The 144,179-nt window shown below is 35.0% G+C and overlaps 1 protein-coding gene, 1 long non-coding RNA gene and 1 pseudogene across 7 annotated transcripts; 1 reads left to right on the top strand and 2 right to left on the bottom strand.

The window, feature by feature from the left end:
* Window positions 1–26,526: 26,526 nt before the first annotated feature.
* Window positions 26,527–116,383, top strand: LOC112661146 (uncharacterized). The gene is made up of 4 exons (XR_007405270.1): window positions 26,527–26,859; window positions 49,494–49,588; window positions 112,842–112,895; window positions 113,934–116,383. It is a non-coding gene; the product is annotated as an uncharacterized LOC112661146 (long non-coding RNA).
* Window positions 74,818–135,672, bottom strand: LOC112661144 (40S ribosomal protein SA-like). Of its 6 annotated transcripts, none has more exons than XR_004808752.2 (3): window positions 135,517–135,672; window positions 124,622–124,741; window positions 74,818–75,027 (listed from the first exon to the last, which is right to left on the bottom strand). XR_004808752.2 is itself a non-coding variant. In XM_035705316.2 (2 exons), the coding sequence occupies exon 2, from the start codon at window positions 134,261–134,263 to the stop codon at window positions 133,475–133,477; it is 789 nt and encodes a 262-aa protein (XP_035561209.2). In that variant the 5' UTR covers window positions 134,264–134,590; window positions 135,517–135,663; the 3' UTR covers window positions 133,288–133,474. The 6 variants fall into 6 exon arrangements, 3 of the variants coding, with proteins under 3 accessions (XP_035561209.2, XP_035561210.2, XP_035561211.2); XR_004808753.2 differs by lacking the exon at window positions 74,818–75,027 and adding an exon at window positions 117,719–118,078; XR_004808754.2 differs by lacking the exon at window positions 74,818–75,027 and adding an exon at window positions 118,091–118,570.
* Window positions 130,892–132,917, bottom strand: LOC112661145 (translationally-controlled tumor protein-like; annotated as a pseudogene).
* Window positions 135,673–144,179: the final 8,507 nt, after the last annotated feature.

Here is a 144,179-nt window from a genome sequence, read left to right as displayed (position 1 = left end):
AATAGGAAGTTTAGAAAGGCCATAAGGAGAACTGTGAGGTTTTTCTAACATTAATCTGGACCTAGTCTAAGTGCAAGTTCACAGTTCCAATGTCACATTTCTGAAACACAAAAATCTTTGAAAACCATTATTTTGGGGATGGGGGTTGTTATTTTTTTAGAATTCCTTTGATGGAAAAACTCAACTTGACTTGCACTCAGTTGTTATCTGACCTGAACTAATGTGAAGCTATGTACAGTGTAAATATTTATGAATTTTGCTACAGTAAATATGTCTGGTTGTAAGATGCCCCATGGTAGGAATGTTATATAATAAAGGGTATTTGTTCCTTATTCCTTTCAGTCATTCTGAAACACTCTGAATTCTGAAGCAATTCTAAGCCCAGATACTTCAGATGAGAGTTTGTAGACCTTCATTTTCTAGCTGCTTTAAAAATGGCATGTGCCCCAATACACAAAAAAAATGAATAGATGATAGATAGATGATTGATAGATAGATAGATGGGATTAAATATTATTTCATAATATTTCCTAATGGGAAATCTCCTAGTGAGGACACCATGGTTGACTGCAAAGCACAGTTTCATAGGCTGGTACAGCCAAGTGTCTATAAATTTTCCTTCTGTTCCCTATACTTACTTGCTTTATAACAGTGTAAGCAAAATATTCTATCTTCTGAATGATTTCTTTAAGATAAGAGGCTTTATCTCCTGTTTGAAGATTTATGACAAGTTAATTTAGAAGGCAGTTTTTTCAGCTTCTCCTAGAAATCTCTACTATTATTTCAACACTTCTAGATTTACTAGTGAAGTGATGATTGCTTCAAAGTTCTTTTTAATCTGGCAAAGGTGTGGTAATATAGACAACTCTAGCTCAGTAATTAGGGAGCGATTTTAATGTGAACTGGAACTTCAAGACAGGTGCATCAGTGTTATCTTTAAAACAAGAGATCTGAGGTTTTCTTTGAGTATTTCCCAGCTACATGAATCCTTCATAATTCCATATATAATACTCTCTCCTATTTATTTTAAATTTGAATTAGAGTCCAAGTTTATATGCTTGTCTATAACTTGCTATTATATATTAAATATTATTCCCTAAATAAAGATAGGCTTATTGCATTAAGATGGGTCTCTATTTTCTGTTTGGTTCTTACAGATGTTTGTAAGAATAATGTCTTATAGCTGCTATTTTTCTGTCACATGTGGGGTATAATTTCTAGAATTGCTGTATGCGCTAGAACCACGATTATTTGGGAAGAGAATGAGATAAATACATATCATATATATTTAGTATATAGAGATTCGTGGTAATATAATCTACTCTTGAAAAATGTTACTCAAGTTCTCTTTTTTATCTGAACTTCTAATTTCCTAGACAGTCTTAATGAAGTCAAATTCCAGTCTATTTTCAACTTGAGCTTGAATAGTTCATTGAGTTTCTTTGAATAAACAATCAATTCCTCCAAGTCCATTTTCCTTATACATGACTACCCAGATGAGTTCAGGCTGTCTTGAGATCTCATTTGAAAAAAGTTCTGAAGTATGCTCAATCTTAACAAAAATAATGGTCTTAATTACCCAGCTCCTGAGTTATTTAGAACTGGCAGCTGATCCAATGAGTAGTATTTAATTAAATTTGACATTTATCTAGAAGAGTATTCTAGTGTATTGTAGCTAAATGTTATTCAACCAAAGACTCCCAAGAAACATTCAACTAGCATTAGTATAATCACAATTTAAATATCTACTGGTTCTTTTTGAATTGTATATCTGTAGCAATTAAGCAGAGTCAAGGCTGGCAAAGAAAGTGTTTAAGGGAAACATCAATTATATTTTGTGCACTTAGTAATTATAAAATGGTCAAGGATGTTAAACACAAAATGGGCCATATATAAAGTTAATTTATCTTTCAAGTTATTCAAAACACATTTTGTAACTAACTATAAGAACTCTAAACAGGTATTTCTGGTTTATTCTGTGCTCTTTAGTCCTGTCTTGCCTTCAGTAGAGTAGAAGGGAGGATGTCTTTATAACACAAGATAGGGTTAAGCGGATGGTTCCTGACACTTGTCTTGAGTATCTTGGAAGCAACATATTACTTTTGAATTATAGGAAAAAATACATTCTAAAATTGTAAGGATGTAAAACTTCCTATGTTAAATTAGGCAAATACAAAGTGGTCTACAGACACATGAGCAAGCTTGATTTGAGCAATGCAAATTTTTTGCTCAACTATAACAGACATAAAAGAACTATTCTTCTAGAAAATCTATATCCTATCCTAAGACTGTAGCTATTTAGACACATGAGTATATTCATCTGAAGGTACCAAAAAACACTCACTTCCCTACTAATCTCTTATTTGAGCATGCTATTTACATACTATACACTATAGGCTCTCTTAGCCTCGATCTGTCTCTCTCACCTATATATATATGTAGATTTTACCAATGTGATACATAATTGATCAAATTATAGGTTAAATACCTGTGATAGATAACTAGTTTTTCAGTTGTGTGATGTTGATTTTAGATTCTTTATATCTTGTTCAGCAGTCATATGAATTCATTATTCTCCTTAGGAATTATCTTTTGCAGATAACTAATATATAATCATAATAATCATAGTCATGAATATGTAATTAAAATAATTATTATAATCACTGTTATTATTTTTAAAGATTTTATTTATTTATTCATGAGAGACACAGGGAGAGGGGGCAGAGACATAGGCAGAGAGAGAAGCAGGCTCCATGCAGGAAGCCCGACTGGGACTTGATCCCGGGACTCCAGGATCATGCCCTAGGCCAAAGGTAGATGCTTAACTGCTAAGCCATCCAGGCATCCCTTATAATCATTGTAATAATCACTTTTCATGATAAAAATCTGACTTCCGTCAGGATATTTTGTTTAAAGAAAATTTCTAATGGCATTTATATGCACATGAAGATCACACCAACTTTTCTAATACAAGAGTGTCTGAATCAGCCTGGTTTTGAATCTCATTTTTTCCACTTATATCCTATGTAAACATGTTCAAAATCTTGAACATCTGTGAAACATATTCTCAATCTATAACGTAAGGATAATCTTTTAGATTTGTTTACAGATTAAAATAATTTATATGAAGTCCCTATGCTACTTGGCACATGGTAAGAACTTAGTAATTGCATGGAGATATTTCTATTTGTCGGATATCCAGGAAGAATTGGAAAAAAAAGAACAATATTGTTTCTACAGAGCCACTTGCCAACAAGCCAAGAAGTTAGAATAGACCAGTAGTTCTCAAAGTAGACCAGCAGTATCAGCATCAAATGGTAACGTGTTAAAAATGAATATTCTCAGGCATTGGCCAGAGTTGCTGAATCAGAAATTCTGGAGGTAGGGCCCATTAATCTGTGCTTCAACAAGCCTTCCAGGTGATGCTGATGTGTGCTAAGGTTTGAGGAACACTGGAGTAATGAGACTGAACTCTCCAGGAGACTGTGTGCATTGGGGACAGTCAAGGGTCTGCAGCACAGGGTTTTAGGTGCTGAACTGTGAGTTATATGGCTTTGAAATAGAGTTAGGACATATGATTAGGACTGGCAACAGAGCCTTCCAGGACCTCATAAAATTCCACAAAAAACTTGTGAAATTTAGTGAGGAACAGAGTTCACCTAAAGCCACTGGATGTGGAGGAAGTAAAATACTGATGAGAAGGTAGGGACTAGTGAGGTGGAAGACAGTCTACACCTGAAAAACAAGGCAGAAGTCAGTTGTCAGAACTAAGAGTCAAGGGGTCAGGAGCCAAATTCTTATTCCTGGGGAACAAGATCAGATCCAACTGCACTGCTCCAACCAATGCTTAATCATATGTGCATCACATTAGAGGAGTATGAGTTCACCTATGATCCAGAGCCTAGAGCAGTTGGCAAGATGAAGGCAGTGGCTCCCACTAAAGACAGAGAATGATGCATTGCCAAGGATACAGAATACACTGATATGCTAAAACCTTAATTTTCCCTTCTGGATCTTGAGGAGTATGTCTAAAATTGTTTCTGAGATTAGTATTTGAAGAACCAGAATTTTGTTATTAGTATAAATGTATAGACTAATAAGAAAGAGGAAGGAAAAGAAAGAAATAAGAAAGAGAGGAAAAGAGAGGAAAAGAAAGATTAAGGTGGAGGAGAGTATCTGCAACAGTAACAAATATCCAGTCATGAATCATCAAAAATTCATATTTGTTATTTTATTTTGAACAAAAAAATTCAGAACAAATCCATGCAACACCAAAATAATAGCCAAAGACATAATTAATTGTGTAATTCAGTTTACTTAAGAATGAAACGATGCCAACTTCTTCACCCACTTTTAGGCCTTTGCCAGGATGGTACTGGTTGTCAAAACTTTAAATCTAATAACAACCAAAAGCAATTGATCTACAACCATTATAAAGGCATTGCTTCCTGATTTTTAGCCTGTGACAATTAAAATATTGTTTTCACAATTCAGTATCATCATTTCTAAGTTAGCTTTAAACGAACATCTTCTACATGCCAGATAGAAACTCAGCACACAAAATGAATAGGCTGCTGTCCCTATCCCCAGAACCTCAAAATCAATGTGTTTTTTTTTATAAAATTAATTGTAATTCCAAAGTTTTCTCTTTTCTTGTTCTAGTGCAAAAGAGAATCTCAGTGACAAGGACTTCTGATTGCTCAAAAAATCTCTGACAAGTGTTCTGGACCCTATAGAAATCATAAGTATATCTAGTAAATATGGTAATTCACTTTTTAGTGTTCCTGTGAATAAAGCTTGAATTTTACACATTTAGAAACATATTGAGAAATGACCTCAGGCAACACAAATATGTGACTGGAATAGTGAAAGAAAAAGTCCAAATGTGTGGCCAATCATTTATGATTATATATTATATCAATGCCTACACATACACAAAATACAAGCTTTTGATCACTAACTGTGGCTATGCAACAATTTGCTTGCACAAAGATCCTTTTATACATCACTAAAGATACTTATACTTAGAAATGGGTTTTTCTGTTTTGTAGTGTTAGTAATTTAGCACCACTTTGTTTCTGGCAAAATTCCACTTCTCTATAAGGCTTTTTCTCACTTCTTTTGAGATCATTTCCAAATATTTCTAGTATATTCCTAATATATTATTTATTTAAATTGGTTATAGCATTCAAAAAATGGTTCTATAAAATGTTCCTCTTGACTAAGAAAACAAACACACAGACACACACTGGCTATCTAAAAGAAAGAATCCATTGTAGTTGAAAACTATCACAAGGATATGCACTACATTGGATCATCCCACGATTATCATTCAAAAGTGGTATTAAGAACATAAATGGCTTATATATATAGTGCATAGAATTTGCTTTTTTCTGTACTTTGTCTGGAAAAAATATCCTCATAGGAAAGTATTAAATATTGCAAATCAATACCTGAACCTATGAACATCAAAAACTCCTTATTTAAAATGAATACTATTTCTAATGCCCTATAAATGCTTAAGAAATATGTAGTGTAAGGAGGAAATGTAAAAGAAAAATGATTATTCCCATTCATTCCATCATATAAGTAAATCCATCTGATAAATGTTCATTTTATATTGATTTTCCATATGTTACACTGTCTTCTAGGAGGCAAGTGAACATAAATTCATGAGCTCATAGTCTGTGCATTGTATCACTGGCTCAAATTTTAATTGCATGTCAACATATCTATATTCACATAAACACAATGAATCTTGTAAGTCACCATAACAAAACCAACTTGTTTTTATTGTTTTTATCTCTGTAGTGGTAGCCTGAAAAACGATTTTCCTGTTTTAAAAAATTACTAAAATTGATTTCCATGTGCAAGTATTTCCAACGTTCCATAAAATTGCTAGGTTACAATTGATTATTTAATAAAACTATTTGATAAGGTTCTGAGAAGATTATTTCAAAGCGTTTAGCTTTATGTGGGCAATTAAATTTGCAATGAAAAGCAGTAAGAAACTAAAATGTCCATAACAGGAGTCCTGGTATTGCTTCACTGACTAATTACTACCATTTGCTGCCCAGCACTGCAGCTCTCATACTGTAAAATATATTACCAAACATTTTCATAAATGCACTAAATTTAAAGTAGATATGACTAAATACTCATTATAACTTAAAGGATTTTTAGGAGCTTTTAAATTTATCCTTAAAGTTATAAAAAAATCATTCCTTTTATGCAAATGTTTGTTTACTATCACTTTTGGTTCTTTTATCATCCTTAATCTAAGTTTTATATGGATAATATATATTTCTCTTGATTAGCTTTTTTTAAAAAAGATTTTATTTATTTATTCCTGAGAGAGAGAGAGAGAGAGAGGCAGAGGGAGAAGCAGGCTCCATGGAGGGAGCCCGACCTGGGACTCAATCCCAGGACTCCAGGATCACACCCTGGGCCGAAGGCAGGCACCAAACTGCTGAGCCACCCAGGGATCCCTCTTGATTAGCTTTTTAAATGAGAACTTGCCAGTCATAATTAGAATGTATATAAATTAATAAAGCAAAATATAATTGATTCCACATAACATTAGCGGAATCAATTTCCAAAGAAAAGCATCATCATAGAACCAGAAAAAAAAATTGTAATTTTAAGTCCAGAATATCTTTTCCTCCATTTTAACAAAGTCCACATGAATAGTGCCAAAAGCCTACTAAAGACTCTCATTATAATGCGCTAATTTAGGCAAAGTAAAAATATCTTTAAAGCTGAAAAAAATACATCATTCATTTATAATGCTGACAGTAATTAATAAGACATAAAAATGTGCTCATGATTGGGTAAGACTGCAGTAAGGTAGATCTAGCTTAAACTCTGTGTCTTTATCACACAAAAGAGCATAGTGAATTTCAAGAAAGCAAGAATACATGTATTGCAGAGGAATAGCAACAGCTATTTAAAAGTAATTCCTAAAGAAGAGCTGGGTTACTTTCTTTTCAAATGTCAGTATATTGTGATACATCACTATGTTATAAAATATTACTGATACTCTAACTGGGTACATAGAACTAACATTTTTGAGAATCTAATTTGGTTTAGACACCTTGAATATATTAAGACACTTCATTTTCAAAAGAAATCCTTGAAGGGGGGATCCCTGGGTGGCGCAGTGGTTTAGCGCCTGCCTTTGGCCCAGGGCGCGATCCTGGAGACCCGGGATCGAATCCCACGTCGGGCTCCCGGTGCATGGAGCCTGCTTCTCCCTCTGCCTGTGTCTCTGCCTCTCTCTCTCTCTCTCTGTGACTATCATAAATAAATAAAAAAAAAAATTAAAAAAAAAAAAAAAAAAAAAGAAATCCTTGAAGGGAATGTCTGGTGTTGATTCTCCTACATCCATTCCATCAGATTACCACAAAATATTTATTTCCTTTGAGAAATCATCACTCTACTATTACTAGCTATGTGGCTTGCAAGATTTACCCTAACTCCAACTCCAAGGATAGGTCTTGCATGGCTTAATCTAATCAGCTTGCTCCACTTCCTAGACATAATGATTTGTTCAGAGAGAGGATTAAGATGAATTAGAGCTAAGGAGATGTGAGAAGATTAATATTGGCACTTAAGAAAAGTGAAGCTTATTCTCTTCTTCAGGACTTGTGGCAAAATTGCATACTATTCCATTCTTGCTACCGTAAAAGGAGTCAGTTTGAAGATAAAGTTGAAAAAAGTCAAGAAGTGTAGACAAACAAAGGCTGATTTTAATATTATTTCAATCTATTGGATCAAAGCATGTTTGGAAGGCAATTCTATGCATAAGTTAGTTCCTTAGCCTAGTAAACTGCCCTTTTTCCTCCCTCCTTTTCTTCCTTCTTCCCTTCCTCCTTCCTTCCTAAATTAAAAAAAAAACAAAAACAAAAAAAGAAATGTAGGGGTACCTGGGTGATTCAGTCAGTGTAGCATCTGTCTTCCATTCAGGCCATGATCCCAGGGTCCTGGAAGGAAGCCACCACATCCAGATCCCTGCTCAGGAAGGGATTCTGGTTCCCCCTCTCCCACCATCCTTCCCCCTTCCCCTTCTCATGCTCTGTCTCACTCACTTTCTCTGAAATAAATAAAATCTTAAGAAAAAATTAAATGTAGTTTAAATTGAGTATCTTGTCATTTACAAATGAAAGATTTGTAACAATTATGAAATCTTTAATGTGCACATCTTTATCTCCACACTGAAATCCATCAAGTTCATGTAACTTGGCCAAGGTTAGGCAGCCAGCGGTAGAACTGATTTCAAGTTCTGCTCCAAATGGCTCCAAAATATCTAAGTTCTTTTCTTTATACCATGTAGACTTTTTGCTGTTAGCTAAACCTGACAATAGCAGGCCAGGGGTAGAAATCTATATCTTCTTATAACTAATCCATGTATTTTTACAATGCCAAACCTGATAAATAGACTTATCATAATAAAATGAATATTTATGAGACCCTTTAGGTAATCAGTCCAACAGATGCTTATCTTTCACCTCTTTTCTCTACATGTCCTGGAGATATCCCATAGCCCTTTGATAGAATATGTTTTTTTTTTTAAGATAAAAATATGCCCAGATTTGGCAGATTAAAATAGTAAAGTAGATCCTCAGTGCAATTCAGTCCTTATTGCCTTGTAAATAAAGCATGCTATTAAAAAACTCAATCTCATTTCCCTCCTCTAATTATATAGAATTGAAATAAGACATGGTGATCGTGCTTGGCAGAATAAAATACCCCAAATTACAAACATCTATGATAATAATCAAAATTGATTTTTAAACTTGAGATAGTAAAGAAGTGATTTTCCAGAGCCTATAATAATTGAGATATTTTGACTTCTTAAAATGTGGCTTAGTTTTATAATCATACACTTAAGATTAATCTTCTGCTAATATAAAAATAGGTCATTTCTTTAAAAAATGTAGTACATTGTTTCCAGTTTATTTTTATCATGGCAAGTATAAAATATACATAATATTTCAGAAGAACTCGGCCTATTTCCTAAGGTAGCAATAAAGTGTTTGTGCAAACATTGATAGTTCACTGGCCATTCAAAGATCTTTTACTTTATTAATCAGTATATTTGGTTAGTAAATTATGCATTACATATCGCAAAGACCAATTAAAACTATCTTCTGAAAAATAAATAACTAGAGGAAGCAAGAATAAATAGAAAGAACACAACAAAAATTCCAGAGAACTGTATCTGTAAAATTTGTAATAGTTATTACAAAGGCATTCACATATATAACTGAGAGATTTTGACCAAAAAAATGAAAAAGAAATCTTACATTTATGGCCAGAATTTGAACATATTCTTAAAAATTAATCCAAACAAACAAAGAAGCCCTATCTCTTCAGTTATTCTGTGATTGACAAAAGACAATTCTTTTCCCTAAATCCCAGAAGGCTAAAAATATCTTGACATGATACATTTATAGCTTAAAGAATTCTCTGTCCCTTTTCCTCCAAAATACCTAAAATGGAATTATTAAAAGATCACAGAGAAAAGCTAAATATATATTTCACATAAACCGCAGTTTATTTTCTACTATGAGAACATTATGCTTCTAGAATCCAGATATTATAGTAGATATATAAATGTTTTCAAGTAATTACATATGTACAGACTTCATTTTTAATATTAAAATATCTATAAAATGAAATTCTAGTCATGTGTCATTTGATGTCTGAGCATATAAATGCCTTTTAACAGAAAAATAGAAAACATATAATTTGATCAAAAATGCTTATTTTCTTTTTTCTCTTACTTTAATTTTATAACAGTAAAAGAGTAGAAATTTTGATTCAAGTTTGAACTATGTCTTAGTGGATAAGAAAACCAAAGTAAAGAATATTTTTGGATTTGAATTCAGGAATAATAGCAATAATTATAATAATGGTGTTCATTTTTCACAATTTTAAAAAAGTATTTTATATGGTGTTATAGTGGCATAGTGTATCTATAATTGAATTATCCTAACATTTTAAATCATTGGAATAAAACCTATGTTCAAATACAGAAGGAAATTATAGATAGATAACAGTAATTTTATGCCACCGTATATGAAACAAAGGAAAAAATAACTATTTCAATTTATTTAATCCTTCTTCAATGAGTTAAATCGAACCACAGGGAGATTGAGTCAAATATTCAGTCAACCTGAGTGACTTGCTTAGGAGAGGCCAGATTTAAAACCAAAATTTTCACTTATATCTGGACTGGTATATTGAGAACTTACAACTTACCAATATTACATATTTAATTCATTCTAAGAAGATACTGAATGCCTCTTTAAGGTTTTGGTCTGCCTTATATTCATAACTTTTTGTTGTTGTTGTTTTAAGATTTTATTTAATTATTTGAAAGAGAGAGAGAACATGAGCATTGGTGAGGGGCAGAGGGAGAGGGAGAAGCAGACTCCCCGCTGAGCAGGGAGCCCAGGCATCCACTTCATAAATGTTTTTAATATTTTATTACAGTATACAATTAGCATACTCTTTATTCATAAGTAATTATTCTATCTTCATTAAAAAAAGAATGCCTAAAGCAATCTTGTAAGATTGTACATCTATGAAGATCATACATTATGGGGAAAATGTACAGTTGACCCTCTAGCAACATGAATTTGAACTGTGTGAGGCCACTTACACATGGAATTTCCTCAATAAGTATAGTACAATACTGGAAATACAGTATTTCCTTTTTGCAGAGTTATTTGTACTTCTTCACTCTAAGCTAAACACCCAAATTTCAGCTAAGAAGTTGAGACAAGATGCAACACAAACTTAACAGGCTTAAATCTAAATCAACTTCAAGCATGGCCTTCTTAGTTAACAACAATGTCATATCTTCTAGTTGCTTCAAGTCCATTTTTCTCTCACACCTCAAATGTAATTATTCATTCTCTCCTATCAAAGATACATCTAGTTTCTGATGATTTCTCACCACCTCCATGAATACCACACTGGTCTAAATATGGATTATTGCAACAGCCACTAACTGGTCTTCCTGTTCCCACGTAACCCCCTACCCCATGCAATGCCAATACACCAGGAAGAGTGATCCTTTTAAGTTAAATGTCAGATGATTTTATTGCTTTAATCAAATTCTTTCACAGCTCCCTGTTTTATTCAATCTAAAAGTCAAAATCCTTTTAATGGCCCCAAAGGCCCTACAAAGTCTTATTTCCCTTCATTTACCTTCTCTTCAATCCACACTGGCTTACTTATTGATTATAAAACTGTCTAGGAAATCTTCTGCTTGAGGGCTTTTGCTCTGGTGCACTCCTCTGACTCAAAAGCACTTCCCAAAATATCCTGGCGTGTACTTGTATGAAAAATTACCTTAAATTTAGAAATTAGGCAAGAAAAAAATGTAAAAGGTGGGCTGTTATGTCCTTTCAATGTCATGTGAAAGCATTAACTAACAGACCCACCCAAAGATCATTTAAAGGAATGCACATTGTTTGATTCAAGTTTACTTTTGATTATTGACTAATAAAGATTTAGTGAAGATTTACTAACATTACATATGGTTTATAGTCCAGAAGACATTAACTGGTTTTGTATATAACCTAGCAAGTTTATCTTAACATTTTTTACTAAGTCACCTATAAATTCCAAGCTCTGCAAAATGCTCCTTCATGAGCCCATCTTACTGATCCCTTCATTAATTAACAATTGAAATAAAGGGGCATCTAGGTGGCTCAGTCAGCTAAACAACCAACTCTTCATTTTAGTTCAGGTCATGATCTCAAGGCCATGAGATCAAGCCCCAAGTTGGCTCTGAGCTGGGCCTGGAACCCGTGTAAGATTTTCTCAATTGTAAATGGGATTGACTCCTTAATTTCTCTTTCTTCAGTCTCATTGTTTGTGTATAGAAATGCCACTGACTTCTGGGCATTGATTTTGTATCCTGCCACGCTACCGAATTGCTGTATGAGTTCTAGCAATCTTGGGGTGGAGACTTTTGGGTTTTCTATGTAGAGTATCATGTCATCGGCGAAGAGGGAGAGTTTGACTTCTTCTTTGCCAATTTGAATGCCTTTAATGTCTTTTTGTTGTCTGATTGCTGAGGCTAGGACTTCCAGTACTATGTTGAATAGCAGTGGTGAGAGTGGACATCCCTGTCTTGTTCCTGATCTTAGGGGAAAGGCTCCCAGTGCTTCCCCATTGAGAATGATATTTGCTCTGGGCTTTTCATAGATGGCTTTTAAGATGTCGAGGAATGTTCCCTCTATCCCTACACTCTGAAGAGTTTTGATCAGGAATGGATGCTGTATTTTGTCAAATGCTTTCTCTGCATCCAATGAGAGGATCATATGGTTCTTGGTTTTTCTCTTGCTGATATGATGAATCACATTGATTGTTTTACGGGTGTTGAACCAGCCTTGTGTCCCAGGGATAAATCCTACTTGGTCATGGTGAATAATTTTCTTAATGTACTGTTGGATCCTATTGGCCAGTATCTTGTTGAGAATTTTTGCATCCATGTTCATCAGGGATATTGGTCTGTAATTCTCCTTTTTGGCGGGGTCTTTGTCTGGCTTTGGAATTAAGGTGATGCTGGCTTCATAGAACGAATTTGGAAGTACTCCATCTCTTTCTATCTTTCCAAACAGCTTTAGGAGAATAGGTATGATTTCTTCTTTAAACGTTTGATAAAATTCTCCTGGGAAGCCATCTGGCCCTGGACTCTTGTGTCTTGGGAGGTTTTTGATGACTGCTTCAATTTCCTCCCTGGTTATTGGCCTGTTCAGGTTTTCTATTTCTTCCTGTTCCAGTTTTGGTAGTTTGTGGCTTTCCAGGAATGCGTCCATTTCTTCTAGATTGCCTAATTTATTGGTGTATAGCTGTTCATAATAGGTTTTTAAAATCGTTTGTATTTCCTTGGTGTTGGTAGTGATCTCTCCTTTGTCATTCATGATTTTATTAATTTGAGTCTTCTCTCTCTTCTTTTTAATAAGGCTGGCTAATGCTTCATCTGTCCCACCCCCGTTCATGTGTATATACAGGGGTATTCTCTCTTTCTCAAAAAAAAAAAAAAAAAAAAAAAAGAAAAGGAAAAGTAAAAGGAAAAAACAACAAAAGGGAAGCTTGGGTGGCTTAATGGTTGAGTGTCTGCCTTTGGCTCAGGGTGTGATCCCGGAGTTGGGGGATGGAGTCCTGCATGGGGCTTCCTGCAGGAAGCCTGCTTCTCCCTCTGCCTATGTCTCTGCCTCTCTCTGTGTCTCTCATGAATAAATAAATAAAATCTTAAAAGAAAGGAAGAGAAAAAAAAAGAAAAAGGAAAAGAAAGAAAGAAGAAAGCAAGAAAGAAAGAAAGAAAGAAAGAAAGAAAGAAAGAGAAAGAAAGAAAGAAAGAAAGAAAGAAAGAAAGAAAGAAGGAAAGAAAGAAAGAAAGAAAGAAAGAAAGAAAGAAAGAAAGAAAGAAAAAGAGAAAGAAAGAAAATCTTTGGCATGTACACATTTTATATTTGTATGAGAGCCATATTTTAACTTTTGAAAACTATACTTTGATAAAAAGATATTTTCTTCAAATATTTGTGTAAAAATCACCACAGTGAGTCCTAACCTATCATCCTATTTTAAAAACTGCTCCGCACCCATCCCTCGCACCTTATCTCTTTTCCTTGTTATTTTCTTTCAAAGCATTTCTCAGCTTCTAACACACTATATAATTGGCTGTTATATTATGTTTATTTCCTTTTTCCTTCCTGTTAGAACATAAACTCTGAAAGAGCATAATTTTCTTTTCACTCACCAATGTACAGTTAGTTCTGCTAACACAATATCATATTCCTAAAAATCACCATAGTATGCAAAATTGTACAACAAAAACCATAGGATTTGTGAGGAAAATAGGGGTAAGGGCAAAAACCTGACACATTTAACAAATTTAACAATGATTTACACATGCTAAATGGTCAAGATATATACAAGCAGTACAATTAAGTAAAAGCACTTTACTTTGAAGAGAACTGAAGTTTGCTTTGGAAATGGCCTTTAGAAAAGGTGCAAGTTGGTGTGATATTGTGAAGTAATGGAAGGCAAATTATCACACCAGATGTAGGGTGTCCAGGATAGGTCATATTAGCTTGGAAAAGCATATTCAATGTTTTATTAAAGTTTTACATATTTAAACAATAGTCAAACACGACTAAGGCTATTTTAAAATAAACTCCAAAAATTAAAACATTTCATAAATTTGTGGTGATGTTTACATAATAAATTCAGTTTCCCTTGGGGCTGATTTTTCTAGATGAAAAGGACATTTTTAAATTTATCAAAAAGGGCATGGGCTTTGAAAGAATGACTTTTTTTTTTTTTTTTTTTTTTTTGGCACACACGAGAGAGAACATGAGTGGAGGAGCAGAGGAGGAGCAGAGGGAGCAAGAGATTCTTAGGCAGGCTCCATGCCAGCATGGAGCCCAAAGCAGCATGGAGCCCAATGATCATGAGTCTGAGACCATGACCTGAGCCAAAATCAAGAGTACATTAAGCCATCCAGATGCCCAAGAATGACTCTTCTTGTGTAGTATATGAAACACCACATTAATTAGAACTGGTTTCCTATATCTGAGTGACCACAGCCCAAATAATTAACATGTAAAAATACATATCGTGAAATAAATGTGAGTAAAACTAATCATATGTCTGATAGCTATTGTGGTGGGAGGCTTATTCACTACTTTGGTTAGAACCTGGTAGAGACCAAGGATCCTTTCATTTAAGAGATTTTTGTTCTCAAGGAACATAAAGACATTCTCAAGGAACATAAAGACATTCATAAAATAAGTTCCTCAAGTATTTGTCATATGCTGCTTGCCAATATTCAGTATAAAAATTATCATTGAGATCTTCTACACAAAGGATAAATCACACGATTCAGACATTCAAAGTTTCTCTCTTTCCATTTCTTGTGGGTAGTAGAAGGAAATGCTTGAACAGTCATGCAATATACATTTTAGAGAAAATAAAAGTCCACAGAGTACCTACACTTTTTGTCTAATTCTACACAGTTAAAATTTAGCCATTGGTGTTCAGAGGACAGCTTTGGGATATTCCAGTACCTACCATCCAGCTCCACTCCAACAGAAAACACAATTGTCATTTCCATAGGTCATGCTAAACAAACATGCTAACTAAATAAGAACAGAGCACTTGTCAATAAATGCAACCAGCCTCTCCTTTCATTACCATGCCAATTTAAGGCCATCCTAATTAGGAGTTCTAGAGTAGTTGCTGAACACAATATAGTGTAGTCTCACTTGGATAAATTTACCTTCTACAATCAGTTGTAGAGACACTTGAATTTATGTGTTCAGAAATAAAATATACAATGTTTTCTAGTAATGGAATTTATATTCTACAGTTCTAATTTGTACAGTTTATCTCTATTCCTTTTAAAGTATTTTATTTTCTCAGTTTCAAATTTTCCAGAACTAACTAGTCTAATTTTTCTTTTTTTTTTTAGATTTTATTTATTTATTCATGAAAGACACACAGAAAGAGAGAGAGAGAGAGAGAGGCAGAGACACAGGCAGAAGGAGAAGCAGGCTCCATGCAGGGAGCCCGACGTGGGACTCGATTCCAGGTCCCCAGGATCAGGCCCTGGGCTGAAGGCAATGCTAAACCGCTGAACCACCCGGGCCGCCTAGTCTAATATTTCTATAGTAAATACACAGTGGTTATGCTGCTGATAATGGTAGAAAGACTTGTGGAAAGAAATAAAATCACGTATAAAGGAAAATGTCCCACCTAGGCCATGTCTCTAGTAGATCTCAGAAATGATTACCGAGTTTCATTACAATTGGCCTGAAAAAGCTGAAACCAAGAAAGGACCATGAACTTTTGGTGATTCTAGGATACAAGAGGCAAACTGGATCTAACAATCTGAAGACTCTAGCTTAATCAATTAATAACAACATATTTCATTCAACTGTGTACAGATATACTTTTATCTCACACTATCAAGAGTGCTACCCTCTTTTATCAATTAAAATTCCTCTAATTTTTCCCTTAACAAACTACAAAGTAAATTTTTTTCACTGACTGGTATTCCCTTGTCTGACAAATTAATAGATTCATTATAAAGTTGTTTTTAGTTCTGGTGGTCTCTATTTTATTTTGGGTGATCTTTATTATTTTGATATGTGCAAACTATAAATTCATGATAAGTAGCCACTTTTAAAAATAATTTTATTTTTACGGTGAGAATTTTTTTGCATCTTGAGCACTTTATTCCCATCAAATTAAACTATTACTGAAAATCCAATGTACTCTATCCTTCTGCTAGCATCTAACACTGTGCTGATTTCTATTATTTTGTAAAATACTACATAATTTTTGTGCTGCATAATTAAAATATTGTATCTAAATAGATTTATCCTTATTAATTGAAATACCATAAAATGAGTGACACATTTATCATTGGTATTACTTATTTACAGATTTCCTGCTAATTTCAAGAGCTACTAAAGCCAGGTTGGAAAAAAAAAAAAAAAAGAGAGAGAGCAAATAATAGAAGCCAAAGTGAAGAAGTTTTTACTAAGAGAACAGTGCTTTTTGTTTTCCTTCTAAAGTGATACTATTATTAAATTCTGAATTTCTTTTTAATATGTCAAAGAGATTTAAAGAATGAATATTAAAGGTTTTTTCTTTATCTTTTATTGCTCATATAGGAAATATATAAGAGGTTATCTTTAAACATGAATTCTAAATTGTGCAATGTCGTTTAACATTACATAAGATTTATTTTTTTTCTCATTGTTAAGGCAATATACGATCATTTAAAGAAATTTAAAACAAAATAAATACATAATCAGAGTCTAGCTTCTCCCCAGAATATAGAAAGCTTGAAAGAATATTACTCCTATGCTAACAATAAGAAGAAATAAATTCAAAATAATAAATTTCCTTGAAACCTCTTAGAGTTGTGGTTCATGGGAAAGCAAGTATCTTGAAATCAAGGACAAGAGGTTCCTCACAGACTAGCTGCAACTGGCTTGCCTGTGACAGAGCACTGGTGGAAGAGGAGCTGGGTCATAAAAGCAGGTGAGAAGAAATCAGACCAAATTGGCCACAAATTGCAAATGATCATGTCTGAACAATGTTAGAGTATAAAGTATGGGGTTAGAGATCCCTGAGAAGCTGTAGACAAAAGAACAGGTTGTACTCCCTATAGGCTCTTCTTCATGGTCCTCCATGGGGTGCTAAAGACAAGAATGGCAAAAGGTGAGAGAGCAAGTAGAGATAGCCTCTGTTTCCTGTACAGACATAGACTTTCCAAATATGTGAAGATTAAGAATCTCACCAAAAGAATATATGGATGGAAAAGAAGCCCACAGAAAGATGCTCCACAGAAAGATCAGTATTCATTGGGGAAAAGCAAATTAAACAACACTGGAATACCACAACACAGGTTTTAGTTTGGAGAAGCTTAAAGAAACAATAATATCAATACCTGACAAATATCAGAGCAACTGGAGCTCACATACTTTGCTTGTGGGAATGCTAAACAATACACCATTCAGGAAAACACTCTGACAGCTCCTTACAGAGGTAAAAATTCACATCATACAGCCAGAATTCCAACTCTTAGATATTTGTCCAGGATAAATGAAAATTTATGTTCAAATGTATACAGTAATATCTTCAGAACTTTTATTCAAAAATCATAAAAGAACTGGAAACAATCTACATGTTCTACACTTGTGAATGTATAGATAGTCCATCCATATGATAGATTCCTACCCAGAAATAAAGGAAATGATCAATTGATACAGACTACAATATTGATGAGTCTCAAACTGATTGTTGGAAGCAAAAAAAAAAAAAAAAAAAAAAAAAGCCACATTCAAATGGCTGAGTACTTACAATTCATTTCTATGACATATAATTTTATTTATATGATATTCCAGGAAAGACAAAACTCTAGGGAAAGAAAACAGATCAGTGGCTGTCAATGGTAGAAATGAAGAAGAGAGAATAAAGAGGAATAAGGCAACTTTTGGGGTAATAAAATATTCTATATATTTTTTAAAGATTTTATTTATTTATTTGAGAGAGACTGAGAGAGCACAAGTGGTGGGAGGGGCAGAGGGAGAGCAAGTGGGAAAGACAGAGTCCTCAATGAGTGGGATCCCAACGATGGGGCTCAGTCCCAGGACCCTGAGGTCATGACCTGAGCGGAAGGCAAATGCTTAACTGACTGAGTCACCCAGATGCCCCTCCATATTTTAATTATTGTTATGGTAATATACTTATATGCCTCTGTCAAAATTCACAGAACTCTACATTAAAAAGGGTGAATCATAATGAGTGAAAATATACCTCAATAAACCTGACTTTAAAAATAGTTATCACTTATCAATTTATAAGTTTGATAGCCAATATGAATTATGGATTTATACATATGCATATGCTAACTAATAGCTACCAATTTATTTTCTCCTTATGCTCAATATATTCTTCAAATTAATATGCAAGCATTAACTTATTTCATCCTCAAAAAAACCTTATAAGGAAGGTACTACTGTTGTCACCATTTTGTAGTTGGACAACAGATACTCAAGAGGTTGTATAACTAACCCAAGATCATTGAGTCTTTCAATGGCAATGCAATGCTTTCAAAATAGACAATTTGGGGCCAAGGATCAAGCCCATTATCTTATTAAGTAGTTATATAGTATATAGTTATATGTATTTATACATAGTTATATGTAATCATATATATATGCAAATTTATACATTTCTTTACTATTGTCATAAACCAAATAATTTTATAAATTTGGCAATGAAGATTCCTATCATATGAATGATATAATGCTAAGAAATCGAAGGAGGAAAGCTTACACAGAGGAAAAAAGATCTTTACATATATTTGATTCTCATTATCTGGAGTAATTATGTTCTATACAGTCACCACAAACATTGAATTAGCAAATGCTGAATTACTGCCTACAAGTAACACAAGGTTAGGTGCTTACAAACTTCTGCTCACATTTCTATAAACTGATCAATGTGTGTGTGTATATATATATATATATATATATATATATATATACCCTTGTTTTTAGCATGTTTCTGTTTTAAAAATATATAAATTTTAAAATCCTGGAAGAGAGTACAGGTAGAAATATCTCTGATATTAGCTATAGCAACATTCTTCTAGATATATCTCCCAAGGCAAGGGAAGTAAAAGCAAAAATAACTTATTGGGACTACATTAAAATAAAAAGCTTCTGTACAGCAAAGGAAACACTCAACAAAACTAAAAGGCAACCTACAGAATGGGAGAAAATATTTGCAAATGACATATCTGATAAAGGGTTAGTATCCAAAACATATGATGAACTTAAACAACTCAACACCCAAAAAATAAAAAATTCAACTAGAGAATGGGAAGAAGACATGAACAGACATTTCTGTCAAGAAGACAAGTAGTTGGCCAATAGACACATGAAAATATATTCAATATCATTCAACATCAAGGAAATGCAAAACAAAACTACAATGAGATATGACCTCATATCTGTTAGAATAGCTAAAATAAAAAAAACACAAGAAACAAGAGTTGGCAAGAATGTGAAGAAAAATGAATCCTCTTGCACTGTTTGTGGGAATGTGAACTGGTGTATCCACCATGGAAAAGAGTATAGAGGTTCTTAAAAGAGTTAAAAATAGAATTACCCTATGATCTAGCAATCATATCACTGGATATTTACCAAAAAAAAATACAAAGACACTCATTCAAAGGGATACATATAATCATATGTTTATAGCTGCATTATTTACAATTGCCAAATTATGGAAGCAGCCCAGGAGTCCATAGATAAATGGACGGATAAAGAAGAGGTTATAGATAGATAGGTAGATGGATAGATAGATAGATATTGATATATATGTTCACATATATATATCAATAATATGAATATTATTCAGCCATAAAAAGAGATTGAAATCTTACCATTTGCAATAGTATGGATGGAGTTAGAGAGGATTATGATAAGTGAAGTAAGTCAGTCAGAGAAAGACAAACACCATATGATTTCACTTATATGAGTGGAACTTAAGAAACAAAACAAATGAACAACCGAAAAAGAGGCAAATCAAGAAAAAGGACTTTAACTAAAGAGAACAGTGATGGTTACCAAACAGGAGGTGGGTGGGGGATGGGTGAACTAGGTGGTGGAGATTAAGGAGTGCATTTGTGATGAGCACTGAGTAATGTAAGGAATTGTTGAATCACTTATTATACACCTGAAAGTAATATAACACTGTATGTTAACTATATTGGAAGTTAGAATAACTTTATAATTATTTCATATATTTTGTTGATTCATTAACATTGAACTCACAGCCTGCAGCATTTAACTCATACCCAAATAAAGCTCATCTGACAGACAAATTGTCTCCATCAGGGAGGGACATCATAGCTTTCTTGTACTTGGAAATGCTAGACAGCACTTTGTAGTATGCTTGGAGTCACTTTAAACATCAAAGTCACCAACCAAAAGCACAAGGATGAGAAAAATACAGCAGTAAACATATGAAAAGGATGCTTATTTACAGTATCAGAATTGATATAAGAAGTCAGAACTCCACCCTGATCAACTTTACCTGGGAACTTTTGACTGTGGTAATTCATATTTTTAAACACTCTGCATATGCATATATCAGAGGACAACCAAGAAAGCACTTCAAGTATTGATTTTAGGTTGCAAATGCATTTTAGCAAGTACATGAATTGGCATGTAAGAAATCTGCTAATAATGAAGATTGGTTGTCTATGTGTGTGTGTAATTTCCATACAATGATGTATTTTTCTTTATTAGTATTACATCATAATTCTTTTCCAAAATTATTTAAATTCATCTTCAGAATTGCTACACTTGATATATAATACTACTATGTTTTATATGATCAATTAATCAGATATATTTAAGTATCACAATTTTTGTTTTGATATCATAAATAATTTTTCAATTAAAAAACTCCTCATTTTTTTTCTAATTTATTTTCCACTAAGAGAATGTAAGCTTCCTGGAGTCATAGATATTTTATGTTTGGTTCACTGTTGGATCTTATTTCTTAGTACCATTCTCAGAATATAGCAGATGCTTAATTAATATTTGAATGAATAAGTGAATACACCTAATCCCCAATGGGATGAGGGGACCTGAATTCACTGACTTATACTCTCAAGAGGAAAAAGAAAATTCTTACATACTTGTAAGATAGGTATTCATCTTAAAAGTGAGAAAAAAAGAGAAACCCACAGTTAAAAGTTCAAGTTTACCATCCATCTCAGGGAATATCCATCCATATCAGAATAAAATAACAAAGTTTCTATTTTTAGATACTGGAAAGAGGACTCAAATTTCTGCGTATAAAATAATATTTTTTAGAAACGATGGAAAATAATACCGACCATATTTGAAGTTATGTACAGTTTATCAATATGACAACATAACCTGTTTACACATCTGAGTAAAAACAATTCGAGAAAACCTTCCATATGTATAGGAGGAGTCTATTACTAATGTAAATACTCTATGCATTCTGTTATATAAATACTATATAATCTAATACTGTACACAGTAGTGGTAAATGTAATTGAACTTTAGATAAAAATAAAGGATTTGACCAAGTGAACTAGAAAGAATCACCAAGTGTATTTTTTGAGTAAGATGAATGCCCCTTATTATCAAGCCAGCTGAAGCTCAACAATCCATTAGTTCTCACATGGGTAGAATCTGCTATTGCTGTTTCCTCTCGAAGGATTAGTTCTATGAATGCCAGTTTCCTAAGAAAGTAAGTCAGTATGGTCAAGAATATTTGAGTGAAACAGAAAATACAGTGGTGCCAATTAATTAAATGAATGGTCTCTGTTTCGAGTGAAATTCAAATCCTTGTTACTTCTTTATTTTCCTTTTTAAAAAAATTTAAATTTAATTAATTGACATATAATGTATTATTGGTTTCAGAGGTAGAGGTCAGTGACTCATCAGTCTTATATAATACCCAGTGCTCATTACATCATATGCCCTCCATAATGTTCATCACCCAGTTACCCAGTCCTCCCTCCCCCCCAGTGACCCTCAGTTTGTTTCCTATGATTAAGAGTCTCTTGTGGTTTGTCTCCTTCTCTAGATGAGATCTCATCTTGTTTTATTTTCCTCTTTTCCCCTATGATTCTCTGTTTTGTTTCTTAAATTCCATGTATGAGTGAGATCTTATGATAATTGTCTTTTTGTGATTGACTTATGTCACTTAGCATATCATTTAGTTCCATCTTGTCATTGCAGATGGCAAGACTTAATTTCAATTTAATTTTCTTTGATGGCTGAATAGTAGTCCATTGTGTGTGTGTGTGTGTGTGTGTGTGTGTGTATGTGTATACACCACATCTTTATCCATTCATCTGTCAATGGACATTTGGGATCTTTCCATAGTTCGTCTATTGTGGACATTGCTGCTATAAAAATTGGGGTGCAGGTGCCCCTTTGGATCACTACATTCATATCTTTGGGGTAAATACCCAGTAGTGCAATTTCTGGGTCCTAGGGTAACTCTATTTTCAACTTTCTGAGGAACCTCCAAACTGTTTCCAGAGTGGCTGCACTATCTTGCATTCCCACCAGAAGTGTAACAGGGTTCCCCATTCTCCACAACTGCCCAACATCTGTTGTTTTCTGACTTGTTAATTTTAGCCGTTCTAACTGGTATGAGGTGGTGCCTGATTGTGATTTTGATTTGTATTTTTCTGATGCCATATTCATGGAAACAAAGGACAATGCAATTAAAAGAAATAATGCTACAGCTGTTTAGATTTAATATAAGAATGTGTTTGGTAACGTTGACATGAAACAGTTTCTGTGGATTGATCAGTATGAAATGAAATTAACTGAATGAGAAGTGAAGAAATGGACATAACTTAAAAAACAAAATAACATAACAACAACAAAACCTTTCCAATAATTTTATGAATAAAAGTGATAGAGAAAGGAAATGGTGGAAGGGTTTGTTTTTATTTTTTGTTTGTTTTTATTTTAAGCTTTGGAGACATTAGAGTATTCTGTGTGCTTATGAGGACTGACTTATGAACAAGAAGAGAAAAGAGAAAATATATAGGAATTCAGACAAATTGCAGAAGAAAAGCTGTCACTGTTAACTATTTCACTCAAATACCATTATAAAGTACTTTAAAAAGTATTAATTTCAGATTTGCTAAAAATAAAACCAAAGAAAGGTAATATAAAACATTTTTGGTTTGAAGAAACATTACCATGTACTACACCAGTACTAAATTAAGAAGAAAAAGTAATTTTCATGTTAGCATTTCATATTGTATTTATTTAATAGTTTCAAAAATAAAGACATATGAATAACCCTAAAATACTGAATTGTGTTACTTAAACATTTATATTCACTTAATTTGATAATTTATTAATGTATATTTTATTTGTTATTTATTGCTCTAGAAATTAGTCACATTTTTATTTTAATTATTTTTACTTTTTTTAATTTAAATTCCAGTTACTTAACATACAGTGTAATATTAGTCAGTAATAGAATTTTGTGATTCATCACTTACATCACCACAAGTGTCCTCCTTAATCCACATCACCTATTCAACACCCACTTCTCCTTGCGTCCAGCAAACCTTGGTTTGTTCTTTATAAACAAGTCTGTTTTGTGGTTTGCCTTAGAGTCTTCACATTTTTTCAATAAAGGGCTCTAACCATGTCACTGATGCTTTACTAGATTGAAAATCCAAGTGAAAGGCAGGATCTTAGATAGATCATTGTGCACAGAGTAGAAAGTTATTTTAATATAGGGACAGGTCACAGTCTCTGAGCTATCATTTGACACTATTCAGATAAATGTAATAAACTCAACTATTATGTCCCTTTTAATCATAATATTAGCATGGATGATGAGTGTATCCATTAGCAAAATAAGTTTGTCTTAAGTAATGGTGATTCAGGTTTCAACTGAAATGATGAATAGCTAAGAAACTTTATATCTTGGGTTTGGTCTAGGGATATTCTGGGAGACAAGTATTCATGAATATTTTCATATTTCTGCACACAACCCAGACTTTATGAGCAAAGGATAAAGGTTAAAAGATGATCAAATAGCAAATAGGCCTTGAAAGTTAGTGATAAAGTGAAAGTGAATTACTCTAAAGAGATTGAGACTTAATCTTCCCCAGAGCCATTTGGTTATATTTTAGGATGGTGAAGCTAGAGAGACCCCCCTCTCCCACCTCCTTCCATCCCCAGACATTTATGTCTTTCTTTCTCCCTCTTCCTTTTCACTTTATCTTCCTCCCTTCTTCCATCCCTTCCTCTCCAAACTTCAAAGAGTAGGGGCAGATATGCCACCCAATCCCATATCACCTCCAAATCTCGTACTTTCATTATAGCTCTCCTGCATTGCACCCCCATTGCCCATGCAGGGTAACACGCAGCTGTCACATCACATGAGGATAGGGTCCCTGGAAACTAACACTAAAATGTTCTGTGAGCAATAAACTGTCTGTTCTCTGATCTAGAGCTCTCACGTTTTCTATCAGAATAAGAATTACAGTGAACATTTAGTGGTTTCTTGACAAAGGGCGTCAGAGAGAAGGGCTCAGAATTGTGACCCTAATTTTTTGTTCAATGAAGATCTTGCCTGTGAATGAAAACAATGTTACACGGAGAGTCAAGCCAACATCTTTATATTTTTGGCTGAGATTTCTCATTCCTTGCAAAATTATATCCAAGATATTTCCACTCCTGATCTGCCTTACTTCATCCACTTAATTCTCATGTGGTTTAGGGCTATACGTACACTGTCAAGTTATTTTTAGCACTGGAAACTATGTGAACATATGTGTCTTGTATGATTTTGGTCTGAGATTAGGAAAAAGCAAATGTGTGGGTAGCTTTCCTTGGGTTTTACTTGGATTCTTGGATATTACATTTGGTCCCTATTTAGAATATTCTTTTTCTAAATGTTTCTTTCTACCTCTGTGTTTCTCAAAGTGGAAAGACTTGCTGATTCCTATGTCAGTTTTACATCTCCCTACTTGCTAAACTAATTTATTCCTGCTGTCCTCAATTCTACCACATTCTTGACAACCACATTTGAAAATAGCATTTCTTTAAAATAGTTTTAATCTATCATATGGAGTATTTGGGCTGGTTATTATCAATACAAAAATATTCATAGCACAAATATATTATAACTTATGATATTTAAAAATAATCTTAATATTAGATTCACACCAAATAATAAATAGCTATTTTCTTAACAATAAAGTTAAGATATTTTAATAATTTTAAATTAGTGAAATTATTTTTACAGATTTAATATTCATTTTAAAATATTCAAATTTATAAATACAAGGCACCACTTAATTTTCCATTTGATGAAGTGGACTAATTGGCTGCAATCTTTAGAAATCATTAGCCCAGGCCTCGCACATCATAGATTCCTTAAATATTGGTGGTGTGAATAAAGGTGACAGATACTGTTCCTAATAGTCATGAATGCTGTAACTACCTGTGCCAGCAAAGCTGGTTTGCAAACCTAAAGGGACCTGGATATAGTAACTGTCCTGATATGACTATAGCACTTTCATGAGTCATATTACAAATCTTTGCCCTAGGTAAGTAAGCATTTTTTTATTATTTTGTTCAGGTTTGGTCTGATCACCCTGAACTGTTTTGTTTCTGTTTTGTTATTGTGTTTTTGATCACCCTGTAGTTTTCGCACCAGTTCACACTCAGCACAAAGATCCCTGTTATTTTGCTCAGACTACAAAGAGTGATTTAAGGCTAACCTCTGGACCCATCCTTACAAATATAATAGAAGCAAATTAGTTAAGTTTATTTACAAGACACAGGAGGGAAAATAAAGAAGCCAAATAAAAGACTGATACTAAATCTAATAATCTGATAAGAGCATGTTCTAGGATTTGGGTTCCCACAGTTGTAAATATGCATTCCGCCCATGGAGAAAACAGTTTTCTTGCCTTTCCAAAACATCATGCCCAACTGCATTTGGGATCCATATACTGTAATATCCAGAAGGTATTATATTTAAAGGGGAAAGATAAGACAGCAGGAATAGTAACAATTCCCTTATTGAACTTGAGAGCAGCTGCCTACTTTATGTCAATTTTGAGGCTCAGGATGTTTAATGTGAAAAACATAAAAATAACTATCATAATCCAAACCTTTTAATCAAAACTTACATTATTAGAATTTTTTAAAAAGTTGCATTTGTCACATAAAAAAAACATTTCTCACTTAACTCATTTTAATCCTCTTATTTTTTTCTGCAAATTTGGTAGGGTTGATATAATTATGACTTTTACATGAATGAAGGTCAGTGAGAATATTATAGGGTCATCAATCACAGAGCTGGAGCCATCACTATGTCTGATCTGGTGGCCTTTGAATTACTATAATGCAGGCTGAGCACTTAGAGACAGTCTGGGACCACCTACAGTCTTACATTCAAGCCCATTGCTTGCTTGAGGAGAAATTGTGCAGGTTTGTCCCAGGGCATTGGTTTTCCCTTTCATATCATGTATAGCTCCATGGTGATGCTTCCTGCTCCTGTTTCTTTCACTTCCTCTTCATCAAGCCTCCTTTCAGATATAGTTCATTCACATTTACATTAAGCTCTCTAAAATTGTAGTTACTGGATGCATACAAAACTCTGAGGTGCCATATACGGCAGGGAAAATAAATGTTGCTGTGCTTTATTACAAAGAACAAGGAGCAAAGACAAGGGCATGGGATAAATAAGGATATATACATATCGGCTATTCTCCTGCAGGTAAGCAGTACTTTATTGTGTATTATGGTAAAGGTTAAGAATGCAAGCTTTAAAGCAAGAGAGACTGATCCGGGTGATTGTATCATTACAGATCAAGAGGGCTTACCTGGAGGGGATAAGGGCAAACTATTAAATGAAACTCTGGATCAGGATTTAAGTTTATCTCTTGTTTCCTTTAATGTCTTACAAAGGCAATGTGCCAGACACTGATGTTGGCGATGTAAAGATTTTTAAATAAACTTGCTTGAGTTGATTTTATTTCCTTTCTCCTCTATTGGGACTTTTTGTATCTGCGATGTTAATTAAGGGCAACATTTTAAATTCTTGGTTCTCCTGACCTAATGCTTTTGCTTTCTATGGCAGATATGATCCAATTTGCTGCATTTCTTTTTTTTTAAATCATATTCTTCAGGTATTTTAACCTGTGATTTTATATTCCCCAGGGATATACCTACTTCTACTTTTTATTGGAAAGGGACTAAGAGCCCTATTCTCTGAATTTAAGCAGAGGGAGGAGAGCCCAGGGCCCCACAGAGCACTAGACAGCATTCCTGTTTACCGATTCTCCTCTCATCAGGTTCTCAGTCCTAGAAATATTATACCCTATTTGCCACTTAACAAGCCCTATTGGGGAGAAGGATTGGAGGTTGAATAACAAGTGTGGAAGGGCATCAACTCCTCTTCCATGAGTACATTGAGCTACTCTGATACTTGTCTATGGACTCCAGTACCATGAGCTGGCCAGGCTGTTGCCATATTTCAACGTAGAGGTGCAAGTGATGATGGCTGTCTCAAGGCAATGTGGAGTAAAAGCAAACGTTGCTTTAAAGAAGAATCGATCCAGTCTATCCAGCTCTTCTTAGAAATTCAAGGCAAACTTCCATTGCTTTAGAGATCTTTATTTTATTTTCTTCAGAGAGAGCTAACAGTGTTTTTGGCAGCAGTGCCTTGAGCCTTGATACCTTCCTGAGATACATGAGCTCTTCAAAGACTTGCCCCAAGCCATGTCAGTGGGGAAAGATTCACTGTGATAGCTTCAGAACCTAAAATCAATGTAATCCTCCTAAGAAAAATTATTTATAACCAGAGATTACTCACAGAATTCCAAAATTATGAACTTTTTGGAAAGGAATCAAAGACACAGTGCCTCTGACCTGCCATTCTCAGGATGAGGAAACTGAGCTTAGAAAGATTACTTCAGTAATTTCTTAGTAGAACTAGAATTATAATCCAACTCTTGACTTTTTGGTCAAGAATTTTCCCCATAAAATCTGTTCTAAAATGTAACTTCCTCATGAAACTAACTGTGATAAATATTTTTAAAATGAAAAAGTTGTTTATGACCAAGAAAAATTCCATACAAAAACATAATCATTTCTCCCTCTTTTCTCTAAGAAGACACAGGATAATCTCACGCTTTTCTAAAGCATAATATAATTTGATGGTATGAATAGATATGCAAATGCTAATACCAAATAACCTAATACCAACCCTCAATAAGGGAATGTTTTTCAGAAAAAGAATACTCTTATTCAATTTTTAATATTTGTATGATTTCTCTTCTTCATTCTAGTAAAAAGTATTTGTTATGACAAGAAAAAAACAGACAACTAGGTACATTTTGAAAGTTGTCTTCTGGGTCCACACATGATTCCAATTCTTGCAGGGAGCAGATGGTTATACTCAAAGAGGTAATGAATTCACAAAGGGACTAATTGCAGTGCTAAGGTCAAGGTGAAAGGAACTAAAAAGTAGAGATGCTGAAGCACCCAAACCCAGCAAGAGCAAAAAGTCATTACCTCTGCTTTGCCTGATGTGACAAAAGGAGGGAGATGCCAGAACTTGACAAGAACCAAGAGCTGGAACCACAGCAACAAGGCCACTCAATAGGATCTGAGGTGACTGGGCAGGAGGACATAGCCACTGCCAAGGCCTAGCAGGGAGTAAAGGCAAGAGTACATACTCTAACCATCCTTTCCTTTCAAATACTAACTTCCTGCCAGTACCTTCAACTGGCTGAAACAAACCAGAATCCAGAGAAAGGAGGTGGAGTGAAGCAGTCTGTAAAGGCCATCCACACCTCCTGGGCATGGAGCAGGGAGGAGAAAAGACTTAGACCAGCAAACAAAATCATTAATAGTCACTGTTGTCAATGCTGTGTTTTCACACAGCTGAATATAACTCTAACCGATATCTCCTAACATAGTGGGACAAACATCATGCTAAAGGTATGATCAAATTGCTTAGGGGGCAAAGGAAGTAGTGATTAACCCTGCCAACGTGAGGTGGAGAATATTTTAGTATTATAAAAACTGGATCCTGAAAGGAGAAAAAATAACTTGAGCAGAGAGACAATCAGGGCACTATTAATGAGTAGTTTAGTTTTCCCTGAACATATAATTAGTGGAGTAAAGAGGTGTTTAGGAAGTAGGGAAGTTGCAGGCTATTTGGCCAAAGGGTATGTTAAGATCAGATTTCTAAGGGTTTTGGATCAATTCTGTGAATAATAAGGGGAATGAAGAGGAGGACAGAGAGACTAGACAGTAAGAAATATTGTGATAACCTGAGATATAGTGAGCATGACTTCTGCAAATGAAATATTCTGATATCTTGAAGAAATTATGTAGAATTAAATTCATTTCATTTGTTCTTGTATTTATGAAGATGTAATATAGTCTCCATTACATGGCAGGCACTTAGATAATTCTGGTTGGAACAGGGGTGAATCTGGATTCTGTGAGATGTACATATAATTTGGGAAACAATGTTTAAGAAAAAGAATAAAGTTATGAAAAAAATAGATACACTGTTTTAGAAGAGCTCATATAATTAAGTGGAAACCTAGGCCTCATTAACTTCACGGTAAATCTGCTTCTGGCCTGGAATGGATAAACGGCTGAAGTCATATGTATAGACAATTAAATAAATAACCATAAAAGTAAATTTTATAATAGAGGAAAATACTGTGTAAGCAAGAGAGAAGCAAGTTACTTTTTCTCATTGTTGGAGTAGTGAGGGAGCAGTAAGCAAATGGTAGGTTTTTCAGTAGTTCACTGATTCCCCAAATATTTATGAATGTGTATGTATAGCACAAGAAATTAGGCTAGAAAATCTAGAGGGAAAAGCTATAGTCAGTGCCTTCTAGGTAGCACATTATAATGGAGAAACAAAGAACTCTAAGTTACATGCTATGGTCAATACATATAATGGTGCTTGGAGGATACAGATATTAATTATCTACTTTCTCTTGGTTCTCTATCAAGAGAATGCAAATAATGAGCTATCAAGTGGGAGATGTGAGTGAGAGCTTTATCATCAGGGATCTTAAGTAGGAGATGAGCTATCAAATGGGAGATATAAGCCAGAGCTCTAGCATCAGGGGACTGATGTGATCACAGTGGAGGATGGACTGATGATAGTGCAAGCAGGAAAGCTACTGAAGAAAAAGAATTGTGGAGTAAGACGGGAAAGAAAATAGTAAAGGGACTATGACATGGGCAATGCATGCTGAGGGAGGGAACATTTTAGTGGACAGAATCAACAGAACTTGATCCTGGAAGAGAGAAAAGGAGAAATACCTAGTTTTTGGATTTACTGGGTATCTGATGATGCCTTTTGCCAAAGTGCAGAATATAGAAACAAGGTCATGTTGTGGAAATGTTAATGACTTGAGATATACGTGTTGCATCTAATCTTCCTGTGAGAAATGAAAGTGAAGATCACCAGTAGGCATTTGAACATACAAATCGAGAGCTCATGGGTGAGGTCTAGTTTTAAGATCAAAATCTCCATAATGGATATACAATGGCAGTCGTAGCTATGAGCATGAGGAGAATCAAAAGTAAAAGTTGGATTAAATTCATCTATAAATAAGAGAAAAAAAAAAAAAACACCGAGTAGCACTGACTTAAACATGATAATATTTACTTATTTTTCACATTAAAGTTCAGAAGCATTCATTCCAGGTCTTGGATAACAGCACTCATCTACAAAATCCCCAGCAGTCTAGTGTTTCAATTTATCTGGCTCTGTCACAAAATTTCCCCACTGTTTAGTAACATAAACCACACATTTATTATGCTAGGTTGTGGGGTGAGGCATTTGGATAGTTCATAGGGGGATGATGTGTGTATGCTCTAGGGTTGAGACAGAAGATTCAAAGTCTGCGGGGATGGAGGTGGTGGGGGAGCGGGGAACCTGCATTCTTCCAAAACCTTATTTAGTCCTAAGACTGGTGGTTGTACCTCTCCATGCTGCTCCTTCACATGTGCTTCCTCATAGCATGGCAGCTGAGCCCCATAGGTAAATGTCCCATGTGGGAAAAAGACCCAGTTAGCTGAATATCCTTTTATGACCTCATCACAGAGGTCTTGCAGTGTCACTTCTACCACTTTGTGTTCCTTGAGACGAGTACAGTCTTATCCAGGTTCCAGTGGAAAGGAAATTTCTCTGCCTCTTTACGGGGAGTGTCAGCAGTAACAGGCACAGGTTCTAGAACAGTGTTTGAGATCTGAAATATTGCTGTGGCCATTTTTGGAAAAAAACAGTCTGCCACAATCTAGATTCTTCCAATTTATTCATTTGCTATATCTATAGTGTGACTCTTAGCCTCATGCAAATGTCCCTCTCCAGTATATCCATCAGGATATAGGAAGGATTTATCTAGGGTCCTCCCAAGGAAATTCTTAAAAGCTGATACAGAAAACATCCATCTGTGTCCCCCTGGCCAGAAGATAGTCAGGTCTTCACATCTAGTTGCAAGAAAAGCAGGGAAATGTATTTTTCTGGGTGACTGTTTTCCTAGGTTAAAAATTAAAACACGGGAGAAGTATCAATTAGCAATCTCTACTATGAGAGAGTAAAATTGATAACTATGAAATTTGCTTCGTTTCTATATAGAATTTCAAACAAAATTGCTATACCTCCATAGATAGTTACATTGAAGAATAGGTCTGGTTGCTGTTTTGGTAAGAAATCAATTCTTTTACAGACACATAGTTTCTATTGCAATGTCTAAACTCATGAAAATTATGATTTCATCATTTTAAAACAAATTATTCTTCAAACAGTGTCAATTTTACTGTCTGCTAACTTGACTTGCCCTGCTTCAGAAGGCTGCTTACTTGGTTTGTTTGACATTGAGTCAAATCAGTATTACAGTGAGGATTGTTGACAGCTGCATAGGTCAATTTTGAAAGATCAATTTGAAATGAATGGATTGAAGACAGAAGTTTACTGTCAAATACTTTTTGCTCAGGCTTGGCAATGCCATCATTGATTCTGATCAGGGCAAAAAGCACTATGCTCTTCCTCCGCATAAAAACATTTAAAGTGCAGTTTTCTGAACACTGGGAAAAAGGTATAATGTAATGGAATAATAAAACAGATTTCCACTTCTATAGCTCTAAAAATGACAGGGAAAATAACAGTGACTCTGTTTTCACCTATATCCTATCATTTAACTTGTATCCCTTGGATCCCTATTCCTTCCATTCATTAGTGTGCAGAGTGCAGAAATAAAGTTATACATTTAGAAACAGTTTCATTTCTCACAACCTTTAATATTCCAATGAATATAATAAATCTCTGCTAAGAGATACACTCTGCAATATTTTTTAAATATATTTGTTCATAGAAATTCTTTCTCACAAAGTATCTGGAAAGAAGTCAACATTCCTAGATCCTGCTGCCTTCAGAAACAGACAGCTAGTCCCCTATCCTTGCCTCTCTCTATTTATAATTCCCATCATTTCCAGTTATACTCAGATCCATAGCAGCATCACTCAAACATATATGACTACATTAAAGAGTAGGTGCTAGCTAAGTGTAGGGAATTTTCAGCCTCTATCAAGGAGCTCAAGAAGTAGTATAGGGAGACACCTGGGAATACATAACTACATAGAATGAAAAAAAGTTTGATGATAGAGAACGGTGCAGGGAACTATGAGATCACAGAGAAGGCACCTTGCCTCAAGCAGGACCATGGAGTGGGGCAAGGAAAAGACAGCAAAGGCTTCTTGGAGATCATGCTTGATTTGAGTTTTAGATCAGTATGAACTTAATGATTGGGGGAGGAGAGGTGGTTGTTTATACAGAATTAGGAGCAAGAATCATGGAGTTGTAAAACTTCACACGGAACACACAATGAAAAGGAACAGAAACCAAGGCTGGGGTGGTGGAGCAGAGGACCGCGTGTATAAGTGAAAGAAGGCAGGACTTCATCCTGTTGTGTGCAATGAATAGGCTCCATAGTGATGAGGTTTGGAAGTGGAGTTTGATTTTCCCTTTTAAGGATCATTCCAGTCTCAATGTAGAAGATAAATATAATTCTGTACATTTTTGGCTAGTTACCCAGCAAAATAATTTGCTAAAGGATATTAATTCATAGAAACATTGAGATGTCTGGAGAAACAGGCTTGAGATTAAATTAACGAGAGAAATACTCAGAACTGCATCATAAACTAGGCTGGTGTCCAAGGCTCTCCTGATGATGTTTATCAACCTGACTCTGTACAAGAATACCCTGATATTGAAATCTGTGCCATTGCTTCTGCCACCACCCCTGACATCATAACAGATGTGTGTCTGAGGGGTGAGATCTAGATCACATGTCGGAGTACTGGCTTTTGGGTTCTATCTTTTGAAGGGAGAACTTGCAATGTGAGAGCCTATCAAAATGTAAAGAGAAAATTATTCACAAGATGGAGGCAGGCAAGCATGAAAAGCATTTACTGCAAATGGGAGATACTACAAAAAATAAGAAAAGCCATCATCTAGACAAAAATAGTTGGCTAGAACTAGCATGGCGGGAGTCTATACAATGCAGATGGTGAGGAAGGGGGGAGATCAAGAAGTAGTTAGGGTATATGGACACCTGGGTGGCTCAGCAGTTGAGCTTCTGCCTTCGGCTCAGGACATGATCCTGGAGTCTGGGGATCGAGTCCCACATCAGGCTCCCTGCATAGAGCCTGCTTCTCCCTCTGCCTGTGTCTCTGCTTCTCTCTGCGTGTCTCTCATGAATAAATTAAAAAATAAAAAAAGAAGTAGTTAGGATATAAAATAGCTAGTAGGTTATAATTGATACATGTTGGAATATAAGTCTGACTTTTGATTTTAAAATGCCAAGTGATAGTAGGCCTATCACCAAAATGAGGGACGGGGATGAATATGGGCTGTTTGAGGGATAATGAAGAAGAAAGAGAATAAATACAGTGCTAGTTTTTAGAATATGATGTCTTATTTTGAATATGATAAGCTTGGGTTATCCTTTAACATCTACTAGAAAATGTCTTTAAAAAGTGATTTATAAGTCTGGGAGTCTAGAGCATTCAAGGATAAGAGAATAGATAAAAAAGCATGACCATTCGGGAGAAAGTTAAAACTCTAAAAATGAATGTGTAAGCCTAGTGACTGTGAATCAACCTGTAATAATCAAAACTATCATAAATAGGAAATCTACAGGTCCTGATTTATATATATATATACAATATATAATCTATATATATATATAGACATGGTTTGCCCAGCCACCAGTTCAGATAGACATGTAGGTTCATAGCCTCCAGGGTGTTGTATGAGGTTCCTGTTTTCATTGTAACAAATTGCCACAAACTTTGTGGTTTCAAACAACACAAATTTATTTTCTTACTCATGTTAATTCATTTTCTTCTGGAGATCAGAAGTTCAAAATAAGCCTCACTAGACCAAAAAGCAAGGTATTCTCATGCTGTGATTTTTCTGGAGGCTCTAGGAAGGAACTGGTTCCTTGAGTTTTCCAGTTTTGGGAAGCTGCTGCTTTTTTGGACACCTACCCCTTCCACCATCTTCAAAGCCAGCAAAGTAGCATCTTCAAATCTCTCCACGCTAACTCTTCGGCCTCCTTCTACCACTTATAAAGACGAACAGGATTACATTCCATCGCCTGGATAATCCATGATAATCTCCTTACTTTAAAGTCAGCTGACGAATATCTTTAATTCCATCTGGAGTCTTAATTTCCTCTTGCCAGAGTCACATAACTCATTCACAGTTTCCAGGAACTGGGACATGAACATCTTTGGGGGCTTGGAGGCAGTATTCTGCCCAAGAAGTAGGGCAACAGGTTTTAATCATTAGCTAATATCCCACTCCATTTTGTTCTCCAAGACCTTCCATCTCTTCTGTACCCATGTGCTTGCACTGAATCTCTCTCTGTGTGAATGATCTTAGAAGGGTTTCCTCACTGAGGATTGACTGAAATAAAGGATTGAGCTCTGGGTTTATCTGAGCAACATAAAAACCTTCCAGGTAGAGGAAGCCATCAGGACAAAGTCCCTGAGGCCTGAGAAGATGGTAGTGTGTTCAAAGACATACATGAGGGCCACTGTAGCTGAAGCACAGAGAGGGGAATGAGTGGTGGGAGAGGGAGGCAGGTTGCAGAAGAAAGCCCAGGCAGGGACCGGGACTGATTGTGAATGAAACAGGAAGCCATTGGGAGGTTTTGAGCACATGAGTGACTTTCTTTGACTTAGAATTTTAAAAGGATCACTCAGATCATGTGGAGAATAAACTGCATCTGTGGGGTTTTTTTTAAACATCAAGATTCCTCCATGCACATGTTAATAGCATAGTTACAACATTGTATTATATGTAACTGCACTCACTCTGACCTCAACAGCTTTTTCAGTTCTTGTTAGCATCAAAATCCTTTAAATATTTTATATGTTTTGATTTTTTTAAGTGTTCTTCTAGCCATTGAGCTTTATTCAAATTGAAGGCACAATATGCTTCATGCCTATCGTGTTCCTTTTTTCCCCTTGAATGTGCAGTTAAGTTGTGTGCTAAAAAAACACCAAGTTATCATTTCTATAAAAGACATTTTCCTCTCTACAAACTTAAACAAAAAGAGAAAATAATACACAAAATAAACGTAAGTAAGCCCTCAAGAGAGGGAGTGATTAGCATCTAAGCTTCTTAAGGGTTGAAATTTCTTTCTTAGTCCTCTATCATATAAAATGAGAATGATAAATTCAGTTTGAACAGAAAAGTTTCACATATTTTTTAAACGTGTCTTTGCTGGCATATCTTATTTGTGACATAGTTTCTGTCACCGAAATTTTAGAATGGTGATTTTTTTTTTCTTCCAGAAACATTGCTCATGTTGTCAGTAAAACTCCATTACGTCCCGAATCAAGAAAAAGTTAAAAAATTCAGATTTACCTTAGGATCAAAAAAGAAATGAACGCTCATCTGCAATTAAATTTATTAGAGAATTAGATTTTATCTCTCTTCATCATCTATTACTCTATTTTACTTACAGCAATTGGATAGGAATTCAATTAAATAACATTCTGTGATTTTTGTCTTCCTAATGAGGCTGTTGTGAAAATTTCGTAGTTTTCACACTGTATTTCAAAGTGAAAATTAAAGTTAAATAGGAATGATCAGTCATTTTCAAATGATGATATTGATGCAACCATCAATAGATACCAAAGTGTTTAAAAGGTAATAAGGGCATTTCAAATGTTATGCATTGTTAGTATTAATTTTATAACAGTATTTAACATATATATTAATATATATTTGCCATTCTATATTAAGAATGAATTCCAACGAGTTACTAATAGATTTCCCCAAAAGACACACAAGTCAGGAAAAGGTAAATACGGTAGATCCCCTCATTCATAGCGGGGCAAACTATTAAAAATAGTTCTCCCAAAGCAGGGGAAAAAACTTGCCTCTAGAAATCACTTTGCTGACATGTTATGTCCTAACAGTTTATGGCCTTCTCTTAAAAATTAAGTGTAAATTCAACTATTGGATTTGAACTACAATAATTATTTGAATTGCATCACATTAACATACTTCTTAAACATAGATTTTGTGTGTTATTAATTAAAAACTAAGCAATATCAATATTCAGCATTGTGTAAAGGATACAATATGAAAGACGATGTGAAAGTGAGTATATTTAAAATTCTTTGTCACAAAGTATATTACATTATGTGGTTCATTTTCCTCATTTGCAAAGTGGAGATAATAGTAGTACTTATCTTTTACTTTTTTAAAGATTTTATTAATTTATTCATGACAGACACAGAGAGAGAGAGAGAGGCAGAGACATAGGCCGAGGGAGAAGCAGGCTCCATGCAGGGAGCCCGACATGGGACTCGATCCCAGGTATCCAGGATCACACCCTGAGCCAAAGGCAGATGCTTAACCACTGAGCCACCCAGGTGTTCCACTTTTAAGTTATTTTAAATATAACTGAATAAAGAGCCATAGAGGCAAAGGATATTGAAATAAAAAATTACAAGAAGACTATTTAACATACCTTTGATTCCCAACAACATTTCAATATATATTTATTTATTTACATATATGATAGATCATAAAAATCACTGTCAGTTTCTACTCAGTGTGGAAAATCATAATTTCCAACCCTTATGATTTATCTCATTTGCATTACATTGATTAAAAGTTATCTTTTAAAATTATCTTTAAAAAAGATGTTCCCTTTCATTATTTTATTTTTATTTATTTATTTTTTTTAAGATTTAATTTATTTATTCATGAGAGACACAGAGAGAGAGAGAGGCAGAGACATAGGCAGAGGGAGAAGCAGGCTCCCTAGAGGAGCCTGATGCAGGACTCAATCCCAAAACCCCAGGATTAGGCCTTGAGCCAAAGGCAGACACTTAACCACTGAGCCACCCAGATGTCCCCCTTTCATTATTTTAGGAACCAGTGGTATATAATTCGGTCAATCATTACTTCATGGTTAAAATATTTTCTTTTTTTTCCTTTCTTAGCTATCATCATTATTATTATTTTTACTTCTTTATTTTTTTAATAAATTTTTTAACCAAGAGTTTTAAGCCTGGGCAACCTAAACAATTAGATCTTAAGTGACCAAACAAAATTGAAAGTCTCTTTAATTGCTTTTAGAACACATCAAAGTTTTCATAGAAAAACTATCAAACAACAAACTTTCCTAACAGAAAGAGGAACATCAATTTCATTACATTTAGTGCAAGGTCACATTAAGACTTTCTAGGAAATGAGTGTTTTAAGGTATATTTTAAAGCATAATTGAAGTAATACCATGAAAATGAAAGCATTTGATGGGGCATCTGAGTAGCTCAGCCTGTTAAGCATTTGCCTTCCGCTCAGGTCATGCTCCAGGGGTCCTGGGATTGAGCCCCACATTGGGCTTCCTGCCCTGTGGGGAACCTGCTTTTCCCTCTGCCTCTGCCTGCTGCTCCCCCTGCTTGTGTTCTCTATCTTCTCAAATGAATAAATAAAATATTAAAAAGAGAGCACAAGAGAGCAAATTTGAATAAAATTAAGTTATATTTTGGGAGTTTTAGAAGATAAATTGTCAACTCTTTATAGAAGTATTCCTGTTAGTTGTTGTACCTAAAAATATTTCTGCTTAATGTTCCTTTAATGTCTGTTGCAGACAGAGAGCATGGTGTACCTGGTAACTGAGTCAGCATAATGTAGGACAGTGCTTTGTTTAAGGCAAGAAGGCCCCTTTTGTAAACCTTAGAGAATTCTGTCCTAATAGGAAAAGGAATTCCTGGAGTCAAGGGAATGTGCCTATTCTGAGGCTTGAGCTCCTCCTCCTAAGCCATAGTCCAGGGATCCAAAGTGTTAGGTTTTGCTGTTCAGATAGCTCCAAGCCTTCACACAAAGCCCGTAGTTCTCTCTCCCATTAGTCGTTGATAGTGAGGATGGATCGTTGTCAATACAGTGGCAGGCATACTCCTAAACCCGAGACAGTCAATGGGCAGCTCTTTTTTTTTGGGGGGTGGCGGGGGGAGAGGTGTGGGGCAGCTCTTTATTGGTGGAAATCCATGTGTGTGTGTGGAGAATTGGAAAATGCAGCATGGGATGTCAAAATGCTACTTATGAAGGCCTCAGAATGCTAACTGGAGACGGATGAGTCTATGGATTCTAAACTTGAATTTCATCTGTCAGCCTCATCTCATCTGGAGAAACTTAAAAGAACAATGCAGATAGAGATGACTGTTAGGGGTGGTCTACTGATAAAGGAGCATACTGGCAGGAAAATGGAAATTTGGGGCCCAGTCTTTTCATTTTCAGGGTCAGACCTGGTGTGGCGCACAACCAAAATTGAACTTTTATGTTCATTTCTTAAAATGAGAGTGCTCTTCCATTGCCCCAGGATAAATTTAGTCTCAGGGAAGTCTCATAGTTCAATGATGTACTTTTCTATATAAATTTTTACAATGCAAAATATATAGCCTCCATCTGATAATTAATTTTATTTCTTGAACATCTTACTCAATCCATTAATCTTCACACTTCTCTCTGCCCTTCCATATTAAGTAAAGTGATGATATTTCTGTGATTCGATTATTTTAGATGAATTAGTTCCTGTAATGTTTATAACTTGTTTGAAAATATTTTATCATATACAGTGTTGTATTATGTGGGGGCTATTTTGGTTAAAATATAATCCCATACAGCTAGCATGCTGATGAGGAATGTGTCGTCTATGAATAGCCATCTAGCATCATTTCATAGAGGTTGCATATCAGAGATGGCTACTCTGAGGGTTTTTTAACTGAATTTAAGCAACAATCTACAGTTATAAAATTACAATTATAAAAGTGAATGTCAGAAATAGATTTTTCCTGGTGCAAATAATGTTCTATTAACCAGCATAATAGATATTTCAGATAAGCTCTCTTGTAGAAATTTAAATGTAGCTTAAATGTGTGCAATGGCTAAAATATTTTGAAATGCTTCCCACAAGCAGAATATAAAGTCCAGTGAGGCAGGGTAGCCCTTGGGAAGGGCACTAGATGAGTGATTCTTAAAATGTCCTGTGTCCAGCCACTGGTTTAGTTGTATTCATGCTGCCAACTCTAGTAGCTATAAAATCCTGCTGAACTCTGAAAAGCTGAGGGTCTGCCTTAGTTGAAGCTTTTAAGATGTGGTTAGGACACTAGAAGGACAAAATTACCTTTGCAAGATGACCAAATGAACTGTTTGAACTGCTTTGTGCTTGCCTGCTAATAAACACATGATTAATAAATGTCTGTAGGGGTGACAGAGAATTCCTTTGGAGACTCACTTTTATTATAACCTCTCAACCTCTAGTTGAGAAGTTTGTGGGAGAGCAGCTAATTTCTACTCACCTCAAACTTTTTGGAGACTACAACGTATTACTCGGCCAGCTCTGAAACACTGAAACATTCAACATTCAACTGTTATTCCTTCAGATGAAGCAAAATGAGAAACAATGAGAAAGGATCTATAGCAGAGAGAAAGCTTCACTGGATTTGAGAATAGGACTTTGACAGTGTTGGAGGGCATGATTTAAAAAAGAATTCCCTAAAGATTTATCTGACCATGAGAATAGCAAGTTCCTCTTGAGCACCCATTTCCAAAGGAGTTTTGAATTTCAAACCCTGCCACCCACCACTTAAGCTGTCTCAAGTAATTCAAGTTTCCCTCAACTTCTGGGTTCCACAGAGATCATAATCCAGAAACAGGCCTTATGTGAACTGGCCAAGAGCTTTGCCCCATGAGGAGATCAAATACATAGTGTCAGGAATAGGTACACTGGGAATTCACCTTCTGGCCTAAGGGTGTTTCTACTTGCTCTTTCTATGCAAAGCACACATCTACTTCTTTCAAGAAGCCAGAGAGTGAGATTTGCCTGTGACCCCAGCCCCCTGCTTTATATGGTTTATCAGGCTCTCTTTCCTGTCTTTTGGGGTATGTAAGGTCCCCCTACCCATGTCCCCAGGATTTAAAGTCCTAGCAACCCTGACTTTTGAGAGGAAGTCTCAGTACCTAATTGATTTATAATTCAAACCCTTCTCCCTCACACACACCATACAATGTATCCCGTTCCTTTCTGTTCCTTTTTGTTATGCTGTATAGAATCACCCTAGCCGCTGTCATCTTCCTAAGATTCTATATCAAAATCTGAGGATGTTATAAATCATTGCCTTTATTCCTAAATCTCACTCTTTAGAAGCATATCATTTGCTGCCAACTTTACTGATAGATTTCTGTGATAGAGTTTTATTAAATACATTGATCAATGTTATTAAAAAGGAGTTTACAGTTCATTTGAATTTAATTGGGAAATAAAGAATTAATGATGATCTATTCATTTGTGGTAAAATGTGTTGGGTTATTTTGTCAGGAGATCCATTTAGGTTTTACTCCCCATTGACCAAAAACACCTTGCTTCAAAAAATGCATAGGAAGCATTTTTCTAAACCTTTTTATAAAAGAACAAAGTTCAAGCACTTTACCACAAATAAGATTGTAAATACAAAACTCTAATAATTAAGAAAATTATTGAATCCTGAGAGAATTGGTGAAAGGATAAAAAAGAAAACAGGCCAATAGACTTAATAGAATTGAGAAATAGATCCATCCATATATGGTCATTATCATTTTATGACAGTCAACATGCAGTGAAGGGAAGAAGATAATACTTTAATCATGCTAGGTCAGTTGGATACTTACAAAAATCAATTTTAGGTGGACTGTCAATCCAAATATAAAAAGTAAATTAATAACTTATAAGACTGTGTCAGAAAATATTTTTTTCTGTAGTTGTGGTAGCAAATATTTCTTGACCAATAGATAAGAGTTGTTAGAATCAAAGGGAAAACATAATAAGTGGGGCAACACTAAATTCAAACTTTCTGTTATTTAAAGATATACTCTTAGAAAAATTCAACTACTTAGTAGCAAAACATATAATATATACATATAATTAGATTTTTTTAGAAAAGGAGAAAAATAGAAAATGAACAAAAAAGTAAACAACACAAGAGAAAAAACTCATTTGGCAAGAACACACATATAAAAAATGTTTAACTGTTTTCGCCTTTAGGGCAATACAAATTAAAGTTTTCATAAGACACTACTTTATACCAACAAAAATAGTGAAAATGAAGGAAATGGAGCAAATGGAACTATCATGCACTGATGGTGAATATAACTGGTGAAAATATTTTGGGAAACCATTTAGCAATATCTACTAAAATTAATTATATGCATACCTATGATCCAGCAATTCCAATTCGTGATAGTCAACAGAATTGAGGATAAATATACCCACTGAAGACACGCATTCTGTACATAGAACTGTAAAATCAGTCAATAACTGGACACAATATAAATGCTGTCCAGCAGAAAAATAAATAACTTGTAGTATTTATAAAATGGAGTAATCTACCACAATGAAAATATTAAATAAATACAGTGTCTATTCCACATGAAAAAAAAAACACCAAACCAAGCCGTCCTGAGAAGACTAAGAAAGGCATATAGAGGACACACACATATATACACAGAAGTATATCATACTAATAAAAACAAAAGAAAGTTAAAAAAATCCTGAAGTCAGCATGAGTAAAAACACACATTATCTATAGAAAAAGAAATTAAAGCAGATGCCTCATTAGAAACAATGCTTGCTGCGAGACAATGAAGCAATATGTTCAAAGACTGGAAAGAACAAGACGGTTAAACCAGAATTCTGTTCCTTTCAAATACGAAGGAAAAATAAGGGCTTTCCAGACAAATAAAAACTATAAATTTGTCAGCACCTTTGTTCATAAGAAATGTTAGAGAAAACTCTTCAAGCAGAAATAATATGATACATAGCTTCTATTGCTTTCATATCCTTATACTTCCCAGATCTTTCCTGATAGTCAAGTTAATCGATGACTTCAAATAATAAGTGTTCCTTAACTGAATAAAAAAACTGTAAATTTTATCTAATCAGGAATAATGCTTTGCATAAGGCACACACTTTCATAATACAGTAAAATAGTAATTTGTTATCTTACTGGACTATTCATTTATCAGTCCTTGACAGTAAATATTTTTTGAGTATTTGTTACATAAGGCATGGTACTAGATGACTCCTTCATGTGTTTAGAATGTATTTATTCATGTATTTAGTGACTAAGTTTTGATGCCAATAATATCCCAGGTCGTTTACTAGCCAAAATGTGAGATATATATTACTATTATGGCATTATTCTTGTCCACATGGATTAGACTCTGGTTGGGAGATGATAGATAGATAGATAGATAGATAGATAGATAGATAGACAGATAGACCAATCAGCATATTTCAAGTTGTTCTATCCAAGTGTATAGTCATCAAGCTTTTTTCACTTAAACTACTAATAGATTACATTAATATATGAATAGCCACTAAATTCCATTCCATAGGTTTTTGTTTTGTTTTGTTTTTGCTCCAGCTGGTGTGGAGGTGGGCTGGTAAGTATATGTGTGTTGAAGTTAAGGTCTGCTCTCCTTTTAAAGTAGCCATCCTAGGTTTTACTATCCACTCATTTAGTGAATACACCTCGGCAGATTTCTTCATATTGTTAATCAAATAGAGAACGGGATTGACTTAAGTACAGATTCCTGCAAACATAGAGGTTTCCTTTGGTCCAGAGGTTAGCAAACCTTTTCTGTCAAAGGACAGATGCAGATAATAAACATTTTAGTTTGTGCAGGTGTCATAGGATCTCTACCTCATAATTTTCTATACATTTTTCTTACAATTCTTTTAAATGTAAAAACCATTCTCAGTTCATGGACTGTGCAAAATCAGGCTGTAGGCTGAATTTGGTCTGTAGCCAGGCTTTGACAACCCCTGCTCTAGCCCATGAGGTTCGTTAGTGTGTATGCCACAGTATGGTTGAGATATTTCAATAAAGTGTCTATTCCCCAAACTTTAAAAATCATAGAATTCACTTTTAAGGATCTTAGGATCTTATCAGTACATGGTATACTTACAAGGCTATGTTATAATACTAAATTTAGTAAGAAGGCTTAAAAAGCTTGGTTAAGATGTATCATAAATGAATGCATTTTGATTTTTTGTCACTGGCTTCCATATCTAAGTTCTTAAGCATCACCTGATTCAAATTTTCTAAGAGTTGATTCCATGCTTCTCTACACTGTATATTCTAAAATTAGCCCTTACACTTCTTCAAAAATTTAGTTAGACCTTGAGTCTTGGCATGTAATTCCACAACTACACCCAATATTCTCCATTACTTGTAATAATATGCCTGAGTCTGAGTCTTCATAATTTGAAAGGCATTCTGTTTTCTTACTTTCCTTTTGAATATCTTTGACTTCAATTTCTTACCTTGAAAAAAGAAAAATTCTTTACAAGCTAAAAAACTTGTTTTTGAATTGAGTAGTCAAGAAAATATTCTATATGTCTCTCAACTATTCTGATGATTCCTTAGCTTAAAATAAACAAAATTTATAAACTTCTTTTGGTCGCCTGAAGTTTTACATAAGCTATAGTTTATTCTGTGTTATAGGCTTTTCCAGGTGTTTTTTTTTTTTTTTTTAATAGAATTGTGTCTTTGTTTTATAGTATTTCCACAGGCTGTTTTATAGGTAGAGATAAGAAATAATCTTAGAATAAGGAGGTTTTCAATACTAACGGCACAGGGTCCTAGACTGCAACCTGGATGATCTTTTTCTATTTTTCCCCTCTGTGAAATTTTTAAATGATCTATAAAATCCCTCCCATCAAATTGAGAGTGGATATTCACAGATGTTTTGCAAAGCACCTTGATGGAGTGAGTTTGCATACAAAGCTGCTATTCCTGACTTCAGCATTTGCATGGATTTTTACTAGGGCAATTAAGAAGAGAAATAGTGACAGTAATAGAAATACAAGTTGATAAGTCTGCGTACTTGAGGCAGAAAGTCACTACTTTAATAAATGAATACAAAGCTACTGCTGAAAGAAATCCAAAAGTGTCTGCAATATGTGAATTACTTCCAATATCAGGAGCCGCCGTGGTGGGTGGGATATGGGGCAATGTGGAAAGTAGATCAGAAAGTGTGTTAAAAAACAGTGTCAGATTAACACAATAAAAGAAGAAATGGCCTCAAACAGGATCAGATAGCCCTGTGCATGGGGTTTGCTGGTGGGAGGATGGGGTAATAACTGCACCAACATTTAATAGGGCTTATACATTAATACCAAACACAATCATTGTACAATCGCATATTAGCTATCTGAGCCATAAGAAAGCTCAATATATCATTGATTCATGGTAGTTATGTTTTCTAAAGTCACCAGGAATATTAATTTAGCTAATACGGAATCATTGCCCTGTGGGGAAATACAGTTAGATTCCTGCCAGCCTACTGTCAAATGAGCAACACATAACTTTATTTTATGTGTGTTTCTGTTTGAAGATAACTTACTATATATTGATTCATTAACCCTGGACCTCACAGCTACTAGCACTGTAAGTCATGCCTGAACAGAGCTTATCTAACATACCTGTTCTTTCTTGTAGCAAAGCATATCGCAGCCTTCTTGTGCTAAAAAACAATAAAAGGCGTTTCAGCAGTGTTTGGGGCCATTTTCAAAGCAAAGTCACCAACAAAACCCACAAAAATGTAAAAAATGTGGCACTAAATGAACTGCAAAAAGGAGTCCTGTATTGTCGTAGGAGACCTGAAACCAGAAGACAGAGTCACTTTGTTCAACTGAGAACATGAATCTGAGGATACTCCATCTCTCCCTTCTCTGTGCATGCATTTGTCTGCAAATGACCATTTAAGTGTTGCACACAGTGATTTGGGGGTCACACAGAACTTTTAGCCAATACATATATTCTCAGATATAGGATGCTCAAACAATGGGGATCAAGTGTTCTCTCACGTGGGTTTCATTCCTTTGATACCTTTGTCATCTTTAGAATGCTACGATGTTTCTAGGAAAAGGGATCTATTCCCTGAGTAGGTGGAAGTCCAGGGCACACGTTCCCATATGGAACTCATGTGAAACGTGGGACTTCTTGGCTATGCTGGAACGTACATAGGCCCAGAGATGTATTCCTTAGAAAGTAGACTTCTTTAGGGGAGGATCTGATATCTGTCTTCAACACAGTTGTGTGGCGAGGCTTCACAATACCACAGTATTTGGCACAGTGAAGCCTCCAAAAGAGACTTATTGAAAACATGTACCTCTAGAAATACCACCTGCTTGGTCCTCGTTGTGTTTCTATTGCCCAAATTTTATTGTTAAGCTCCTTCAATCACTTTCCAGTGTTCCTCTTTTTAAAATCTTTGACATTAAAACCATCCTATCTTGACTAAACACTTGTCATTTTATTTTCCTAAACTGTGTTTTGCTCCTCGCCTTTGATCTAATAGTTTCTAACATGGGCTGATCACCTTCATCTAAGCTTTCAGTAACTTCCAGTTCTTGTCATGTTGAGTATTAGTGATATACGAACGAGTTAGGGGCAGACAGGGCTAGGCAGGGAAAGATAAGAGAAAGGTCCCAGAGTCAGGTTCCTCCCCATCTCAAGAAAACAGAGATGAGACAGTAAAAAAACGGAAAAAATAAACCTGGCTCCCTAACTCCAAATGTTAGGGAGTATCATCCTTTAATGGCTACTAAGTAATCACAGAAATACGTCATTAAGGTGTTATCAATAGTCCCTGCTCAAACCAAGAGAGCACAAGACTCTCAAGGCCATGGGCTACCTGAGTACGCTCACGGAAATCTTAGATGTAGAGAAACATTATGGAGGATATATTAACCTGAGAGAAAGGAACACCTTGTTTGGGCTCATGATATTTATAAAAACATCTTGGTTGTTATTATAGTTACAAGTTCACCATGTCTGCTGAATATCCACCCTGATATTGACAAGAAATTTACCAAGTTCTCTGGACAGTTTCCTGTAAAAGACCATAAATACCCTCAGTCCCAACCCTGTTGGGACCCCTCTCAGTTTTGAAAGGTTTCTGCTTCTCTGCTTAATAAACATCTATTGCTTTACTCACTCTCCATTGACCGTGAGATTCATTCTTCGACTCCATGAGACAAGAACCAAGCTCTCCCATATCATTACATCACATTTAGTAGTTCATATTGCTTCTTCAAGTTGCAAAAGGAAAACCAGCTGCCACAACAATTAAATGATTTCTAAAACACCCTGTTTATATACAAAACACACATGATTTTCTCACATTAAGAAAACAGACCAAGTCTCCTCAAACTTCCCCTTGTCCAAGGGACCACCTAAAACTGTACTGGAGTTGTGTCATCTATATGCCGCATGGAGCCTGGAGATGATAAATACACGCTGCAAAGATTACATTAGTTTCTTTGTCCTTTTCTCCCCGTAACTCCTCTTAAACATCTGATTTCTTGTTTACTATCCACAAATCTTCTCACCTAGATTTGCTGCGCACTCTCTGAAAAGGCAGAGACCCCATATTATCTGCTGTACGTATTTCCCCCAGCCTCCCTGTTTCACTCTTTCCATATAAAGCCTTAACTATTTCAGGCTCTGACTCCCACGATAACCTAGTTGTTGGAATCTGTGTCTCATTCTAATGAGTTAGAACCAACTCTGAGAACACAGCTAAACTTAGGAAAGAACAAAATAAAGTTGCTAATTTCTTCCATTTTAAGCCTGACAATTAGGCACACTCAATCTTTCTTTGTTGAGGGTAACAAAAACTTGCTCAAAAATCACAAGCAAAAATCATAATTTTATGGTTAGAATACAGGGGTAATTTTTCATTTAACATGCAGAATAAGCACATATATTTATTTTTTCTACCTCCTGAGAACTCAATATAAACTATAATAAAGGAGGTTAAGAGAAATAACTCTACAATAAAGAAGAGAACAGAAGGTGAGCAATTAGTAGAACCTATTTATAAGAAAATTGATACAGGGCCACCCCTTAGAATGTACAAGTTTCCCCTATGGTATGCAGCATCTTAGGAAACTATTTGTGCAGGGCTCAAATAACAACAGGGCTCAAATCAATGACAGCTGATGGCCTAATATGTCTTGATCATAACAACAACAACATCAACAAAAATAAACAACCCAGCCAGTGGGAATGATCTACTATCAGGTTATCCTAGAACTGGAATGTGGCCACAGTGCCCAGGAGGACCCATAGAAGTGATTTCCAGAGCTCCTTGAGGTGTCTTGTTAGCTCAGGATTCAGGGTAAAGGGTCAAACGCTGTCCTGAGGGGAAGAATCGATTATTGGGGCCCACAGGGATGCTTGCCTGGATGACATGCTAGCATGGATGGCACTGCCAGCTGCCCTTTTGCAATAGACAGGAGTTAAAAATGTTAAGGAAAGCAATCCAAAGTAGAGAGCTTCAAGTTGCCCAGAGCCCAAGGCAATCAAAGGGCAGTATTTGGTTCATGAAAGAATCAAATTCTGCTCATTATTTCATACAATGAAAAACTGAGTATGGATAAGGTTGCCATTAGCCCATATGGCACATCTCTGCAAACTGGGAAAAACATTTCTTTATTTTGGTTTTATTTGTCAGAAACTTGCAATAAAAGATCTTGTTAGAACATGATACTTTCTGCTGTAACAAATACAGAAATTTAGCACTTTCTCTCATATCATTTAACTTTATTATTCCTGAAGAGAAGAATCTTTGAGGGTTTTGTTATACTGCATCACAAGTGCTTATGGCAGAGCATGGTACATAGCTGTCAAGCATTTTGTTGAATAAGGAATACTAGAGCTTTACTTAAATCATGTCTGCAACAACAATATAAACAATATAACTGGCATCAGTCAGTTCTTTGCAGGAAAAATGTTTGCTTTGATCCAGTTGAGATATGCTAAATGATGTGTTAAAGGAGGTCTTTTAAATTTTCTCCTTCATGTTCTGCTTAACACCATCCTATCCAGAACCTCATTTATTAGAATTATTTATTTGGATTCAGAAGCATATGTGATTATTCAAGTATAACAAAAGTATGATTATTTACAACTCAAGAATATTCTATTTATATCAGACGCACACACTACTGAGCTGGATGAGTATTTTTTGTGGCTTCAGGAATAAATAACATAACTATTATGATTTAAAAAAAATAACTGCAGCCAGTTGATCACTACTGGAATTTAGAATAGGAAAAAATTAAGTCTAGTAGGAGTATCACTTGGCTCACTTCCTGAAAAGAGCACTAAATACTAGATACATCAAGAAAGTCTTTTTCCCTTATAAGCGAGTCTGATCATATCCGTTTAATGTCTGAGCTTAATATTGTTTTTTTAAAAGATTTTTAAAAAATTAATTTATTATTTATTTGAAAGAGAGAGTGCAAAGCAGACTCCTTGCTGAGCAGGGAGCTCAATTCCAGGACCGCAAGATTATGACCTGAGCTAAAGGCAGATGCTCAACTGACTGAGCCACCCAGGTGCCCTTGAGATTAACATTCTTTATTGGTTTGTAGGTTTGTTCAAAACGCATTGTCATTGAATTTAAATAAAATATTTTAAAAATAATTCAAATCACAAAGAAACTCACAAAAACAAAAGGCATTGTCAAACACAATTTAAAAAATAACCTATTTAACTCTGTTGAACAATAGAAATATGTATTAGCAATATTAAGGATTACTATCTTCATTTTATGTGTCTTTTATAATTCCTATTGTTTTAGAAGTGTTCTAAGGGAAAGCTTTTCTGTTATTTCTAATAAGAGAAATTATGCATGAGTTTTTTGTGTAAATTACAAAAAACAATGTGGTTTGTATTCTTAGGTATAATTAGAAATACACATCACCTATAAACTATTACAATCTTGCTGTCTAGGAACTTATCATTTGCAAATGTGACTCACCAAGCAAAAGGATATAGTGGTCAGCGTGTAGAATACTGTGGGCAGAACTGTGGTGAGAAATACAAAAGTAAGTATAGATAAGATGATGGGCTTTTCCTTCAAGCTAATCACAATCTATATATTCTTTACTCTGATGTGATGTGCTATTCATCTCTGACGTCTTTACACTCCTTGCCATCCTTTAACTCTTTCAGAAGGAAAGTGAATTAAGTCTTTAAAACATCCATGCAAATTACTGTATGTCACTGGGTTGTTTTTGCCAAGCTGCATTTTTTTTTTCATTTAACTTTACCTAGTTCCAGAGAGTGGAAGTAACTTACTAAGAGCCACAAAGCATGTTTGTTAAAGAGCAACCGTGAATCTGAGAGATCCTAGGTCCTGGCGCTCTTTCCCCAAACATCACTTTACTTGCCTCACCTTGGGTACAAAACATTCAGAAATTTCTCACAAAAAAAAAAAAAAAAAAAAAAAAAAAAAAAAAAAAAAAGGAGTGGGGGAAGCACAAATTAATACTAGCAAAATAGTAATAATGTAAATGCATGCTTCATTAGGATTACAGAAAAATAAAAACACTAGGTATACATATATAATGCACTCTACCAGCATTATGATAAATGTTTGTTGTTAGTATAGAGTAAAAGCAGTGTCCTGTTTATATATCTGAGAGAGATATTATCCTGGTAGAAATCATATTACTGGTAATTAGCTCTAGAAAACAATGTGCCCTTCACAGTGTTAACTAATCAACTTGGTTATAAAAATGAGTAATTACAGTTGTAAGGCTAATGGGCCTTTACATCCACAAAGAGGTCATTGTTGTGTGATATTCTTTCAGATGTGATCCATGGTGCACAGGATCGAAATATTATGTGTGTGAGGAGTCTTTCACTTTCAGCTCCATGAAATCTGAATGATAAACTAGTTCATAATCTAAGTCAATCTGAACTAAAGTGTGTCAGTGATATGATCAGTGAGTGGGGGGTACATTAATTATACAAGATATGGTTATAAAACATTACCTAAGGAAATTGAGATGGAGAAAAGAAGCATGAGCCATTTAAGTATGGAAAAATATACAACCATAAAACAAAATTTAGTGAAACTCAGACATGCCATGCTAAATGCAGTATTTCCACAAATACTGTGGAAAAAATATAATTATCCTTACTTCTTTTATTTTTTTATTTTTAAAGATTTTATTTATTCATGAGAGACACAGAGACAGAGGCTGAGACACAGGCAGAAGGAGAAGCAGGCTCCCCACGGGGAGATCGAAGTGGGACTTGACCCCAGGACATCACGACCTAAGCTAAAGGCAGATGCTCAACCACTGAGCCACCCAGGCATCCCTCATTACTTCTTTTAAAAGTTTTCTGCTATGAGCCAGAAGGACCTGTAAATGTCTAGCAGGTCATTGGTATTCTCATTTTTAAATATAATCAATCATTGTGCAAGGCACAGCCTAAATCTCTAATAGTGAAAATATGATCCTCAAAAGTGAGCATGATAGAGAAAGGCCCCCACTTGCTATTCTAGAATTAAATGAGCAAATGAAGGTCAATACTGAAAATGAGAAGGGGGCATAAGAACTTATTAAATATTATGTAGGCAAAAAAAAAAGAAATTTCAGTACTCAAATAATAAGTGAATGTTTTCAAAGAATAGAAATTATATGAATGGATGGTTATTATTTACACAGATTCAGAATTAGAGAGTACGATAGTCAATCCTTTATGATCCTTCATGCTTCACACCGTAGCTAAAGCTAGCAATATCCTCTAACATAGAGAACAGTCTTTGAAAGAACACACTAATTTTAAACACATTTAAATACATTGATAAACATATATACAAATGTATTTTCCTTTTAGTTACTCTCTATTCCAAATTGTTTTTTTTCTACTAACAGTCTTTCATGATTTTAACTAAACTTTATAATCACACCAGCTTTATACATCTAAAATCTAATGTTTTCAGAAGGGCTTGTCCCAGACCTTAAATATCACGTGATAACTTTTAACATAGGAAATACATATATTCCTATGGAGGAAATGAAGATGAAACTGCTTATTTTCACATACACCTGAATGTAGGGAGAGCTCATACTTTGAGCTAGGAAATCTCTCAAAGTAATATTTGAATGGACTTTGAAAGACAGAATATTTTATATGAACATTCAAGAGAAGGAAACAGTATGAGCAAGAAAGTATTCACTAGGAATACTTTCAGGAAACCATAACACTGAAAAATCATGTAGCTTGATGATTCCAACACTGTCACTCAGTTCTGTTGGTTTTCTACTTATTTCTGTATATTGTCAATTCACCTTTCCCGCTGCATCTGCCTCAGTCTTGCCCAGGTCGTGAACCAATGCTACATAAATTTAGCGGGGCGCCTGGGTGGCTCAGTGGGTTAAGTGCAACTGGCTCAGGTCATGATCCCAGGATCCTAGGATTAAGGCAAGCCCAGCCTCAGATCCCTGCTCAGCCAGAAGTTGTCCTTTCCCTCTCCCTCTGCACCTCCTTCTTCCCTCCACCCCCATTTGTGCACATGCTCTGTCTCAAGTAAATTAATAAAGTCTTAAAAAAAAAAATAAATGTAGCAATCTCTCCTGAATGCCTAGTTTGAGCCTAGAATTAGTGTAATTATCTCCCTTTTCTTTAAGTTTTAAGTGAATGGAGGCAGCCCACATGCCCACTGTGCGATGGCTTTCTGTTTCTTGCCTCACATGCCCAGTTGTCCTAGAAGCAGTCCTATGTTTTCTTTGCTGCCTGAATCCAGTCCCACTCTGAAATATGCTTTCCTGTGCATCATCAGAGGTTAACGTGCATTTTCAAGAGGCTGTTACCAACTGCCTGCGTTCTGATAATTGGCTCAGCCTCTTTTATTTGCAATTACCACATAATAATAAACACACTTAATTTTGTTTTTTAAAATCAGTCTAATATTTTAAATGATGAAATGAAAAATAATACTTTAAGCACATAAACAGCTAATTTTTTTTAGTTTATGTCCTTAAAAGAATTTCACCAATGGCCTATTAAAGCTGTAATGTGTTCCATAAATGTATTTGATATAGCTCAGTGCTTATGTGAAGGGTCTCCTGACCAATCTGTAATGGCCTCACATTCTTATTAAGGCATATCTTACTCATTAATTTTTTTTTCTTAACATGTGTGTCCCTTTTATCAAGCTTTGGGCTCCTGAATGACATGACTCTGTCATCTTTGTTTCCATGTTTCCATCTTAAGTACATATTAGTTGTTCGATATGTATTTTTAAAATAAATATTGAGTGAATTTGAAACATTACTTTAGGCTCAAAAGCAGATATATATTTTTAGATAAATATTGGCTTTGTTAAGAATGTGAGAGTGTGGACAGATTCTTAGGGGTGTATGAATAGAGAGGAAACATGAGATAAAAGAGGTAAGAAAAATCAAGGAAAGGAAAAAGTACTTTTATGGAACTTTATAAAAACAATAGCTTCTCTCTAGTACTTTGATTTAATCCAAACAATGGGGAATAATTAGTTAAAATACATATTTTTTCCATTTCCTTTTGTATTGCTCTGTTCGGCATCATTCTGTAAATTTTCCCTTCAGAGAACAGAGAGAAGAATACTACTCCTTTTAAAAGCTCATATTGTACAAAACACTAAATACAGAGCAGTTATTATAATAAATGCAGTATATCTGTATTCCTACTGCACCCAAGTGCATATTTACATTATAATTGAAAATGTATTTGTTGTATGCAAATCTGTTTGCTGAGACTACAAGTGAGAGTCTCTGAAAGAATACTTTTCTAATAAGTATTTTGCACTTCAGTCCCTCTCATATCCAAGGATAGTATGAAAATCCATTAGAATATTCAAAAATATGTTCAAGAAATGTAATTTGTCTTTATTTAGTTTAAACTATGGCATTGATCAACATCTGGGGCCCCTAATTAGGAAATTAAATACATTCCTAAAACAGATCCCAACAAGTGATATTTTAAATAATTACTGAATTTTAGTTCATATATCTAAAATTATGGTTAAGTGATTCATGTGTGCTTTTGCATGCTTTTAATATATTTCCTTGCGTTCTTATTCATAAATTCCTGGTTAAAAATGACAAAAATCCTTGAATTCACTATTCTACTGTTTAAAAAAACGGATGGACTAAGTGCTGTATGGAGTTGCTGAATCACTATATTGTACACTTGAAACTGATATAAAACTATGTTAACTATAATGAAATTAAAATTTTAAAAATGGATAGAAAATCAGTCAATATTATATGGTAAGAGCTAGGTGAGGAAAAAACATGCCTTTCCTGTCCTGCAAATATAAAAGAATTTCAAAAGAACTAAATCTGCCCTAAATATGGTTTGGTTATATGCAAGTATTAAAGTATGTCGATATAATTTTACATTGATAGTGTTATATCTCATGGATTCAAACACAGTATTTAAAAATAATGACTGGGTAAGTGACAAGATGGGAAAACTATGAAGGGACAAAGGATTTCATGCAGAGATGAACTACTCAACCTGGGTCTTAATTAGTTGTGGGTACCTGTGGCCTATTCAGATGGAAATATCTGTCAGTTTGAAAATCAGCTAGATGGGTAACACATGAAATGTGATTATAACTATGAGAATGAATCACACATACTAGGGTGGTTACTAGAGTGTGGGAAGAGAAGATGAGTGGCCCAAGGATAAAATCAGTTTAAAGCAAGGTCTGAAACAAACAAACAAACAAACAAAACAGTTCTCAAATATTTTCCACACTCATACACATGAGAAAGAACATTTGTACATGGAATTTATGTCTGGATTTTTCTGAAATGTTCTAATTGTGTATGGAGATATGTAATACTAGCACAATTAATAATGAGCACAGAGTAGTGTCAATTCCTGTAGATTATGGCATAACTAAATCAGTTTCAGATTATTAGCAATTCCTAGCTATTGAGTCAAGCTATCCTGCTGACTACATTTCTCAAGTAGTGTTTAGGAATTCAAATGAGTGAGAATGACATTGAAGTGGCACCCTTAAATTCTCTCTAATTTGCTTCTTAGGCTAATAAATATTTTTGCAATATGGGAGACTACAATGAGGGCTATAGGACCTCATGTCCCACTTCAAATACATTGATAAAATAGAGCCTCTGAATATCTGTCTATATACATATGTACATAATTTATATAGTCCATATACTTTATCAATACCAATGACTACCAACACATTTATAGAGGTTTAAAGGAAATATAAAAAACAAAAAACAAAAAACTGCCAGTGCTAAAAGCAAAGAAATACTTTAAAATCAAATGCAAACAATATAGTAAATTAGAACAAGAAAGGAGGATTGAGGTGAAGTAGCAATGTTAAAGCATTCTTAAATCCAAATTTAGGGATGTGTGGGTGCCTCAGTAGTTGAGCATCTGCCTCTGGCTCAGGTGTGATCCCAGAGTCCTAGGATCTAATCCTGCATAGGGTTCCCCCACAAGGAGCCTGCTTCTCCCTCTGCCTGTGTCTCTGCCTCTCTCTGTGTGCCTCTCATGAATAAATAAATAAAATCTTTCAACAACAACAACAACAAAAAATCCATTAAGTGGAGAAGCATAATAAAATTAGTAGTAATTTAAACTATTTTAAGCCAAAGAAACATGTCACAACTTCAGGGAAATTACTATATGAATCAAACTGAATACAATTCCAAAGCAAGAGAGGCAAGAGAAGAGAAGAGACTGAGTCATACCAGCAGATAGGAGAAGGGGGGCAAAAAACATTATAAATAATATAAAACAAAATAGTTTAAATAAATTCAAGTGAAAGAGAAAAATGGAAAGAAAAGCACACAATAAGATGTTACAAATAATTCCAAATTTATTAGAAATAACAATAAATAAACCAAACTGCCAGTTATGAGAAAATGACTTTCAGGCTTCAGTGAGAAATTAATATATGTGGAGATGTGTCACTATGTCTTAAAGAGTCACTAAAAACTTAACTAAAGAAAGATCAAATGTAAAGACAATAAAATATATAACCCAAAGAGTATAAAATACCAGAACTTAGAACTATATCAATATAAGAAAAACAGATTTTAGGGCAAAAAAATTACTATTTTTTAATAAGTCTAAATATAGAATTACTCATTGGTTATAAAAATAAGAAAATAACAATCCTGAACCTGCACGGTTCAAATTATCTTACAATATGAATGAAGGCAAATGGCTGAATTCATAGGTAAAATTTAAAAAGTCACATAGTAAGAAAGTTGACCACTCCTAGAAATAGATCGATCAAGTAGATATTTAAGCTACAGAATGCAAAAATAAGAAGAGAATCTTTTTATTATTAAATAAACATAATAATTATTTTCAAAAAGTATAATTTTACCAAGTTTCAGCAAATAACTAAGAACTGACAGTCTACAGCCCATTATTATTTTTTAAGATTATTTATTTATTTATTCATGAGAGACACAGAGAGAGAGAGAGGCAGAGACACAGGCAGAGGGAGAAGCAGGCTCCATGCAGGGAGCCTGACGTGGGGACTTGATCGGGGACTCCAGGGTCACGCCCTGGGCTGAAGACAGGTGTTCAACCACTGAGCCACCTGGGTTGCCTTCTACAACCCATTATTGTTTTATTCAATTAATAGAATACAAACAAAACCTGAGAGCTCTGCTTCTGACTATGGTAATGTTGAATACTGTAGACAAGGTAACAGCTATGGGATCCCTGGGTAGCTCAGCGGTTGGGTGTCTGCTTTCAGCCCAGGGTGTGATCCTAGAAACTCGGGATCAAGTCCTAAGTCCGGCTCCCACCATGGAGCCTGCTTCTCTCTCTCCCTGTGTCTCTGCCTCTCTCTCTCTCTTTCTCTCTCTCTGTGTCTTTCATGAATAAATAAATAAAATCTTAAAAACAAATGTAATGGCTGTGGATAACCAGAAAGGCGCCATAAAATTTAACATCACGTGGGTGCAGGCATGGCATAGCTGTTGAATAGAGCATGCCTTGAGAGGAAAGAACTGTAGAGGAGAAGCAAGAAAGGTGAGTAATACTCTGTAGCTTCTAATGAACTCAGAAAATTTGGTTATTCAGCTGCTGGACAAGAAACTGGAAATCTACACCAAAGGCCTAGGCAAAAGGCCACACTCTTGAGGCAGGAGAGCCAGCAAGCTTTGGGCAGTCTTGCATGGGTTGGCAGTACAATAACTAGAAGCTTGAGGAGTCTGAAATATGTTCCACAGAATCACATTGTAGAGGGCTTCTGCCAGAGGATATTAGTTCCCTGGTTTTTTTGGCCTGCCACACACTGTGCACTGGCACTCTACAAATCCAATAAAATTTGCCTGTAGGCATGGAGATGTAGATACTAGCAGTTAGCAGTTGACTGGAGCACTCTGAAAGGTTGGGGCCTGTGTGTGGGACCCTGACAGCATCTGATATCACAGTTTATACTTATAGCTTATAGTTGCAGAGGACTTACATGTGCTGGGTGCTGTGTCATTTGATTTTTAAAATGTGATAGAATGATAGCATAAATGTAAAACATAAGATTTGAAATTATGTAAAACAACCCATAGACCATCTTTATACCATTGACATAGTGAAGGAAATCCAAATCAAGATGCAAAAATTATAAGCTATCAGCAAAATCACCAATTGGTTTGACTATATTAAGGTTGAAAATTTTTCTAACATAGAGGACAAGATAAAGACAAACCTCATATTGCAAAAAGATGCACATAACAAATAACTGTTGTCCAAAATATATACATAATTCCTAAAAACAAGTAGACTGACAATCCCACAGGAACATGTGCAAAGACCGTGAATAACTACATAATCCTCCATTGACAGATGTCATAAGTAGGAAAGCACTGAGTCAAAACATTTAGATATGAACAAAATCTTTAACCATGAGCTGCATTTTCCTGCATCCATCCTTCTTTGTGATCTGAGTACTATCAAATCAGATATTTCTGGAAGAACACTAGCAAGTTCTTAGATCAAGTGGATGACTTACCCTACAATGGGTAGTTCATAAAAAGGAAACCTAAGCTGTCAATATTTGCATGCGAAGATGCTCAACTTTAATTTGCAGAGATTGCAAATTAAAATAAGACACCTTCTCACACCTACCATTCCAGCAATTAAAGAATGACAATAATTATACCAGTTGTGATCATCGAGTGCTCACTAGGCATCAAGTAATGCTTCATGCTTATTCATGGATTAATTCATTAGGTCATCACAAAACTCTGTGACTTAGAGATTGTTATAATCCCCTTTTACAGACAAGAAAATTGAAGCTCAGTTAAGTTAAAATGATTAAGTGTTGGAGCTGGAATTCAAACCTCTTTAGAATACAATCTTGAACATTTAATCTCTTTATTAAATTGCCTGACAACAATAACAACAGTAAAATGGTTAATCCTTCCTTAATCAGCTATTTTCCATGCACCATTCTAACCATTTTACGTTTATTAGATCACCACCGTAGCTTTATGAGATATGTATTATACCATTCCCATTTTAAGATGAAGAAAACAAGAACAGAAAGGTTAAATTGCTGTCAATATCCCATTATTAATAAGTGTCAAAGCCAAGATTGGAATTTGAAGACACCTGCTCTTACCCATTACCTACATTGCCAAAATCCAATGTCAGTGTAGGTGGAGGAAAGGGGCTATTGTGGATGCTAGGAGGTAGTATAATGCATGTGACCACTATGGAAAACATTTTGGTAATATCCAATAAACTTGAAGGTATGGACATACTATGACCAGTAAATCTCAATCAATGTATAATGGCTTTCACAAGGAGACCTACCTAGGATGTTAGTTGCAAAATTTGACAATAATCAAAAATCTTAAATGACTTAAGTGACTTTCAATAAGAAAATGGATTAAAAAATGCATATTCTTTTTTTTTTTTTTAAATGCATATTCTTATCATGAAATGCAATACAGCAGCTAAAAGCTGTAGCTTTATTTCATGTTTCAGTATGGTTAAAACTTATTAAAACACTGTCAAGTATAAATGTAAGTTGCAGAAGGATATTGTTTATTTAAAATTTTAAAGTAAGCAAAATAATATATATCATTTATGGATAGGTAGTAAAAAATATAACATGAGCAAGAATTATATACTTTGGATTAGCATTTTTATTTTGGTAGGACAAGAAAGAAACTGATGAGAGCTTACAAGCACTGTTTCAATGTGATGTTACTGTATGAAGCAAATACTTAGAATGATAAAAATAGATATTGGATTTGAGTAGAGGGTCAAGGAATTTGTCAGATTATTCTGTGTGCTTTTCTGTATGCTTGAAATATTTTGTATAAAAAGTGATGTTAGGAAGCACAAGTAACATAATTAAAAGTAATAATCTATTAATAATAAACAATTCAGAACTAACTAGGATATACAGTCATGCCAAAATGGCACTTGAGAACCACTGACCTCAGATAAGAAGGGGAAGACTGGGTGGAAAAAAAATCCAGAAAGGCAAGTGAGAAGAGAGAGACAGAGATATAAAAGGAGGGAAAAGAAAGACCATGAAGTTATGGGAAACAAAACAAAACAAAACAAACATGGAAACCAAGTGAGAAGAAAATGATCCATAACATCAAACTAGAATTTAGAAATATCTATTGAATTTGTTGAATAAGAAATCTATTAACTAGTGTCAGTGAAATGGTGGGGGCAGAAACACCACTGTAATAAGAAATCAAGAGGAAGAGTTTGGGGGGGGGACATGCAAAGAATTTATCTGTATTATAATAAGAAACATTTGATCTTTATGCTTGTAGAGCTCCAAAAACCCTTGGAATTTCCTGACTGATACAGAGTATCTTTTGTTATTCTTATGGAGTCCGTACTGATCACACTTGAGCTTTTGCTAATGAACTGACTCAGGATGGGGTCTCTAGATAGTCCCAGGGTGGGGCTGGTCACCAGAAACCCCAAACACACTGAGATTGGAGGATGTTAACTCTCAGCCTCTACTCTAACCTCAAGGGAGAGGAGAGGGGCTAGAGTTTAGGTTATAAAAACTCTTAAATAAGATGTCTGGAAAACTTCTAGGATGGTGGTATTTCCTAACTTCACAGGGACAGAAATTCTTGTACTCAAGACCCTTCCAGGCCTTACCCCTATTGTATCTCTTCATCTGGCTGTTCATTTGTATCCTCTATAATAAACCAGTAAATGTCAGCAAAGTGTACTCTGCTATATTCTCTGTACTTCTGTACTCTCTGAGCCATGCTTGTAAATTATCAAACCTGAGGAAAGTTTTTTGGGAACCCCCAAGTTATTACTCAGAAGTATGAGTAGCCTAAGGATTGTGACTTATGTTTAAAACTGGATAGTCTTGGGGATCCCAGGTCATCGAGGATCCCAGTCATCGGGCTCCCTGCATGGAGCCTGCTTCTCCCTCTGCTTGTGTTTCTGCCTCTCTCTCTCTCTCTCTCTCTCTAATGAATAAATCTTTAAAAAATAAAACTGGACAGTCTTATGAGATTGAGCCCCGAACGGGAGGGTCTATGGTAACTCCAGATTGTTAGTGTCAGATGGAGTTGTTGATAGCTGAGGTCTGAGAATTAGTTGGTATCAGAAAATACAACACAGCATCCCACCTAAGAAATTTTCCTGAGATGAAGTGAAGGGAGGCTAATTAGTAACTGGAGGATATTTATTTATTTATTTTTAAAGATTTTATTACTTATTCATGAGAATACACAGAGAGGAGAGAGAGAGAGAGGCAGAGGCACAGGCAGAGGGAGAAGCAGGCTCCATGCAGGGAGCCCAACGTGGGACTCCATCTGGGGTCTCCCCGGCCACACCCTGGGCTGAAGGCAGGGCCTAAACCGCTGCACCACCCGGGCTGCCCAGTAACTGGAGGATAAAAGGAAGTTTTGTTTGTTTGTTTGTTTTTAAATAAAGGGGCTTGAAAATATTTATAGATTTAGGTAGCAGTTATGATACAGTAGGCAGTTAGCTAGATATAAGCACAGAACAAATGCTTTCCAACTGATGAAAAAGGGCAGAAACCAAGTTCCAAACAGTAGCAAAAGACAGAGGGAGGTGAGGGGACAGCAATGTGATATTCCCTATAACCTCTGCCCTACAGTAACTTTTATCTTCATTATAATACATTTACATTGCAAGTTAGACCCTCCCTGACCCTCTACACTGGTAGGAGGAGTCTCTAAGATGATGGCTATGACCCATAACCTATGCAAACATGAAAAGAAAAGACAGGGACACCTGGGTGGCTCAGCAGTTGAGCACCTGCCTCAGCCCAGGGCGTGATCCTGGAGTTCCAGGATCAAGTCCCACATCAGGTTCCCTGCATGGAGCCTACTTCTCCCTCTGCCTGTGTCTCTGCCTCTCTCTCTGTGTCTCTCATGAATATATAAATAAAGTCTTAAAAAAAAAAAAGAAAGATGGGACTACATCAAGATAAGAAGCTTTTGCACAGCAAAGGATACAGTCAACAAAACTAAAAGACAACCTACAGAATGGGAGAAGATATTTGCAAATGACCTATCAGATGAAGGGCTAGTTTCCAAGATCTATAAAGAACTTATTAAACTCAACACCAAAGAAACAAACAATCCAATCATGAAATGGGCAAAAGACATGAACAGAAATCTCACAGAGGAAGACATAGACATGGCCAACATGCACATGAGAAAATGCTCTGCATCACTTGCCATCAGAGAAATACAAATCAAAACCATGATGAGATCCCACCTCACACCAGTGAGAATGGGGAACATTAACAAGGCAGGAAACCACAAATGTTGGAGAGGATGTGGAGAAAAGGGAACCCTCTTACACTGTTGGTGGGAATGTGAACTGGTGCAGCCACTCTGGAAAACTGTGTGGAGGTTCCTCAAAGAGTTAAAAATAGACCTGCCCTACGACCCAGCAATTGCACTGCTGGGGATTTACCCCAAAGATTCAGATGCAATGAAATGCCGGGACACCTGCACCCCGATATTTCTAGCAGCAATGTCCACAATAGCCAAACTGTGGAAGGAGCCTCGGTGTCCATTGAAAGATGAGTGGATAAAGAAGATGTGGTCTATGTGTACAATGGAATATTCCTCAGCCATTAGAAATGACAAATACCCACCATTTTCTTCGACGTGCATGGAACTGGAGGGTATTATGCTGAGTGAAATAAGTCAATCAGAGAAGGACAAACATTATATGGTCTCATTCATTTGGGGAATATAAATAATAGTGAAAGGGAATAGAGGGGAAGGGAGAAGAAATGGGTAAGAAATATCAGAAAGGGAGACAGAACATGAAGACTCCTAACTCTGGGAAATGAACTAGGGTGGTGGAAGGGGAGGAGGGCGGGGGGTGGGGGTGAGTGGGTGATGGGCACTGAGGGGGGCACTTGACGGGATGAGCACTGGGTGTTATTCTGTATGTTGGCAAATTGAACACCAATAAAAAATAAATTTATTATTTAAAAAAAAGAAAGAAAGAAGAAAGAAAAGACACCTTTAACCCCAGTGCAAGTGCCACCTCTGGGCCTGCCCATTCTCTCATCTTCAGAGTGTACTTTCTCTTTAACTGCTATTAAAATTGTGCTTACTTGAGAGTTTGGCTCTGACTTCTTTCTTGGCCAAACTCAAGAACTGAGGTCCGCGTAGAGGCAGCATAGGGACAGTCAGGAGGATGAAAATGAAGTTAATTCAGCTAGAACTGACAAAGCCAGATCCCTCAGACTGACGAAGGGAGAGGAAGTCATCAAAGTAGATTGGAAAGACATAACCCTGAACCCTGGTTGGGAACAGAAAGGGATATGATTGTTGTTATTTTTCTTGTTTTAAAAAGAAGAAACAAAATTATGATTACATCTCTGATGGCTATTTTCTGAGTAAAGAAAGAAGTGAGATCTTCCTTCAAGAACAGGAAGCCCACAACTGGTTGAAGAGTAATGAAATTTATAGAGATTTTCTGGAAATAAGAGACAGAGATGGGTAAAGAAAATGACTGGATGAAGTTCCCTTTCTTCATGTGTCCCTTTAGCCAATACAACTGAACACAAAGATCTGAGAGAAAAGTAGAAACTTATTTTACAGTAGATTCTCTGAGGACAGGGCTACATACTCATACACACAGAAAGTCTAAAGGAGAAATGGCCATTTGATATGGGTATGATGGGAACTTGTCTTGCTGACATTAGCCAATAGCTCTATTGTGCCCCAAAGAGATTTTAAATCATGTCTACGAAGGCAAAATTTCCACAGCATTCACTGCATTGCAGTATATTTTAATTTGAATCTTTTCACTTTGCTATGCCGAACTGATTTTTGTCCCAACTGATTTTTATTTATAGAGTGTGGGAGCACCCCAGCAGTGGGGGTCAGTGCAGGGGCAGTGATAGAATTCACCCAAGGCAGAACAGGAGTTGGAACTTCATTGAATATATATACCATCAGGGGGCTGTGGGCAGGACAGAAAAGGAGACACTGTGACAAGGCGGTGGTGAGGAGCCCTGGGTTACAAGGCAGAGTGAGAGATTATGGGGACATAGGGAATTTTTCTTTTTCTGGTAACTTTAGGAACGGTGCCTGGTTGTAATGGGTCAGTTAGAGCCTATGGGTATTTCTAGGTGGGTCAGTTGTGTCAGCTGGGTGATCACTAGGAGATCGCCTGCCTTGCTCAGGTTTCTATTGCTCAAGCCAAGTGGCCTCTACATAGAATGATGCATGGGTTCTAACTGGTATTACATAAATGGATAGGAGAATACATTAATTTACAGTCTTTAATTTACAATGTAAGCAAAAACATATCTCTTTACAGAGTAAGCACTCATATTTTTGAATTTATTAAATACATCAATGCATTTTTAGTACATAAGGATGTATAAATATTGGTAGAGAAACTACTTTGAAAAATTTTCGACCTGTATATAATTTATTTTTTCACATAACATAAATTAATTTGAAATTTTAACTCCAGAAAACACCCTCCTGGAGTTACATTTTAAATTCATGTATGAGCATGGTTAACATAATTATGTCCATAGCTTGGACTGACTTATGCTTTGGAAAAAAAGTTTGTGTACAATGTAATTACTCATAAAAATAAAAAATATGTTTATCATACCTCCAACATAGAAATTCAGTCTAATTTTTTTCACTTTTCAGAGAGTAGAAGCTACTTCAGTGTCTTTAAAATTTTGTCTGTTGTTTTGTTTTGCTCTGCTACTTAATGACTCCACTGTTAAAAATGGCAGCTTGATTTTACTATTTATTCAACTTCACTCTGAGGGAGGATGACCTTCAAATAGATTGAAAATTGGAATTAAGAATGTTTTAATCTTCATTAGCTTTTAATTAGAGTACTCTAAGTAATCCTTTTTTCAAACTTGAATTTTTCATAGCAACTATTACAGAGGCCTTATACTCAGTACTTGATTATATGCTTAGCTATTAATTAAAATTAAAAAGAAAACACCAGAAAATACATTATCTCTACAAGTGCATATTTGTGAGATATTGCAAATGAATATCATTAATGGGTTTAGTGATTTTTAAAGTGAATTAAAAGGTTTGTTTCACAAAAGAGAGACTAAAATAGAATTACTCACTTGTGATCTACAAAAGTTCCAAGTTAATCAATTTAGAATTGATATTTAATTATATGAATATAGAGTTAAGTGATGGTTAACATAGTTACTGAGCCTAAATGCCAGAGGAATAAAGCTACAGTATAATTTATGGATGTCATTCCTGTATATTCAGATTGCTGAGGTAGGCACAATTATATATATATATTTTTTTAAGATTTTATTTATTTATTCATGAGAGACACAGAGAGAGGCAGAGACACAGGCAGAGGGAGAAGCAGGCTCCATGCAGGGAGCCCGACGCAGGACTCGATTCCGGGTCTCCAGGATCAGGTCCTGGGCTGAAGGCAGAGCTAAACTGTTGGGCCACTGGGGCTGCCCCAAATATTCAATTCCTATAGTGACCAGAATACCTATGCATGATAAACTTAAAAAACTTATTTATGAAAATTTAAGATTTATAATAAGCATTGGAGAGATTAGAAAAAAAGAATAGTGGTAAGTAGCATGGATTATTAAAAAAAAAAACCTGTGAGAAGTAAAAATCAGAACCTTTTCAAAATCTTATTTTTAAAGTGAAACCTTAATTTTCCCTCTGGCTTACTATTAAAATAAAATAAAGATGTAAAATTAAATTAAATTTTAAAAATAAAGTTAATTTACAGTTGGAGCCTGTGTACTTCAGTCTCTCTTGGGTTTTGGTGTTTTCCATTTCCAAGGCTTTTGAACCTGCCTTCCCCTCTGCAAGTCTAAACATGATGGGTGTGGTGTTAGGCTGCATGACAGATGTGGTTCACAGCACAGCAATGGAGTCCTCATCACGTATCAGAATTACGGAAAATCCAAGTGAATGCAGTATATGACCCAGAAAATACTAGATAAAACCAGGGAAAATTAACATAACCACATATAATTATGTTTTCTAGGTGACAATGGAAGGGAAACATTATAAAAGACCTGTGATCAAGTGTTCCCATACCAGCACTATTTCTATGTGCTTCCCTGAATGGATTCTTTCTCTTTATCTGGGTAACTCAGGAAAAAGAAGGAACTCATAGGACATTAACAGTCAGGAACATTATATTTGCTTCACGGGCATTATCAATTTTATTTGTCACAATGACAATGAGTAGTGGTAGGCATCACCTTCTACAGAAAAAGTCAAAGATGATAAGTGGCTTGCTTTAAGTGACTGAACTAGAACTGAAACCCAAGTTTCCTGATTTGAACTGGACTTTTGTTTATTACAGTCATGTTGCCCAAATATGCTTTTTCACAAAAATACCTTAGAAAGTTTAACAAAAGGCAGATATCTGAACCCCACTCCAGACCTAATGCATCATTATCTGCACGGGAAATCAGGCATTTTGAGGAAGTCCTAGGGTTAAAAGATGTCAGGAGAATGCACATGCTATATGCACATGCTATAGATTCTCCTTCTGCTCCAATTCACCTAAGTTGTATAAAGAGCATTTAAAATCTTAAATCAATCTATAATCATGCTAGAGAAGAAAAAAATAACAAAGAAGTTATAGTGGACCCAAACTGAAAAATCCTTGAAAGAGAGAATGCAAAATAGATAAGGAGAAGAAGAAAAACTGAAAATGGAAACAGAAACCACAAACCTAAAACTACTATAATTCACTACTGACTGATATTTACAGAAATTATAGCTGATAATAATTGAGAAAATGTTCCTAGAACATTTTCCGGCCATACCAGACACCTTAAAAATGCTAAACTAGTCATTCAAGAAAAGATAGTCTTGTACAGTTTACTGTTCTTATAGGTTAATTGCATTCAGATGTCTTTGGGATCCCAGAAAACAAAAAGGCTAAACATAGAGGGGAAGGTTTTGTTAAGAAGTAAATTTTAGGGACGCCTGGGTGGCTAAACGGTTGAGTATCTGCCTTTAGCTCAGGGCGTGATCCTGGAGTCCTGGGATCAAGTCCCATATCGGGCTCCCTGCATGGAGCCTGCTTCTCCCTCTGCCTGTGTCTCTGCCTCTCTCTGTGTCTCTCATGAATAAATAAATAAAATCCTAAAAAAAAAAAAAAAAAAAAAAGAAGAAGCAAATTTTACTTCTTAAATTTAGGAGTTTCTTTAGTAAAGCAATTAAGCTTCCCAAGATAGTCACTGGTACTTTCTCAGATATTCAATATAAACTTTTTACTAGAAGCCACATTCCATGTTAAATGCCCCAGGAGATATATCTATAGTGGCGACTTTTAAAGTGTGTGGCCCAGCATAGGAGTCCCTCTAACTCAGGTGTTAATATTATTGCTGCTTCAGGAGTGAAGAAAGTTGAGTAGCAGAGAGAGAGGGATCATTAAGCATCAAAGTGCATAACTAGAATAAATCCACACATAAATATATAATAGAAAAAAATCACATAACAAAAAGAAAATAATACAAACATTAAGAGGAAAAAAATATATTACCTAAAAGTAATAAGAATCAAAATGTATCAAACAACACATGAGCAATTCCAACCAAAAGACCCTATTTTTGTGGTTCCCTGGAGATTTCCCTAGTGGGAATAAGTGGCATGCAATTATTTCCAGAGATGTAGAAATAAGTACCCACCTTACCAGTTGAAATAAAAAGGTAGTTCCTTAAGATGATAAAGGGTATTTGCCAAAGCTAACTGCAAAGATTGTACTCAGAGGTGACAATTTGAAATCTATCTTTTAAATTCAGATATGAGTTACCACATCTACTGTTTCTGCCTCTATTCCAGAAGGTCTGAGCCAGTACCATAAAAATATCTTAAAATTAACAAAATAAAACATATAAGATTAAGAAAGAGAAAAACAAATGTCAGTAATGTCAGATAATATATGACATATTTATGGAAAAGCCCAGGAAATTTATAAAGACTCTATTACAACTAATAGAAGAATCAATAAAGATAAATAAAGAAGCAATAGATACTACACAAAACAGTAGAAACATAACACAAACAACTATATACCAATATATGTAAACAACTGCCTGAAATGGATAATGCCTTAGAAATAAACATCCAAATTCAGTGCAAAAGAACTAAAGGAAGTGGATAGACCAATGAGCTTTAAATCAGTTGATGTAACAGTGAAATATTTTTTCAAGAAATAAATCTCTAGCCCCAGATGCTTTTATAGGTAAATTCTATCAAATTTCACTTGGAAAGTTAACTCTTTTTGCCTTACGATATTCATTGGAAAGAGATTCATATAATCTTTTCTCAACTCTTGTAAATTGAATGATCCTTTGTTCATATTCATGAATTAGATACTAAAAGGTAGAGAGAGTTAAAGAATTCCTAGAGTATTTTCAGCTTGATTCTAAATGTTAGTATCCTATCATCTACCCTACATTTCACCCCAGACGATCTCATTTCCTTCAGGTATCGTAGGGACTCACATCTATACGCTATGGTACTAACATACATATGATTCAGGCTTCCTTTCTGAAATTTCTCTCATACATCAAATTACTGATGTGAGTTTCCTCTAGATTTCACCCCAGGTTTCATTCACAAGCAAAATATGTCCACATCAAACTCTTAATCATTCTCTAAAGAAGATCAGAGATTGGATATCTCCAAGAAAGCACCATCAGTGGCTTAAAAGAGAAACCTGTGACAACCTTGATCCCTCCATCTCCCCTTACAGCCATTAGGCAGTCCTATCACTACTATTACAAAGTTCACTGTTGACTTTTATCACCTCCATGTTCTACTTTGAAGTACTAAAAGAGCCTCCTGATTTGTTTGCCAACTTTCACTACTGCTATATCCTATTCCATTTTTCATGTAGCAGGCAGGAAGACTTTTTTATTTAATACAGTAGAAATCTTATCACATCACTCCCCTGCTTAAAAATCTTCAATAATTTCCCATGGACTTAGAAGAATATCCAAAATCTTTACCACGTCCTTCAAAGCTGTGAGTATACCTCCTTTGTCTTCATGACACTCCAGCATACTAGAATTCTTCCTGTTTTTGAAAGTGTGCAGCTATTTCTCATTTGCATCTGAATAGTACATGTTCCTCCTCTTCATATGAGTAACTCTTTACCTTTCTTTTTTTTTTTTTAATTTTTATTTATTTATGATAGTCACAGAGAGAGAGAGAGAGAGAGAGAGAGAGAGGCAGAGACACGGGCAGAGGGAGAAGCAGGCTCCATGCACCGGGAGCCCGACGTGCGATTCGATCCCGGGTCTCCAGGATCGCGCCCTGGGCCAAAGACAGGCGCCAAACCGCTGCTCCACCCAGGGATCCCCTCTTTACCTTTCTGATAGCGATATAAACTATGATTCTTCTGTAAGGTCATCCCTAACTTCTTGAAACAGAGACCGCCAAATTATATCCATTATATCACTGTGTTTTTTTTTTTTTTCTTTTACAACATTCACTGGAGATTGAAGCTATACAATTGTTTGTGATCTTACTTGTTAAAAGTCAACTTCTCCCTTAAATTTTTATTTTTTTTTAATTTTTATTTTTTTCAAGTTTTTAATCTATGTCATTGAATCATAAGTATATAGCACTATAACTGGTACATGATAAGTATTAAATAAATATTTCTTATAGACAAGTGATATACAGTAACATTTATGTAAAAAAAGGCATATTCCCAATTTTTCAGAAGTCTGTACATTGAATGCTAAGTAAAATGAGAGCCAAATTAAGAAAAAAAAATGCAAAAAAAACCTTAGCAATGTAATCATATATGATAAAAATTAAGCTACTTAAAAACAATGTCAGTTTAATATGTAAAGCTCTCTTTTGTTTTTACTTTAGCTTTAAAAGTTAAATAAAGTAAGGGAAACCTGGGTGACTCAGTCGGTTTAGTGTCCGACACTTGGTTTCAACTCAGGTCATGATCTCAGGATTGTGAGATTGAGTCCCATGTTGGGATCTGCGCTTGGAGTTGAGACAGAGCTTGCTTGGGATTCTCTCTCCCTCTTCCTCTGCCCTTTCCCCCAACTCGCATGCTTGCTCTCTCTCTTTCCGTCTCAAAGAAGAAAAAGTTAAGTAAACTAAGCCTTATTAAATTTTGCTTTTGCTACATTTTAAAGCTAAATTAAATCATTCAACCTGAGAAAGAACTTCATCATAGCCATCATATGTAAGTCCCTATAGATAGCATAAAATATTTAAGCATTCAAGTTAAATTAGATATTTAAAAGCCATCAAAACTTAATTGCCATTTGACAATGCTCAAGTACATTCTTTGAAATATGGAAATGAAGCTTTAATATAATGAAGATTAGTCAGGAGCCCTCATGTGAGAAATAAATATGAGCTGTTTGAGATGCTAAATCACAGTATTTTTAAATATTTTAAATCAATGCTCTATAAAAATAAGTCATTCAGTATTTTAGAATATTTTAAATGAAAAACCAAAAACTACTAGAAATCATCAAGTCTTTTAAAAATCCCTTAAAAGTGTGCATCATTTATATTTTTTATGGCTGGACTAGTTTATTTTCATTTTTTTCCCCCTAAGTATGGTTCAAAAAATCAGGGCCTTCCAAGTCCTGATACAATTTCAAAGGGAATTCAATGCAATTTTCCTTCTGCTAAAGATAAATTAGTTATTAAGGTGGCAAAGCCTGTTATCAGTCAGCCTGCAGCAGGCTAGAAGATCAGAGATTGGCACTAGAAGCGCTCAGAATTAAAGAGTTTGATTTACCTCTACAAAAAGGTGACACTGATGTATATGGAAAGAATATAGATCTCCTGCTACTGCTGCTGTGTAAATCTCATAATGCAATGCAAAGTGTACAGGTTAAAACCCACATATATACACATATGTATTGGTTATATTTACGTTATATATATATATATATATATATATAGAGAGAGAGAGAGAGAGAGAGAGAGAAAGAGATACACAAAAATATCATGTGTATGTATTTGATTCACTATAGAATATAGTCTTATATGCCAAATATTTAAAATAAATGAAAAGCTCCAGACTGCATATTTCCACATGAGAAAGCTACTCATTAGAAACAAATGGGTCCAGCACATTTAATTGTTTTCTCACAGAGAAAAGACGAACTTCTTAGGAATTTATTTTGAAATTGGCTATGCAGCTCCACTTTCTCAATAATCTTGCTAATTTCTTGCTAGAGACATGAGCTACATTTTTCACTGTTCCCTTTATACCTGTACCTGGAGTGTGACATTTTCAAGTATAAAAATAATAAAACTTTCCAAAAATATAGAAATTTTTGTTTAAAAAGTAAAAATAAATAACATAAAGTAACAATAATAAGCATAAAGAGAAATATGATTTAAAGCATTGGCCTTAAATGAGCAAGGAACATCTCCCCTCCAAATTTTTATATAGGTTGTATCTATTTATATTTACTATAATAAAAAATAGAAAATGAGATACTAATTTATTAAGAAATTTGTTTTAAAATAACAATAATAAACCCATTACTTGTTCACATCAATAACATTTATTGTGAAAAATATTAACCCTCCTAAATTTGTAAGAAGAGTAGCATTGTTTTACACATGGCTTAATAGAAGAGAGTTGTATTCTAGCACCTGCTTGAACTGAATCCTTTGTTACATATTGCTTTAGTTGAAGCATAGAAAGAAAACTGAATTACATACCTGTGGTTGGAAAGGAGAAGAATATTCACAAAACTAGAATTAGCAATTCTGAAGTTTGAATGGAACCACAAAGACCACAAATAGCCGAAGCAATCTTGAAAATGAAAAAAAAATAAAAAAATAAAAAAGCTGGAGGCATCACAATTTCAGATTTCAAGTTATACTACAAAGCTGTAGTAATCAAAACAGTATGATACTGGCACATAAATGGACACATAAATCAATACAATAGGATAGAAAGCTCAGAAACAAACCCAGGATTATATGGTCAATTAGTCTTCAAAAAAGAGGCAAGAATATGCACTGGGGAAAAGACAGTCTCTCTTCAACAAATGGTGCTGGGAAAACCGGACAGCCAGGGGCAAAAGAATGAAACTGGACCACTTTATCACACCTCACACAAAAATAAACTCAAAATAGAATAAACACCTATTGTGTGATCTGAAGCCATAAAATTGCTAGGAGAGAGTTGGGAAGTAATTTCTCTGACATTGCCCACAGCAACATTTTTCTAGATATGTCTCCCGAGGCTAAATAAATAAATAAACAAATGCAAGCAAGCAAAAATGACCTATTGGGACTACTTCAAGATAAAAAGCTTTTGCACAGCTAAGGAAGCAATCAACAAAACTAAAAGACAACCTATTGAATGAGAGAAAATATTTGCAAATGACATATCTGATAAAGGGTTAGTATTCAAAATACATAAGGAATAGATACAATTCAACAGCAAAAAACAAATAATTCAATTAACAAATGGACGGAAGACATAAATGAACATTTCTCCAACGAAGATATCCAGATGGCCAATAGACACATGAAAAGATCTTCAACATCACTAGTCATCAGGAAAAGCCAATCAAAACTACAGTGAGGGATCCCTGGGTGGCGCAGCGGTTTGGCGCCTGCCTTTGGCCCTGGGCACGATCCTGGAGACCCGGGATCGAATCCCACGTCGGGCTCCCAGTGCATGGAGCCTGCTTCTCCCTCTGCCTATGTCTCTGCCTCTCTCTCTCTCTGTGACTATCATAAATAATAAATAAAAATTAAAAAAAAAAACTACAGTGAGATAAAGCCTCATACCCGTCAGAATGGCTGCAATAAAAAACACAAAAAAAAAAACGTGTTGGTGAGGATGTAGAGAAGAAAGAACTCTTGTGCACTGATGGTGGTAATGCAAACTGGTGTACCCAAGAATTCTCGTGCACTGATGGTGGTAGCAAACTGGTCTACCCACTGTGGAAAACTGTATATGGAGGTTCTTCAAAAAACTAAAAATAGAAATACCCTATGATCCAGTAATCACTCTCCTGTGTATTTACTGAAAGAATACAAAGACACTAATTTGAAACGATATATGGACTCCTGTGTTTACTGCAGCATTATTATTTACGATAAACACATTATGGAAGCAAGAGTCCATTGGTAGACAAATGGAAAAGAAGATGTGATGCACACACACACAGAGGAATATTGTTCAGCCATAAAAAAGAATGAAATCTTACCATTTGCAACATGGATAGATCTAGAGAGTATAATGCCAAGTGAGATACATCAGTCAGAGAAAGAGAAATGCCATATGATTCCATTCATATGTGGGATTTAAGAAACAAAACAAGTGAATAAAGGGAAAAAAAGAGTGAGTCACATAAAAAAACAGGCTTTTTTCCCCCTCCAAAACAAACTCTTAACTATAAGAGGACAAATAGATGGTTACTAGAAGGGAGGTGAGAGGAGCAGTGAGTGAAGTAGGTATAGAGAATTAAAAGTATATTTATCTTTTTTATAAAACAAAGATTTATTTATTTATTCATGAGACACACAGAGAGAGGCAGAGACATAGGTAGAGGGAGAAGCAGGCTCCTCGCAGAGAGCACAATGTGGGACTCGATCCCAGATCCTGGGGTCATGCCCTGAGCAGAAGGCAGATGTTCAACCGCTGAGCCACCCTGGCATCCCAAAAGTACATTTATCTTGATGAGCACTGAGCAACATACAAAGTTGTTGAATCACTACATTTGTACACCTGAAACGAATGTAATACTGTAGGTTAACTAAATTAAAATAATTTTTTTAAAAAAAAGGAAAGGAGAGGAGTATTTTAATAGATTTTTCAGATAGTGGTGGAGATTTCCCAGATAGTTGTGGATATTTTTCTTTGGTGCTAAACCAACACTCAACAAGTGGTACTTTGTTTTTGTTGTGTTTTTAAGATCAGGGAAATTTAAAATTGAAATATGGATTTTGAAACTAGATCAATGAACTTTTTATACCTATTATATACATTCAAATCTCTTATTTTGAATATTGAAAGTTTCTCTTGTCCACAAATGACTCTGTGACATTACACATTAGTCATCTGGATATACTGGCTCACTGAGTTATGCAGATCTCCACATACTGACACATTTGAATAAATAATATTAAAAATCACATTTGCTACTATCACCACCAATCTTACCAAAAAGTCTCAGCTCACAGTGGCTGATAGAAGTGTTCTGAATGTCTTATTTTCACATAAAAGCTTATATTCTATCATCAGTTAATATCAGTTGTTTTCCTTAAAGCTACAGTTTTATTTTTAAGAAAGTGTCTGTCAATTATTAAAATCTGAATAACTAAAACTAATTATGATCATATTATGCAATTTCTCCAAGACTAAAATTGAGATAGTCATAACAATTAACTCATTGTCTGTCTGTGAGGATTAGAGTTAATATATGGATAATACTTAGAACCTTGCCTTATATATAATGAATGATACGAAGTTGTTAAGACATTTTGGTTTTAGTTTTAGTTTTTTGTTTTTTTAAACACATAGAAAACTGTAATCAAGTTTAGGTAGGTCAGAGTAGACATTCTGAATCTCAAAGACTCACTGAAAGTCTTGGAATGCTGGCCAAGAATGTTTAGGATACCAATTATCTAACATCTACTGTTAGCCTTGTATAGAAAGATTCCAATCAGGCCTAAACAACCCCAGCCCAGCACATCCTTAGGCTAAGACCTCTCTCCTTAACACTTCATTTCTCACAGGGCATGGAACACACCAGTAATGACTTAACTGTCCAGTTCTAGGCTCTGTTTTACTAATAAATATAAAAATACCATTGATTTAAATCCTATACAAAGGAACTAATACTAAAAATCTTATTGGTTGTTTCAAAATAATTCCAAGTATTCTGAAAAAAATAATTTATCTTACAATTGGATTTGGAGGGTGCATGTAGACATCTTTTTTACCAAGAATTAGCATCTATAAATAGTAATACAGAGTAGTGGTTCTCTACTGGCGACAATTATGCTACTTGGATTATTCCATTAGAATCTAGTGGGTAGAAGTGAGGGATCCTGCTAAACTAGAACATACAGGACATCTCCATATAAAAAAGAATTATCCAGCCCCAAATGTCAATAATGTTGAGGTTGAGATATTCTGTTGTAGAATATGCAATCATAAAACAGTGTTTCTGTAATTCAGACTAAACATAGCAGTCTAGAAACACTACATTAGCAGGATTTCTTATATTTGCCTTTGTTTTTAAAGACATTTTTAGAGTAATTCTTAGCTGTCTAGCGCTTGTTTATATGGTTATTTTTCATATATTCCCCCTTTTACTTTCATTTTCTGTGTAGGCAGGAAAGGGTGTCTGACACACTTTTTCAGTCCCCATATATGTCTCACAATAGAGCTAATAATCCTGGGTCTGCTGAAAATGGGCAAAACCATTATCTCACTGAATATCATTTCTTCATTTCTCAAATGATGGAAACCTGACAGGATTATTGGGTTCCAAACTGATCCACAGAACCTTAAGTGATGTTTTTAAAGAGAATTATGGCCAAGGAGCAGGCTTTGCTGAGGGGCCTTGGACCATTCATCCATGCTTCAACAGGGTGAAGCTCTTCTGTGTATATCTGCTGTGCACATTAGTTTCCATTTGGACAATGTTCTCTGATAAAGGATAACTGAATTTCAAAACTACTGTACCACCCTGTAACTAAGTTCTCTTCAAATTTTAAAATAAATTACAGGAAGATTCTTATAAATAAATGTTTTCAACATGCTTCAATTTATTATCCTTTGAAAACTCTTTTACATTAGAATCCTATTATACTTAGTGATATACTAACAGTGTTTTTTACTGATTAATTATTTCATACATATTAGGAAGCACAGGGGATTTACTAGGTTTCTTCAATGCATGAGGCCTGTACCGAACACTGCAAAAGATACATTTTTTCTTCTTTTAAGAAGCTGGCAGCAGTTAGGAAAAAAACACCTGCAAATAAATGTGATAAAAGTGATCAGTATTTATAGGAATCAATGTGCCTTAAGGAAGTCATCTAAAGGTTTCCAGGAGGGGAAAGGGATTCCATTTCTCAGCTATCGCCTTGTGTAATGTGAAATCAAGGTGGTCAGACATTCTAATTATTTTCTCAAGAAAAACTGAAAAATACAGTTGTTTTCTATAAATTACTCCAACTTTTATATATTGTTAACTTACTAAATACCCTTTTAAAATACTGTCTAGACCAAATCCAATACATCTATGTGTCATTATTTGGTTCAAGAATGTCAGTTTGAAACTTCTGAATTAGGAATCATTCTCTAACCATTTATTTTAGAAAGTTAGGTTGTGGTTGCATCATACTCTGGTGTCATTATCCTGATGTTTTTTTAAGTGATTTCATTATAATGTAGCTGTGATGATGGGTAAGAGAAAGAGAACACTAGAAGGAAGACTTTCAAAATGGAGGCAAAATCCAAGGTAGGTTTGGTCTGTTTTCCTTTCTTTCCTTGAGGATTCTGATTTACAGTGCCTATCACTTTTGCATTTGAGATTAAGAAGTCAGTCCTATGAATAGCTGAAGAGCTATGACCTGACCTTCTATCTACTTATTCCAATGAAATGAGATGCTTCTCTCACAGAGATACCTTTTCCCTGCAGAAGACTCAATGACCACCAAAATGCATTTTAGAATTCAGAGCAAAATGTGTCAGCTGTGAAAAATAAATTCTTTATCTATTTGCATTTCTTGTTCAGTTCTCTAATTCTGAGTTGCAGATTATAAAAGCACTCACAAAAAGGTAATTCTATTCACAAGCAATGAATTGTATTAAATTGTCTAGGGTAAGTTTTAATTTTTTTCTATAAATAAAAAACAGATTATAATAGCTTTAACATTTTGGCTCATATGAGACAGTCACAAAGGAACAATGAGGTTAATCAATATACTCACGAATTTTATCTAAAAATAGAAAACCTACTCATAATTATTACGCATGGTGGGTTGTTTAAGATATGAAATACAGCAGAAAAGATGTTGATTGATTGCTATGAATTTTTGGCAGCTGTAGCCTTTGAAGCATGAAATACATTAGCATTGTCTCCTAATGCTTTCAATAATTGTTCTAAGTTGATGTTTGTCTTATGAAAAGGTGTTTAATTTTTTCACGAAACAGTCAGTGGTTGAACAATTTAACATGTACAAATAAAATGACCCCTGTATTTTCAATTGACACTTAACTAAAGGACACTGTCAGAAATAACCTGCACCCTACATAATTGATAAAGTTATAATTTAATGCTCATTGTTAAAATACATTTGTCCTTCATAAGTTGTAAATGTTACCAGCTTCCAGTAATGTTTATTGTATCATTACATTTGCAGTATAGAATGTTCTATTATAAAGAATTATTGTCACTCAGTTAAAGGAAAATAGAATATTGCTTCTTAGACACTTCATTTAGTTGTTGGGTAATTTTTTTCTGGTTATTCTTGCTATTAAACAGTATTCAAAACAAGATAACAAAAAACACAGACTTTATTGCATAGCCAGAGCATTTTCTTTTACGTAAAGTTTTCCTTGAATATAACTTTATGGGAGAAAATCAAATGGTTCATTCAGTCACAATTAGGAAATATTAAGACATCACAGTGTTTCAGACACTTGTTATATAGTTTTGTTAATCTTTCTCTTACACTCTAAGTAGGGAAGCATTCCATTTTTTCATGATTGCATAAAATCCTACAACTCTTAGTATATTGCTTTTTTCAAGCAAGATTCACTGAGATAGCAATTTTTGGAGGTTTAATCATTGCACAAAAATATAAAATACTTTTTCCCCTAAAAACATGTTCACATGTTTCATTCCTTTTTTTGCTTCCAAATTACACTCTAACTTTACAGACAGATATTACTGCCACCAAAAGAAGGGTACAATAATTAGATTCAGAACTCAGCTTCAACTTTAATCATTTTCTGTCCGTGCCGCCAGCATATTTATGCATTATAAGTTACATGAGTTATTATTTATACATTTCCATTAGACTTGCACCAAAATGAAAATGTTGAAATCTTTGTTCAGGTAACTTCAAAGTTGCACGTATGTATTCATTGGAGAGACTGAAAAAGAGGGAGAACTTTAGACTGGAAAACAGTAAGACACTATGTAAGCCATCTGTATATTTTACCATCTGAAGGCTTAAACTCTGAGAGGCAACTGGCATGCCCAGGACTACATAACTCGGGCCTGAGACAATATAACAGGAGGACGTGAGATTCCTGGGACCATCTATGGTTCATCCTGTGCTTAACAGCTGCTAATGCATTACCAACAAATGACAGAAAGTCAGAAAGAGCTAGATATAAGGAATTTAGAGGAAATACACTGATGAATTGTTAAGTACAGGTGACAGCTCCTCAACATACTCTATTCAAGAAAAGAGTGATATCTATATTGCTTTCTAACAAGAAGAAATCTGTTTACTATAGGATTCTTAGTTGAGAAGCACAGTGGTTTTATGATGCACATTAGGAGCTGGGGCACAAGGAGGTAGCTACGCAGATACAAGGCAAACAAATGCATATTCCTAGACCAAGTGCGCCAATAAGGGAGAAAAGCCAGTGCTAGGCATGAGTGAAGGGGAAAGTAAGGAATGTCTGCTGGTGGGTGACAAAGATAGAAATGATAATGGAAATTTTTTACTTGTTTGGGTACATTTAATCATGTAAACTCTTTTTGTAACTCTTCAAAATCTTTGGTAAATTTTGCCTTGAATGCTACTGTGGTTTTCTATATGTCTGTGTATGTGAGAGAGAGAGAGAAAGAAAGAGAAAGAAAGAGACAGAAAAGTTTTAGTGAGTAACCAGTCTGCTTTCCTTACTAATCAATGTGTTATTGATCTTCATCTCACAAAAATTTTGTATGTGCTTGAGGATAAAGGAACCACTAATATCTGAAGTTGGTCTATTATCTATCTATTATCTATCTATCTATCTATCTATCATCTATCTGTCCCAGAACCACAATGTTCTAGGTCCTGCATTAAATGAGTATGTATTAAAGAATATTTCAGATAAACAGAAATGCAGCTCTATAACACTGGGTGATTTTTAGCCTATCCTTTTAATAATTTCACATTTTCTAATATTAGTAATAAAACACCTGTAGTTTGAAATTAAAATTTAAGTATATTAAGACAAAAAGAAAATTTTCCCCTTTTGCTATGGTTTGAATGTTCATGTACTCCTGAAATTTATATGTTTAAATCCTAACCCACAAAGGGAATGGTATGGCCTTTGAGAGGTGCTTGAATCATAAGAGTAGAGTCCTCATGAATGGGATTACTGTCTTATAAAAGAAGTTAGAGAGACTCCCAGCCCCTTCCACCATGTGAGGACACAGTGGGAAAAGGTGCTATAAACCAGAGAGAGGGCCCTCCCTGAAGGCAACCATGTTGGAACTCTGATCTTGGACTTCAGCCTCCAGAATTCTGAGAAAAAAAAAAAAAATCTGTTCTTTATAAGCTACTTGGTCTATGATACTTTATTATAACAGCCCACATGGACTAACTAACACACCATTCTTTTGGGAAAAGTTATGGCCAAAACTTAACTGGGAGGACCATAACTTTAAGGAAACAAACAAACAAGATCTAGCTTCAGTGCATACCATTATTTCTTAAAATTTGAAGGACAGCAGGATTTAACTGTTGAAATAGGAGTTTCAGATGATTTTATTCACTTTTTTGAAACTTAACAAGAGCTCTACTGTATTTGGCTTCTATTTGGTGCTATTTCTAGGATTGAGAGCTTAAAATCCTTCTCAACTGCATCCCAAATAAAACACACACAAAAAAAATAGCAATGTCTCCCTCATAGGGTTGTTTAGTTATTAGATGAGATACTATGTGTAAAGAGCTTAGAATAATGCTTGGCACATAGTAAGTATTCAGCAATTATTAAATGTTTTATTATTAATAAAATTACTTTTTCAGAGCAAAAGTTATACATATCTCTTTGGAGGGGGAAAAGCACATGGCTTTGCTAAATTGTGACAATCTAATTTATCTGTAGGAACAAAACAGATGGTTATCATATTTGTTGCACCAACCCTGGTAGTATTTTTCTACCTGAAAATAGAATTGCCTGAGAAGAGTCTAGCTAGTTATTTCTAGTCTTTAATTCATGTTGAGTTTGTTTTTGTGTATGGTGTGAGAAAGTGGTCCAGTTTCATTCTTTAATATGTACTGCCCAATTTTCCCAGTGCCATTTGTTGAAGAGGCAGGTTTTCCCCATTGCATATTCTTGCCACCTTTGTTGTAGATTAGTTGATCAGAGTTGATCATATACTCATGGGTTTGTTTTGGGGCTCTCTGTTCTGGTCTATAGATCTATGTGTCTATTTTTGTACCAGTACCATAATGTTTTGATTACTACAGCTTTGGAGTGTATCTTAAAAGCTGCAATTGTGATATCTCCAGCTGTGTTCTACTTTTTCAATACTGCTTTGGCTATTCAGAATATTTGTGGTTTCATAAATATTTTAGTATTATTTGTTCTACTTCTGTGAAAAATATTGTTGATATTCGGATAGGGATTGCATGAAATCTGTAGATTGCTTTGGGTGGTATGGGCATTTTAACAATATTGGTTCTCCCAATCCATGAGTATGGAATATCTTTCCTTTTGTTTGTATTGCCTGCAATTTCTTTCAACAATGTTTTATAGTTTTAGAATACAAGTTTTTACCTCCTTGGTTAAGTTTATTCCTAGGTATTTCATTACTTTTGGTACAATTGTAAATGGGATTGTTTTCTTAATTTCTCTTTCTACTTCATTATTAGTGTATAGAAATGCAGTGGATTTTTGTATATTGATTTTCTATCCTACAACCTTATCAAATTCATTTATTAGTTCTAATAGTTTTTTCATGGAGTATTTAGGATTTTCTATACATTTATAAACAGTGAAAGCTTTACTTCTTCCATACCAGCTTGGATGCCTTTTTTTTTTTTTTTTTTTCTTTTTTCTTGTCTGATTGCTTTGGCTAGGACTTATAGAACTGTATTGAATACAAGTGGTGAGAATAGACATCCTTCTCTTGTTCCTGACATTAGAGGAAAAGCTCTCAGTTTTTCACCATTGAGTATGATGTTAGCTGTGGGCTTTCCCACATGGACTTTATTATTTTGAGGTATATTCCCTCTAAACCTACTATCTTGAGAGTTTTTATAATGAATGGATATTTTACTTCTGAAATGCTTTTTCTGTTGAGATGATCATATGATTTTTATCCTTTCTCCTATTAATGTGAAGTGTCATGTTGATTTGCTAATATTGAACCACCCTTACATCCCAGGAGTAAAGCTCACTTGATCATGGTGAAGCTCTTTTTAAAAGTATTATTGGATTTGGTTTGAGGATTTTTGTTTGAGGATTTATACATATATGTTCATGAGAAATACTGGTCTATAGTTTTTTTTTTTCTTTTTTTGTAGTGTCTTTGTCTGGTTTTGGTATCAAGATAATGCTGTCCTGATAAAATGAATTCAGAAAATTTCCTTCCTCTTCACTTTTTTGGAATAGTTTGAGAAGAATAGGTATTAATTCTTAAATGTTTGGTGGAATCCACCAGTGAAGCTATCTGGTCCTGGATTTTTGTTTGTTGGGAGTTTTTTGATTATTGGTTCAATTTCATTGTGTAATCAGTCTGTTCAAATATTCTATTTCTTTCTAATTCAGTTTTAGGAAGTTATATATTTCTACAAATATATCCATTTCTTCTAGGCTGTCCAATTTGTTGGCATATAATTTTTCATATATTCTCTTACGATCCTTTGTATTTCTGTGGTGTGGTTGTTATTTATCCTCTTTTGTTCTGGTTTTGTTTATTTGAGTCTTTTTTTTTTTTTTTCTTCTTTTTCTTCTATAAGTCTGGCTACTGGTTTATCAATTTTGTCGATCTTTTCAAAGAATCAGCTAGCTCCTAGTTACATTGATCTGTTTGGATTTTTATCTATTCATTTTTAATTCTTTTTTGAAGTTATTATTTCCTTTTTTTCCTGCTCTAATCTTTGTATTTCCTTCCTTCTACTAATTTTGGATTTTGTTTGTTCTTCTCTTTTTAGCTCCTTTAGGCAGAGGTTAGATTCTTTCTCTGAGATTTTTCTTTCTTTGCCTTTTTTTTTTTTTTTTTTTTTTTTGCTTCTTGAGGTAGGCATTTATCTCTATGAACTTCCCTCTGAGAATAGCTTTTGCTGCATCCCAAAGATTTTTAGATTATTGTGTTTTCATTTTCATTTGTTTACACCAGAGTTTGTTTATTTTCAAAAGAAAATACTTCAAAACAGGAGTTTCTTCATATTGTAACATGACTGCTTGCTATTGGTACTTTTTTGTCATTTTATTTAGTTTAGTTTATGCGATTATCAATTTAATAAATTTAATACTCTATTTTATAAATAGTATTAGGATAGAAAAATATAAGAATATCATAGAAGCACAATCTATTTTATTCATCTATTTAAAAAATCTCAGTGAAATTAAACTTTCTTTTATTGAGAAACTGAAATATCATAGAGAACAATATTCTTTAAAGTGTGTGAGCTATAAAAACAAGCAAAAGATGGAGGCTGATTCCCTCCTTTTATTTTTTTTTTAAAGATTTTATTTATTTATTCATGATAGTCACACAGAGAGAGACAGAGAGGCAGAGACACAGGCAGAGGGAGAAGCAGGCTCCATGCAGGGAGCCTGATGTGGGATTCGATCCCGGGTCTCCAGGATCGCGCCCCGGGCCAAAGGCAGGCGCCAAACCGCTGCGCCACCCAGGGATCCCTGATTCCCTCCTTTTAGCATTTAGTTAGAGTATTTGATTAAATATACCTAAATCATAATGCAATCACACACATCAGAAAGTTTTTCAATTCACAGAAAGTAAAAGCATATACTCCCCCACCTCCCTAAGCCCCGCCACACTACAAGGATATGATGAATATTTTTAAAAACTAAATACAGGGGATTCCTGGGTGGCTCAGTGGTTAGCGCCTGCCTTTGACCTACGGGCGTTATCCTGGGGTCCTGGGATCGAGTCCCACATCTGGCTCCCTGCATGGAGCCTGCTCCTTCCTCTGCCTGTGTCTCTGCCTCTCTTTCTCTCTATCATAAATAAATAAATAAAATATTTTAAAAAACTAAATACATAAATAAAATTTTGGTACTTGAACTGTCTAATGGAGGGGTGTGTATATTTATATAATTATTTTTTAATATTAATCTTACTGAACTAAATATATTCATTTTACTGATGATAAAGAAGATGATCTTTGAATTTTAAACACTCTCACAGAAACAAAAATGCATTTATTAGTGACATGGTGAATTCAAATGTGGTTGGGAAAGGGAATAACTATATCTATTATCCTCTTGATTTCTTTCTCTTTTTCTCCTGTTTCTTCTCAACTCTTACATATATAAACCCAAAATCCATTCCTAAGCCAAACTGAGAACTTCAACTCCATGTAGTAACTCAAGGAGCATGTCATTTATAAGATTAATAAGCATATACTTAATAAGATAAATGCTATGGTTAAATTGTAAGACACTAAGCTATTACAAATTATTGCAATATTCTCATTAGAAATGCAGAATACAGACATTACAGAGAGTTTATTTGTTCATATAACTAATATAAAAACATTTTTGCTCTAATGACTTTGGAAATAAAAATGTAGGACCACCATAAAAATAGAGAATCTCAGAATAGTTATAGGTTTTTGAGGATACAGTAAAAATTGTTAAGAAAAATGAAGTATTTTTATTTTTAAAAGTCAGACATAAAGAGTTCCCTAATGAAACTTTTCAAAAGGCTTCTTGGAACTCAAATAAATCATTAAAATAGTTTTGGTAACAGCTAACTCTATGGGAATCAGAAACATATGGATTAAAGAAAAACTCCTTGAGGTCAAACTCATTAAAGGTTTTGCTAATGCAAAACATTTGAAAAACAGCAAATAAGCTAGCTGAATCTAAAACAATTCTGATTTTCACTGCATTTAATTATTGAACAAAATGAGCCCACATTTACTCCTTTATAATACCACCTTTTTCTTTACAAAACCATATAAAATATCCATTAACTCATTCCAGAAACATTTATTATCTATTTTATGCCATGATTATTTTAAATTTTGAATACACAGGGATCCCTGGGTGGCGCAGCGGTTTGGCGCCTGCCTTTGGCCCAGGGCGCGATCCTGGAGACCCGGGATCGAATCCCACATCGGGCTCTCGGTGCATGGAGCCTGCTTCTCCCTCTGCCTGTGTCTCTGCCTCTCTCTCTCTCTCTCTGTGTGACTATCATAAATAAATAAAAATTTAAAAAAAAAAAAAATTTTAAATTTTGAATACACAACAGTGAATTAGACAAAATACCTGCCTCAAGGAGCCTACATTCTAGTAAGAAATGAAATATCATATCAATATAGCATAACTTGTATTATTGTGTGTATCGTTGTTAATATAGTTTAACTCAATAGATCCCTCTGGTCCACTATAAAATAAAAGTCTTTAAAGAGGAAAAAAAAAAGAGGCGGGGGTGTAAAAGATCCTGTTGGTACATGCAGTCTACCTAAATGTGACTTACAGTTTCCAATTAAATAATTTTTGACATCTAATAAGTAATCAAATATATTTTTACACTAATTTCTTTGTTAATTTCTGGTACTTCTTGCTCTTAAATTCTTGCACCTTAAAAATGAAGTTCTTTGAACTATTAAACCTTTGTCAGCATTTCTGCTTCAGGCAATGTTTGAGCACTATCAGTGGCTGTAACTGAGCTAGCTAAATGTAGGTTGGGATGTGGAAAGAATGGCTAAGAATGAGAAAAGCCAAGTAATGTTTCAGCTTATTTTAGCCTGTGCAGGTGTTATATTGTTTGATATGTAAGACATTCTCATGCTCACTGGTAAGCATGAAATTCCATTTCAAAGGCAAATTGAACCATTTTTTGAATTAGTACTCTTGAATTTCCCTGTTGAAATTCATTTTAAAAACGGTTGGGAATATATCAACATCCTGGTCATCATTTACAATGTGATTTTTTAAGGTTGACCATTAAAATAGGCATTAAACAAAATCCAAATTAACACACTTTTATTAAAATTCTATGTTACTACAATGTGCCAGGTGCTATACAGAAAACAAAGAAGCTTATCTTTCTTTCCAAAAAACACAAGCTACACAGGAGATAAATGGTACAGAAAGTAGCTGTTCCCCTCATCCTTGATGCCATGACACCTTGTTTCTGTTTATTTGGGAGCACATGTCATAGCAAAATTCAATAGTAGGGAGTAAGATAGCATATATTTATACATCAATTCTTCACAATGTGCCAGAAATTAATAAGCATTGAATAAACTCTTTTGAACAGTGAGGAGGAATCCAGGCCCGGAACTAACACAAAATAGAATAATTGAGGAATGCCCTACTAGGAAAACAAACACTGAGGAAAGCAGCCATAGTAAGAGAAAACAATATAATGAGTCAGTAGCAGACATTTTACCAAAAAGCAGACATGAAAATGAACAAGGTACATTTACAAATTAGTAAGGGCTCTGTTCTGGCAGGAACAAAAAGTAGGGAGAGAATCAGGAGGTATTTGGATAAATAAGTATGACTGAATCAATGACAAAATTGCTATCTAATCTGAAGAATTTTGACAAATTCTGGAGAGCAATGTGGCATCATTTAAGGATATGAATGAAGAACTTGAGGAGACTAGCTTTTTTTACTATAATGAATCATGCTGAAAAGAAGAGGGAGGAGGAGGAAGAGGAAAAATTAGAGATAGCACAATAGTATAAATACAAAGGCTTAACCAGGGAAATCACAACAGTAATGGAAATGGAAGAACAGATATACAAGTTAGCTCAAAGTTAGTAATCAAAATATTTGTGACAAATTAATGGTAAATAAAATAATGCAATGGAGATTTTGTTTTTAAGATGGAAGACAAGGGCGTATGGTGGCTCAGTTGGTTAAGCATCTGAATCTTTATTTCAGATCAGGTCATGATCTCAGGGTCCTGAGATTAAGCCCTGCATCAGGTCTGTGCAAGTGCAGTCAGCTTGGGATTCTCTCCCTTCCTCCCCCCTTGCCCCTCCCCTAACTTTGTTTCTCCCTCTCTCAAATAAATGAATAAATAAAATCTTTTAAGAAAAGATGGAAGACAAGACACATTGGAAGGTAGAGCTATAATGATGAATCTTGTGAGAACATCCAGTGTTAAAATCTTTTAAGAAAAGATGGAAGACAAGACACATTGGAAGGGAGAGCTATAATGATGAATCTTGTGAGAACATCCATCATCAGGTGATGAATCTTGTGAGAACATCCAGAGTAATGCAAGAAGTAAGGAATTGGATGTTGACTTGAAGTCCTTGGTGTTGAGTGATCACTGAAAACATCAAGGGATCCAGGCTCTGAGATGAAGGTCTTGACTTGGCAGATAATCTAATAAGCCCTAGAGCAGGAATGTTGGATGAGCTCTGGATAATGTCCAAATCAGAAAAATTAGAAAATTAGCTTTACTCTTGATAGTTCAGCTCACAATTTAGAGTGAGACAGAAGTTATTCTCAGGCATTAGTCTTTCATTCTATAAACATCCATTAAGTAATAACTATTTCCAGACTTTATGTAGGCATCAGAAATAACCAATAGAACATGATTTTGGTTCTTGATGAGCTCAAGTTCTACTCAGAGAAAGAGATGCCAAGTACATTAATGGATAAACACTTAAACCTAACTAGAAACATTAGGAGAAACTTTGATGAAGTAGTGATTATTCTTTTCTGGTTTCTGAGAAGAGGAGGCAATCTGATAGGCGAGAGCTGCATCATAGGCTAAAACATGAGGTTATGAGAAGATAATGTTTGAAGAACTACAAATTGCTCACTTATGTATAAACTTCTTCTGCGGTCTGTATAATTAGTTTAGAATATATGCTTATATAAAATGTAACTCTCGGACGCCTGGGTGGCTCAGTGGTTGAACATCTGCCTTTGACTCAGGGCATGATGCCATAGTCCCAGGATCAAGTCCCACATTGGGCTTCCGGCATGGAGCCTGCTTCTCTCTCTGCCTATGTCTCTGCCTCTGTGTGTGTGTGTGTATCTCTCTCATGGATAAATAAATAAAATATTTTAAATAAATAAATCAAATAAATAAATAAATAAATAAATAAAATGGAACTCTCATTTATTCACTGCAATAGCTATTTTTTAAATTATTTGTAATAACTTTCAAAGGAAAGTGCTATTTTTCATGATCAATATTATTTAGATAAAAATAGTCTCATTAAGCCCCGAATCAGTGGGTTTTGCTAATTTATTCAATAATTTTTAATAAGTAATTTGCCAATGTAAAAATTCATATTCTTTATATAGGGCCAGTAGTATTTATCTGTGTGTGTTTGTGCACATAGATAGTCAGGCCTGGAGGTAGAAAGGTAATGGTTTACCTTTTGGAAAGAATTTACTTGCTGCACAGAACCATTAACTACAGGTGAGCAAAGAGAGTTGCAACAAGCATTCATTCAGTCACCCAATAGCTATTTACTGAATGTGTACTTCCAGGTATAATTAAAAAAAAATTATAAGAGCTCTGAGGACAGGATTTAGAAAAATATAAAAGATAGCAGGGAAATCATGCTTCTGGTTGATGGACTGACTTATATCTGACCCAAAATACTGCCAATGTCAACCTATAAATCAGAAAATAAAACTTTATTTTATTTTTTTAAGATTTATTTATTTATTTATTCATGATAGACATAGAGAGAGAGAGACAGGCAGAGACACAGGAGGAGGGAGAAGCAGGCTCCATGCCGGGAGCCCAACGTGGGACTCCATCCTGGGACTCCAGGATCATGCCCTGGGCCAAAGGCAGGCGCTAAACCGCTGAGCCACCCAGGATCCCCTAAATCAGAAAATAAAACTTTAAAGTCCAATTTAGTCATTCGACATTATCAGAGCAGCCAAGATCTGACAGGCCAATATTTTCTTTATAGATTTGTTTTTTTTTTTAAGAAATAAAAGTGGTCATTCTTACATTTAGAATTCTAGCATATATGATTTCACACATATGTAGAATCCTAAAAACAGACAAACAAACAAACAAAATACCCACCCAAATGAATAAACAAACCAAAAGCAGAATCAGACTTAGAAACATAGAGAACAAACTAATGGCTGCCAGAAGGAGGGGACTGTGAAGATGGGCAAAATGGGTGAGGGGGTTGAAGGTACAGGCTTAAGGTTGAGGAATGAAGATTCAGCATTGGCAGTATGGTCAGTAGAACTATAATAGTGTTGCCTGGTGACAGATGGTAACTATACCTATGGAAAGCATAGCATAACACAAAGAGATGTTGGGTCACTTTGTTATACGCCTGGAACTATTGTAACATCATGCACTAATTATATTCATATTTTTAAAAATGAAAGAAAAGTAATTCATGTAGTATAGGGGTAACAGATAAACTGAGAAAGACCATGTAGGTATTTTTCTAGAAAAAATGGATTAAAGGAAGTCTCTGATAAAATTAAATGATACAGTCTTGGCATTAAATATTTATAAGACATAATATTACTTTCTCATTAATGATCCTAAATCCATTAAGGAATGTCCTCCTGAGGAAAACAAAAAAGATCTTCAGATCTAGAAAAATAATAGTGTGGACAAAAGAATTCCTTATCTATAATTAAGGTTATCATTAGTCCTTTGAAAATAATACACTGAAGAGTGATAACACAATCCATTGTAGAATTTATAAATCATTAAGACAGTAAGCCAAGGGCTTTATTTTGATCTCATTTGATCTCCATATCAGTGACACAAGTAAATGGCAGTGCTAAAGTTTGAACTCAGGTATCTTTGTGTGAATGCCTGATTTTTTTTTACCCCTATACATACTGTAGCATTTAACAAAGTTTATGAATTTAATCTTTTTAAAATAATTGATATTACATATGTGCATGTATGTGTGTATTTAATCAATTTATGTTGTGCATTTTTACATATCATAAATAGGTAGATATCTGGGTTCTGAAGCTCCTACCTATCACAATGACCACAGAGTGTAGGAAAGGAAAAATGATTTATCCTCTACTCTTTTGAGTTCTTACCCGAAACTCCTTGTAATAAAGATAATTTACAAGAGGAAAACAAATTTGCTATGTAAACCTCATCTACACATGAGGGATGCCTAGGAAAACTGAATAATTCTCAAAGAGAGAGCTTTAGGATTTGGGATTAAATAGCATGTTAATAGGGAAAGGGGAGAAGGAAGGTAGGTCTCCTAGGGGAAAGTAAATCATTTCTAGGAAAGATCAGTGGGCTCTGAGAAGAATAGTTGGGAGGTTATGATAGTTTGTGACAAAGTCTGTCTGGGTGTGATGCCAATTTCTACTTTCCTCCTCGGTGATGAAAGTCAATTTTTCCTGGTTAATGAAACACCCAGGGAGGGAATCTATGACAACTGAGTTCCTCTGGGAAGATGTATCTTTAGGCAGCTAAGAAGAGTTCAGAGAAAGCCTTTCCTAGTATTTGCAGCTTTTAAAGTGCCTACAGCTCAAAATAATCAATATGCCAAAGTGGCAATATTTTGGAGTGGTACATCCTGAACATCTATAATCATAGCTCAGTGTAGAATATTCTGCTACTCTTCAATACCTACAACTCTTCTATAGAGTTAGTTGATGAAAAATACTAATATTCAAATTGTCTAGTCTATAAAGATTTTCACTTCATAGAAATCTTGCAGATACTTGATTGTAATTTTCTTTTATATAATTCTTTTAAAATATCTTTTCAGTTCACTTACCCGAGATGAAAAAAAAAACAACTTTTTTCATTCATGTTATTTTTATCACTTACATATCTCATAGCCCTTAGTTGCTACTTTAATGGAAAAACTCCCAGTTTTCAAGTAGTTTTCAATTTTTAAAAATGTTCATAGTAATACTCCTTTAGAAAGTGTTTAACTAAAAATCTGAGTAAATCTGTACCCAGTAGAATTGATCCTTATGCCCTGTTCACAGCAAATGTCTTTCTCAAATAGCTTACAAAGGCTTAACAATAATTGCCTTACTTTTCTCAGCTTTACAACATCCCATAAACCTGCCATAGCACTGTACAAAGCTGAATAAACTCAAAGTTGAATGCAATGTGTAAACTGTAAAGGGAACAGAAAAATAATATACAATTACTGAGAGATTTATGGGCATATTTAATATAAGACAGTGAATCTTTGCAGAAAGAACAAAATAGCATTATGAAGTTGGCATTATAGTTTGAACCTCACACACTATTTCTATAGCAGTTAAGATGGCATGAACAAAAGCAGCAGTTTGGTCCAGCATGGGTAATGCAGCTGCAAACATCATAACATCCAGGGCTCCTCTTCTTTATGAGAGAATAATACATTTGTCAGCCAGTTTGCCTCAAGATATTAGAAGGCATAAAGCATATCACAGTGGTATATTTTGTTTTATGACAAATGAAAAAATTGAACAACACTTGAAATATAAAGGTCTTTGGAGAAAGATCCATCTTGTTAAAACCTGTTATTCTTTTCACCTTGAAATTGCAACATGGGCATAGTGAAGTTTGTTTCAGTTATGGTTCATATGATATATTCAGTCTACAAAGAAAACTGCTAGCTAGCATTGATGTAAAAACTGGAATTGTGCCTTTATATGAAATAGTAATATAAAATGACAAATTGTCACAAACTCATGTTAAAACACACCTAGTACAGTGATTTTAGTGATTTGAGGCAGAATATTTATTGACACTCCTGAGAGACAAATCATTTATAACTATGGATAAAACAGACTATGGAGAGATCAGTGATATGAACTCAACAATAAAGCCTATCAAAGAATTAAAACAATAAACAAGCACAAATAGGAGTTAGAAAATAGTATTAATTTAGAGCAATATTTCTCTAACTGCAATGATGGAAATTATCTAAAAGTAAAAATGTTCTACGACTATTTGGGTAGATGCTTAGTTGATTATTAAATACATAGTTTTGTGATAGTTCATTTCTCCACCATCTCCTTCTACATAGTAATAACCTTGCTTCCCATCTACATGTCCTGCTTGTAGTTTATCTATGAAGTCCCATTCTGTTAATTAGTTCCTACCTGGGCACCTGAGTGGCTCAGTGGTTGAGTATCTGCCTTTGGCTCATGAACCCGGGGTTCTGGGACAGTTCCCCACTAGGCTCCCTGCAGGGAGCCTGCTTCTCCCTCTTTGCCTATGTCTCTGCCTCTCCTCTGTGTGTCTCTCATGAATAAAAAAAATAATTTTAAAAAAATTGCCTACTTTAATGATTGACTCATCTGCTTCTTCTCTTTTCATTATTCATAGAAGTCTTAAAATCTAAATGTGAAGATAAAGGAAATATTGTATATATTTCAGCTAATATTCTTTCTCAAGGTTCTTGAAATGTTAAATGACTTAATTACATTCCATTTAAACTCTTGAAATTGTTATAGCCTATTGGCATTCTGGAATACTCTTTCATGTGGCCTAAGCTTTTCCATGAATTCTATTCACCACCTCATGCCGAGCTCCCATCAGTATTCCCACAGAATCTAACAAAACAGATTGAAAGTAACACAGTTTAAGGAAGGATTCCTTAAACTTCATGAATAATAGCAACTATTTATAAACTTATTAAAAACATGGTTTCATCGTATTTACGTAAAGTACAATTCTATTTAAATGCCTTGGCCTCTCAGTCAGAAAAAAATTCAAATGATACTTAAAGCATATTAATATCCTGGATGTTAGCAACATTTTAGTTAATATAAGGCCATTCATACCCGCCGATCAGTGAGAATTTGAAAAACTGACTATATAACTATATAGAAAATCAAGTCTATTCCTTTCCTTAATACACATATTTAATAATATTTTTGGAAGTCAAATCAATTGCAACCACATATACGTAATGGCTTAAAAATCTAATAGAAATCTATTATGTGTTTGTTAATTCTACCAAAGAATTGTGACTTCATTACTATGCTTGATTTTTTAAAGATTTATTTATTTATTTTAGAGAGAGAGAGAGCGAGAGATAGAGAGAGAGAGCGCATGGTAGGGAGGGGTGGAGAGAGAGGGGATCCCAAACCCACTCTGCTTGCACAGAGCCAACATACAGCTTGATCTCACAGTCTCTAAAATCATGACCTGAGCAGAAATCAAGAGCCAGAGGCTTAACGAACTGAGGCACCCAGGTGCTCCTACTATGTTTGCTTTCAAATAAATATTTTGCTGATACAATTTAGAGTAAGTGGAATAATAGTGCATTGTTTTAATAAAAACAACATTACTTCAATTCTTAGTATTTAAAGAAACATATATTGTAAGACGTATTAATTATCTAAAAATTATCACTATATTTAATGACATGCTATAGCAATGTTTAGTTAAGCAAAATTATGTTCTGGAGTATTTTAAAACAGTGAACACTAAAATAACATATTTATGTATTCTGATTTGAGGAAATTTTCTAGGAATTGCAATATAATAAAAGCCTTGTTTTTGTTCTGTTTTGAAGTACAAAATGTATTCATTTTGGCTCAGTAGGTTAAGTGCCTGCCTTCAGCCAAGGTCCTGGGATCTAGCCCTGCATCAGGCTCCCTGCTTAGTAGGGAGTCTGCTTCTGCCTCTCCCTTTGTCCTTCTCTGCTGCTCTTGCTCTCTCTCTCAAATAAATAGAATTAAAAAATAATTTTAAAAAATACAAAATGCAGAAACTAACTTTATTAATTATATTAATTAAACTATCTTTCCTACTTTGTACATACTAATTAAAACCTAAATGTTAAATTCCAATAATTTGAAATAAATTGAAATTAAGTCACAGAAAAAATCATACAAAAGAAATATTTGAAAACTAGAATTAGAATGTTTTACATAAATATAGGTTCACTAGATGGACTTAATACTTTTAAAAGGTTTTAATGAGATTACCCAAAAATAGCTAATTACATTATAAGCTAAATGACATTGAGATCCTAAAATTTACATGCCTGCTAAAAATCTACAGATAATTAGTTTTTTAAGCCTGCTCTACAGCAAATTCAAAATATAGGGTGCTCTCCTTCTATCTCTTTAAGAAAAAACACACCACTAAGAAAGAATACTTAAGTAACTTCATTTAATAGTTATTCCAATTATTAAGGTTATCCACAATGACATACACATAGATATTTCCAGAGACTTGAAGTTATAGAAGAAAATCTTTTCTCCACAACGTGTCTTTAAAATAGAAGTGTATTAACTTCCCCCAAATTAACAATGGCTCATCATGCTCAAAATTGTCAGAAAATTCACATAACATTCATCATTTAGTCTGAAAACAATATGTTGAATGGTTATTTTGCATAATTATAATGAATACATTTTTTTCTAGCAAAGCTTATAAATGATGTATTTTTTTGCTCATCTTGAGTCATTAGAGATAAAATTTAAGTTTTATGATACTTTCTTTGAAAAAGGAAACTAACTTTTTCTTCATATAGATATATGTGTTCTATATGCATCTTTACAGAAAAATTTTGGAATATTTATACATTTTACATAACCTTTTGATATTTATGTACAAAATTATGTGTATTTCTACATTTTTAAAGAACGTAATTTGGGTGTAACTAGCAATATCAAGTTATTCAGCTCTGAATTATATGGCAAAGAAAAATGATTCCCCATTAAGCATATCTAAAATGTAGTTTCAGTCTAGAAAATTTGGTTATATTTCTTATTTTTTAGTTTTATTCAATTAGTATTGACTTTAGCCAATATTTAAAATTTGATAATCATATGCACTTATTATTCACTTAACTTTTTTTAATATCTATTATGGAAAGGAAGATGTTAAGTATGAAGAGATAAAAAAGACAATTCTGTTGTCTTGGGGGACCTTGTATAAAAGTTAGGAAAGATAGTAGCAAAAAGTTTCAATGTTTTGAACAAAGTAGAAAGAGGCACACACAACCTGGCATATGAATACTGTTGAAGAATTAGTTCTAACATCAATAGAGAAGTTGTGGCCATCTCAACAACAACAAAATAAATAGAATTAAAGCTTAAGCTTGATCCATGTAAAGACATGAGGTAAAATGTATACTACTGCTGTAGCATAGGATCTGCCACCCAGAAATTAACATAACCAGGTTAGCACCATTGAAATCTCTAAGGCCTCAAAAACAGCAAACACAAAAATATTGTATGGTGAGATGTTCACAATTCAGAGAGTACAAGAATCCCACAAAAATAATAGCTTAGGCAATAATGATTTAGCATGAAGCACCAGAGATCACTGAGGAAAAATCACCATAAAAAATTAACTTGAGGCCATATTACCTCAGAACTATATAGATAACAGAACAATCCCAAATAATTATTTTTAAACATATGTTAAGAAGCATTAAAATATTATAAAAATATAATACAAACAGTATTGAAAGAATAGGGCTGCTTGGAAAAACAAGAAACATTTAAAGTAAATCCAAGTTATAAGAACTCCTGAAAATGGAATTAAGGGCTGTTAAAATAAAGCCTTATAGGCATGATAAATAGCAGGTTACATACAACTAAAGAGAAACTGAATAAACTAGAAAATAGATTAGTAGTTGAATATAGAAAGTAAATTACACAAGATATAAAACAGAGATATAGAGAGACATAAGAGATGGACCCATTCAAGGGAAGACAAAAGAATAGGATGATAAGGTTCAATATATGTAGAAATAGAATTGAGGGTGGGAGAAAAGAGCAAACAAAAGAGCAAAACATAGGAGAGAGAGGCAATTCTCAAAAAAATAATGACTCAGGAGATAAGTCTATTTATTGAAATTGAAATTTATTCAATCCAGGAGTACTTAGCTGGAAGAAACAGAGTATGCAGGATAAATAAGAACCAACAGATGTTTTATGTTTTATGGACACCAGGACAAAGAGTCAAAAGAAAAGCCAATTAACTACGAACATATTACAACTAGACTTTCACCAGACTTCTAATAAGCCACAGCAGATGCCTGAACATAAAGAAATGATTTCTACTGAGTACAGAGGGTAAATAGCAAGGTGTAAAATTCTATATCCAGCTTATCCATCAATCAAGAATGAAGGTGAAATAAAATCTTTAGATGAAGATTGAGAAAGTTTATCTCTTAGTCCTTTACCAAAAGAACTTCCAAAAAATGTGCTTCAGAAATTAAGCCAAAAAAGAAAAAATGAAACTCTAAGGTATAGACAGTTATTTAAATATAAACATCTGTTTATTAAACAAACAAACATGTGTTTATTAAAATAAGAGAGGGAGCCTAGGTAGCTCAGTTGGTTAAGCATCCAGCTCTTAATTTTGGCTCAGGGCTTTTGATTTTGGCTCAGGTCATGATCTCACGGCCATGAGATTAAGCTCCACATTAGACTCCCTGTTAAGTGTGGAACCTGCTTAAAATTCTCTCTCTCCCACTCCCTCTGCCCTTTCCCTTCTCATGCTCAGTCACTCTCTCTCTCTCTAAAATAATAAAATAATAATAATAAAACAAGAGAAAGAAAAATAGAGACTAAGATTAGAAAGGATTCAAAAATGGGATGGAATGAAAATTCTAGAAAACAGTAGCACAAAAAAAGGATATTGGAGGCAAAAAAAAAAATTATGACCCTGCATTACACAGCTGGAATTAAATAGCATTACATTTAGACTTATTATATCGAATATGGATGATAAAAACTTTAAAAATACTAGAAAGACAAAAGTAGAATATCAATTTGCTAACTTAATATGAAGAAATGGTAAATTAAAAAACAATTCAGTGTAATTGAAATCAGAAAATAAAAACAACAGACCAATAAGCAAAATGAAGTAAAGATAAATAATGGCAGGCAAACAAGGATGATATTTGTTCAACCAAGAAACCTCTCACTAAAAGAGTGATCCAAAGATTATAGTTTAGGGAATGATGCCGTGACTATTAACTAACATAGATGAGAAGATACTTTCTACATCTTGGGATAATGTATTTTATAGCATGCAAAGTAAGGTCAGTATACTTGCTATCACACAATTTAAAATAACAAAAAAATAAAATAATTTTGAAGGAAGTTTTAAAGTCTAATTTTATGTTATTTTGTGGAACACTTATTAGTGGCTTGCTTGCTGCTACTTAGCCGTATTAATTTACTCCAGACATGGACACTAGAATTTCTTCTATTTAATACATGAACAGAAATTTTATAGTAATGAGAAATTCAGTGACTTACAAAGACACAAGATGGTAATTAATGGATCATGGACTCAAACCTAGTTCTTTCAACTCAGAAAAAAAAAAAAAGGATTTTTATTTTATTTATTTATTTATATTTTATTTTATTTGTTCATTCATGAGACACACACAGAGAGAGAGAGAGAGAGAGAGAGAGAGAAAGAGGCAGAGACACAGGCAGAGGGAGAAGCAGGCTCCATGCAGGGAGCCTGAGATGGGATTCGATCCCGGGTCTCCAGGATCACGCCCTAGGCTGAAGGCAGCACTAAACTGCTGAGCCACCCAGGCTGCCTACCCCCTCAAAAAAGGATTTTTAAATGGCAAAACATATTAATTAATATGTATATATCAAAGACTTCACAATCATTTGACTTCCAGTTTCACTTTGAATATGTAAAAGCATGGCAGGCATCATTTCCATCTTTATAACAGGAGAGAACTAGGAAAAATATGAAAAGAAATAACTTTTCTTTGACTCATCAGAGACAGGGAGCTTACATTGCAGAGTAAATAGCCACACCAAAGTCTGGAGATACTTACTGGGTTATTAGAGTCACAGGCAAAATCTATTATATGCATACATGGACCAGAAACTGCCAGAGCCATAAATAGTAGGGAAATGTAATTAGTAATTTCAATAAATTGCTAAAGACTGTATATGGACTAACCTTAAAGTGAGAGTCTCCTAGGGGTCACAGTCATAGGGAGGGCCTATACATGCTCATGGGCTTTTATCTCCAGTTTTTCAAGGTAAGGATCTGAGAAAAATTGTTTCCTGGCTCTGGCAAGGAGAGAAGAGTAATCTTTGTGAGATATGACCAGAGCAGTCTTCATATTAAAGTAATAGACTCCAGGGGAAAAGACTGACAAGACTTATATCATGTGTGGCAAAAGGCATTGCCTCCACTCTAGTTCTTTCTAGGTTTTGTGTCTTACTAAGAGAAGAGGGGAAGCTAAACCACTGGGGAATTACTTGTGGAGGTCAAAGCCCAGAGACACAGACCTGTTATAAGATGGATATTTGATCATCAGTTTACAGAACACTTGCCCTCCTCCACACCTTAGCAACAAACCAATAGGGCCCTAAGACATAGAGATTTTACAGGTGAAAGGCTGTGAGATCCAGACTTTCCCTGATGAGGAGTACTTAAGAAAACCCAAAGACAACAGGGGAAACAAAACAAAGACATGAGGGGAACTTGAAGTCCCTGACACATATAATTATAGCCAACATTAAACACAGCCTAACACCTAGCCAGATTAAAAAAATCCTCACTCATTTACTTCATTTCCTATTATTCAATACAGCTCATCCATTTATCAACAACAACCAAAAAATTATAAGATATACCAAAAGCATAATCAAACCTAGCAGCTGGACCAGACTCAGATAACACACAGAAACAGGACTTTAAGTAACTATGATTAACCTGTTAATGGTCTGCAAAAAACATAATGTAGGAATTTATGTAAGCAGAGAGAAGGAACTCTAAGAAATGATTTTAAAAGGAAGTGAGAGGAACCAATACACTGCAATAGAAATGAAGAATGTCTTCAGGGGTTGATTGGCAGACTAGATACAACACAGGAGGGAATTAGGGAGCATGAAGATAGGTCAATGAAGTAAGGAGAAAAAAAAAAGATGAAAAAGCAAAACGGAAGATCCCAGAATTGTTGGATAATTTCAAAGGATGTAACATATGTATAATATGTTGGAATATCAGAAGGGGAGAAAAGAAAGCAAAAAATAATTATAATGATAAAGACTAAGAACTTTCCAAAATTAATGACTGACACCCAACAAGAGAGAACACCACGCAAGATAAATGCCAAACGAACTACATCTAGGCATATCATATTCAAACTGCAGGAAATCTTAGACAAAAAGAAAATCTTGAGACAATCTGGGTGTGGGACAGCATCTCACCTAGAGAGGAAAAATTGAATTATAGAACACTTCTCAGCAGAAACCATGCACACAAGAAGAGGGTGGTATAAAATTTTTAAGATGTTGAAAGAAAATTGAATAAATAAATAAATAAATAAATAAATAAATAAATAAATAAATAACAATACCAACTATAGCTGGTGAAATTATACTTCAAAAGTCAGACAAACAAAACTGATCGAATTTGTTGCCAGGAAACATCCCTGCAAGAAATGTTAAAGAAGTTTTTCAAATAGAAGGAAATGATATAGGTAAAAAACTTAGATCTACATTAAGGAAGAAAGAATGTTGGAGAAGGAATAATAAAGTAAAATAAAATATTATATTTTTTAAGATCCTTAATAAATTTAGAAAATAAGAGTTTAAAACAATAAAAGTAACCATGGATTGGGTGATATAATATAGAAATAGGTGAAATTAATGAGAGCAAAGTCATAAGGGGCAAGAGGAAAGAATTGGGAATACACAGATATAAAGTATCTTCATTGACCATGAAATAGGATAGTGTTATTTGAAAGAAGACTTATTATATAGAAATGTATACTATAATGTCTAGGGCAACTAATAACTTTTTAAAAAATTATAATTGATACACTAAAGGATGGCATAAAATAGAATCAGATAAAATGCTCAGTTAAAATCATAAAAGGCAGAAAAATGAGAGAGAAAATAAACAAAGAGAAAATCCAACAAATAGAAAATAGTTACAAGAGGGTGGATGTTATTCTAACCATCTCAAAACAGTTTAAATGTGACGAGTTAGGGACGCCTGGGTGGCTCAGAGGTTGAGCATCTGCCTTTGGCTCAGGGCATGATCCCGGGGTCCTGGGATCAAGTCCCACATCAGGCTCCCCACAGGGAGCCTGCTTCTCCCTCTGCCTATGTCTCTGCCACTCTCTTTGTGTCTCTCATGAATATTTTTTTTTAATGTGAAGAGCTAAAGATACCAATTAAAACATGGAATTAATAAAGTGAAAAAAAGATGTGACTACATATTTTTATATGAAATCCATTTAAAAGATGGCTTAAAAATAAAGGGATGGAGAATAGGAGAACTATATTCCATGTTAGAATTAATCAAAAGTGCTATTGATTTCGGAAAAAGAGATATTTGAATGGGCGAGATTATCAGGGACAAAGAGGGCATTACATTATGATAAAGGGTCAATTCTTGAAGAGCACCTAAAGTTCCTATACATGTATAAACCTAATGACAGAGCAGAAAAACATGAGGCAAACACTAAGACTTAGAAATCGAAAACTTCACTATTGTATATGGAGAAACTGGGCAGATCTAAGAGGAACAAAATCGGTAAGAACATAGTTGAATTGAACAGCACTATCAATCAACTGGATGTAATTGTTATATATAGAATATTTCATCCAACAACAGCAAATTGCACATTTTCCTCAAGCTCACACAGAACACTCACCAAGAAAGATTAATTCTAACTTGTAAAATACACCTTAAATTTAACAGACTAGAAATCAAACATAGTATGTTCTCAAACCAAAGATAAATTTAACTGGAAAGAAATAACAAAAGAGATAGCAGGAAAATCTTTAGATATTTGGAAATTAAACAACACAGTTTGAATTCATGAAGAAATTTCAAGAAAAATTGAAAATTCTTTCGAACTAACTGAAAATAAAAACACAATTTATCAAATTCAGATCCAGCAGAAGTAGAGCTTAGAAGTAAATTTATAGTATTAAATACATATATTAGAAAAAAAACTATCTAAAATTGATAACCTAAGCTTTCATCTTAAAAAGCTAGGAAAATAAGAGTAATTCATGTTCATTACAAGCATGAGAAAATAAACAACAAAAATGAGAACACAACTTAATAAAAGTGAAGGGGCTCCTTGGGGGCTCGGTCAGTTAAGAGTCTTACTCTTAATTTGGCTCAGACCATGATCTCAGGTTGGGGACAGACCTCCACCATGAGCTCCATAATAAGTGGGGAGTCTGCTTGAGATTCTCTCTCCCTCTCCCATACCCCTACTTGCATGTACTTGCTCACTCTCTCTCACTCTCTCTTAATTTCTTGAAAACAAAGAAATTCAAAAACTTAAAAATAAATACATAAATTTTAAAAAGTGAAAACAGGAAAACAATAGAGAAAATTAACAAAATCAAAAGCTGATAGTTTGAATAGATCAATAAAATTGATAAATTTCTAGCCTAACACACCAAGGAAAGAAAAAGAAACACAAATTATCATAATATTAACGAAAAAAGTCTTTATTACTGGTTACCTTAAAAGAATAATAAAGGGATACTTAGGATGAGCTCAATGTCCTCATATGTGATAACTCAGGTAATGTGGATCTATTCCTTTCTCAAAAGACAAAAACTACCAAAACACACAAAAGGAGAATTAGATAGTATGAATAGTCCAGTACCCATTAACAAAACTGTTCATTAATGAATGACCATCCAGGAGAGTAGAAGGAAGAAAAGAAGGAAAATAAGAAGGAGGGAGGAGGAGGAAGAGAAGAGGGAGGGAAGGAGAAAATAAGAAAGGAAGTTGGAAAGAAAGAACGAATGAAGGAGAGGGAGAGAAAGAGGAGAAAGGAAGAGCAGGAGGAGAAAGAGAAAGGAAAAAGGAAGGGAAAGAGAGACAATGGAGGGGTAGAAGAGAGAGAGAGAAAGATACAGAAAGAACCAAAGAAAGAAAAATAAAGAAAAAGGAGAAAAGCAGGAAGGAAGAGAGTGAAGACAGACAGAAAGAAAGGGTTTATTGATTGAAAAGGAAGAAATAAAACTGTTTTCCTTTCCAGCTGATATAATTAACTATGTAAAAGTTCCAAAGATGCTATAAGCAAACTCCTGGAATCAATAAGCAAATATAGCAAGTCTGCAGCATATTTAAGATCAATATATAAAAGTTAATTGTTTTCCTATAAACCAAAAATGAAAAAGTAAAATTAAAAAAAAAATTAAATACGTGGGGCACCTGGGTGGCTCAGTGGTTGAACGTCTGCCTTTGGCTCAGGTCATGATCCCGGGATCCTGGGATCAGGTCCCACATCAGGCTCCCCACAGGGAGCCTGCTTCTCCCTCTGCCTGTGTCTCTGCCTCTCTCCCTCTGTGTCTCTCATGAATAAAATCATTAAAAAATTAAATATCGTTTATAGTACACCCAAAATGAAATACCTAGGCATAAAGGAAATACAATATATACAAAATTTATATGTAGAAAACTACAAATTAGAGATGAAAAAAATCAGAGATCTACATGGACCAATACATGATGTTCATGGATTAGAAAACTCAATATTGTTAACAATTCTTCTCAAGTGATCCATAAATTCAAAGCAAGTCCAATCAAAATGTCAGAAAATTATTTTTATAAATATGTGTAAACTGATCTAAACTTCATATAGACAAAAGACCCCAAATAATCAGTGCAATATTGAAACACAGTAAGAACTCAAAGGATCATGATATTGGCAAAAGAACAGACATATAGGGGATCCCTGGGTGGCCCAGCGGTTCGGCGCCTGCCTTTGGCCCAGGGCGCGATCCCTGGAGACCCGGTATCGAATCCCACATCGGGCTCCTGGTGCATGGAGCCTGCTTCTCTCTCTGCCTCTCTCTCTTTCTCTCTGTGACTATCATGAATAAATAAATTTTTAAAAAAAGTAAAAGAACAGACATATAAATCAAGAGAATTAGATAGCTCAGGAACGGATTTACATAAACCTAAACAACTGACTTTTTACAAAGGCAATTTGATGAGGGAAAGATAATTTTCTAAATAAATGAATACCCATATGCAAAAAAAAAAGGCATCTCAACACCTTACGCCATGTACAAAAATGGACTTAAAATGGATCAAAGACCTAAATATAAAATTCAAAACAATAAAACTTCCCATAGAAAATCTGTGTGACCTTGGATTTGGCAATGAGTTTTTATATATATTATTTATAGAATGATACATAACAGAAAAATTGATAGTTTGGACTTTTTAAGATTAAAAACTTCAGTTTTGTGAAAGAATGAAAATATAAGCCATAGACTGAAGAACATGATTACAAATGAGATATCTAATAAAGGATTTAGACCCCAAATATACAGAGAACACTTAAACCAAATGATAAGAAATCACCAAATTTTAAACTGATCTGAACAGATAACATACCAAAGATATACAGATGGTAAAGGAGCATATGAAAATATGTTCAACATCATTTGTCATTTAGAAATGCAAATTAAAACAAGATACCAATTAGAATGACTAAAATCCAAAGAACTCCCAACATTAATTTATGGTCAGGACTCAGAATACAAGGGGCTGTCATTCATTGTTTCTGGGAGTGCAAAATAGTACAGCTGATTTGGATAAGTTTTTGCAATTTCTTATAAAGCTAAACATAATCTTATCATAAGATTGAATAATCATGCTGCTAGGTGTTTACCCAACTGATTTGAAAACTTATGTCCATGCAAGACTTGAAATTTTTAACTTTATTCACAATCACCAAAGTCTGTAGTATCGTCACAATTTTTCTGTGCATCTAAACTATTCTAAAATTAGAGGCTTGTTAAAAAGTAATGCCAGTCAATATTCTAAAGCTAAATCAAGAATAAACTTGAGCAGGAAAGATATATTACTTGCACTTAATGTATTTGTGAGAGCGCTGAGGAAATAAAAAGTGATTTACTTAAAGTGCTATAAAACCTCAATGGCCTCGATGACAGAAGAACTTAATCTAGTTCATTGTATTGCCAATTTTTATTTTTCAGAATCCTCCACGTTACAAAGAGTAAGCCTCAAGCTTGAGTGGTCTAAAGTCTTCTGATATTCTGGGGCCACCTTTCCTAAAATATTCACGTAAAATAGTTGCATATTCAATTTCCTGAGCCATGAGAAGCCTAGAGAAACCTGTTTATTTTCAAGGGACTTTAAAAAAGGACCTGTCTTCAGATTCAGCTCTTGTTTTTTCAGCCTCCACTGAACTGCCACCTACTTGCTCTAACAATCTACCTTCTCCAGCTTCCATCATTTTCTGTTCCCATTCCACTCCATATTGGACACAACTCCTTTTACTTAATTTCAGCCAAAGCAAGATTAGCATAATTTTTCCCTATACCATATCGCAGAAACAAAAAGCAATTTCAATTTCAGTCGGTAGTTGCCATCTACCATTTGCTGTGGATTTCTTAGAAACCAACATCATCTTCTCAGGCCATAATGATTAGGTTACAAGGCCTCTCTCCTTTACACTTCTGTTCCACCTCTCACCCTTCACAGCAGGGTGAGAGGTGGAAATCTCAAAATTCTACTTTTATTATTCAGAAGAACTCACTGATCCTTTTTGCTTTGGCCTCTATTTCAGAATACTCCAAAAGAAGGAGACTTTTACTTTTTATGCCCAAATACATTTATCAAGATTGTTTTCAAAATGAAAACTCCTTTATTTGGACATGACCCATGCCACTGCAATAGTTTTAAAAAATCAGAAAAATATAAATACAATTACTGTAAGTATAAAAATAGTCCACCCATCTTAAAACAGGACACCTGAGTTACCAAAACTGACAGTATTTGTGTACACTAAATTTCAATCTATATACACTTATAATTATTGTCTCTGCCTTAGATCAACTTCCTGGATTTGCATCCCAAAACTAACATGGTCTAACAAGCAAAAAGAACATTTATTGAAAGCATAGTGGGGTTGTTTAAAAACTGAACAAAAGTGATAAATGAATCCTTAGAAACTAGGCAAATTTGGCAAATTTGGGAGGTAAAAATAGTGGGAATTAGGGACCTTCACTCAGGGGCACTGCTATGAGGTAAGTAGGCCTGCCTGCACCTCAAATTTTATGTCTCTGTGCAAATGTCACCCTCTGTTGAGATTTCTTTGAGTCTAGCTTGGGACAGTAATATTAAAAAGTTTAGTTTTCAATCCTATTCACAGACTATGGGGATGAAAGGCAGAGGTTAGAATCATTGACATGGCCACAGAAGAAATCTCTGACAGTGACGGGCTCACTCCAATTTGGGTCTACTCTCCATTGAAATAATAGTGATGATATGAGTATCAATATTTTCACATATTCTCAGATAACATATGAAATACACTCTGTTGATATAAGGGAAGAAATACATTTTACTGCAACAAGTTTTCATTTAACAATAAAAATGTGATCATTTGAAATAACCTCTAAAAACTCGAAACTGATCTGAAGTTAAAAGAGATAAAGTAGGATATATAGGAAACAAACTTTCTGATGAATATATTCACATAAATTATATAACAATTTAGAAAAGGAAAAGAGATCTTTTAAAGTTGACAAGTCACAGGAGAAAAATAAAACAAAATGAAAGATTGTGCCACTTGGGAGTTTTCAGTCAAAATGAAGAAGAAAATTTTTAGATTAATTAGTACACCTTAAATTGCACAACGTTATATATTAAGAGTATTTCAATGAGAAAGTTTTAAAAAGACCCACTAAGATTTATCTGAATTCAATATACAATATTCTTAAACTTTAGGCTTTTTAAAAAAATATATTTTATTTATTTGTGAGACACACACAGAAAGGAAGAGGGAGAAGCAGGCTCCTTGTGGGAAGCCTGCTGTGGGACTCAATCCTGGACCCTGGGATCACGTCCTGAACCAAAGGCAGATGCTCAACCACTGAGCCACCCTGGTTCCCCAAACTAACTTTTCTAAAGCAATCCTGAGAAAGAAAAACTATCCCAGATTATAAGATGTACAACAAAGTTGTAAAAATCAAAACAGTACAGTACTGGCACAAAAAAAAAAAAAGACACAAAGATTGTTAGAACATGATAGCTCCAAAATAAACCTATGACTATATAGTCAATTAATTTATAACAAGGAAGACAAGAATATGCAATGGGAAAAAGAAAATCTCTTCAATAAATGGTGTTGGGAAAACTAGATAGCAAAATAATGAAACTGGACCACTGTCTCTCACCACAAATAAAAATAAATTCAAAATGGATTAAAGCCTTAACTGTAAAATCTGAAATAATAAAGTCCTAAAAGAAAACAGGCAATAATTTCTTTGACACTAGTCATAGCAATGCTTTTCTAGATGTATCTCCTTTGGCAAGGGAAACAAATGCAAAAATGAATTATTAGGACTACACTAAAATAAAAAGGTTTTACACAGTAGAGAACCATCAACAAAAAATGAAAAGGAAACCTATTGAATGGAAGAGGATATTTGCAAATGAAACCTCTAAAAAGAGTAAACAGCCAATATATAAAAAAAAACTCAACACCAAAAAAACTCCACAATAACTCTGATTTAAAAATAGGCAGAAGATTTTAATAAACATTTTTCCAAAATGACATACAAATGGCCAACAGACATATGAAAAGGTGTTCAACATCACTCCATCTTATCATAAAGCAAATGCAAATCAAAAGTATAGTGAGATACCACCTTACACCTTTCAGAATGTCCAGAAGCAAAAAGAAATAAAAGTATAGATGAAGATGTGAATAAAATGAAACCCTGTGCGCTGTTAGTGGGAATCTAAATTGGTGCAACTGCTATGGGAAACAGTATGAAGTTTCTTCAAAAAATCAAAAATAGGAATACCGTATGATCCAGTAATTCTACTACTGGGTATTTACCTAACAAAAGCAAAAACATTAATTCAAAAGGATATATACACCCTTATGTTTCTAGCAGCATTATTTATAATAGCCAAGATATGGAAGCAACCCAAGTCTCCATCAATAGATGAATGGATAAAGAAGACATGAGATATAGATATGATATATGCTATATATATATATATATATACACATACATATATACATATATATATATGCAATGGAATATTCCTTAGCCATAAATAGAATGAGATCTTGCTATTTTTGACAAGACAGCATGGATGGACCTAGAAAATATTATCCTAAGGGAAATAAGGCAGAGAAATACAAATATCGAATGATTTTACCTATGTGTGGAGTCCAGAAAACAAAACAAACAAATAAATAAACCAAAAACCAGACTCTTAAATACAGAGAACAAACTGATAGTTTCCAGAGAAAATGTGAGTGAGGGTATGGGTGAAGTAGGTAAAAAAGGATTAAGATGTACAAATTTCCAGTTATAAAATAAATAGGTCAAAGAGATGAAACGTACAGCATAGAGCATATAGTCAATAGTATTGTAATAACATTGTATGGTGACAAATCATGACTATACCTATTGTGGTGAGCACTGAGTAAACTATGGAACTGTTGAATCAATGTTTTACACCTTAAAAAATGTTACCTTTTTATTAAAAAATATTTAAAGAGGAATATACCAAATTACAAAGTCTGTATTTAGAGGCATATTCCCCAACTTTTTAAAGATTTCTTTGAATGACAATAAAAGAGAAACTAATATTTTCATTGATATAAAATGAGTTTTGTATAATAAATTGAGTTGCTCTAATTATGTACATAAAATCACTATATGCCAGTATTATATATGCAATAATTTATAATTATACAGATATAATTTATATGTATATATATAATTTTTAAAATATCAATTACAATTTAAAGAATATAATCTAAGAAGTATGGTAATTTCAAATATATATTCTAGTTTGATATTTATATGGAAACTTTGAAATTAAAGAAAATTAAAATATATTTCTTTTACATTTCAGAAATTGATAATTTATATGAATATTTTAATCATTTTATTCATATTGAACTAACATCTTATCTAAATTATACAGAAATATGAGTTTCTACAATGATACAATTAATTACAAATATATAAGAAATTCTTTGCATACAGAGGTTTTGATTTTATTCCTTATTTTCTTTTCTTGCAGAAACTTTAATGTACATAAATAATCAATGCCAGGATAGTAGTTAAGAAAAATTTTAGTTATTCCATATTTTGTATATTTTGTATTATTCATACTTTATATAGCACAGGAAAGAAGAAATTATACACTTTAAAAAATATTTAAAAAATAAATTGAGGTGCCTGGGTGCTCAATTAAACTTCTGCCTTTGGGGTACCTGGATGGCTCAGTTGGTTGAGTGCCCGCCTTCAGCTCAGGTCATGATCCCAGAGTCCTAGGATCAAGCCCCACATTGGGCTCTCTGCTCAGTGGAGGGCCTGCTTCTCTCTCTTCCTCTGTCTGCCACTCTGGTTACTTGTGCTCTCTTTCTCTCTCTCTCTCTCTCTCTGTCAAATAAATAAAATCTTAAAAACAAAAACAAAAACAAAAACAACTTCTGCCTTTGGCTCAGGTCATGATCCTGGGGTTCTGGGATCCAGGCCTGCCTAGAGTTCCCTGCTCAGAGAGGAGCCTGTTTCTCCTTCTCCCTCTGTAGTTCCCTCTGCTGCTCCCCCTGCTTGTGCGCTCTATCTCTGTGAAATAAGTAAATAAAATCTTTACATAAAATGAAGTTAAATTAATAAAAGCAAATTATTTATTTCATGCTTGTAGCAAATGACTTAAGAAATAAAAGAAATAGAAAAGGTGAACTATAAACTTGAAAGTATATCTTTGGGAGAAAAGAGCTGGCTTAAGCAATACTACAATTAATTAAGCATCATCAAATGCATAAAAGTACTAAAGAATTTTAGAAGAATGTCGGTATGTGAAGAAGTACCATGTAGAGGGAGTATCTTAGATATATATATTTTTTCATTTAAGTTTGATTTGCCAACATATAGCATAACACCCGGTGCTCATCCCATGAAGTGCCCCCTTCAGTGCCCATCACCCGGTTACCCCATCCCCCCTGCCCGCCTCCCCTTCCATTATCTTTTGTTCATTTTCCAGAGTTAGGAGTCTCTCATGTTTTGTCACCCTCTCTAATTTTTCCCACTCTCTTTCCCTCCTTTCCCTTATATTAAGCTAACTTTTATTCACATTAAAACAAATTCCAAACCCCTTAAATTATAGGGAAATTAGTTCTGTTTCTAAACATGCACACACACACACACAGAGACTTAAAATTTTAAAACTTCATTTATCTAAGAATCTTCTTTTAAATTTAAAATTACATTTCCGGGCAGCCCGGGTGGCTCAGCGGTTTAGCACCGCCTTCAGCCCAGGGTGTGATCTTGGAGACCCAGGATTGAGTCCCACATCGGGCTCCCTGCATGGAGCCTGCCTCTCCCTCTGCCTGTGTCTCTGCCTCTCTCTCTCTCCTCTCTGTGTATTCTCATGAATAAATAAATAAAATCTTAAAAATAAATAAATAAAAATAATAAAATAAAATAAAATTACATTTTCAATGAATGTTTATCTCCTGATCTACAATTTACTAGGATCTATGAAAGAAATAAAAGGAATGAAATGTATTACTTTATTGAATAGTTTGTTCTAAAACTAAGATCCCTAAGGGCAGAAAACTTTTGGTTTCTTCATGCTGTATGCCTCATTTTCATCAGAGTGATGAGCACAAAGAAGGTATCTGATAAATACTTAAAAAAGTAAATGAATGAATATGTGGATAAGTAAATGGGTGAATCAAATTAGCAACATAGCATTCAAGTTGAAAAACATACATATATAAATATATATACGTACACATAGATGTGTGTTGTATTGATAAGTGCTATGTATCATAATGTTAAATTCTTATAAATCATGCAAGTTTATATTCAGAAATAAAGACCTAGCTTTCAGCAAGAATAACATGTTTAAATCTTAATCACCTTAATGATTATAAATTGGGATAAGTCGAAACACATTTGAAAAGGATATATAATTCTGGCTCTGGTTCTGGTTCTGGAGTAATAGGTCAAGATATTCCTACCTGAAAAATCAAACTAAAGATATAAGAGACAATTTTCAAGATAGTGAACATCAGACAATAAAGGAAAGTGATCCCTAAGAGACAAGAAAACAAATGATATGAGTCCAGTAATTGCCCTCAACTTGCTGCCTAGAAAGTATTTCAAATCCTGTGAGTAAGAATGCAGGTGAAGTTGAAGATAGACAGCTGAGTCTGGGGACACCAAGATAGTAAGTGTTCACATGTAGACTACTAGAGAAAGTGCACAGAGATAGAAATCCAGAGATCTGCAGAAGGTCCCTATCTGGAATTCAGCTGAGAATGGACCAGCAGATATGTGAGGAGACTACTTGAATACAGAGAATGAACCACTCTTCAAAGAATTAACGGTAGTCATGCCCAGTGTTTACATACAGCTAGGAATAGTATTTGTTTTTAACAGTGAGAAATGAAAAATTCTATTATTCGCAAGCATCTGGGAAGAGAACCCTTGACTCAGTAATACAAAATAATTGTCCACATTAGGATTGCTACTCCTCAGCTACCTTAAAATAATAATAATAATAAGATTAGCATTTGAAAGGATCAAACTGTTTCCAAGTAATTTAACTGCATCTCAGAATGAAGTTCAATAATATTTATAGGATTAACTTGCAAACAACAGGTTAAATTAACAAAATCTGACATCAATTAAAAATTATCAGGCTTGCCAAAAAGTGTGGAAAAAATGACCCATAATTAGGGAAAAGTAATTAACAGAAAACAAGTTGGAACAGATGTTAGAATTAGCAAAGATATCAAAACACTTTTATAAAGTATATTCTATATGTTCAAAAGTTCAGTAAAGATGTGGAAGATAAAATATCCAAAGTAATCAAACGTTTAAAGAAGAAACCATACCTATTCTCCTAAAGCTGTTTGGAAAGATAGAAAGAGATGGAGTACTTCCAAATTCGTTCTATGAGGCCAGCATCACCTTAATTCCAAAACCAGACAAAGACCCCACCAAAAAGGAGAATTACAGACCAATATCCCTGATGAACATGGATGCAAAAATTCTCAACAAGATACTGGCCAATAGGATCCAACAGTACATTAAGAAAATTATTCACCATGACCAAGTAGGATTTATCCCTGGGACACAAGGCTGGTTCAACACCTGTAAAACAATCAATGTGATTCATCATATCAGCAAGAGAAAAACTAAGAACCATATGATCCTCTCATTAGATGCAGAGAAAGCATTTGACAAAATACAGCATCCATTCCTGATCAAAACTCTTCAGAGTGTAGGGATAGAGGGAACATTCCTCAACATCTTAAAAGCCATCTACGAAAAGCCCACAGCAAATATCATTCTCAATGGGAAAGCACTAGGAGCCTTTCCCCTAAGATCAGGAACAAGACAGGGATGTCCACTCTCACCACTGCTATTCAACATAGTACTGGAAATCCTAGCCTCAGCAATCAGACAACAAAAAGACATTAAAGGCATTCAAATTGGCAAAGAAGAAGTCAAACTCTCCCTCTTTGCCGATGACATGATACTTTACATAGAAAACCCAAAAGTCTCTACCCCAAGATTGCTAGAACTCATACAGCAATTTGGTAGCATGGCAGGATACAAAATCAATGCCCAGAAATCAGTGGCATTTCTATACACTAACAATGAGACTGAAGAAAGAGAAATTAAGGAGTCAATCCCATTTACAATTGTACCCAAAAGCATAAGATACCTAGGAATAAACCTAACCAAAGAGGTAAAGGATCTATACCCTAAAAACTATAGGACACTTCTGAAAGAAATTGAGGAAGACACAAAGAGATGGAAAAATATTCCATGCTCATGGATTGGCAGAATTAATATTGTGAAAATGTCAATGTTACCCAGGGCAATATACACGTTTAATGCAATCCCTATCAAAATACCATGGACTTTCTTCAGAGAGTTAGAACAAATTATTTTAAGATTTGTGTGGAAACAGAAAAGACCCCGAATAACCAGGGGAATTTTAAAAAAGAAAACCATATCTGGGGGCATCACAATGCCAGATTTCAGGTTGTACTACAAAGCTGTGGTCCTCAAGACAGTGTGGTACTGGCACAAAAACAGACACATAGATCAATGGAACAGAATAGAGAACCCAGAAGTGGACCCTCAGCTCTATGGTCAACTAATATTCGATAAAGGAGGAAAGACTATCCATTGGAAGAAAGACACTCTCTTCAATAGATGGTGCTGGGAAAATTGGACATCCACATGCAGAAGAATGAAACTAGACCACTCTCTTTCACCATACACAAAGATAAACTCAAAATGGATGAAAGATCTAAATGTGAGACACGATTCCATCAAAATCCTAGAGAAGAACACAGGCAACACCCTTTTTGAACTTGGCCACAGTAACTTCTTGCAAGAAGTTACATCCATGAAGGCAAAAGAAACAAAAGCAAAAATGAACTATTGGGACTTCATCAAGATAAGAAGCTTTTGCACAGCAAAGGATACAGTCAGCAAAACTCAAAGACAACCTACAGAATGGGAGAAGATATTTGCAAATGACGAATCAGATAAAGGGCTAGTTTCCAAGATCTATAAAGAACTTATTAAACTCAACAGCAAAGAAACAACCAATCCAATCATGAAATGGGCAAAAGACATGAAGAGAAATCTCACAGAGGAAGACACAGACATGGCCAACATGCACATGACAAAATGCTCTGCATCACTTGCCATCAGGGAAATACAAATCAAAACCACAATGAGATACCCCCTCACACCAGTGAGAATGGGGAAAATTAACAAGGCAGGAAACAACAAATGTTGGAGAGGATGCGGAGAAAAGGGAATCCTCTTACACTGTTGGTGGGAATGTGAACTGGTGCAGCCACTCTGGAAAACTGTGTGGAGGTTCCTCAAAGAGTTAAAAAAAGACCTGCCCTACGACCCAGCAATTGCACTGCTGGGGATTTACGCCAAAGTGCAGATGCAATGGATCGCTGGGACACCTGCACCCCGATGTTTATAGCAGCAATGTCCACAATAGCCAAACTGTGGAAGGAGCCTCGGTGTCCATCGAAAGATGAATGGATAAAGAAAATGTGGTCTATGTATACAATGGAATATTAGCCATTAGAAACGACAAATACCCACCATTTGCGTCAACGTGGATGGAACTGGAGGGTATTATGCTGAGTGAAGTAAGTCAGTCGGAGAAGGACAAACATTATATGTTCTCATTCATTTGGGGAATATAAATAATAGTGAAAGGGAATATAAGGGAAGGGAGAAGAAATGTGTGGGAAATATCAGAAAGGGAGACAGAATGTAAAGACTGCTAACTCTGGGAAACGAACTAGGGGTGGTAGAAGGGGAGGAGGGTGGAGGGTGGGAGTGAATGGGTGACGGGCACTGGGGGTTATTCTGTATGTTGGTAAATTGAACACCAATAAAAAATAAATTAAAAAAATATCCAAAGTAAATGTATAGAAATGTATACTATAATGCATAAGATGAAACATGAACTGAAGGAAATCAAGTCAATAGCAATAGATTTTACATTAAAAAGATGAATGAACTTGACAGCATAGCACTTAATACTATTCAATATGCAACACAGAGCAAAAGAGAACTTAAAAAAATGAGCAGAGAGAAATCAGGGAGCTGAGAAAAACTTCAAGTGGCTGAAAATACATGTAACTGGAATCACCAGAGAGGAAAGAAAGGGACACAGAACAAGTATTTGAAGAAATATGGGTTGAAAATCTTCCAAACTGGAGTGTGATTATAAATCCACAGATACAAGATTGTCAACAAACTCTAAAGGAAGATACAGAAGAAAAGTACACTAAGACAGATCTAAATCAAATTGCTCAAAATTAGTGTGAAAACAACTCTTAAAAGCAGACTGTGACAAAATACGTGTTATAGACAAAGGAACAAAGATAAGGATGATAGCATATTTCTTCCTGGAAACAATGTGAAAGTAACACGTTTAATACACTGAAAGAAAGAAAAAAAAATACACTGAAAGAAAAGCGCTGTCAACCTAGAATTCTATGCCTAGTTAAATAATCCTTCCAAACAACGTGACAACAAAAATAAAGATTTTTGCACACATACAAAATCTAAAAATATTCATTACCAGCAGGCCCACTTCAAAATATATCAAAGGAAGTCCTTGGGTTATAAGGAAAATTACCCCAGGTAGAAATGTGGATATTCAGAAAGGATAGAAGGGAACTGGAGATGGTACCTGCATTGGTAAGTATACAACAATTTTTTTATTATATACATCTCTCTAAAACAGGATTTACTATTTAAACAAAATAATTACAATGTATTATATGGTTTATAACATATATAAAAGTAATATGTATTATCACCATAGTATAAAATTTAAAAAGGAGAAAACTGATGCATACTATTGGAAAGGTTCTTTTTTTTAAATAAATTTATTTTTTATTGCTGTTCAATTTACCAACATACAGAATAACACCCAGTGCTCATCCCGTCAAGTGCCCCCCTCAGTGCCCGTCACCCATTCACCCCCACCCCCCCGCCTCCTCCACTTCCACCACCCCTGGAAAAGTTCTTATCCTGAACCTTTGATGAGTGAGAACTTACTCTTCTTCTACAGTGTTTCTGATGATCATTTTTATGATATAGTAGAAGTACCTTTCAAATAATAACCTCTGTACAAAAGTAAGATGTAACTAATGGGCAATATATGTTTTAAAATTTGTACAGAGGAACAAGTAAATCCCTGAATCCAGAATGGAAATGATACACTTCTTGAAAGAGGTAAGAATTTGGCCCAGCCCTGATCAATGTTTATGATTTTTGTGGGAAAAATCAAAGGAAAATAAAACACATACCCAAAATACTAAGAATAAAGGTCGCTACTATGTGTTAGTATATACTGAGCACCACAGTTAAGGCAATTTGGTATCACATTTGGTACCACATTTAAGGTAAATTTTTTTAATCATCAGGCAACAGTTTAGTGTAAATATAATTATTCAACTATTACAGATAATAAAACTTATATTTAGAAATATTAGAACTTATCCAAGGCCAGTTATTAAATAGCTGAGCTAAGACTATGTCTAATATAAACCCTTAGCTCTTAAGCTCTCACAGTGACAATCTTCAGGTGACTAATTTTGGGAGGTGACACAAATACAGCATATTTGGAAAGCAGTTAGCAAAATAGCCTTAGTGAATGTGGTCAGTGAGTAGAAAGCAAACAAGGAAAAGGCATTAAAAAAAGAGAAGAAGAATAGAGTTAACAAAGAGGTGAAATACAATTAGGATAATTGTATTTCAATAAATCTATGAGAGAAGAAATAAGGAAGGTGAGATCTGAGTCAAGGTTTCTGGAAATGTCAAGGAGGAAGGAGAACAGAAATATGCTCTTTCATTTACCAATAGAAAATCAACAGTATCCTTAGTCACTAGGACCTGTTCTTAGTTCTTAGGTAAGATTTCTGACACTAGTAAGAACACAGAAGGAAAGGAGAGAGGGAAAAGTGGTATAGGCATGGCTGTGGATACTATCAATCTTAATTAAAATGTTTGAAAGGGACAGAAGTTGAATGATTACCCAAATAGCCAGAATATTCAAATGCATCCCATTTTGTTCCTTATTTTAGGGAGGACCAATGTTTGTACGTTCGTAGACGTAGAGGAAAAATCACTAATGAAATCAAGATTAAACAGGCTAGAAAAAAGTAGAGTGGTTGAGCTATGAGGGCTCCAGGAAGAATGAAAGGAAATGGGTTCATGATCAATAGTAGAAGTTTAACTTTTTAAAATTGTGATTCTGTTTCTGTCTTACAGGAAAAAGAACAAATTCTTTAAGTTACCACTACTTTCCAAAAGTGTGATGGGTGACTAAGCAGAAACTGATGCTGCACACAGTGAACAAAAAGACGTGGTCCTTGGTCTCAGAACTCACAGTATATTGGACTGTAGCTAACAAAATCTTTTTCAGGGGCACCTGGGTGGTTCAACGGTTGAGCGTCTGCCTTCAGCTCAGGGAGTGATCCTGGTCCCGGCATCAAGTTCCGCATCTGGGGCTCCCTTTGAGGAGTCTGCTTCTCCTACTGTCTATGTCTCTGTGTCTCTCATGAACAAATATATATATTTTTTCACACTACACTTATATATGCAAAGGAAAATGTCTTCTTTAATTCACTATAACTAAAATTATCCTTATTGTTAGCTCCCAACCCTCTGACAAGGGGCAGGGACGTTTTAGAGTTAAGTTGAAAGTAGATGAATTCTGATCTGGTCATCTCAGCCAAGTTCAGCAATTTGGATTATCTTTTGGAAGTTGATTTCTGCCTAGATGATTCAGTTAAAGGTACATCTTTTCAGAAGTATTCCCATTTTCACTTTGCCTTTTTAAGATGTTATCTGAGTAGATGAGGGGATGGCGAATATGCCTAGGTTATAACCAAATGAAATTTAAGGGTGGAAGCTACTGAGATCTAGTCAAGATTCTTGGGATCATTGCTAGTCTTTGCAGAGGTGTGATAGATGTTCTTAGAAGTGTGATAGAGGTGTGATGATCTATGTTCTTAATTTAGACTATGCTCCTCTTAAATCATCCATGTCCTTTAGTTGACTGCTTCTACTGATACTCCTATAATATGCCCTGATTTCTCTTTAGCACCTGGTCCAGGAGCCCCATCCATCAACCCCCATTCCCAGGGGCATTTAATCTACAACATCTGCTTCTAATAGACAAGCAGACAAGGCTAATAGCCACATTACCTGCCTTATTTACACACACACACACACACGGATCATAATGAAACTAATAGGTTATTTTCCAACTATAGAGAGCCAAAAGAGGCTTAGGAGGGCTGAATAGGCCCTTATCTTCTCCCTAAATAATCTAAGCCTGCTTTAGTACAATCCCATGAAAAGGACATGCCTGTTAAAGACCCAAGTAGAAAATGAAATAAAAGACCTTTTGTCCTTGAGAAATTGAGAATCCTCCTAACAGGACTCTCTTCCCTGGAACTCAGGCCGGAAGTGGTCAGAAAATGCAGGTCAACACATCTTTATTCCCATAGGTTATCTTATTGGAAATTGAGGCCTTTTCTTCTTGTTCGCTTCATGGTTCTGACATATCAGGGTAAAAAAAATAGCTAAAATAAAGTTCATTCACCTGCCTCTAGATATATTAAAAGAAGATAATAAATTTTTAAAATTTTTCTCTCAAGTGGCCTTTTTTATCACTATTTTCTAGTTAGAGTGATCACAAATTTAAGAGATAAGACTCAAAGCTGATTAATGCTTGTTCCTCATGCTTCCCACCTTCTTCCTTCCCCAGGGCAGTAAATCTCACTGCTCTGACTTGGAGATAGGGAATTGCAAATGATAATAAAAAGGAGATTAAGAAAATAATATTCCCCAAACATCATACAGTTTTATTTGCAGCCACCTCCTCTGCAAAATGGAGTTAATAACAGTGCTTACCTTAGGATACATTCAAATTAATTAGTGTCATACCTGGTAGTTAATAGTTTTATAGTAAGCAAAGTAGAAAATGAGACCATTTGCTGAAACCTAGTGGAAATGGAGGTACTACTTGACAAAAGTGGAAATTATAGAATTATTTTTGAGGAAATAATAAAGGACAAAAGAGCTGTGAAAAATGTGGCTATTGAGTAGCCTGAGGGATCTGTTGAAATCTGACATAATGACTGTATAGCACAGATCAAGGTTTTATAGTCTTTGCATCTCCTCCATATACTTTACACATGAAAAAGAACAAAGAAATAATTTGGTGATAGATGCCTAGGTTTTGGAAACAGATCACAATCACTAGGGAAATTCAAGTAGGATGCAGGGGCCGTAGAGTATTACTGGAAGAGAACATATAATTAACTGATTCTGGAGTGGTAAGAGAACAAGTGAAGCCAGAAAAATTCTATGTCATATTTTAATCCAGTCCATTTTGGGATTTGGGGACATTGAGAACAACTGTTCTTTGTCACTAATTTATATTTTATGGATTGTGGTGAGGATTGGGAACAAAAATGATCCAAGTCTCAAAATTCCCTGCAGGCTGCTCTAGTCTGAACCAGGAGAACGGAATCAGAACTGTAGGACTAGGTGGCAAATTTGTGCTGGTGGCACTTTCCAGAAGAGAACATGGATCAGAAGTTTCCTGTGTTTCCTCTGAGCCTTGTAGTGATTGTTGTCGTTGATCATATATTAAGAAGGTGTTGTGTGTACATAAGCATATTCATAGAATAAACAGTCTCCAGAAATCAGCCCTTTCTCATGCTCTCTCTGTTTAAAAATATATTCAAAATTCTAAGAGTGCTTTTCTTTTGTTGATTTATAGATCACAGAGATGTCAAGAAGCCAGCCACTCGGTCTTTGTGTTCCTGTTGAGATGCTTAGTTTGTCAAACGTGGCCCCAAATCCTTTCTCTGTACTCTTAGAGCTATGACCAATGAAGCAGAGCTAAGCTGGACAGGCCTTTAGAAAAATGTTTTCTCGTTCGAGAACCATATGCTACTAAAGAGAAAAGGCTATATTGGGCAGCGTACTATACTTACAAAAGACAACATTTTCTAACCATTCTAAGAGGCATTTTGCTTATTTAACACTATAAAATCAGAAGTTTTCATCACAAATTTCCATTTAATCATTTGAGTCCATTGGAAGAAGCAGCCACACCAAGCCTCATTTTGCCAATACTTCAGGTTAAGATTTGAGAATCCTACCAAGCACTACATTTAAGGAAGTCTGTTTACTAAACTACAATGTATGCCATTGAAAAGGTGTTCCCATAATAAATTGTTTGCAAAGAGAACAAATGCTATCTTAATTACTATAGAAAATATTGTTTCAGTAGTTTTGCATTACATAAATACCCTCTCTCTCAAATCTGTAATTACAGAAAAAGAAAGACACCCTGATAATCATACAATAGAAACTGGTAATGCATGCTCTTTCTGTAATTAATTTGAACTTAGAGTAGTTTCCCAGTGCATGCATTTTAAAAAGCTCGTATACCAAGAATGCCAAAGGAGATTCATTCTGTGTTTTCAAGTGCTCAAATTTGAAATGACTCAGGGTATATTGCCAGCCAATACTTGGTATTGGTATTGGTATTCCCACCTTTTCCCCTTGCCCTTGGCATTTTATAAAGGGTCCAATCCCATAGCTTTGATTCTTAAATCACAATAACACGTCCACATATATGTATTTCAGAACTTCAACCTGAGAAATGCAAATGTTTAGAATAGTTTTGGTTATCTGATGTGTAAGTAATTGTGATGCTTGAAGAAAGGACAGAGTAACCAATATGCTACACTTAAGATCTGTAGTATGTGGGAAGATGGTAATACTGATAGAAACATGGTTCTTTCTACTCAGAAAACACGGAAACCAAGAGAATAGAGGGATGTAGGCTTGAAGTGCAAGAAGATTGCAGGCTCTTTGTTTACCTGAGTGGCACACATAAAAGGTAGAAGGTACGTAGAAGGAAAGATGGAAGCTGGGAATACTTTTTTTAAGATTTTATTTATTTATTCATGAAAGACACACACACAGAGAGGCAGAGACACAGGCAGGGGGAGAAGTAGACTCCCTGCTGATTCTCTACACATTGAAGTTTCCAAGTATGGTCTAAATTATCATTCTTCATACCTGTTAGACTATGCCTTCACCCTAAAGAGTATTTTAGCCATCTGAGTATTTTTGTTTCTTCTTTTGAAATGAAGCCAAAAAGCATTACCAGCAACAATGTTTGCTGCTCAAACGTGTCCCACTCCTTAAATATATATGTGCATGTGTAAACATGCCAAAAGAAAAAAAAAAAGCACACACATATATATAGGCTTTGTGTTAAACACACGATTTTGTTTTATTTGATGCTTTTTTCCCAGAAGCTGTGAAGAGAGCTTCTCAAGAAAAGTTGTCTGCCCCACAGTTTCATAGACAGTAGTCAGTGGACACTAATGGAAGAAAAGAGGAATAGGGCTTATTCCAGCATCCTAAAGTTCTCCTTAAAATCACAAGTCCAACTTCTTTCTTCTGTCAGTGGATAGAGACTTTCCATCAGGGGCTCCCGCAGTGACATTAGGTGGGAGGGGTGGGAGCACATTACTGAGCTGTCAGGTAGAGGGCAGCTCCTCCCTTTCTAGGAGGGAAATTGAGTATGTGGTTGTGGTTCTTATCAGTTGTTACCAGATGTGCTCAGCTGTTTCACTCTCCATTTTATCCCAACTAATCAATTAACCTTGCTCAAAATCAAACCAACACTCAAAACGTTCAACAAAGTGCTTACATTTTTATGCTTAAAGCTAATTTAGCCAATAGTCCTGGGATGCTCCAAGGCAAGCCTCATTCCATGAAACAGGCTCAGGGAGATTTTTTTAAACATTTTTCCTAGTATAGTCATGGACCCTTGAATAATTGTCTTATTTTCTTCCAATCTCTGTGTGCATCTATATAAAATGAAGAGAATATTCCACTCTGCGATTATCAAATGAAAAAACGTGTTTAGAAGTCTTGTGAAAAGTACAAAACATTATGCTAATGTAAAACATTTAAAATATATCTTGAACAAAGGGAATGTAAAGGAGATTAAGAGAAAACCAGTTAATTACAAACTCACTCTTTGCTAATACTAAATGTCAAGCCAAAATAATTAACCAAACATGCACAATTTATTATATCTCCTCCTTGTACTCATTTGTAATGAAACTATTTATTTTATTTATTTTATTTAAAGTGTCTATACCACACTTTAAAATAGAATCAAAGGAGTTTGACCCCTGGCAATGGGGGATGAGCTAACTGATAAAGCAGTTTTTATTAGTAAGAAATCCTGGTGTCAATGCCCACAGTGATGACAAAGTTTAGAGTTTCAGGTGGGCTTAAGAGTTTCTAAGAATGTCTTTCCAAGGTTAGCCAAATTATTCAATCATATTTTCAAAGGAGAGTAAAATTAAAAAGTTATTCAAATATACTTTGTCCTTCTTGGCACTTTTAATAGTTGATACGTTTTGTTTCTTTTGTTTTCTTTTCTTTTGTTGTTTTGTTTTGTTTTTACAAAATGGAAAAAAGAAATGGAGTCAGGAAGCAAGCACCAGCTAGAAACAAGACCACAGGTCATTACCTGTATTGATGGTATATTTATAATTTCTCCATTTTATGATTTAGAACCAGAGGAAATGGAAGAAACAACTGCAGCAAGTTTTATGTGTGTGCACATATACACACAGCTCTGTAGGGCAAACTCCCCTGTGCCTATTCTACTTTGTGGAGAAATACATGAATCATATAGTAGAGAAGCATTCTGAAGTAATTTTGTTGTGGAGATCAGTTGCTTATTATGATCAGCCTCACTATTCAAGTAGATTATATTCCTCTTGTCCCCGTCTGTACTAAATTGGGAAACACAGGTAAAAGAAATGTAGACATCAACATATCACCATTAGCACTAATAAAACCTAACTTGTAGGATATGGCTAAGGGGTATGGTCAATGAACTCGTAAGCTCTCTTGTTTTCCCCATTCTATCCCACCAAGTCTAGACCTTGGACAGTTCATCTGCCTACATCTCCAGTGCTTAAAACACAGTAGTAGAATAACTCCATCCAAGTAAGAATTGGAGGTCACTCACTTCTCCTCATCATGTGGCATGGTAAGGAGTAGAACAGAAGACCAGCAGTATGACTTTGGGGGAGGCCATCCATAAGTACCCATGAGGAGTGGGAAGAAGTAATCTCCTAACCAAGAACTACACACACATATCCCAACATATATTAAAACACACATCTATCACAGAAAACTGACTCTGTTGAGTGATATTGAATCCACTGATTTTTTTTTTATAATGCCTATGTAAAGGAAGCCAGGGGGGAAATTGTGGTAATTTCTTATATTTGTGTAGTATTGTAGAATTGACAAAAAAAGTTTCACAAATTAATTTATTAGATAAATCTCAAATCCTTGAGGATTGTAACATGGAAACTACACTTTCCACCCTTCAACAGCTATGCCACAATGCCATTTTCAAATAGAACTGTGGGATGGGTAATACATGAGATTTGCAAAATAGCATTTCAAAGAGATCTTGTAAATGGCATTTACAAATCACAAGTAAAACCAAGACTGGATTTGCATGTCTTGTATTTTCATCACACAATTTATTGTCTCTAATTTTATGAAATATACATTAAAGAGAATATTGCTCATAAGTTTTCTTAAAGATTTATTTCTATGTTTCTGAAATTAAGTTTTTGTGTGATACCATTCCCCCCAAAGATAAAGTAAAAAAGTAGTTTCATAGTCTAAGAGTAGTTTATTATCTCCAATGTAAGCATCTGGGGGAATGTGAGGACACCTCAGTCCCAATGATGAACTTTTTTTTCCCTTTGTCAATGCCATTGTGGACTAAAGAACACCTGCATAGTTGTGGCCATTCTATCATCAGCTCAAGCAACACTGAAGAGTTGCTGTAAGTTACTATGTTTTCAAGTGCATGGTGCAAATATGCCATTTTCATTTTAGCTGCTTAATATATTGCAAAACCAATGCAGAATTTTGTTGCTCACAGGCATGTCAGGTTTCAAAAGCAACTTACTTCTATTTTTAGTTTATTATATGTGCTTAAGAGTTGTCAAAGTTTTCAAAACTAATTCATATTTGCATAATCTGGTAGGTAAGGCATATTTTAAGGACAAATTGCTTCCTTTCTAGAGTGAATCTCTTCAAGTATTAGAATATGAAATTCTAGATTATATGGTCGGTTTTCTGGATTTGAAACAGTTCAGAAATTTATTAGGAGGTTTGGTTGTCTTGGATAATACCATAACAAGATATAGTAACCCCTCCTATGTAATAAATCTGAATGCTCAGGATAGTTTTGTAGTAGCCTAAGTGTAATGCATCATTACCCCAAGGCTCTACTTTCTCCAATTTATGTGCATTCTGCTGGTTGAATCAAATTGATGAAAAGCCTATTTTCTCAGAACATAACAAACTAACATGAACCTTTCTACGGCTGCAAATATATTTAAGAAAATATATAAATCATTGCTTGTGTGAGATTAAGGCTAATTTAAGCTCACTATCTAGAAACCCTCGAGGACCTTTTTTTTTTTTTCTTTCAGTCACTGTAAAGTAAGGTGCCTCGTTAATGTAGTTTAATCAATTCTTAGCGGTTCAAGGCTATAATGTAGCCTAAATAGCAATAGCTTCGAAGGGGGAGTGAGGCATGGAGTGGATAGTAAGACCTTTCAAATTTCCCCACTGTTCGTACTCCACAGAGATATATTCTCAAAAAATGAACTGAGATCACTTTTATTAAAGGTGTATAATTCTTTTTAGAATTGCTCATGAGCCATGCAATATTCTGGATGGAGTAATTAATGATTTTGTGTAAATTTCAAAATTTAAACTATAGGTACACAGTGATCAATTGACTTTTTCTTCTAAGTGGCATCAGATTTGTTATATATTTTCTCCTTGTCTTCCTTTTGGAAAAATAAAGATTTGTTTTATATTGGGGTATTCAACTGGAGACCAAAATTTTGGCTGTAGCTGATTCACTGTAATTTAAAAATGACTGGATCCCTTGCTTAGTGTGTTTATTCCTGCTGTTAACTGGCTGATTTAACCAGTTGTGTTGTAGATATTTTATATGGTAGGGATGAAAGGGTTTCTAGTATTCTCATTCATTCACTTATTCTTCCAAGAGGCAACGGTTTTGTGGCTACTCTATGTCAGTATTTCTTTGAAAGATCAGTGTTCTCATCCCAGTGGTGTCCACAGGGTAGTAAGCACAGGACTCTTCACTCTTTTTGGTGAGTGAAAGTAACAGGAGGGAAATTGAAGATGACACTCAGCTATCAAAATATCAATGTGAGACAGTATCTTAAGTATGCATAAAACTATATTGCTTAATTATCACACACATCAATATATCAGATAAATATGCATATACACAGATGGTCCCAACTTAAGATGGTTCAACTGATGCTTTTCAACTTTATAATGGTTTGAAAGTCATATAAACTTAGTAGAAACCATACTTTGAATTTTAAATTTTGATTTTTTTCCCAGGCTAGTGACATGTGGTATAATACGTACTGTCTTATGATGCTGGGCAGTGCACAAGCCACAGCTCCCAGTCAGGCATGTAGTCCTGAAGGTGAACAATCAATTTACTTATGACTCTTTTGTTTCTTATTCTCAGTATAGTATTCAATAAATTACATGAGATTTTCAATACTTAATTATAAGATAGGCTTTGTATTAGATGATTTTGCCCAGCTGTAGGCTTATGTAAGTATTCTGAGCACATTTAAGGCAGGCTAGAATAAGTTACAATGTTCAGTAGGTGAAGTGTATTAAATGCATATTTCACTTACAATATTTTCAACTTACAATGGATTTATCAGGACATAACCCTGTTGTAAATTGAGGAAGGTCTCTGTGTGTCTGTTTATAAACATTCAACTGCTTCAGAGATATTCAACTTAGAAATCTGCTTTCATCCTTGATTCATTCTTCCTTCTTACATTATTGTGATGTCAATTCCACTTAATGCTACTCTTTGACAGACCCTCTCATGGTCTCTTTCTAAACTATTTTAGTGTCCTGCTAAATACTTGCCTCTACTTCAATTCATTTGCCTGTTCAAACTATTCCCCTGCTCTCTTATATGTGTGCACGCGCACACACACAAACACATACATACAGAATGAAATCATTTTAATAAAAGATATGATTAAATCATCCCGCTACTTAAAAACCCTTAGTACCCTTATAAACTAAAATTTAAATACTTTAACACCATCAAGCTCAGTCCCAACAAACCTCTCCTGATAGAACTGTGATAATTATTTTGTGTCTCTCAACTTCTAACACACTGACATTTTCATTCTTCTTTAAATATGTTGCACATCAAGACACAAGAGTGTTAATATTCTCTAACTCTTATCTCTCTGATGAATATTAACTGTATTTGAAGCTCTTTCCCTGGGGAGAAAAATCTTCAAGGCAGTAGTAAAGGTTTTCTTATCTGTTTTCCCACAAATAATTTATGGGTTAATTCATTCAATCAATCTATTATGCATTCACTATTTATCATGGGCCTACGATGGGTAGGACATGACACAAAGTAAGCTCTAGCAAAAACTATAGTATAAAACAAAAAATATGTGGTCTCTGCCTTTTTGGAGCTTACAATGAAACAGAGAAGAAACGCCATAACCAAATTAGCAAACAAAAAGTATTTTATTGGAAATTATAACAAGTTGCTATAAGGAAAAAGATACAGGGTGAGACAGACAAAATAGGGCAAGGATGAATCCACTGTAGACTAGGAGAACTAGGCTAATCTATGTTCATGCTGCACAAGCCAGGAGTAAATGCAGTGAGGAAAGCTAGTTCAGCTGGAGCATAATTCCAAAAGGTTGGAATGTCTGAGACAAAGTTGGAGAAGATGCAGGATCTGAGGCAGTGAGGCCCAGTAGATGTTAGAGTCTACCTCAGTGTTAGAGGGTCTCATTGAAAGGTGATGGGATGACACTGAAGGTCTAGGAGAGATAATTAAAGACAACAACAACAACAATCTGGCTGCCATAGGAAAAAAGAGGCTAAGTGGGAGGAAAATCGGAAGCCAGCACCAGTCAGGAAGCAACTGTAGTCTTGTAAGATGAAGATAATGCTACACAGATTCAAGACAATAGAGATGAGAAGAGGGGCAAAGTGGAGCTTACATTGAACAATGAATGTCTACTGAATTGAGTGCAGAGACTAGTAAACAGATGAACTAAATGTAGACATCAGGAGTGAAATAAGGGATTGTCAAATTCATCTTAAATATTCTCAAGCTTCAGAGATGTCAGGCAGAAAATGGAAATAGGAAGATGTAACTTCTTTGGTCCTTACTGTGTTCGGACACACAAAAAAATTAGAAACAAGCAGAGAAATAAGCCATGTTTTAGTTTAGGAGTTAGATTCTCAGTGTACCTTGTGTGAAGGAGACAAATAGCCTTTATGAGCATTTGAAACAGCCAGGAAGCACTCACTTAGACACGGAGGATAACGTATCCCTAAAGTGAGAGGGCTGTGTGTTTTGATTGAGTTAAATTAGTACAAAACTTCAGAGACCAGCTGCGGTAGAAGCAGATAAATTGTCCAATGGAGAGGGTCACAAAAAGTCTTTAAGAAAAGCTTATGGTTTAATGGAGTTGTTCGAAGTATGTCAGAGAATGTGTGTACATGTAGTTCTAAAATATCCTTGTTGAACACATACACTTTAAGGTTTCAGATTAGTTGTAAACAGTGTTGCTGGGAGGAAACATTAATTGTTAAGTAAATGAACTTTACTGCCCCACTTTGGGTTACATTGTGGAAGTTCACCTGCAAGTTCAGTCTTGAAGGTGAGCTTCTGCAATTTCAGTTATTTGCTTTTTCTTAGTTTACACTGTCCTCTACATAAGGCATATCTCTCCATACCAGAAATCACAAGGGCCTCTCACCTCTGTTTCACTTCTGAAGCATGACTGCCTATTTTGTTGATGTGCTTGATAACCATGGCCTCTTTTTTAATTTCACCATCTCTATTTGGTTAAACTCGATCCAGTCATTTCTTCCTAAGGCTGAAATAAATAGATAGAAGCTTTATTTCATTTATTGGGGAAAATTGTTGCACGTGCTTTTTAGAGCATACATAAGAAACTAGATCCATTAATTTAAATATGTTTTATAGTTTTGCGTATATTCTTAGAAAACATGACTTTTCAATCACAAGTTAACACTTTAGTCAGGAAGGCCATATAAATCCTAGTTGCTAAAAATAACAGTGCCTTTACCCAAACAGCAGGCACATAAATTATGGAAAAATAAGGAAAATATGAAGTGTTAGGATCAATCTTATCTTTGACGATAGCTCCAAATGTCAAGTATGACTGTTAATAAGAAGCTGAGAGATTCTCTGTCTTTTGATCAACAAGCCTGCCAGAATTAGGGTTGGTTCACTCTTTATTAGACAGACAAGCTGATGAAATTTAGGGTGATTTATCCATATCCAGATACCCCAAAGCAGCTGATTCTTGTCCACCTTGAGACTGATCAGGCTCATTGTGAACATTTACAGGGCCTAGGACAAGAGCACAGGTGGAGGCCCACATACTAGAGGCCTAAATAAATAGTTATCAATTAAGCCAACACACTTCTTAATAATTATGCTCTACCTCCTATCTCGATAAAGTACATTGTCATAATGTCAAAATTTCTACTTTCTTTTTAGCTTTGGTCTTTTCTGAGCTTTACTTGCATATTTTTTTTTTTTTATTTTCCTCTAACTGCACTTATACTCATTCTCAATGATTTAAAGGGTTAAACATAAAATGTAACTGTATTCAAAGGGTAAAAGTCTGAATCTATTTTAATCAAAGATTAATAGTCAGTTTAAAAATTTCTAAAAAAATCTGGGATGCCTGGATGGCTCAGTGGTTGAGCATCTGCCTTTGGCTCAGGTCCTGATCCCGGGATCCGGGATCAAGTCCCACATCAGACTCCATGTGGGGAACCTGCTTCTCCCTCTGTCTCTGCCTCTCCGTATTCATTCCCTACGTGACCACAGCTACTCTAGTCTTTAAAATGTCTTCTATTTGTGGGCAGCCCCGGTGGCTCAGTGGTTTAGCACCGCCTTCAGCCCAGGGCGTGATCCTGAAGACCTGGGATTGAGTCCCACATCAGGCTCCCTGCATGGAGCCTGCTTCTTCCTCTGCCTGTGTCTCTGCCTCTCTTCCTCTCTGTGTCTCTCATGAATAAATAAATGAAATCTTTAAAAAATAAATAAAAAATTCTAAAAAAAAATAAATAAAAATTTCTAAAAAATCAAAATTCTTTATGTTTAAATTATTTTCTTCTAAAATATTCAAAATTTCTATTAATTCTCATAGATAATATAGAAAATATAAGTGAAGAAAATGAAAAAGTAAAATTATCTGGTTTAATTTCATGTAATTAAGATTAGATTAAATTACTTCAGAAAGATTAAACTATCTGCGAGTCTATTAATTATATATCTAGCTGCCAATATAAAAATCAGTAATATTCTTTATGTATTCAGGGGCTGTCAAACTAATTTTTCTATTTAAAAATGCACAGTATATATTTTAGGTTTAGGGCCATACAGCTCTGTTACAACTAACTACTCAGCTCTGTCACTATAACATGAAAGTCACACGTATGGTACATGAATGAATGATAATGGCTGTGTTGCCAAAAGAAACTACTTCCAGGCATAGACAGCAGGCCAGATTTTATCAGTGGGCCATAGTTTCCTGATTTCTGGTTTAGAATCACATATATGCAAATTTATGAATAACTTGAATTGTTTAATATTGGAATAATGTTTCTCCAGCTCTCATGCACAACAGTTGAAATACCACAGTAATTCATGAGGACTTTCATAACCACAAATTGGAACATAAAGAGTTAAAAGAAAATAAAGAGGGGAATCTCTTGTAACCATATTACTGAAATTAAGGGATTTGTCAAGGTAATTAATTTGATTTTTCTCTTATCAGCACTTAGGCTGTTCAAATCCTTTCAGGCTGTCTCTGAGGTAGGGGCAGCACAACCTATAAACCTTCATGGTAATAGAAGCAACTTAATTTTAGTTTGTGGATGTAGTCTAGAGAGGGTGAGAGTTTTCCTTGAATGGTGTGGGTCATTATTTCTGGTAAAATTGTGCCAGCCCTAATAACCAAATCCTGAGTGACCAAAGTTCCCATGTGTTTGTTAATAAATTTGTGTGTGTGTGTGTGTGTGTGTGTGTGTGCATGTGTGCGTGTGCTTTCCTTCTTGCCTGCAAGTGGACTCAGCAGAGATCAACGTATTCCAGAAAACAGCCTAATGGAACTGTGACCGTATCTTGGTTCTTCTACATGATACCTGTGTGACCCAGGGAGTATTTCTTAGAATCAATGGACTCTAAAAACAACTTAAACATTACTTGTTCTGATTAAATGTATACAAAGACCTTGTATTTGTTCTGAAAAGTAATAAGAATTCAATATCTATTTGCTGACACAGATATCTCTGCTCTCCAGTTCATCTTTTAAAAGCTGACAGATTAGCTTTCTCCAAACATCACGGGGTTCAGAATAGCAGAGTGGAAAAAATAAACATGAGACCATAACTGTAACAGAAATTCAGGCTTTTTCATTTGAAATATAATTAGGCTTACCTGATCTAAAACTAAGTTACATGATATCATCCTGTGACATTTTATGCACACTTCACATACCACTCTGGGCCTGTTATAGTGCACTTCTACTGATGTCTGTGACTCAAACTACATTCCGAAATATCATGATCCCGGACAGCTGCTCTGGGTAAAGAAACACAGTGATAATCGCCACAGGGTAGGGCAGGACATATGGAAAGGATGCCATAAAAACTGAAGTTTTTTATGAAATGCCAAAATATATATAAAATCATTTAAAATTATTCATGAGATGAAACTGAGTTTGAGTAACAGATGCCCAAACGTAGTGTGTGTCCAGATTAAAATGACCTTTACTCTTGAATCTGTTGTTATAATACAAGAGCGAGATCACACTGCTGATAATGGTGGCTACCAGTTCCAGAAACCCTCTGTCTTAAAGCAAAGGGAACATTACTACATGCCAAAGATCAGAAACTTGTTGCCACCTCATTCGTTGTCTTCTTCAATGTTAATATCAACAATGATTAGGAAAATGAGGTTCAAAAGATTTCATTTTTTTGTGTGTGTATAAAGATAAAGGACACTAATCTAAGTCTGGCAGAATCCAAAACCCATCCCTCATAGCCCAGTACTATAAAGTAATCACTGAGCTGAACCAATGAGATTGGGCTGTAATTGTAATTTCAGCCACTATGGAGGGCAGAACCAGCTTCAAACTCAGTGTTGAGTGGTGGTCAGAAATATTCCCTCTACCTCTTCTAGTTATCTTCCCTATTCCTGTGACTCTGTGGTCTCTTTTCTCCCAGTTTGCAACTTGTTTCATGCAAACATACAGATTCTTGGTTGGTTTACTAGGTGGAAGTCTCATTATACTGTTGGTATCTTAACACATTACTCCTTCCTGACTTGTAAACAACCAGTAGGTTGCTTCTGGCTTATTTTTATAAAGAGCTCCAGAAGATATTTTTTAAAAATTCTTTGGAGATGGAAAAAGATTGACAATAGTGGAATTAAAGGAATAAAGGAATTAAGTGGCATGTGATAGGGGTAAAAGTTGTGAATGGTATGATTTCCTGAAATATTTGTATTATATTTGTAATATGTAGTGCACTTATTTACAATGCAGAAACCCAGCTTTACCTTATATTAGGCCACTAGCAGATGTTTTGAGTACAGAGAAGAGTTACCATTCTTGGTCTCTTAAGAGCTTGACATTTTTTCAGTGCGATGAATTCCATGTGCCCTATTCCCAGATGTCTTATTGTTATCTATGACCTTTTCACTGGATTATATAACTCTTCTATCACAGAGGCTACTCAAATTAAACAACTCTGTAACCAGTTACTGTCTTTTACAAGCAAGGTAAGCAATAAATACTATACCTGTGTATTAAAAAGTTAAATACCAGCAATAAAATTTTTTGCCATTTTTTGCAGTATTAAAAAGAAAAAAAAAACTATGTGATCTATTGGTTAAGTTAGATTTTGGATTTAATATCTATTAATTCCATGAGAGGCAGCACTATTCCCCAAACTAGTGATGATCAGATGGATAATGTGACAAGTTCTCTCAATTGTGTCTTTCAATTTGAAAAAGTGTGGCCTCTCATGTGTCATTATAAAGGGCACCTTTAATTCCCTCTCCCATACCTTTTCAGTATTTACATTAGCAACATTGCACCTTAATTGTATTTTATAAAGCCCAAGACTCATTTAAATGCCTGAAAATTATGCCAAAGGGATTTCATTTACCACTGGCTGTGTAAGGGATAGAGTTATACAACCCCTATTAATGCTAATGGGAGTTCATGAATAAATCTTCAAAAATCCAGAGAAAAATGTATCCCAAGAAGGACATGAAATGAAGACAATAGGCTCACCAGAGCAAAATTAAATGGCAGTTTGATTTTCTGAGCTAATACCTCATAAAAATAGAAGTCATTTGCACTTGAAATCATTTAAGGATAGTGATTTCTTTAGTAAGAATTCACATATCTCTTTGACAACTTCTCTCACATAATTTGCACAAAGAGCAATTTTTATTATTGGCGATAACCTATAGCTTTCCAATATGGAATGACCTGAGGGCCTTCTATATAGTATTCCAGTTCCTCATAATTGTTATGGAATGACGATTGAGATGATAAAATACATTCCTAGAAATAAATCACCATGAAATTATATGATTGTAGTTTTAATACTACATATTAAAAGGTACTATCTATGTGAACTTCCATAGGTAATAGAATGTAACATTTTTATGTTCCTCATGGTAAATGGTACAGCTATTAAAAAAAATATGGTGGCAGTCTTTTAAAACTAAAATGTGATTATAAACATTAAACAAGTCATTCTCGGGGGATCCCTGGGTGGCGCAGCGGTTTGGCGCCTGCCTTTGGCCCAGGGCGCGATCCTGGAGACCCGGGATCGAATCCCACGTCGGGCTCCCGGTGCATGGAGCCTGCTTCTCCCTCTGCCTGTGTCTCTGCCTCTCTCTCTCTCTCTCTCTGTGACTATCATAAATAAATAAAAAAATAAAAATAAAAAAAAAATAAACAAGTCATTCTCATCAGGTTTCCAATATGTTAAAAAAAACCTATAAACTGTTGAGATTTAAACTTTTTAAAATGATTCTTCTATTTGTTCGTTTGCTTATTTATTTTATGCAGAACTAACTTGTTTTTATGGAGCAACTGGGACTTTTTCCATAAATGATTTTGGTGTTTCATTATTTTAAGAGTTGTCTCCATAAACATTAAAAATGGAAATACAAGTATATTCAAAGCCAAATTTATGTACACTAACATGATCATCTTTTGTTGAAATTGGTTCTATGTAAATTTACTAGCCTTTACTAAAATTATATTTTATAAATATGTCAATAAAAATGAGTGACTTTTGAATATAGAATACTGTTTGCTAGAAAATGATGGAGTCAATATCTCTCCAAACAATGGATGTTTTAGTATTTCAATTCTTAGGACTGTATATAGACTATTCATTTTCCTAGTCAAATTCTTTTATGATATAGAGGTTTACTACATAATGTACTTCAACTTTTTTTCCCTTCCAATTGTATTAGTCTCTTTCTTTTTCGTAATCTCTTCCAGCATTAATTATTTCAGTTTGCAATGTAAGGAATCCACTTCAAATGTTGCCCAGCTATGAGCACGGTCTTTCCCTTTACCGGAACTCAAGGATTAAGACTCTTGGTTCTTATTTTTTATATTCCAGTCCCAGAAGTAGTTTTCATTGTAGAAGTTATTTGCAAGCCATCTTATGCTTTTTAGCACTAGTCTACAACCAGGCTCTAGCTTTTCCAGGACACTACACACTATGGATTTAAATATATATTAAACTATGAGGAATTTTCTCATTAGTTTAGACACATTTTATTTTTAGACTACTAACATGACCTGTTTCTTTCTTAAAAAGCATGTCTCTTTTCCAAATAAGTCAAGGTCAAAATAAATGAAGAGTTCAAGATGGCATCAGTCCCTTTTGTCTAAGTCCTGATATTGTGTGGATGAAGAGCAGCAGTCAGTTTTCCAGCTTAATACCCAAATTCATTAACATTTTTCCATTTCTAAACCATACTTAAAAGCATATATCCTGACCACTGCTGTGGTCATCAAGACAGTGTGGTACTGGCACAAAAACAGACACATAGATCAATGGAACAGAATAGAGAATCCAGAAGTGGACCCTGAACTTTATGGTCAACTAATATTCGATAAAGGAGGAAAGACTATCCATTGGAAGAAAGACAGTCTCTTCAATAAATGGTGCTGGGAAAATTGGACATCCGCATGCAGAAGAATGAAACTAGACCACTCTCTTTCACCATACACAAAGATAAACTCAAAATGGATGAAAGATCTAAATATGAGACAAGATTCCATCAAAATCCTAGAGAAGAACACAGGCAACACCCTTTTTGAACTCGGCCACAGTAACTTCTTGCAAGATACATCCACGAACACAAAAGAAACAAAAGCAAAAATGAACTATTGGGACTTCATCAAGATAAGAAGCTTCTGCACAGCAAAGGATACAGTCAACAAAACTAAAAGACAACCTACAGAATGGGAGAAGATATTTGCAAATGACATATCAGATAAAGGGCTAGTTTCCAAGATCTATAAAGAACTTATTAAACTCAACAGCAAAGAAACAACCAATCCAATCATGAAATGGGCAAAAGACATGAAGAGAAATCTCACAGAGGACGACATAGACATGGCCAACACGCACATGAGAAAATGCTCTGCATCACTTGCCATCAGGGAAATACAAATCAAAACCACAATGAGATACCACCTCACACCAGTGAGAATGAGGAACATTAACAAGGCAGGAAACCGCAAATGTTGGAGAGGATGCAGAGAAAAGGGAACCCTCTTACACTGTTGGTGGGAATGTGAACTGGTGCAGCCACTCTGGAAAACTGTGTGGAGGTCCCTCAAAGAGTTAAAAATAGACCTGCCCTACAACCCAACAATTGCACTGCTGGGGATTGACCCCAAAGATACAGATGCAATGAAACGCCGGGACACCTGCACCACGATGATTATAGCAGCAATGTCCACAATAGCCAAACTGTGGAAGGAGCCTTGGTGTCCATCAAAAGATGAGTGGATAAAGAAGATGTGGTTTATGTATACAATGGAATATTGCTCAGCCTTTAGAAATTACAAATACCCACCATTTGCTTCGACGTGGATGGACTGGAGGGTATTATGCTGAGTGAAATAAGTCAGTCAGAGAAGAACAAACATTATATGGTCTCATTAATTTGGGGAATATAAATAATAGTGAAAGAGAATAGAGGGGAAAGGAGAAGAAATGGATAGGAAATATCAGAAAGGGAGACAGAACATGAAGACTCCTAACTCTGGGAAACGAACTAGGGGTGGTGGAAGGGGAGGAGGGCGGGGGGTGGGGGTGACTGGGTGACAGGCACTGAGGGTGGCACTTGACGGGATGAGCACTGGGTGTTATTCTGTATGTTGGCAAATTGAACACCAATAAAAAAAATACATTTATTATTTTAAAAAAGTAAAAAAAAATAGAAATGAAAAAGAAAAAAAAAAAAGAAAATCATATATGAGGTCACACCATCCTCATGACAGTCCAGCATAACAACCATGTCATCTGGATTCATGTTTTCAGCAATAATGAACCAGTAGTTTTTGAAATCAGCAAGGATGTGCATGATTTGTTCTGTAGCCCCTGTCATAAAAGGCTTTATCCTTTCTGGCCTCTGTTCTTCAAGTTTGCTTTTGATTGATTTCATATAATCTTTGATATACTTCTTGTTGGCTTCCTCTCTGAAGCTGGTTTCCATCACTTGCAGAGAGTGCAAATGATGGTTCATGACAACATCAATGTTAGTGATTACTATGCCTTTGGTACCTTCACCCTTGGGACCTTCAGTGGAGACATTTTCACCAATGAGTGAGTCAACATGCTACCCTCTGTTCTACTAATCATCTTCCCTTCCACCTCCCGGCACAGCCCATCCAAGATCTCCTAGATCTTGTAGATGTTGGAGAACATCTCACTGTTGCTTATGAGGTCCCAATAGATGATCATGACTGTGGCTAGAGAGAGACTATAGTGGTGCTAGCTTAGAGGTGTGGAACTTTGTAATTGTGACCGAACGTGGTGCAGCCAGAGTGGCAACCAGGGGTAGGAAAATGGGAGCGGAAAAGCAATGCATCTCAAGTTTTAAATGTTATCTGTATAAGATGATTAATAAATAATTTATTTAAAAGGTCAGGTGCACAAGAATTTTATTAAAATATATCTGTCAAGATGAGGTTTTGGTTCTTTTTTAATTTATTTTTATTATTATTTTTCTTTTTTTTTTGTTTTGGTTCTTTTAAATGACAAACATAACAAAACAAAATATTTCAACTGTAAAAATATACTACACATACAACATATGTAGGTTTGTATTCTTTAAAATATTATTTGGACTTTTTTTTTACCATAAATTGAACTTAGCACTGGATGTAGAAATTATATTTGTTAAGATTCAACATTATCACACCCACTGAGTTGCTTATTTTTATTTTTAAATTTTTTTTAGAAACTGTTTATTTTCCATCAACCTTCTTTCCATTTTGTTGCTTCTGTGGAAGAGCAGCTTAAGACCACTTCGTGGTTGTTCCTCCCCATTCAGTGGCCGGAGCCGTGGGAGCTGCAGACCAATCTTCAGTGGCTGGCTGAGCGCTCCAGTCTTCAGGAGGGAACTGCTGAATAGGCACAGGGGACACCTGCACGCCTTCAGACCAGTCTGCAACTTCAGGCTGAGTAGCAGTGAACTCAGGAGCTGGAGCCATCCATTCACCCTGAAATTCCTCCTTAGTCACAGCCTTTTCAGCAGCGGCCTGTTCTTCCTTTTCAATCTCTTCAGGATCTCTGTAGAAGTAGAGATCAGGCAAGACTTCCCATGGGTGCTCACGGGAAATGGTGCCACACATGTGCAGGACTTCCCGGGCCAGCATCCACCACATGAGACCCACTGAGTGAGCTCCCTTGTTGTTGCAAGGGATGGCAATGTCCACGTAGCGCAGAGGAGAGTCTGTGTTACACAGAGCAACGGGAGGCAGGTTAACGTAAGATGCCTCTGTGAGAGGCTGGTGGGCAGCCCTGGGATCAGTAACCACCAGAAGCCTTGGCTCTCGGGAAGCTGCCTGGATCTGGTTAGTGAAGGTTCCAGGAGTGAAGTGGCCAGCAACAGGAGTGGCTCCAGTAGCAGCAGCAAATTTCAGCACAGCTCGCTGGTCAGTATTCCTGGATGACATAACACTGACATCAGCTGGGTTTTCAATGGCAACAATGGCACGAGCTGCCAACAGAAGCTTCTCCCAGGTTCTCTTCAGATTTATGATGTAGATACCATCACTCTTCCTTTTGTATATGTACTGTTCCATTTGGAAGTCATGGCAGGTGCCATCTAAGTGGGTTCCTGCTGCAAGGAATTTGAGGACATCCTGCTCTTTCTTTTGCAGAACATCAAGGGCTCCGGACGTTGTTAAAGTTTCCCTTTAAGTTACGTTGGGAATGCAAAACAACACCCTATGGACCCTTCCCTGGGTAGCGTGGAAAGCTGAGTTGCTTCTTAATATAAGCAAAGCAAGTAGAAGGAGAACATGGATGCCAGATGTCCTCTGGAGCCATCATTCATGGAATGCTTGCATTTAAAGTTCAAAATCTGATGACTCCCAGACACTTCACACTCTAAGTTTCCAAGGGCCAGACTGGTTGATAATACAAGTTCAAAGGGAAGAAAAAGGCATCATATGCAAACAACATTGTTAAAACCCATATTATCTGATATCCAAAACAATATAGTGAGAAGAGAAAGGGCTTTGGGGTAAGATATATAGCTTGAACCTTAGATCAGGAACTGAGAAGCACACATCTATACTTGTTGAGCTTCAGTTTCTTCATCTTATATATAAGACAAATACTATCTACCTTATAAGGTGATTAAATACAGAGATTATTTGCTAAACCCTTCTGGCTTTGTAAGTAACCAGTAGATAATAGTTACTGTTCAAGCATGTGTTGATTATACATATTAGTTGATGGTTGCTGGATAGCATCAACTTCCTTAAAGGTATAAATACATAGGAAATTGAAATTAGCTCCATGTGAATCCCTACAGTTTTATAATTCTTTTTTTTTTCAGTTTTATAATTCTTAACCTTTATTTGCTACCTTTATAATACCTCAGATTTATTCCATAAGATCAGCATCTGGTTCACCATAATCATAAATGGTAATCTTTTTGCTGTTTCCAGAATCTGATTTCTCATCTTGAGTTTGAATAGCATCTCAGATAGCAAGAGTAATAGCCACTTATCCCAAAACTCCCTAGTGAGTACTTTTGTCATGATCACACTGGGTACTCATTACATTCAAGTTGTTGATCCCAAAACTCCCTAGTTAGTACTTCTGTCATGATCAAACTGGGTACTCCTTATATTCAACTTGTTGACACAAATAACTATCAAAAGTGGAATGGAAGAGCAAAATAGTGAACTATTTTATAGAAAATAGGGAACACCATTCTACTGTTCCAACCCTCTCTTACCAAAAAAACCCAAAACCATAAAACAAAACAAAACAAAACAAAAAACAAAATGAAACGAAAACCATCTTGAAACCCAAGACACCATACACTTTAAAGGTCCAAGTGTGCTCGCTTAAGATGAATGAGGGTAGGTAGTAACTTCTTGAAATCTGGCTTGACCACTGCAGAGCTACTTCAGTTTCAGGGGAGAAACCAACACATTGGGTCTGGAGTTAGCATTGCTTAGATAAATAGAATGTGCACAGCAGCAGTTCCAGCCTGTTACCAAGGCTCTATTCATACAACGGAACTCACTTAAGGTCACTACCACTAATGGCAGTCGATGCACATGAATCCATTTCCTTATGACTCTTATTTGCATCAGCACTCCTAATTTCTGTAGCATTTCCGAGTCAATTTCATCATAAGCAAGGGCATTTGTGTTGTTATTGTTAATTCAACTGTTTTCTGAAGGCAAATATGGAACTCTGAAATACCAGAAGGAAATAAATATATAAATATTACATATTTATATATATAGTATGTAAATATAATATTTCTTCTAAATCTTTCACTCTGAAGAGTGTGCTTTACAAACCGATTTTTCAGCTTTGTCATGAGTCTTATTTTCCTTTTTCCCAAGCAAAGATAATCATAACAAAATTCTTTAACAACCCTTTCCATACTCTCTTTGATGTAGAAAGAGCCCAGCTGCAATTTATTCCCTCTTCCTTTTATCTCCTGGGAAAAGGAGAAGCTGGCTGGTTTAACCAAGTCATAACCTTCTTCACAGAGAGAAAAAAAAAATGTGTCCTACCAGATGGAATGAGTAGTAGGGAACTCTCTCTCTCTCTGAATGCTGGTGCAAGCTTCTATCTAGTCCTTCTATGTATCACACCTGTTGTATTTATTATAAAGAAACCTGTAGTATCCCAACATTGGTTTTTAGATTCACCAGAGTAGGTATATCTTCTTTACTGTGAATGTCTTAATATCAAAAGAAATATAACGATATCTGTCATCTGGAGGCCACTGCTTTCTTCACATACATTATTACTGCTTCTAAAGTGATAGTGGCCGGGAGCTTGACCAGACTCATACAAGAAAAGCTATCAAAGGGGTAAAACAGTTGCTTTATATGTTATCAGAACAATGGGTGATGACATTTGGTGACAGTGTGCAAGTATTGGGCCCGTAGCCCTCGTGGTAATAAACATGAGCAACAGTAAAAAGCAATCATGTGCTAATCTTCTTTTCAGTTTAGTAATCATTTTTTCGATGATACTTTATGGATATAACTTCATTTTGCTATTTTTAATTTGCTTTATCTATAAGAGAAATACACGTGCTGGATCATAAAGTCCAGTCAGTAGTGAAGGATATAACATGAAAATGAAAGTTTACTATCTTCCACTCAGAAACACTTTTAAATATTCTATTTTTAGGAGCTGAAATAATTATCTCTCAAGAAATATAAATGTTACATACACACACCTATTTGTTAATTTGTCAATATTAAACATGATCTAACCATCCATAAAAGTTGACACTTGCTGTAAGTTCCATTCTTTCCTTCTATACCTCTAAATCTTCGCTAACAAAAAAAAAATAATAATAAATAAATAAATCTTCGCTAACAATATAAATTCGTATTTTTATTTATTATTCTATTGTAACCCTTATATTTGTATATAGCACAGTTAAATGGCTATTTCTTTACACAAATATCTTTTGAGAGCATATTGACTTCTAAAAGAAGGGAAAGACAGGGAGGAAGTATATTGGACTTATTTATTTTGCATATTAATACACTTGCTTGCTTATTTGTTTTATTGTATATTCTCTTAATGGAGATTTTCACTTTATGCCTAAGGCACTCTAGCTACTTAATCATCTATTTGTTATAAAGAACCCATTGTTTAAAGGCATTTTTCTGAAAATCCAAAGAATTTCTTTCTTTCTTCTCTTTTCCTTTTTTTTTTTTTAAGATTTTATTTATTTATTCATGAGAGACAGAGAGAGAGAGAGAGAGAGGCAGAGACACAGGCAGAGGGAGAAGCAGGCTCCATGTAGGGAGACTGACGTGGGACTCCATCCCAGATGTCCAGGATCACGCCTTGGGCTGAAGGCGATGCTTAAACCCACTGAGCCACCTGGGCTGCCCTTTTACTTTTTCTTTTTCTTTTCTTCCTTTCTTTTTTGTTCTTTTTTCTTATTTTTTTGGAGAGAGAGAGCACACTCTAGTGAGGGAGGGGAGTGGGGCAGAGAGAGAGGGAGAGAGAATCTTAAGCAGGATCCATGCCCAGCAAAGAGTCTGACACAGGGCTCAATCTCATGACTGTGAAATCGTGACCTGAACCGAAATCAAGACTCAGACCAATGCTTAACCGACGACACTGCCCAGGTGCCCCAGTCCAGAGAATTTCTATTTTAATTTATAGCAATTACTTTTCATTTTAGAATTATCCTTACTTTTTTTTTTTTTCTATGTTAGGCCATTTCTTGGATGCCTTGGAATCCTTAATATAGCTATATTACTCCTAAGTAAATACACAGAAAAGGCCTGTAATGGCACCATGTCTGAGCTCATGTAAGTCCAAATTAAGTCTGTTTTCCTCTTGTACTTGATTGATCATTTGACCGATATTCTGATTTCTGTGTTGTTTGTTCATTTGTCCATTTGAGTCCATGTTTTTTGTGTTGTTCTTTTTCTCCTCTCTGGTTTTGATCTTGGTCATCCATTCATGTTTATTAATTAAGAATTCTGTTATGTAATATTCGCTGATAGGGGTATTCTCTCTAGCATTGTATTTTATAGCTATTCATATTTTCTTTTTAAATATCTTCTACTTTGAAATATCAGAATCTCTTCACTTTTGTCATATCAATATATATATTTATGACATACTCTTTATAAGATTTTATAGAAACATCCATATGGCTTTTATAAATGATCAGACTGCATATTTTCCATTTCTACTGGGTCTACACCCTGTTATCAATGTTTATAACTTCCTACAGTGATTTCAAAGTAACCTTCCCATGGTCTTTTCACCCCCAGCCAGCATTCATTTATTTCACATTAGAAAAGATCCATTTTAGCAAATGATTCATTGAGTATTCCATGTCCGTTTCTGTAGTGAAATAAAGGGAGCAGAGGAGAAATGCCATTTACTTTTCTCATGTTAACTACCTTTGAAGCTCCTTGAACTACATCAATAAACACAGATCACTAAGGGATATTGACCTGAGAAGAGCATATCATGGTTTAAAGCAATTGCCTTCAGATATGGTTTCAAATGGGAAAGACTGGCTTTAAAAATGAAAACTGGTATATTGAGAAAGGTGCATTACAGCTGCCCAGCTAACCAAGTTTTCCATTAGAAAGAAGTAGAGAAGCACTAGATGCCCAAGTAACTGCTTCATTGCATTTGTTTCCTGGTAGCCTCAGGAGGTGTTATAATTACCCTGCTGGTGTGTTCCACTGGAGGACTACAGTATTCTGTTCAGGTCTGTTTCCAAAGTAATTTTTGGATTTAAAAGTAGAATAACTCAATAAGAGTTGTTCTCACTGGGAGTCATTCCAGTTCCCCCTAAGCTTCCATATAAAGACAGGATTTGAGAAACAATGAATAAGATAATCCTTTTAAATCTTTCTCTTGATTGGAAGCAGTTCAATTTATTCCAAAGGCAGATTACTGCAAAAGAAATTCTAAATTAGACTTACTTAATATGTCTTGCTCCAGGGATCTCTAGAAATATTTTGGGATATTATATTTTGATATCTAGGGGAATATATATATATGTTGTTTTAATCTGTTCAACATCTTTTACTTTTTCTTCTTATAATGAGATCTCATTTTATTTGGAAACTGTCTCCCTTTGTCCTTCCCCACAGCAGTGTGGAGGACTCCAGTCCTACAATGTCCTGACCCCTGCTCAAACGTTAGGTTGGTAGTTGAGACTGTGCTATCAACATATCCTTCCACTCTTGGTCAGCGCTACTCTGTGATCAGAATCTTTCCCTGGGATTTTTTATAAGCCCCCTTTGGTTAGAGATCTACACATAAGCTTGCCAGTTCATGAGACTGAAAACAGTACTACAGAAAAGTGAGGTTAAAAGAGGCTGTGCTGGCAGTAAGTGGCCTGTAGGCTTCTCCAGCTCTTGGAGTCTCTGCTTCTCTCTGCTCATTCCCAAAATTTCATTGCATGAATTATCCTAGTTTCCCACCACTAAATCCTATATTTTCTAAAACTGGTATGATTTTTAAATAAAAACTCCTTGTAACATATGTTAAGACATTTCATATGTCAAAAGGCAGCTTGGTAGAAAAGAAGGTGAATGAGTTTAGAATGCTGATATACACTGACTAGAATGCAGACTGTCACTATACCACCTTAGCAAGCTACTTCCCTTCTATTTGATTGTCTGCTAAAAATGTGTTAATGCTTATTTTAAAGAACAGTACATCTCAAAGTACTTATAACTAAAGGATCTCAGTAACATCACCAAGTATCTATGTTCTAAGAACCATGGAGGCAAATAACAGGAGCCCAATTAATACTATAAGGATGATTACAAAAAAATGATTACAGTTAAGGACTTAGAGAAGTAAAGGATTTCAATATAATCAAAATGCTGTGAGAAAATAAATGAGCACCTGACTTACACCTGGAGCCATGGAAATAGAAACTGAAGTCCATAGGTTAAGGAGTTTGTCAAATAACAAACAGCATTACAAGCACACACTGACATGAAGAGCATTAGAACATACACATGCACACACACACGCACACAAGACATTCATACACTCTGGGCAAAGAACAATGACTAGCAACCATGGGAAGAAAGGGGAAATATATCAATCATCAGCATTGAAGTATTCTTGAGGTATCATTTAGGTTCCTACTTTCCACTTTTGGAATAGATTTTTAGCTTTCAACTAGGATTTATGTATCAGTCAACAAAACCAGTGCCAAAAAAACCTCAAAACCAAACCAAACCAAAAACCCAATAAACACCAAGCCAAACCCATTGCATTCCTTAAAGTAACTTAATTTTGCCTCAGAATTCTCATTTTGTTTAGCATGTGGGAAATTAAATCTAATTCCCAATCCCTGCTCAGTCCCTTGTGTTTTCTGCAATCTGGGATACACTCTGGTACCTCTGTCTGCAAGGTTTCTTCAGACCCACCGGGCTCTACTTCTTTTGCCTTGCATCTTCTGTACAAGGGTGGGGACATACTAATCTTTGGGGGATCATTGCCCTGGGGTCCTACCATTTCCTCACAACAATGCCAGTAAGCCTTCTCACCATGGAAGCCTCAGAATCTCAACTCTTCATAAATTCTGAGAATCTCTTTTATATTCAGAAAAAGCTTTTTATCTATTTTAAGCATGGAATCCCAGCCATATACTGAAGCTTACATTTGCAGAGAAGTGAATTTAGATCAAAGGAATAGCCTCTGTCTGCAGCAGGTTTCATAATTCTCAGAGGGTCTGGGAAAAAAGTAACTATCACAATACATTCCCAGCATTAAAAACTTATTTTAATAAATATTTACTGAGAACCTAATGTGTCCCAGACATTCATCTACATGCTTAGATTCTAACAGTAAAGACCTGCAATAAACAAAGAAAAGAATACATTAAAAATTATAGAGTGTGTTAAAAGGTGGTAAGTGCTATGATGAAAAAAAGAGCAAGTTAAGGGAGATAAATAGATGAATTTCATTTTTAAATAGGGTGAGCATGATAGGCTTGAATGACTGAGATTTAAGGGAGGCAAGGCAGGTAGCAATGAGGTTATCTGAGGAAAGAGTGTTGCAAGGGGGAAAAAATGCTCTAAGTTGGGAAGAGTAGCAGTGTGTTTGAGGCACAGCAAGAAATAGTGGCTGAAGCTAAATAAGCTAGAGGCAGAAAAAGGACGAGATGAAGTCAAAGAGGTACCAAGGGCCAGTTCATAAAGAACCTCTCAGGGCATTGTTGAAGGACATTGTTGTAAGAACTATTTATCATTGAAATAGGAACCACTGAAGACTGTGGAGTATCTTTTAAATCTTTTAAAAACACATAGTTGACAGAGTGCCCTCCCAACTTACCATCAAGTATTTTTAAAATTAACATAATAAAATTCAAATAAACCGTAAGGATTATAGAGCACCAAGTCCCTATTTTCTAAACATAGAAGGTGATGAAATCATTTAACAGCACTTCTGAGCAACTTGAGAAAGGAAGCTGCATGTTGTCCCCAGATGAAATTTTCAAAGGGCCCACAGCAGGCTGAGCTCCTCTACCAAACAGCAACAGAGAAAAGTCCTTATGTTCTAGGTGGAATTTACCTTAAACACTTGGAATCAGCTGGGAAATACAGATGAGCCAAGGAATAAGCCAGCTACTTTGCTGGCAAAGAGTCATTAGTGTAAGACCTTCTTATGTGCAATACATTTAAGAGTGTTACATACAATATCAAAAACCATACAGTAGGATGTCAGCCTCAAAGGGTCAGAGGAATTTTAAATATTTATAAATGAAAGAATTAGATAACAATCTGGAAATTGTGCTCAACATACATTTTTATTTCCATATATGGAAAGTGAGATATAACTAATTATTCAAAACAAGCATTATGACTAGTGGTTGATACTTTCTATCTATATTTATGTGAAATACATAGAGAATGTTATTAGCTAGCTGTGAAACTGTTTTATGTAATTTTTACTTCTGCAATTTCTAAAGAAACTGAGTTATAACTTTGTTGTTACTACTGTTATTTCATTTCTAAAACTAAAATGTGAACTTCTATGTCACTTTGTCTAGCATTCACTTAGTATTTTTTCAAATACTGTTATTTAACAGTGTTTAAATTATCCGATCTCCAACTAAATTGTAAAGAGCTCAAAATAAATAGTTCCAATAATTGTTTATATCACCTAGAGAAATTTAACAAAGCCTGGGATAAAGACGCTGAGTAAATGTGTAAGTGTAACTTTTAATATCCACACTTAGACTTTGGAAATGTGTGAAATGTTGTTTTTCCTAGTACATTGTCATTTTCTGGGGATAGTATAAATCTGAAAAATCCACTACATATTCTGGTAGTCCTCTCCCTCCATGAATCTTTCATGCCAAACCAAGAAGGTAAGCTCATCTTTCAGAGGTTAAAATTACAAAAGAAAAGTTAGTAAAAATTAAGAAAATCTATCGTTCTTCTAAAAAAAAAATGGTGTAGAAACGTGGCAAAGAAGTCTTTTAGGCAGGAAAGATAAAAGTAAGTCAAAGTATAGATACAAGAACCAAAAATAAAGAAAAGAGTACAAGCCAATGCTGCTTTGGACAGAAATCGTTTATTGTCACCTTCCCATGGCAAATGACGTGAGTGGTTTCTGGAATTATAATACTTTAAGGAATGCATCTTTTATTATGCAACCCCATGGAGGTAAAAATGAATTCTATTTTGTATTTAAAAAGCATAGTTTCTCTATAATCTGTGTTTTTTGAAGATTTCTGACCCCAGGACAAATGTGTTAACAGTGCTGCTCTAAACATACCTGTAATCTGGCATTTCACTCAACTCCCTCTGGTCCTCTGTGCACTTTCCCTTTCATTACATTTTCTTAACTTTTATAGAAAATTATGAAAGTCATGATGGCAACAACTACAATGGATAAAGTTTGCAAAGAACTATGTTGGCCCAGGTCACAGAGGAAAAGTAAAAAGGGATGATGTGATGAGATAGATATGTTACAGTTTAGAGGGAAGGAAGGCACCAGAAGAGTCCAAGCTGTTCCAACCTGCCACTGTTTGAGTCTTCCCACAGCAGGGACCAGACCCTGCATGAGTGAGCCTTCAGATAATTTCAACTCCACCATCTGAGCCATCCGAGCACACACTGAGTGAAGCACAGACAGGCTTACCCTTTTCAAGCCCTGCACAGAGTACAAATTCATGAGGAAAAGAAATGCTGTGAAACTATTAAGTTTGGTGATGGTTTTTATGCAACATTAGGCAACTGAAACACAGGGAAACAGTGATTTAAACAACTGTGGACTTTGCTTCAGAAATAATGAAGGTCAAAGACATTTGAAAACTTCTTTGAAGTGTTTAAAGACAAAGCTATCAACCCAGAATTATGTATCTAGGCAATACATCCCTCAAGAATATGACAAAGTAAAGACATATTAAGTAAAAGAAAACCACAGAATCTGTTCCCAGCAGAGCTGTAGGACTAGAAATAGTACATGCGCATCAGATTGCAAGAGAAACTCAGATCTTCAGCAACAAATAAAGCATCAGAAATTCACGCAAATTTGACTGTATAAAGCAAAAATTATAGTATTTTTCTTTTGGAGATATACTACCTTGAATAACATACCATAAAGAATGATGGGGGTAGGGTAAATGGACTACAAAATTGCAAAATTTTTTACATTTTACATGAAAGGTTACAATATTATCTCTAAATAAACTGAAAATTAGAGGATTCATATGTTCCCTGGAGTAACCAATAAAAATCATGTATAACTAAGAATACAATTAATATGAATTAATTATTGATCTAATTAAAAGTAAAACCAGCCAGAATGGGTATATTAAAAAGACATAATTTTGTGTTGTCAACGTTTACTTTAAATAGTACATCCCAGGTAAACCAAGTGTATGTATGTGTGTACATATATACAACACATAGTTGACCCTTGAACAATGCAGAGGTTGGGGCACTGAACCCATCATGCAGTTGGAAATCCACATAGAACTTTGGACTCCCCAAA

Source organism: Canis lupus, chromosome 23 (genome assembly GCF_003254725.2).
Source record: "Canis lupus dingo isolate Sandy chromosome 23, ASM325472v2, whole genome shotgun sequence".
NCBI classification, from domain to species: domain Eukaryota; kingdom Metazoa; phylum Chordata; class Mammalia; order Carnivora; family Canidae; genus Canis; species Canis lupus.
This window is presented reverse-complemented; position numbering and strand designations above follow the sequence as displayed.

Excerpts from the sequence above, each read along its gene's own strand:
- LOC112661144 (XM_035705316.2), bottom strand. The coding sequence starts at position 134,263 with ATGGAACAGTACATATACAAAAGGAAGAGTGATGGTATCTACATCATA.